This window comes from Nuphar pumila, chromosome 6 (assembly GCF_984573655.1).
Source record: "Nuphar pumila chromosome 6, dmNupPumi1.hap1.1, whole genome shotgun sequence".
NCBI lineage: Eukaryota > Viridiplantae > Streptophyta > Magnoliopsida > Nymphaeales > Nymphaeaceae > Nuphar > Nuphar pumila.
The window spans coordinates 15,345,963-15,490,141 of record NC_143254.1 but is presented as its reverse complement, the minus strand read 5'-3'; the positions used below and the strand labels follow the sequence as shown (position 1 = coordinate 15,490,141).

Here is a 144,179-nt window from a genome sequence, read left to right as displayed (position 1 = left end):
CTTTCTTGAGGATGTGGATCTTATGAAGCATGGGAGTCCAAGTCAATTTATATGGTCAGACCGGCTGGATTTAGACCCATATGAATCAATCTGTTTATAAACTAGATCCAGAACCTTATGTATTCAGATATCGAACTAGGTTTGGACTCGGCTAGATTTGCTTACAGGCCAGGAAACATTGATATGGTTCATGTTAATTATAAGAGTTGGATCGTATCCTTTTTATGTTGAAGAGGCAAAAGAAAAGTGAAAAAGGCAAGGAGATGGATCCAGTTCAGACCCAGATGTGACAGTACACATCAATGTTGTCAGTATGATCTGAATCGGTCAGTTTTCAACCAGGAGATGACACGTGTTAGTAAAGTATTAAAACAATATTTAAAACTATTTTTAAGCATTTTTTAAAAAAATAAGCGGGTTGAGCCCTGTTTTATATCGATATTGAATCTGCCGATTCAGGCCACAAACATTGGTACACATAATTAACCTCTCCAACGTTTTGACCCTAGTTTTGATCCATCAGCACCAGCTTTTGACATTGTAAATAATAGAATCCAGGAAGGTCCAGGTTTTGATCCGACTAGCATCACTCTTTATGTACATGTAGGAAGTGTCAGAACCAGTTCCTTCCTCTAATTATTGGGCAAAAATGATCCATATTATATCTTACTATCTTTTGGGTCCACATGAAGACTAAAAGATACCATATAATTTCTGATCCACTGATTGACAACTCTCCATGGGTACATAACTTTGCTACTGTACCATGGTGAGAATAGGATCTTTTTGGCAGCCCAATCCCAACTCCCAAGTTAGGTCCGGGTAGGTCTTGTCATGGCCTAACTGGACAGATACTTGACCTGAAGGCCCAGAATAAATGGATCGCTGATTTGATCTATCTTCAGGAATCACATTTCAAAAATTAATTTGCCCAACCTCGTTGGATATGGACAAAAAACAGTGGAAAATTTTAAACAGCAATATTTCCGCTGGAAGATATCCAAAATATTTTGTTTTCTCTCTTTTACTCAATGGAAAAATTGGCAAAATAAGCCAACTAAAAACTACAAATAAGAAACAAAATTAATAAAAAAATAAAATTTTGTTTGAGATTTTTCTTATCGAGAAATTGCAATAATTAAAATTGAATGTATAATATTTGTTACTATGATATAGATTCGGGTCAGAATTTGCCATACAGGTTCGGATGTAAGCAGTTCAGATTCAGGTCGGATGTACGAGTACGGAATCCGTGAAACTTTCAGTCAGATTTTATTAGAAAAACCATATCGGATTCAGATTAATTTGGATGTATCACTCTCTCACAGCGGCTCATTGACAGGCTAGCTGGTGCGTTGCCCACCCTTTATTTTGGGCCAGACATCTTTCATTGCAGTCAATGGGTTGAGAGTGATCCAGATCCACCCTGACTCTATGATGAATAGGACAATGTTGGACGGGTCCATTATATATGGTGCTTACCAAGAGTTTGGCTAGAAGACATAGTCGTGTCCAAACTAATCTAAATGTAGTCCCATTTTGGCAGAAAGATCCAGATCACATGAGCTACAACCAACAGCATATGGTCATAGGGGGAGCCGAGGCTGACATGTTTAGGCTGGACTTTGGGATATATCTGGTTTGGCTGGACCTCAATCTGATGCTCATCTGACAAGTTCCAGAACTGGACTCTCTCAGCTGGCGCCAATAGGCCTATCAGGTGCAGCAAAACCCCACCTGGTTCATAATTTTTACCATGATTTACATCAAGATCTGTCTCAAAAAAGAAAAAGGTTACCTAGATCTTACCTTTGACAGACATGGAACATTATCCATTGACCTAGACCTGGTATGATTAAGTTAACACAGACCAACATCCGGACCCAACTAGCTAAGGTCCAAATTTAGCCTGTTCAAGGCTCACAAAAACAAAGAATCCAGCTTCGACCTGAAGCGAACCCATTGATCCCTTTTTTGACCCGAATGGATTGCTAATCATAGCATTTGACCATTTTTTTATATTTTTCTTTTTTCCTTTCTCAATATTCAATCATATCCATCATTTAGCCTCACTAAAGTCCCTTGTTCTCACCTCTTTCTCCCTCTAGATCTACCGGATTGATCGCCAAGATTTAAGGCAGAACAACGGGAAAAAGAGCAGGTTGTCGGTGACCAACTTCTCAAATTTAAATTTAAAAGAAAAAAAACTTCAAGAGAGAGAGAGAGAGAGAGAGAGAGTATGAATGTCAGTATGTCAGAAAAGGGTGCTCAAACATGGACAGTATTTGACCAAGAGTTGCCTCTTCTTCCTTTGTTATCCCTAACTAGTACAGAATTCTTATGTTCACCTCATCAAGAAGCAGTGTAAATTATTATATTAAAATGGATGAAGACCAAACCATTGCCTCCAACAAGTTCCTTGATTTAAAAAAAACATTGAAAAACATAAACCCTGCTTTATGAAACAAAGTGCTTTTCTTGTTTGTACATGTAAAAACTTGGGACTAAATAATGTGAATCAAACAAAAATCCAAACTTGCTGCTCCCGATGTAGCTCTTAAAACATGATATAGATGCTTGAGCCATTGATATTCTAGTGGCACATGATTGTACAAGTATTTGCATGAATAGAAGGCTACAAAATCCATGTTCACTTGTTAGGGAAGACTGCTCAAGGACATGAGTTGAATAATTGATTGGAATCACCAGGCTGAAGATTAATCATATGGGGATTATACCTTCCTTGGCATTCCTACTTCTTTGGGAGAAGGAATGGACATTTATTTATTTCAAAGTTTAGCTGAGTGTATTTTTTATTGGACCTAAGTTTCTATGTGATCCTTCGAGACTAAGAAACAAAATAGAATAATGCAATCAGATATCGATCCGGTTTTAATTGCGTTTCTTCGTAAAACAGAACTGTAGCTTCTCTTTTATATATGAATGAGATGTCCCCAATAACCCAGTTTGTTAGGTCAATAATTAAAAGAAAATTGTTTTCAGTTATATAAACAGTTGAATGTTCCTGTTCTGATTTTGGTATATAGGTGGCACGTCATGGCTGTTCCTCTCAATACTGAAGCACTGCTTCCTACCCATACCTGCCTGTAGTATGTCCGTTGTCAAAAGGTTAGAGAGAGAGAGAGAGGGAGGGATAATTTTCTAGTGGGTATGCTAGATTTGGGGTTGTAATCAGCAGGAGAGAGAGAGAGAGAGAGAGAGAGAGAGAGCATGATAGATTTGGGTTGTAATAATCAGGATAATGGCTCTGACTAGAAGAGAGCTTGGAAAACCAAATGAAACTCTACCTAGTTCATGGAGTCCCAATGTTCCAAACGCTAGTATTGAGGCACTGTAATCTATCAAAAGACTCAAGTTCATCAAATTTAACATGCTCAGCAAACGGATCTTAGTCCAGAAAAATGAATTACCAACCCTATGTCATTTTGTTTAGGTGAAACTACTACAAGTTCTTGTGAAATGTCCATTTTCGGTTTGGCTCATCGACCTTTTTCCAATAATTGGTTGTCTATTTTTCCAAGCAACAGTTCTAAAACCAAAATGAGAGAAAAGCCACAAGAACAGTTGCTATTTTGTCCACCCTGCTTATTAGCCAAAAAATTACGAATTACCCTAGTTTGGTGACTTTGGTCATATAGATTCTTATTATATAGAAAGGCAGAACCATATGAATCTACTGCACCTTTAACCATATGCAAGCATAGTTAGTCAAATTGTCTTTTTGAATTCCCATGATCGTTTTTCCAACATTGGCCAACATTTCATGATCACCAACCAAACGTCATAATTAATGGTGAAAGGTTGGACCATAGTTATCAGAGTCAGGAAATGGGTGCGATAAGCGAGAAGCAGGAAGAGAGAATCTAACAAATGCTTTAAATGCATAAAACATAACCAGGAGTATGAACAATAATTGGAGCAGATAAGTGGAAAGTAAGTAAAAAGAGAAGGTAAATAAAGCTTGTGTTTTTACTAAATAGATCTTTAAGCTTTTGTGCAAAAATACCAATAATGTGTAACTTTCACAGTAAAATGCATCTTTCAAGGGAAAAAAAGGCTTAACGTGAAAGATGCATTTCCAAACATTGGAGAAAGTTTAATTTTATATTGAGGAAAGTGAGCTTCGCATAAAGCTTTAGAAGCATGAAAGAAGTGTATGGTTTCGCACTTTCAAAGCGAGTTTTTCTGAAAAACGAGCTTTCAAAGTTTCTGAAATCTTCCAGTATTGTTTAATCAAATATTTTTTTGAAAACTGATCTGATCTATGGGACTCTTGTAACGCTTTGATGGTGATATCTTATCTGCACAGTCATTTGTTGATTTCTAAGTAAAAATGGTAACCACGGTGTTCTTGTCTTTATATTGTTGTCACCATTACAGATATGTTTATAGTTTTTTTTTTTTTTTGGGGGGGGGGGGGAGGGGCTAAAAGCCTATTATGAAATTTTGGGGTTACTTTACTTGCCCAATTGGATTAAAGGAAAAACAATAATATTAAATAAGATGATTGTAATGATAAGTCTAAGAGTAAGGTTTGGCTATTGAGTAAAATATGGCCAAGTTGCTGAACTTCAATATTCTAAATCTAAAGTAGAATGTTGTGGTTAAGTGGAACATTAGTGTTGAAGTGGGGCTCGTTTCATGAGAAATTCTAAACTAATAATAGTAGTAATTACTATTAGTTGTACATAGTTGTGTTTGTCTAGAACGCTGTGTAATAGACAAGCATAACCAACTTCCATGCCCTCGTACAAAATAATAAATTTATGTTAATGTGAATTTATTTATTTTTATATTATTTTTTGCAGGAAGAGTAAATTTGTCTGGTTTGGTTTCGGGTAGAGTTCTCGCTTATTTGGGTCCGGCCCAGCTTGAGATGTCCAATAACACGTACATGGGCCAGGTCTTTGATATTTTGGCCACATATAACCTAGGCAAGCCCAATAATGGCCGGGGTGGGCTACCTTCTGGCCTGTCAACTCTAGTGGGTCCAGCTTTAACATGGTTACCCCTATATGTGAGGTTTCTAAGATTCGTGGAATTGGGGGTTGGGAAACTTGTGGTAAAGGAACTTTTTCTCTCTGTTCGGGGACTTTCATCATGGAAATTCAGACTCCCACGAAAGCAAACAGAAAACTTGAATGATGTGACTGTGATGTAAATGGGTCGGACTCGGGTTGGATATAATTGGATACAACCTATTCAGATTTAGAGTTTACGGATCAGTTTGAAATAGAGCCTCTAAGAATATGAATCCAATTAGGGCATATATATATATATACACACACACACACACACACACACGTGCCCGCGCTAATGATGTCTACATCTACATATAATCAGGTCGGATCATGTCAAACTTTGAGACGAGTTGGAATGCAAAATTGCTACATCGAAGTTTCGATTAGCATTCAGATCTGGTTTTACTCACCAAATCCGACTAAACAATCTTGGATTTGGTTGGATGTCCAAAGTGAACCCAAATCTCTAATTTACATCACTAGATGTGGGGAATTTGGAGTTACTTTTCAGGATAATCCTAAAAATCAAGGGAAACTGAGGGATGGGAAATTTGTCAAAGTTTCCACTAGAATCACCTTTCCACACTAAATTGATATAAACAGTATCCAAACACAAACAGGCACGCCAACTGTTTTAGGTATCTGTACACAAGTTGATTCATATGGAAGGGATAAACAAGAAACCCTGGGTCCACTAGAGACCAACTATCACTATTCTTCACTTGCGTTTGAAGTTAAGAAAAAGAAAAAAAGTTACAAAAAACAAATTGTAGGAAACACTGATGCAAGGTATTCCTCCATCAGATGTGAAAGAAATTTGATAGTGATGACATGTGCATCATGATTTTTATTAGAAGTAACAAATTTTCAACAGGAATCAGTTAAAAGGTCTTTAGGAAGTGTCCATTTTAATGCTCCAATTTGGTAGAACGAAAAGAAAAAAAAAGTCTCTTGTTGCAAAGCATAAAACCTCTATATTTTCCAATGCATGAAAATTAACAATCTGTACTAACAAGGAAGAAACCAACAAAAAATCGATCAAAGATATATGTATCAGACTTAGTCATTGGTGGTTTAATTGCATCACTTGGACTATTGGTTTTGTCAAATGCCTGCTGGATGCACCTCTTGCTTTTAAACAATTAAACGAGAGGTCCCACTAAATTTACAAATGGGGTGTGTTACATCGAGGGTCAAGCGTTGTACAGTGCTAAGGCAGTCAGATTTGACCCAGATCCAGCCTCTTGACAGACCTAACCATTGCATTCATTTCAAGGCTAGGATTCATAAACTGGATCCTTGCCATGCCAGACACCGCAGCTAAGCGACACAGTGGCTTAATGCTCAGCTCATTGTGATGGCGTTCTTGACATCTTTGATAATGGGTATAGCTGTTTAATTGAAGGGTTCTTTTAAAATTTATTAATTGTATGTCGAATTGCATCTTATTTATAACATATGAAAAATCTTATTTCAATCCATTGTCATTCCACTAGTTGATGTTAGGTTCACCATGTGGATGGGCTCGGCATGGTGCCAGGAATCAACCATTCGATCATGGATTTTCGATAAAAAATGTGATTTTGAGTGCTTGAATATTTATGAAGATTATGAGCCATTGATTTTAAAACCTTAAAAAAATCATGTTTACGCATCAAAATAGGATGATTCAAGAGTGAGTTCTTATAAAACCAAGCATTTAGATCATATTCGTAGGGCTAGATTCAAGAAAAAAGAACAAAAAATCTATGAAAATACCGGTTCACATTTTAGTTCTCATATTCTAGTGATTATATATATATATATAGAGAGAGAGAGAGAGAGAGAGAGTCACTAGCTAGAATATGAGAACTAATGTGTTAACTGCAATTTTCATGGATTGTATGTTCTTTTCTCTTGAATCTAACCATACGGATGTGATAAGATTTTTTTAAAGCTTTAAAATCAATGGCTCATAATTTTTAGAAATATTCAGGCATTCAAAATTTGTATTTTTCATCAAAAATGCAAAATCCAATGGATGATTCCTAGCAAGTTTACCACAACAAGCACATCCACATGGTTGGATTTGTAAAAAAAAGTGTTGAAATGCTATATAGGGTAATTGGAATATGTAAACTAGCAAAATATATAAACGGAAATGCACCAAGATTTTCATATTTTTTTTCCTAAATTTTCACCATACAAATGCAATCTAGATGCTTGGTTTTATAGAAACCAACTCTAAGATAATCTGATTATGATGTATAAGGATCTTTTAAGGATTGAAAACTAATGACTCATTGATCTGATTACAATGATCCAATAGTCGATTCCAAGCAAATGGACCATGCTGAATGCATCTATAGGATTAGATTTGCAAAAAAACTCTTTGAAAATCTTGGTTTATACTAGTTTACATACCCTGCAGATGCATTCGGCGTACTCCATTTGCTAAGAATTGACAGTTGGATAATCGTAATTAGATCAAGAAATGCAATTTTTATGCTTAAATATTTATGAAAATTCTAAGCCTTTGATTTTCAACCCTTAAAAAATCTTTCTTATACATTATAATTGGATAATCAAAGAGTTTGTTTCTATAGATCACATCCTTATGGTAAAATTTTCAAAAAAAATAAAAACAACCTATAAAAATCTTGGTTCATACCAAGAAACATATTTTAGTTACCATATATATTTATATATGATAACTGAACATATTAGGCCATCTTTTCTCACTCTGTCCTGTTAGGCCCCAGAGTTTGAAGTGTTTTATAATAGATCTGAACTATTATATGTGTTTATCATGCTCAATTTAGTGAGAACTACTCTTGGATCTTGTTTTTTTTATGAGAAAATGTATTTTAATGAGCCAAGAAAATTGATTACTTTATAGCCATTGATTTTGGATCACCGAAAAAGCCTCTATGCATGTTAGATTCCGGTGATCCAAAAGCCAATTCTCACTAAACAAAACCCATAGATCACATTTATGGTGTTAGATGTGACAAAAAATGCCCAAAACTACTATTTTTGAATGGACCTAATGGGAACGAGAGTGTATATATATATATATATATATATATATATATATATATATATATATATGTGTGTGTATATGTGGTTATAACATCGAACTCTACACAATGCATGCCACAATCAATGCTACATGCTATTTTTTTATTTTTTGGACATTTAGTGGTGGGCACGTTCGACCACATCTGACGGCCATCACATCCAGCATTAATATGGTGCTACAGTGAAATTTAATAAAAAAGCAAAAAGAAAACCTCTAGAAAATTCTCGGTTCATACTATATATATATATATATATATATATATATATGGAGTATGACATAATGTCAAACTTATAAAGAGTTTGACATTATGTTGGACGCGCACACATTTTCGATCACACATATTTATAACTAGCAATGGCAGTGGACCGGGGGAAATCGGGCCCCCGCCCCGCCTCACACCGTTTCGACTGGGGATAAAGGGTATGAAACGGGGATGGAGGCGAGGATGAAGGTTAAATCCATCCCCGTTCGGGGATGGAGGCAAGGATGGACATACACTTTTCCCCGCCCAGTCCCCGCCTCATCCCTGCCCCGACCCGTCCCTGTCACTTTTCCCCACAATATCCCCGCTCTGCTCCGCCTCATCCCCGTTTGAACCGGGGATGGAGGACATGAAATGGGGATGAAGGCGGGGATGGAGGTTCTAATCTTGAGGCGGGGCGGGGGTGGAGACCTTGTCCCCCGCCCCGCCCCGCCCCACTGCCATCCCTATTTATAACATATAAGGGATTTAGCAATGCCCACGACAACCTAAATCCTTTTTTGCCACTCTAAATGTCATTTTTTAACACTTGAACACGCCATAGAGCATCTAACTTATATATATATATATATATATATATATATATATATATATATATATATATATATATATATATATATATAAAAACTGAATTATTTAAGCTAGCAAAATATGTAAATTAGTATGAACCGAGATTTTCATAGTTTTTTTATAAATCTAACCTTGCAGCGTGATCCATTTGCTTGAAATTGACTATTGGATCATCGTTATCAGATAAAAAAATATGATTTTTTTGCTTGCATATTTACAAAAAATTTGAGCCAATGATTTGCAATCCTTAAAAGATTCTTCTTACACATCGTAATCGGATGATCCAATAGTTTGTTTCTATAAAACCATACATCTAGATCACATTTGTATGGTGAAATTTTAGAAAAAAAATTTAAAAAAAAACTATAAAATTCTTGGTGCATACTAGTTTACATATTTGATTAGTTTACATACTTTATATATATATATATAGTCACTAGAATATGAGAAATGAAATATGAAAGTCACTAAAATATGAGAAATGAAATGCTAACTAGAAATATGGGCATTTTCAACACTATTTTTGCAAATCCAACCATGTGGATGTGCTTGACATGGTGAATTTGCTAGGAATCAACCATTGGATCGTGTATTTCTGATGAACAAAATGTAATTTTTAAATGCTTGAATATTTATAAAGATTATGAGCCATTGATTTTAAAACCTTACAAAAGTCTAATTTATGCATTAAAATTGGATGATTTAAGCGTATGTTCTTATAAAACCAAGCTTGTAGATCAAATTTGTATGGTTAAATTCAAGAAAAATGAACAACAAAACTATGAAAAATGTGGTTCATACATTAGTTCTCTCATATTCTAGTGTAGAATATGAGAACTGAAATATGATAACTAGAATATGTAAACTAGAAATATGGGCATTTCCAATACATTTTTGCATATCCAACCATGTAGACGTGATCAGCATTGTATAAATTTGCTAGGAATCAACTGTTGGATTGTATGTTTTTTATGAAAAATATTATGTTTGAATGCTTGAATATTTATGAAGATTATGAGTCATTGATTTTAAAGCCTTAAAAAAATCTGGTTTATGTATCATAATTGGATGATTCAAGAGCTGGTCCTTGTAAAACCAAACATGTAGATTACATCAGTACAGTTAGATTCCAGAGAAAAGAAAAAAAAAATCTATGAAAATCATGGTTCGCAGGGTAGTTCATTTTTTAAAGTCACTAGAATATGAGAACTAACCTGAAAACAGTGATTTTCATGATTTTTTGCACTTTTCTTTTGAATCTAACCCTAGGGATGTGATCTACATGCTTGGTTTTATAAGAATAACTCTTGAATCGTCTGATTATGATTTATGATGCATAAACAATCTTTTTTAAAGCTTTAAAATCAATTGCTCATAATCTTCATAAATATTCAAATATTTAAAAATCATATTTTTATAAAAAAATACACGATCCAATGGTTGATTTTTAGCAAATTCACCATGGCAAAACACATCCATTTCATTGGATTTATAAAAAAAATGTTGAAAATACCTATATTTCTAGTTTTCATATTTCAGTTCTCTTATATATATATATATATATATATATATATATATATATATATATATATATATATATATATATATATATATGGAGAGGGGGAGAGAGAGTTGGCATCTATCGGCCGAATCACAAAGTCAGTCAAATCCACAAGCGTCATTTAGCCTACAAAGTGGGACCTAAGATGCTGTTCGGACGAGGGAGTTAACTCGGACTCTACTTTTATGTATTTGACTCAACGGAGAGAGTAGTATATCATGTTCAGTGAATCAATTGGAAGTAAAAAAATTACCACGTGGATGGTCTTGTCATTTGCTTTTTTGAGGCACAGTTTGTTTCTTGCAAAAATTTCCTTGTGTCGTGGAGGGTACAGAAATGATCTCCAGGGAAAGAAAGGAATAATCCCAAATATTTTATTTATTACGAGAGAAAAGCACATGCTTTTCCTGCAAGCTCAAGTAACGGAAGGACGTGTATAAATTGCAAGAATCACCGACATTAATGACTCTCTCTCTCTCTCTCTCTCTCCTGTTTTGTTTGTCTAGACTCTACGGTCTCCCTTTGGGACTGGTTTTAGTTTCTGTCGTCTCAATGGTGTTTATGATGTGAAGAGAGAACCACCTCTCTCTCTCTCTCTCTCTCTCTCTCTCTCTCTCTCTCTCTCTCTCTCTCTCTAACCAAGCACCTCTCCCTCTCTATTATGCCTACTGAAATCTCTAAAGCAGCACTATCATCTCCTTCAGAAGCCAGCAGCGGGAATTTCAGTAGCAAGAGGAGGTCGAGAATGAAGAGTAGCAGCAGCGGCAGCAGAACCACCAACCAGGAGGGCACCAAACGCAAGCCCTCCCTCTCCTCCATGCTCCTCTCTCTAACCCTCCCCAACACCCCCAACAAGAACACCTTCAGAGGCCTCGGCTGCGCGTCCGCCCCAGACGTCTACAACCCCGCTTCTGCGCACTCCATGGTCCGCTCGTCCACCGATTGGGAGGCCATGAAGTCGAGGCAGAAACCGGCGAGGACGAGCAGCGGAGGAGGGCGGAAGAAAAAGAAGACCCAGATTGTGGATTCTGATGTCTGGTGCGCTCCTGGCATTCCTTTCTCCACGGACGCGGATTCCGTGGACTGCGTAGTTTCTCGCCGGCCGGCTGAACCAGTGGTACCGAAGAGGGTCTCCCGGCACCAGAGGAGCGTGGCCTCTGATTTCTCATTTGATGTTGATGTCAAGCACAGAGAGGTGTTTCTTCTCTTGGATTTTCTTTCTCTTGTCTTTTTTTTCCTTGAAAGATTTGATATTGCCCACTTCCTGCTTTTTGGCCTTTTGTTTTTGGTTTCATTGGCCATATTGTTTGTGTAAGCTTTTCTGGGTATTCTGTTTTATTTCTCTCTATTTTTCTTTTGGAGTAGCATAAATGTATGTGTTCTTTCATTGGAGGGGTTTTTAAATTTTTTAAGATCATATTTGGGTTGGTTGTCTACTTTGAAGAGTTCAGGGAATTATAGATTTTTATTGGTATGTTTTTGCTTCACTGATTCTTTGTTCTTTCTGTTTCAATGGTAATAACGTTTTTGGTGAGATGGGCAATTGTGTTGTCCATGTTTCTTAGTTTCTTATGAAGGATCGTAGCGATATTGCCTTCGTAAAAGCAAGCATTTGTATTAACATTGTCAGTTTAGTTTTTTGGATTTTACTTTAATGTGTTTTTCAATGTTATGGAAAAATTTCCAACGTAATTTTGATGGCCTTATTAGTTTTGTAAGATCTTGATATGAGTATGGAAGCTGTTATCTTTTCTCATATGTGTTTTTTCTCGTTATTTCTTTAAATATTGTTGGGGAATTTCTCGCTTATTTCTTTAAATGTTGCGGAGAGCTTAAGATTATAATTTATACTCTTTAGATAATTGTGTCACTTCTGGCCTACCCCTTTTCTTATGTGCTCTTTCAATTCTCTGTTACCTTTATGTTAAATATGCCCAAGTTTCTACAGATTGCCCAATCCGTATGGATGGAACTATGCTTGATGGTGATTATCACGATGGTGCTTAAATTTCTGGAGCTCCCCCTCATGGTTCTAAAACTTTTATATCATTTTGAACATTTTTTAATTAATTCATGCCACTGCTGTTACGTTTTCAAAAAATCCACAAATGTCTGTTTAATTTCTTGATGCCATTTCAGATATCTCAGTAACCCGTTTGTGTGTGGATTTAATTGAGATTTAAATGGGTAATGCCTCTCTAATTTTGAATTGTGTTTGAGGTTTTGTTTCTCTAACTTACCTTTTCTCTTATTTCATCTTTGCAGCGCCATTATATTGGAAAACCAATCCGCATGTTGGAGCATATTTCTGAACTGGATTCCTTGCCGGTATTTGAAACTATATCCCCAATAAACTATCGGTGCTTGCGAGGACTACATCGTACCTCTGGAGACCTTGAAGAGGTGCTATTTTCAATGGGTTTAAATTTAGTATAAAAGCTATTTCAGTGTTGATAAGATCAGCCTTTGCTAACTGATTGTCCATAAATTCTTTAGCTAGCACCACAAGATTTTCTATTCTTGTTTTAACATTCTAATATAGATATTATCTTTCACTTGAAATCAATTATAGGGTTTCATATTACATTTTATTGGCAGCTGAGAATGGCTTCTCACCCTGTTCCTATTCTTCTTTTTGCAGTTGTAATTAAATCTTTTGATTTAGCTCCTCTCTTTGTAGCTAACACCTTGTTTCAACTTTGCCAACAAAGGCATAAAAAGGAAAGTTTATTTCATGCTGAGAATTTCCTGTGGTTCTGTTCAATATGGTCCTTGTTCTTTTGTTGTGGTGCGTGTATACCATGAGCATGCAATTGGGGAAATGTTTACCTAATTTCTGTCTTTCTTCTCTTGATGTAGTGGTTTACTATTTTTTTTTGGTATGTTTGTGCTCTACTTGAAGTGGTTAATCTTTCCTGGGATACTTTTTACCATAATCTTCTCTGTTGTAGAATGTTCTTATACTTGCATAAGTATCTAATTTCTTATTCTTAATCTATAGATCTAGTCATCAAGTGATTTGATGAGTACTCTTTGAAGAGTATATGATCCATAATGACAACATTCGTCTTCTTTAATCTTTATCTACATTTCATCTGCATAGGTTCTCCTAAAAGGAATTATCACTTAGTTGCTATGTCACATAGGTGCGGGTGCGGGTGCGGGTGCGGGTACAGGTGTGGATGCGGCGAGCGGCACTTTAAAAAAACTTGGGTGCGGGGAGGATATATATATATATATAATTTAACAGTTTTAAGTTAACACTATGTGTATTTGTATGCATTTATGTATTTATATATATATATATAATATAGATAAAAATGGACTTGATTAGGGTTAACTGAATCTACTTTTGGATAGAAATGGACCTTAGTGTGGTTGACTTCACCTAACACAAAGGAAGCTGTGTCCAAGTGTTGCACCAGCCTGGGTGCGGGTGCGGTGTCCTGTTAGAAGAGTCCGTGTGACATAGCTTAGTTGATGTTCTACTCCAATAATAATCTTTACTCAGATCTAAAATGGAAAGCATAAGTGGAGTCTCTTTTTTTATGCAACCTGCACTGATGGATCTTTACAGGCCATAAGCAAAAGAGAAGAAAGTGAAAGTCCTGCAAAGTGTTGTAGTTTTGCTGATCCGAGGTAAACTGTTATGCAAAAGGTTTAGAAGAATATAGTGTGGAAGCCTGAGATATTCCTTTAATCTGGAAATTTCAGGTGACAAAAAACTTTGGTTTAAGTACTAATAATACCTTTTAAAGCTAAAAGTGATACTGTATGAGATAACATATCTTGATATTTATACTGCAGATCAATTCAAATGTACAGGTTCTAGTTTTTAACCCTTGGTTGTGGTGATATTAATTTAAATGTTTTAATAAAAATAGAAAAGATAAGTATCAAAAGAAGATAAGATAGATAATTTAGAAACTTTGCACATATGAGATGCTTTATAGCATGCAACTCTTTCAGAAAGCTTTGTAGATCCCTCATGGGCATGTTTGGAAAAAGGAATTCATTTTCACATCTGAAAGTAAATCAGATATGAAAATTAATCATATCATTCAGAAACCTATTTATCAGTTTCTTATGTATATCTTGAACTATATGAATTGAGATGTAATTAGTTTGTCACATTTGCCTTAAGCTATAATAACTTAGAGATCTGAGCCTTTTCTGTAAATTGGATTGCATTTCTTATCCACATATGTTGGATCAAATATCGTTCTTTTAGTTTTAGTTTAAAGTAAAATCCAAATTTAAATTTATTGAGTACAAGATGTATTTGAATGAACACTTACTTGACCCAATATGAAATTAAAATCATGATTCTGTCTGATATAAATCTGATTCAGTAGAATTTGGTATTATGGGTGAGAACAAATTTTATGGGAATTAAAGTTATATGGGGCATCCACGAATGGGCTATTCTTCTTGTCTTGTATTCATTGTCAGCAATCATCCATCTACTGCTACTGTTGATTGCGCTAATGCTGCTACCATCCTGTACCACGACTTCATCTAGCCATGGTATATGGAAGCTATTGCTTGAGTAGCAACCAAACATTTGGTCATATTGTTCAAATGGGTTCCATCCATGTCATTCTCTGGTTGTCATTATACTGATCTATCCCAGCTCAGAGTTAAAGAGACTGAAGAATGTAAGTTTTGTACTTTTTTTGGGTCACATCATTACACCCACCTCTAAAACAATAATTCGTATTGTAATTTTGACTCTAAATAAAAAATGAATAAAATTTTCTATTATCTTAAGAAAGTGGCATTCATGGAAGAATCTCCAAGGAGACTAGCAAGGAATGGTTGAGCAGAGCAGCATTGATGACATACATATGAAACGGATAAAGAGCATGTATGGACTTGGTGTGTTTTTCTTAAATATCGTATGATCTGTTGTCAGATCGTTCTGCCATTAGCAAGGACATGCCAAAACTGGCCTTCTGCATGAGTGATGCCATAAAACCTTTTTCAGCATGCAAACAGCATTTCCTGTGATATGTGTATTTGTTTGCTGTTGCGTGCTCTTAAATCATTCTCATTAATTTTTATTTGGCAATTGTACTATACTATGAAGATGATTTCATCAACTGCATGTTCATATTTGCAAAAATGGTCTTTATGTTGTTGTTTCCAAATGCAAAGGTGGAATATACAATTCTTTTATTTCTCCCTTGGCTTAGTTCCAAAGCAGACTGTTTTTGTATATGCAAGAAGCGTGGATTAATTTTTTTAGGCCCTACTCAGCAACCGTGTCACTTTCCATTTTATAGTTATATATTCAGACTTTAGATGCTATAGTTTTTCATTTTTTCTTGGCTGTCTATTATGTGATTTTGTTCTTAATTGTATCAATGGATGCTCTTCTCCATATGTAATCGTAGCTTTCTAACTTGCACGTGACACACATTTGACTATTTGAGGCTGATCAATGAAATTTGTTCTTTTCCTTGATTTTTTGTACCACAAATATTGCAGCTTTATGTAGAATTTAGTTCTTTTTTTCTCTAACTCATCTGTTGGTAAATCCCTGTGGTCATGTTTGTTGATAAGTGTTAATGGTGCTTGATCAATACTCATCTCAATCTCCTGCAGCTTGTTATGCTTCAAACCAGCCTTCTTTTGCGTGGAATCGATTTATGTGATCGGTACCGGGACTGGCGCCTTGATGTCGATAATATGACATACGAGGTCTCTCTCTCTCTCTCATGCATAAACGCACTTGATACACACACCATACGTTTCTTATATAGTCAAGAATCAATTAACATTGTGGGCAGGAGCTGCTTGAGCTTGGTGACAAGATTGGACATGTCAGTACAGGGTTGAACGAGGAACAGATTGCTCATTGTCTTAAGAAAGTGAAGCATTCAGTCACCTTATCATTACATTTTTCATGTGAAACAGAGAGGAAGTGTAGCATTTGTCAGGTGGGTTTTAATGGACACATTTCTCCTCATTCTCTTGTCCCTTTTCTTCTTCTTTTTGTGGCGGGTCACAAGCTTAAAGATAATTAAATTGTGCAGGAGGAGTATGACGGGAAGGATGAAATGGGAAAGCTGCACTGTGGTCACTACTTTCACATGTGTTGCATAAAGCAATGGCTTTTGCAAAAGAATGCGTGTCCTGTCTGCAAGACTGCAGCATCTCATCATTAGAACAAATTCCAGTGCTTTTGCTTAATGATTTTTGGGTATAGTGCTCTCTTCTCTGCTCTTATTTTCTATTACTTGTATAGTTTTAGACTCTAAATAAGCATCATTCTGTCATGTCACAGATTTTTCTGAATTTCTTTGTTACTGAAAGCTGTGGCCCTCAGTCTGTAAGTTTGCTTATTCATATACTCAAATGGAGCCGGTTATTGCTCATTAAGTCATGCCGCTTTGTATCTTGGTTCTGTTTACTCTGTGTGAAAGGTTTATATATTCATCTTCTTGGAACCTTAATCTGTACGGAAGTTGAAAGCAATATCATTTCTATGATTGGTTCTTCCAATAAGTTCACCAAGATTGCATGAGAAAAGATAGTCTGTTATTCCGAACTGGGCTGTCACAGGGACACGCCATTTTATTGGCATGTCCCTGGTGACACGTGTGGACAAGGACATTGACACGTATGGACACTATTTTAATAGTTTTAATGTTTTAAGGTTTTGTTTTGATAAAAATGTATTTTTAGCATTAAAATATCAAAAAAATAGTTTTTTATTGATTAAAAAGTTAAAAAAAATTGTCCTCGTGTCCTATTTTCCACAATTTTCAAACTTGCGAGTCGAACCCATGGCATGCATCTTCGTGTCCACGTGTCTTTCTGACATAGCACCCTGGCCTTTAGGAACATTGACCAATTCTGACATCATGGATGTGTTGGGCATGGTCCAAATAGTGGGATTCAAACTTTTAGATCACATTTTTCTGATGTAAAAGTGTCTTTTATGGGTGAAAATTGACATGTCGTAGGCGGTTGATTTTTCAACCTCTAGAAAATCCTACATACACGTCTGAAAATCATGACCCAAGAGGTGATGTCTACTAAACCAAACATGTAGATCACATTTGACGATCCTCTAACAATAAAAACATAAATGAGAAAAATAATATTTTTCATTAGTGGGTTTGGAACCCGCCAGTATATCCAACTTTTTCCCCTAAATCTCTTGGCTTACTACATGAATGCTTGTGAACAAAATCCGCTGCAAATGTTGAGCAGTCCTGGTTTGTAATGTAAAAGAATGCATTAAAGGGTATGACTACCTAAGCAACCGTTTCAATGACACGTTCTCGACAAGGCATCCAATTGAGATCAGTTACAGTCATATTTTATATAACCAGCTGTCATTTATATTCAATCTCCACGGTACATTTCACTTGAGAAGCATGAGATATGTGAGAGTGGGGCCCACGCACACCTCCATCAAGTAAAATATGCGATGGTGATGGAATATCACATGATATATAATATGACGGTTTAGTACTCGACCTTGCATTGGTCAAATTCCAACTTCATGTCTCCACAGGGGAGAGAGAAAAGATTGGTGCCGTATTGCTTAAAAGATCGTTGTTTTCTTCCTATTGCATTGTGGAGGTTGGCATAAATATGAGAGCTTAAAGGACTAACAAATTAATGAAGCAAATCCTATCCCGGGTAGTTGCAGCAGTGAACGAACACATTTATTACAATCATCTGTAGGAATGATCAGAAGTTAAATCAATAAAACTATATTGAGGTTGGTGAAACACTTTAAAGCATAATGAGTCCTTTTTGTTGCTTTCTTCTACTCGGGACACTCTTTAGATGAATCTTGCTATTCCTGTTTGGGGTCTTACAGCAGTTTGAAATATGCTTATTGTCCATTGATAAGAGTGCAAACGCAGTGCAATCTAAGAAGATGGGGGCAGCTTGCTAGTTGTTGTGCCGTGTGGGGCGACTGACGAAACCTCCTTTCACTTGTTCTGGGAGTGCCCTGTTTCAGTTCTGTTTTTCAGCCGTTTGGTTGATGCCTGGCCTGTCTACTGTTATCAAACAGGGTACACTTTCTCAGCAAGAGATGGCAATATGTGGAGATGTTGGTTGTTTACTTCACGGTGCTTTTTGTGAAAAGAGAGGAATAATAGAACTTTTAAAGGGGAGTCGGTTGCTCCTCACTCTCTTGAGGGGAATTCTTTCTAAGGTCTTGCTTTTAGTTGAGCGTAAGTAGAGTTTTCAAGAGATCGACTGGCTTACACCTATGTTTGTTAGTTGTCCTCTTTATGTCTCCCTTAATGACTCAAAACCCTAATCCTACCTTCCCACCTGCAACTGCAGTCTGCATCAATTCAGTGAGGCAGAGCAATGTCAGCTAGAGTTTTGGCCTGATGTCGGGCATCACGTCTGAATTGAAACAGCTGGTGAACCAGATGAACCCATTTCCTCGGCCATTGGTGTTCTCTGCAGTGGATTAGGTCGCCTCAGTCTCCTCAGTTTCAATGGAGAGCTCGTCAGGCTTGTGTTTGGATCTAGGGTTTCCATTTTTCATGCAACGGACAGAACGTGATTTTTTTAGTGTTTTCTCTTAGTTTTTTAGTAGATTTACTAGAATTCGGAAAATTTTGGCATTTGAATTCGTATGGGTTCAATTTTATTGAAAATTTCATGATGGCTTGGGATTTTCTTCGGGTATAATTATGAGATTTAGGTGAATTATTAGTATTGGATTGTTCTATGGTTGATTTTGAGTGAATGTTTTTCTCACATCAACCAACAGGCAAGTAGTTTGCTTTCTTTAGGTATGTGGAGTTCAAAGTCGTTTCCAATCTCTCCATTATTACTCATAATTTTTAGAAGGGTCATGGGAATTAGGTTAATTTTCAGGTTTTAGTTTATTTAGGCTTTCATGGAATTGAAGTTCCCATGATTAACTGGGTTTTTTGTTAGCATGCTTATGAATTTTATGCCTATTAAATGTTTTGTTACATCTTTGATTTTTTAGAAATAGATTATTTTTTCTGTTCCCTACAGTGATTGAATTTTCTGTTGTTAAACTGTCAAATATCCTACGATAAGTGTTAGGAAAACACATATCTTGTGCCTTGTCCTATCCAGATGTTTCACAAAATCACGCTGATCTCTTTCCTTATCTTGAGGATAAAGATGAGATGACATCGTAACCGTTTCCACACGGTTTTGTGTATAATTTTCTGTTGCATATGAATCTTTCTTGGTTCATATCATTTCTGTAAAGTATATATATATATATAGCGTGTGTGTACGTGTACAATGTAATATATGCATGTAAATCAAATATCAAATTACCCTTCTTTCTTGATCTCTGCATTTTCCTTCATGGTATTAGAGCAGGATCCGATAGCTCTTTTTTTATCATGTTTCAGAAGCTGTGCATCGTGCACAAGCACAACACATTATGCCTATGTGTAACCTGGTCGTTAACCCTTTTGAATGTCTCATCGTGTGTTGTGAGCACAAAAACATTAGTTTTCTCTGCAGTCTATCATCTCGATCGTGTGAGCATCGTGATTCAGTCTGCAGGCGTGTTATCATGCAGTTTTCTGTGATACTGTGATAGTGGGAGAGCTGTTAGCGTGATTCAGCGAGCATCTTGATCATGAGCATTGTGACTCGGTCTATGATTTATCCTAAGCAAGGAACTTGAGGCTCGTCATTCATGACTTCTAGCGATCCCAATGGCAGTCGTGTAGAAGGATGAAGGCAAGCAGATTCTAATCCTTTTTATATACACTATTCCGATAATCTAGGAGCGTTGCTTGTATCGCAAGTTTTTACAAGAGAGAATTATTCGATGTGGAAGCGGGCAATGTCTATAGTGCTCTGCTAAGAACAAAATGGGCTTCATCAATGGCATCATCATGAAACTCGTGAACCCAAAAAAAATGGTATCTGCCTGGGAGAGGTGTAATGATATAGTCATTTCCTGAATTATCAATGTCATTCATAAAGATTTATCAAAAAGTGTTATATATGCTCAAAGCACCACTCAAGTATGAAAGGACCTGGAGGATCGGTTCTCTCAATCAGACGCTCCAAGGATATATCAGATCCAATAACAAATAATTAACACAAAGCAAATGCAATATTCTGTGACGGAATACTTTACAAAACTAAAGGGCCTATGAGACAAACTTGATTCACACGCTCTTCTGTCTGAATGCGCCTGCGGTGCCACGAAGACCATGCACAATCGTCAACAATTAGATTGCCTCATCTAGTTTCTAATGGGACTAAATGGCAACTATGACACAATTTGTAGTCTAGTCATTTTCATTTAAATGCCTCTGATCGTATGGAAGGCTTATTCTCTAGTCATGCAGGAAGAGTGACAACATGGCATGCACATCATCCCTAATGTTGCTATTGAAACCCCGCTTGCTGCAGCAGTCGAGACACATGGAAGATCATGTCAAGGTCAGTCGAGACCGCACTACGATCACTGTGAAAAAGTCGATCACATCAAGGCTAAATGCTTTCACTTGCATAATTTTCTTAATAGGCAAAATGAGAGGGAGCATGAATCAAGTGAAATAAGGTGATGGGAAGCCCAATGCAAAATAGAAATCTTCGGCCCTTGTAAGCACATTCAATGAGACCACACCAAACCTACTGTCAGGTTGAACAATTTTTTAGTATTTATCAATCATGGTAATCGAGCAGGTTCACAAGTGAATTTGGCAGGTAATATTTTGAACTCCATTGTCATCACTTCTCTTTCACAACAATGAATTCTTGACACCGGTGCAATTAATCATATGACCGAATTTTTTTATAATCTCACCTCACATATACCAGCGTCTTGCCCTTCTGTTAACCTTCCGAATGAAATTCTAACCTATGTCTTTCATATCAAGAATGCCATAATCCAAAATTCACCTTTCAAATGTTTTGTATATTCTTAAATTTAAGTTCAACCTAATATCTATTAGCAAACTCACTCAAGACTTGGATTGTATAGCTATATTTGACAATGACCGTTGTTTGTTGTAGGATCGTATCTAAAAATGGATGATTGGATCAGGTAGCAAGCAGAATAAATTCTATATTTTTGAGATTACTAGTGAGATAACCTTGGCTGCCCTTACGCCTACCCACATTTGGCATTTCAAACTTGGTCACATTTCTAATAAACTCTTGCAAACTCTTGTTAATTCTAATAAGATAGATGTTTGTCCATTTGATGATCATTGTGATATTTGTTATTTTGCTAAACAATCTCTTTTACCATTTTTCAAGCTCTACCCCAACTAGTGCTCATTTTTAATTGATACATTGTGATTTGTGGGGAGGATACCAAGCCCCTTCTACTTCGGATGCTCATTATTTTTTAACCATTGTTGATGATTTTTCTAAAAGTACTTGGGTTTATTTAATGAGATATAAATCTGAAACCTTGCAACTTATTCCAGACTTCTTTTCTACGATCAAAACCCAATTTGGTATTCAAATACATCTTCAAAATGATAATGAAATTGAATTTTTTTCAACAACATGCAATCTTTCCTTCGTAATCAAGGAATAGTGCATCAACATAGTTACGTCTTTACACCACAACAAAGTAGAGTAGTAGAATGCAAGCATCGTGATGTCTTGAATATGGCATGTACCCTACAATTACAAGGTAATCTTTCCATAAAATTTTTGGAGAGAATGCATTCTCATGGCTGCATATTTACTTAATCGAGTTTCTACCAAAGCCCTACTTGGTAAAATTCTTTATGAGGTTCTTTTTGGCAAAAATCCTAGTTATAAGTATTTACATGTATTCAAATGTTTATGTTATACTCACAATATTCATCATTCGCATAAGCTTGACACTCGTGTGAAATGATGCGTGTTCATTGGATATCCTTATGCCTAAATTTCTTATCGGGTATATGATCTTGACAATCATACCATTTTCAACGGTAAGGATGGGATTTTTCATGAAAGTATTTTTTTCTTTGGCAAAATACTTGATGCACCAGAAGATTATGGTGGTGTGATTTTAACTATACCAGTTTCTAATATATCTTAAGAACCCAATAGAGACCAAATTTTCTTAACTGACACTATGGCCTCGTACCATGATCCAAACTCCAGATCCAAATAACAATGTGATACTTGAGCAAGCCCCTGAGCAAGATTTACCTCATGACCTAATCCAAGAGCCGCATACCAATTCAAATCCGAACCCAAGGCATTCAACCTGGCCAAGATTTCAACTTGCGTATCTCAAGGATTATAGATGTTACACCACCGTAGAAGCTCTTTCGTTCGGGATAGACACGTCCAAAGAAACTCGGTACCCTCTCACTCATTTCTTGTCTTATGACAATTTTTCAGATTCTCACAAAGCCTTCTTAGCAACCATCACCCAAACTATTGAACCTAAATCTTTCCTTCAAGCGGTTCAAGATCCCAAGTGAAAAGATGTGATGGCAGTTAAAATTCAGGCATTAGAAGATAACACTTGAACGCTTGTTCCCTTGCCTATTGATAAAAAGCCCATCGACTGCAAATGGGTTTATAAAGTCAAATATCGTTTAAATGGATCCATCGAGCAATATAAAGCTCACTTAGTCACCAAAGGTTATACTCAAATTGAAGGGCTCGATTACAATCACTACAAGAAAAATGTGGATTAGCGACGGATGCTATCTGTCGCTAATCTATCACTAAACAGTTTAACAATGAAATGGCGATAGATTAGTGATGAATAACGTCCGTCGCATAATCCTGGTCGCTAATTAGCGACAAAACTTATTTGTCGCTTCTTCCGTCGCTAATTTACGATGGGTTAGTGACAAACATTATCCGTCGCTAAATAAGCACGATTTAGGTTTGTGATGGATTATATTTCGTTGTTATTTTAGCGCTGGAATATAATCCATCGCAAACTATCAAAATTTATCGTTAAATATTAGCGACATATATTATCCATCGCTAATCCGTCGCAAACTTTAAAAAAAAAAGAGCCCCGAGGTGTGCGCCTCATACGCCTTGAAGCGCACACCTCGAGGCGAGGCGCACCTCAAGCAGAGGCGTACACGCTTTGAATTTTTTAATCAAATGAGGGTCAAAGTCCTCATTTGACCAAAAAATAGGGTTTTTTTAAGTAGTTTTAACTAAGCATCCATAAAAAAACGAGTCTCAAACATAAGCCCAAGAAAAAAAATTGGTCTCAAACATAAAAAACCGCGCCAGGGAGAACCCCCTAACCCCCCTCCTGTAAGGAAAAAAACTCTGAATCAGGCTCCACAATTCATGTTCTACCAATCATTTTGGTTCAGAAGTATACTAGGTTGTAGTTTATGATGCCAAAAAGACTCAAATGGGACACATCCAAAATGATGATGACTAAAGCAAGTTGACATTAGAAAATGAGATATCAAATATGAGCAAATGACAATTATTTGGTGGTAAGAGATTTTCCTTTCATCCTAAGTCTTTCATGTTTCCCCACTTTCACCATTATCCTTATCACCACCAAAGAACAGACAATTATTAATCAGGTAAGAGATTTGCTTTCTGGTTAGAACTAGAAGTAGATGACATCTTCTTTTCTTTACTAACCAGTAAAGTAATTATCAGGCACAGTTAAGAGTCTAGCATACTCCAATTAGGCTTCAATAACCCTTTCTGACATTCAACAACAAACTAAAAGGAAGCTTTCATGACTTCAATGCCTAACAAATAGAAATTGATTCAAACCACCATAGATGATTAGAAATACAAATTCAAAACCCATCTAATATGCCCTAGAATCTCATATTATGGAATGAACTTGTAGTGTGGACACTGTCGAGTTATTTTGATCATAGTATCTAATACATTTGTATTCTGGATGATATGATAAATCAAGCACTTGCATCACCATTTCATGTGTCAAGTGTTTGTCTTAAGCCTGTAGCTCAATGCAGATAAAGCACTTAAACAAATGATATTCAACAATCACAAGCATCATGTTGATGGAACTTCCTCAAGGCAATTTGTTTGCAATGCACTTGGTGGGGAACTGATTGTCAAAGCAGTGGTGACTTGCAGTCAGAAAAGCAAGTAAAAGAATTCAGCATTGAAAGTTTGCACAAACTTACATCGCTAATACACTAGGCACAAGTATAAACATGCAGCATAAGAACAGAGTAAACACATTACAGCAAACTGAAAATATTGTGATTCATATGTTGCAATTTTGGACAAAAGCACCTAACCCAGATGAATTTACTACAAATTTGTAGGGCCACAAAGCAACATTACATGCACCAATGACAATGTTGGCGCTACAGACTTTTAGACAATCCTACAGTAAAGAATGTCAAAAATCAACCAAATGTTGTGAGTGCTATAAAATACAATGAAAAGATGACCCATTTGAGAGGAAATTTTTGGTTTGATAGTGATACATGGAAGCCTGACAGTTCCCTACAGGTTTTTGATCCTGTTAAAGTACCAATATTTTTCTGTTAGTTCTAGAACAGCCATTGTGGTTACATGACACAATGGAGACTTTCAGGACTTCTTGCACATAAAAGCAGATTTGTACAAACCAATGGGACAAATCCACCAAACCATTACAAGTTGAGAAGAGAGGAAGAATCCAAAACAAAGTTCTTGTGGCAAGTATAACCTGGTACAATGACTAGCAAGAATAAGAAAAAGTATGCAAGAAACAGTAATCAAAGTTAATCCACCAACTTTTCTCCATAAAACTCATGCACAAGAAGTGCAAAATTTGCCTTAGCTTCTGGATACCAGCAGGACAACACAGGGTTGAATATTGTACATTCTCTCTCAACACAGGGACAAATCTCAGTTCATTGGCAAGCAGAGCCAAATGGTGTCTGGCTTCCACATTTGATATGGCTTCCAGTTCATCTAGGGCCTACAGTGCATGTGATTAACTACCACATCAACCAAAGTGCATGAGCAAGAAAGTGTCTGATTTACGTAACTCACTTGTTTACAGGCAGCTTTGGTGGATGCAGCTATATAGATCTCAATCTTTTTGGAAACTGATTCCCTTGACTCTGTAGATTCACTTGAACCCTGAAAGAAAATGAACATGAGTAGTTCATAAAATTAAAAGTTACAACAGAAGGAACATAAAACAAAGCATATCATGTCTTGAACAATTGTTATAAAATCTCAGAATTTTTCCACAAATCACATCATGTCCTGAGCAACTCTTATAAACCTCGGGATTTTCCCATCATCTTTTGATTAACCCGATGATATATCATATGGTAACAGCATTGTGACAGAGAATATAGCATTCATAGGAGTATAATCTATTGAAAAAAAAGAGAAAGGGGGTTTCCCATAGCCAGAAAACCCCAGCCAAGGGAGAAGACAGCAGAAAAATTCATACAGCTATAAGAAACAAGAGAACATACATATCTTTTTGCTATAAACTCCCAACCGTTGAGAAAAGTGCAAAAAGTTTATTACTGAAGATTAGAAAGAAGAAAAACTACAACAATAAAATTGAAGAACATATAAAGAATAACCAGTGGATAGGAACAAGTTTTCAATTTTGTGAAACAGACAAATAGAAAATATGTGGAGAAAAATATAAGAAACAACAGCTAAAATCATAACAATAAATAACACATCCAAAGAGAAAACTTAAAAAATGAAAAACTCTGAAAAAAAAATCATAATGCAAGAAGCAACATCACTAACTACAAAGCAAATCCAGAATATCACATAACAAATAATAATCAACCACATAAAACATCAAAAACTCAAGAATTAAGATAAAAAGTTATTAATGACACTCATAAATAACAAGAAAAACACAAATTATCTAGTACTCTAACTAGCCAAATAAAACTCATAACAACATAAACCGCATGAGCAAATATAAAGTGGTATAAAATCTATAGATCACCTTTTGTGCCTCATGATAGAAGATCCACCCCTATTTGCACCAAATTAGACTCTAGAGTGAAAACCCCAAAAATCCTAACCCTTGAAAACTCTAGATCTCACATCCCAAGAGAGAAAAATTACTTGCGGTGTTTTTGGGGTAAAAAATAACCCTAATAAGTGAAAAAGGTCAATCCAAAACTGGCTAAACCTCTTAAAAGTTCAAAAAAATACAGCCAAAAAATGTTAATTTCCAATTATATCAATGTTGTAAGAGACAACCCATATTGGGGTGCACCATAAGATACACATCTATATCGCAAAATATATAGGATACACATGTGATAACCCTTAAACCTAGTTTCAGGGGTGTATCATGTCGGCTTTTGCCTAAAAAAGTATTATATTGTAACATATTGTATGATAAATTATAACTTTTACAACACCAGTTAAAAGCAAAGGGAATGCAAAAGTTGAAAGGCTATTAAAAAATAGTGACCTCTATAAATGAACACTAGGAATTCAAAAGACACATTCAACTGTATGCAGTTCACATTATCAGTTATTCGACACTACCAATGTTCGCAATGCTTCATACAAATCGTTGAAGGAACAAGAAAACCTACCTGCCAAAAACAATCAAGAGTGGTGGTCAGTACTTTCACAGAAAAATATATTGTTTCTTGCATACTTTCACAAAAAAATATAAGCAAAACCTGGTTTATGTTTTGGATGCACCAAGAGGAAAAAGAGAAAAACAGACTAATGGGAAATTCAGAAAAAATCAAATATCGCAGGTAAATTCATAAACAAGAATACAGATACAAGAAATTAACCATCAAATACTTACTTTTGCCCAAAATAATAGCTGAAAAAAAAAAGAGAAATACGACTATTCTAGTAAATCAGTCACAAGGATGCCGCGGTGGGCATTCTTGCGGAGGGTGTAGCTCTCGTCGTAGCTGGGCTGCGGCAGCCGATCGAACAACTCCTGGGCGACGTGCACCTCACACTCGGCGGAGCAGGCACTGAGCTCCTCGTGGCCGTGCTACTCCGGGTCGATGAGGCCGAAGTTGGAGAGCGCCTTCAGGAGGCTCTGCCCCGACAGCCCCATCACCTCGTGCTTCAGCCCCTCCGGATCGATCGCGAAGATCTTCACGATCCGATCGGCCACCTTCTGCGGCGGCGACGGCGACGGCAACGACGAGGAAGATTTGGAGAGGAGAAAGGAGGGGGGAGGAGGGAAGAGTTTGGAGGAGAGCCTACGGGCGCAGAGTGAGCGTCCATCAGTCCTTCGTCGCAGTCACCGGGTGGGGGGAGAAGTAGGTGGAGGGAAAGAGATCGTGCCCTAAATGGGCCGTTTTATATCGCACATTAGCTACGGATTTGCGACGGAAATTTTTCATCGCCTCAAAATCCGTCGCTACTTAGCTACGAAAATTTCTGTCTCAAAATCCGTCGCTACTTAGCTACAAAAATTTTTCATCGACTCATCCGTCACTAAGTTGCTTAATTTGTGATAGATTTTGAGACAAAAATTCCTGTTGTAAATCCATCGTTAATTAGCGATTGATTTTGCGACAGAATTCTTTCGTCGCTAAATCTGTAACTAATTTCAATTTTATGAAAGAATAATTTTTTTTAGCTAATTCATCGTAAATTTATGACAGGTTATTTCCATCGCTAATTAGCTTTTTTATTGTAGTGAATGAGACATTTGCACCCGTTGCTAAATTTGTCATTGTATGATGCTTCTTAACTCTTGCCGCTATTTTTAAATAAGTTATTTACTAATTTTATGTCAACAATGCATTCCTACATGCTGATTTAGAGGATAAAGTTTATATAAGTTTGCCTCTGAGATTTTCAAGTCAGGGGGAGCCAACAGTTTGTCACTTGAACAAGTCTATTTATGGATTTAAGCAATCTTCACACAATTGGTTTGCGAAGTTTTCATCATCTCTTAAGCATCTTGGTTTTATACAATCAAAGGCAGACTACTCATTATTTTTTAGATCCATGCAAGTTAGTCGTGTGATCATCCTTGTTTATGTTGATGATATTATTATTGGTGGGGATGATATTGTGTACATTTAGAGCCTCAAAGTAACCTTGAACAATTTTTTCTGCATTAAAGATCTTAAGAAGGTAAAATACTTTCTAGGACTTGAGGTGATACAATCCAATCAGGGTATTTTTCTCTCTCAACGAAAATACCGTTTGGATATCCTCATTGATAGTGGTTATCTTGAAACAAAACCACTAGACACATCAATGGATCCATATACTAAACTCGACAATGATCATGACGACATTCTGCATGATGCCACCACATACCGGCAGCTTGTTGGGCAACTTATTTATCTCACCATGACCAGGCCCGACATTGTCTATTCAATGCATATTCTCAACAAATTCATGAATTGGCCAAGAGTATCACACATACAAGCAGCCCTTCGTGTATTAAAATACCTTAAAGGGATGCCTGACCAAGGTATACTCCTTTTTTCTTCTTTGCAGATTCATCTGATCGATTATTGTGATTTAGATTGAGCCTCCTGCCTGACCTGATGACCCGGCAATCCACATCAGATTACTTTATCTTACTTGGAGAAAGTCTCTTATGGAAAATGAAGAAGCAGACCAAAATTGCTCGGTCTTTGGCAGGGCCATGACTTTGACGTACTGTGAATTAACTTAGCTCAAATTGCTACTTACTGATCTTGGCATCCATCATTCACAACCCATGATGTTATATTGTGATAATCAAGCCACCCTACATATTGCAGCTAATCTAGTGTTTTATAAGAGGACGAAACACATTGAGATTGAGTGTGGCAACTTATATACTCAATTTATTTCATCTACTTTACAATGTACAAATATCTTCATCAAGCTACTGACACATGATCCCTTTTATCGCCCACATGCCCCACCTTAAGAGGAGTGTTAGGAAAGCATATATCTTGTGCCTTATCCTATCCAGACGTTTCTTGATGATAAAGATCCCATCAGTTTTGTATATAATTTTCTGTTGCATATCAATCTTTTTTGTTTCTTATCATTTTTGAAAAGTATATACATATTGTGTATGATGTAATATGTACATGTCAATCAAATATCAAATTAATTTTCTTTCCTAATCTCTGCATTTTCCTTCAACAAGTGTCATCTCCATGATAGCTTAGCTCAATGTTTTCTTTTACATATCTTCTGACTTTTTAAATGGCTTATGTTGAAATGTTGGTGAAATTTACGTGCTTTATTAATTGGTTGAATTTTCCATAAATTGCTTGAAGGTTGTTGCGTTTGCAGTAATTGTTTTTTGACAATTATGGTATGACACAACTCTACCACTTTTTTCCTGTCACTAATTCAAAATCCTCGATTGCTTGGTTTTTTTTATTTACTCAGAGAAACTGCACTGGCTCAGCCTGCCATACTTACTATTGTTGTACTGTCAGCTTAAAACTCCGAGGGCTTACCCCTTGACTCCAGATCAGCATAACCAAGCTTCGGCTTATGCAAGGGGGTGACGCCCATGGAATTTGAACCTAGACTGCCCGTCAAAAATGTTTGGATGTGTCTTTAGAGCGATTAAAAAAAATCAATGGCTCATATCACTACTCAAACTTGATGATGAAAGAAGCAATTTTTTTATTAGTTTGATTTTATCCAAATCATGATTTTTAATAAGGGTGGGCAATGGGATGGTTTGCAAATTGACTGGGTTGGCTAGGCCATTGATTGGACTGGGCCTGGTCAAGCCCAGCCCGTCAATTTGATAGACTGGACCTAGTTTCAGTTTGGGACAGAAAAAATTGGCCCATGCTCTGACAATGATGGGCCGGGGGGGCTCACATGTGGGTGGCGCAACCTGTTGGCCATCCCCGGTAAATAAACAATGAACATTTACAGGTTCAAATTACACAAAGAAAAAAGTGGTCACCATGTTTTTCTGAAGTGTTAATGATTTAGGAGATAAAACCGTTTAGAGGAGCTACTAACCACCATCTTTTTCAACAGCAACCACCCCTCTCCCTTCTTCAACAGCAAAACCACCATCATCACCGCTCCAAAATGCATAAGCCTTACAAACACATACGGTGTAACGTAGAATAAACAAAGAGGATATACCTCACTGAAGAATAAAGAACAAATATTCTAAAGACCCAACCTCACGAAGTTGTCCTGAAAGAAATGTAGCAGCACTTCTTGCTTTGTTCTTTTGACACTCTTTCAGTGCCCTAAAAGGTGTTTCTCACACTTTCTTCCTGCTTTTCAGCTCTACTTTTCTCTCTCTCATCCATTCCTTAAATAGAGGACGAGACTTGCATTTAATGCGGAAGACTAAACGTCTTGTATAACTTACAATGCGCCTGACTCACCTTATCATAAATCGCTATCCAGCGAATACTGCAAATCGCCATCCAGCGAGTACTGAAACAAATCGCTATCCAGCGAAAACTACAAATCACTATCCAATGAGTACTACAAATCGCTATCCAACAAGTACTGAAACAAATCGCTATGCAGCTTAAAACACCACCACCCTACTCCCTTCTTCAACTCCAAAGTACTTCCACCAGTCCCCAACCTTCACCCTTCCTATGCACCTTTTCTTTTCATCCTCTCCCATGCACCTCCTACTCTTCTTTTTGTTCACTCTAGTGTAAATAGTTTATGTTACAAAGATTGAGTTAATTATACATAAAAACAAAACAAGATTCTTGTTTATAAAATGACTTTATTTATGTTTATAGAAAGCAAATAAAAACATGTTCGACAAGGGCCTTAAATGGAGGTGCATCTAATTCCAAAAGCCAACACTTGCAAATGGGTTACACAGTGAGAAAGAGAAGCCGCTTTCTCCCAAGCCAACCTTGTCCTACACTGACTATCAATAGGAAAACCCTAGTGAGTGGAGACTTTGTTTACTAAGTTATCCTTTAGGGTATGTTTGATGGCTTGTCCAGGGTTGAACGAAATGAACAAAAAGAACAGAACAAAACATTGGTTTTGTTTGTTCTGTAACAACTGTTCCAAGTCCAACGTTTGTTTAGACCGTACTCAAATGCTATGTTTCAAATGTCCGTTGTTTGATGACGATGTGCAACAACTTGGACAGTCATGGATAAAGGATCAAATTACTTCCATATCGGGCCCCTTTAATTTCATCAGCCTTCTTACACTAGCAACATCCTCCCACCTACTCCTGGCAGCGTAAACATTTGAGAGGAGAACATAATTTGCAGCATTTTTTGGGTACATTTGAAGGGTGGCCTTGACAGTTTTCTCTGCAAGCTCAACATTGCCATGAATACGGCAAGCACTAAGCAATGCAGACCACTCAGCACCATTGGGAGAAATCGGCATGCTTTCCATAATCTGTACTACATCATGCAATCGACCAGCTCGGCCAAGAAGATCAACCATACACGCGTAGTGCTCAACTTTAGGTTGAATTTCATACTCTTTAAAAGAACTGCATGATTTTAACAAAGTCATAAATGTGAATTTGTCTACCAGAATTCCTTCATCCAACATAAGACAATACAACAACACTGCGCCGATTCGTCCTCTATTTTTAACTGCTGCAATGGAATGTTCTTAATCAATTTTCGAATACCCAACAGTCATGTTGTTCCAAGAAACAAAACTTCAGTGGGTCATTCTATCAAATAGTTGGTGCGCATCATCCCAACAATCGTAGGTGCAGTACAAATGCAGCAAACCATTGTGGATGAATTGATTCTCTGAGAGATGGGCATTTTTGGTGATGTGGTTATGTATCTCTTTGCCTTCCCTGAGTGCAAACATGGAAGAACAAGCCTTTAAAACCAGAGGATGATGGGTCGCATCCTTATACGGTGGAGGAAACAACGAGCTCACATGAATGTTGCACTGCTCTACTATGGACCAATGGAGCCCATGGCTTTAATAGACGGCTTCGTTACATCTGATTTGGAAAACAAAACTCTCTTTTTACTCTTCTCTCTCTTTCAAAAAAAAAACTAATCAAGTTGCTAATCATATCGATGCTCCCTCAACAAGTGTGCACCCATCGAGAAGAAATGAGGCACGCCCGTCAAGATAAACGTCTATGTTACTTTTATAACAGGGGAGAGGCTGTTACTTTTGTAATAGGGGAGAGGGTGGAATGAAAAGGTCATGTGTATAAGGATGTGGAGGATGCGTGGAACACCGTCTGCTGCATCCAACGTTTGTTGGAAATTGTCGTTCTCAGCGAGATTTTCATTCGAATCACGCTGAGAACGGCACATCAAACATACCCTTATGTCACTAAAGTGAGTCAATAATAATTCAAGTTCCTAATTTGGCCCATCATAACAAAGCAATAGATGTTCTACATCAGGTGAGTAAGTAAATCAGGGAAAATGTGCCCCCCTAACCATCTTAGATTGATTCATGTGTGTTGTGGGCAATGTTCATTTTGTTCATTTTGTTCATTTTAGAAGTGAATGTATCGCAATACATTCATTTCTAACAATAGTATTGTGTTAATGTGAACATAATTATTACAATGCAATTATAATATGTTTTAAAATATCACAATATTTCACTCACATTGCTCTGGATCAAACAAAGTGGATGTTAATAGCTATTTTCTGACAAATGCACATTGGGGCAATGCAAACATACCTTATTCGTGCAAGTGCATGTACTTTTTTTCCTTTTTTTTGTGGGGCGGGGGGATAACCAAGGAAAAGTACCTCATGAGCTCATTTGTGTAAAAATCAGAGGTCCCCCTTGACCACTAGGGAGTGCACCCTCATGTGATTGAACTGATGGTATGCCTTCAACTTGGTAACGTCCATGAGTCATCGCGACCAGATGAGTGCAACTCTAGTTGGCACATGTACTACATTAAGTTGTCAATTTAACACAAGATTTAAGTACAAATCCCAACACTAGGCGAGCTTGGGAAGTAATGCTCTCAATGTGTCAGATGTCCAACTTGACTGACCAAGACCCAAATCTGGCTTCAAAAGCTGGGAATTTAAGCAGCAAATAGGTTGGATCCAGGCCCTACATTGGCATCTATATTGAATGTGAGTCGGATGGACCCCAGTTTTGGAGCCAATGCAGTTATCCTAAAAATTGTTGAGAGAACCCATATCACAATTGTCATGTTTAAAGCCCAGGATCTAACCAAGATTCTTAAACATGTTTGCCTTAAATGAGATGGCTAGATTGTTGGTTCACACTATTATAATCCAATGTTCGAATCTCACATAGATTATCTCCAAGATTGCCAATCAAGAAAAAAAACTCCCTCACCCCCACCTCTTCCCAATCTTTCAAGTGCGGATCAATTGCAATCACATTGTACACCAAAAGTGTGCAATTGACCCTCCCTCTATCTTGGGGATACAATATGTCAGCTATGGAGCCCAACAGTGAGATGGACAACACTCAGGTGCAGTGGCATACTAAAAGTGTGTAATGTGTTTGCACCTGATCTGCTCTCCTCTCTCTCTCTTTCAATCTCTCGTATAGCATGACTTTTGGCCAAAAGTCTCTTGGCATGGAGTCATTTCTTTTCATACCACCGACTTTTAGGACCAATGGGGGCTATGTGTGGTTGGTAGGAGCTGTCAGTGCACGTCTCCTTGTGATGAGACATTACAAGTTCAAAACCCAGTGTTACCTTATATTATAACGGGTGGGGGCCTGCCTAACCCTAGCTTGCCTTTCAAAATAAAAACCAGGGTTTCAGGGAGGCCTTTGGACCATTGAGATATATTCAATAATATTTAAAGCGGATGTTAAAGTATCTAAGTCAGGTCCAAGTTCTGGTGGAGATTCAACATCTCTATCCACTTTAGAATCCATTCTAGCTACCTTGTCCATTAAGGAAGGGTCCTCTCAGGATAATCCCTCGAGTTTCATTCAATTGCCTCTTGTAATGAGAAAAGTCCTAATCCTGAACTGTTCAAGACTCTGAATAATGGGCAACATGTGTCAGCAAATCAAGCTTATTTCAGAAGGTTTCACACTTAGAAGATCTCTCCAGAAGGGGCATCCCATAGAAGATTAGACTCCTCTAATTACCTTAATTACAATATGGCTTGTAATAGGACTCTTAACAATCCTTATCCCACTGATGTAATTCTTGTTATAAATAGTGAAACCTCTCATACACAAGTGATGTGATTATTGTGTGAGTAGGGATGGCAGTGGACCGGGGGAAAGCGGGGCCCCGCCCCGCCTCGCCCCGTTTGGACCAGGGATGAAGGGTATGAAACGGGGATGGAGGCGGGGGTGGAGGATAAAATCCATCCCCGCCGCGGAGGCGGGGCGGGGGTGGACGTGCACTTTTCCCCGCCCTGCCCCGTCCCCGCCTCATCCCCGCCCCGACCACTTTTCCCCGCAATATCCCTGCCCCGCCCCGCCTCATCCCCGTTTGGACCGGGGATGAAGGGTATGAAACGGGGATGGAGGCGGGGGTGGAGGATAAAATCCATCCCCGCCGCGGAGGCGGGGCGGGGGTGGAAACCTTGTCCCCCGCCCCACCCCACTGCCATCCCTATGTGTGAGCGAGTATTCATGGACGTAGGTGCTTATTCACTGAACCACGTTGGAATCAAGCCTCCTTTCTTTCTGGTTTATGTGTGAGTTTGATTGTGTAGAGTAGGTTTCTACTCTTTTATGGTATCAGAGTCATTACCGTGCTAATAAATATTTTTTTATTTGGATTCAACGATAGCCTCTTCATCAATTCACTCCTTCAATTAAGATAAGTTCTTCCTTTTTTCTTGTGTTGCCCATCCCAACAAGTTTGTAACATTTTTCAAGCACTAAATTTACAACAGATAATTTTTTACTTTATGAGTCTCAATTTACTTTATTATTATTGTCTTGTGATCATTATGGGTTAAAGTTATGCCCAAAAAAAGCATGTTTTGTCCTCTAATGGAAACACTCTGGTATTTAATCCAGAGTATCATGCTTGGCTTAGGCATGACCAACTTCTATTAAGTTGGATTATATCAAGTCTGTCGATGCACAAGTTGTGAGCCTTAATATAATATTTTTATTTTTTTTAGAATATTTTAAAAATATAAAAAGAGAATCTTGTTGATGATGTGGCAACTATTCTAGTACTTAGGTAATATTTTTCATGACTTTCATGAATTATATTGCATTCTTATGGATTATTCAAGAAGAATAGTCTTTATTTCATCAAAATTAGAGTTATATCAGGTTCAAAGTATGCCCGAGAAATTTTAAAGGCAAAATGGTTATTTTAAAAAAGTTTTGAAGGCATTTGAAACCTAGGGTCATAGTTGTCCAAACCTAAGTTGATCGACTCAATCAATTGCATGAGAGACATAGTTGTTATTTCTAAATTTTTATTAAAATGGCATTTTAGTTATTTTTCCTTTTTATAGGGATTTAGTTGAAATTTAAATAAATATGTAAAGGCATATTAGTCTTTTTGCTGAACCCAATTCTATAAATTTGATAGAGACCTAGTTAGTTAAACTAGGAACCCAACCAAAATTGATTCTAGTTGGGTTCCTAGTTGGACCTGAATTGGATCTAAGCCAGATCCAACCCAAAGCCTACTCTTTAAAAACCCTTCACACGTTGTTGCACACCCTTCACTTGTTAACTTACACCATCCACATGTTGCTTCCACCCCATCCAAGTGTCACCCTTCTTTCACTAAGTGTCACTCTCTTTTCACCACTTATTATCTACCCTTCACTTTTTCCCTATAAATACCCATGCACAGCTTTCTCATTTCATTGATTTTTTTTTTCTCTCTCTCTCAATTTCTTTGGTGTACAAGGACCACCTCTGACCACCCTTCTCTTTTCTTGGCACCCTCTGGTATATATAATTGATTGTGATCGAGGAGTTGATTTCCACTAGCTCTTTGGTCATTGTCAAATATCTTTCGACCACCATTTTTGACATGTAATCTTCCTATCATAAGGTGCCTCAGAAGCACTCTTTCCCTTGAGAGAACGATAGACTGTTTCACCATCAACGGAGCCCAAACAAGGCCATTTGATGACAATTACCTGACTGGAACAATACTTGTCTACTAACAAAGTGTCAACTTCGACTTAGCGCCAGGATGTGACTTTGTATCTCTTGTCAGTACGATTTAGTAAAAGTCTTCTACTTTGTGAGAAGCTTTAGAAACAACTTATGGATTGAAGATCTTGTATGCGAGTTGTTATCTGCAAACACCTCAACATGGTAGTTTGATCACAATCGGCAGACTATTGTATAGTCATCTGCGAGTAGGCAGAAGGCCAACTTCAAATCAACACCAAAATCAAACCTTGTTATCTCTGTCAACGCAATCTTATAGATGCACTCTCATTTGTGAGGTGAATCTAACAGATTTAATGCCTCAAAGAGAGCATTCATGAGCAGCCTTATGCAAATGCCCAAACTAGGCCATTTGATCATAAGATAGACTATGTCAGTCCTGTACTTGCTGCCATTCTTTTCACCATTCGCATGTCAAGTAGCCGCAACCTTCCATAGCCCATTCCCTGCACGTGCACCCTCCTTTCACATTATGCCATCTCAATTTTGCCTTTCTCCGCTTGTTGTCAATTTGTTTCGCGGACCCAATTAGAGGTGCTAGACTGCACACACTCTCATGCTTGCAACACAAAACCCAAGGCACGAGCTAGGCCTAACTCACATTCAAACCATCGACAAGCATGATCCACATCACTCATCTCGAAAGGAATATCCCTATGGGTATTTTCAAGATTTTTTTTGTTTCTTGTAACTGCATGATTTACGTGGTAGGAGAAAATACAACAACTCATATAATTATATGATATTATGTCATGCTTGTTAGTGTAGCAAACTATGCATGCATGACTTTTACATACAAATGTTTGGATTTAAGTACACATCTATGATTTTTATGTACGCATGTTTAGATTTACGTATGCATACATGATTTTTATGTACGCATGTTTGGATTTACGTAGGACAGTTTGCGTGCACTCTTTTCAATGTCATTTTACGTAAGATAGTTTATATGCATGCTTTTCAATGATATTTTATGCATGCATACTTATCAATAATATTTTACGTGTGATAGTTTGCATGTATATTTTTTAATGATATTTTGCATATAATAGTTGTATGCTTTGCATGTATATTTTTTAATGATATTTTGCATATAATAGTTGTATGCTTTGCATGCATGTTTTTCAATGATATTTTATATATGATAGTTTGTATGCACACTTTTCAATGATATTTTACGTATGATAGTTTGCATGCATATTTTTTAATGATATTTTACGTATGATAGCTCACATGCATACTTATCAATGATATTTTACATATGATAGTTTGCATGCACACTTTTCAATGTTATTTTATATAGGATAATTTGCATACACACTTTTCAATGATATTTTACATATGATAGTTTGCATGCATACTTTTTAATGATATTTTACATATGATAGTTTGCATGCATATTTTTTCAATGATATTTTATGTATGATAGTTTGCATGCATATTTTTTCAATGATATTTTGTGTATGATAGTTTACATGCATACTTTCAATGATATTTTATACATATACGCCTTTCAATGATATTTTATGTATGATAATTTCCATGCATGCTTTTCAATAATATTTTATGCATTCATGCTTTTTAATAATATTTTATGTATGATAGTTTGCATGTATGCTTTTCAATGATATTTTATATGTGATAGTTTGTATGCATATTTTTCAATAAGACTTTACGTAAGATGGTTCACATGTATGATAGTTCATGAAAATTTGTGTGTGAAATGTACCAACATAATTTTAAACGTAGGTTTACTTGTGAATGCATGAAATGATGCTACCTTCTAAAAAGTTAGATGTTATGCATGAAATGCCTATGGCTTATGTTAGAGCATATGGTTCAAGAAACCAGTTTACGAATTAATGATTGTGGTGTGTTCACTAATCTTCATGTACGGATAATTGCCCCTAAGGAGCAAGGGGTTGTTGTGAACCCATTTGATAGCGCAAGACTCCCGTTTATGGAATAAGAACATACAAACATAATTTTTGGGATCACGTTCATAGGCAAGATGCTCAATCAATGTAATTGCACCAGAGTATATACTCAATGAGATTTGTATTAGTAGAAATGATAAAATATGTGTCTACTAGAAAAGGGTAGATGATGCCTAATAATATGAGGTAATGTAATAAACCCTCTAAATATCTTATAACCTAGTCACATTAGTGGACTTACCTTAAAGAGGGTAAGTGGTACAAACATTGTGAGACTTTTAGTGGTTATTATGCTTCGAGTGACAATGACTCGATTGATCCTTAGTTCATGGAGTTAGGGGGTTAGGACTACCAATATATCATAGGTGGTAGATCCATGTCTCTTGCAGAAGTCTCAGAATACATCTTATAGTGGTTAGTGGCCTCTAAGAAACTCTCTATCAATCATTACACCATCCCCTTTGGATTAGTTTTAACTAGTCACTTGGGTTATTAAAATACATAACATAATAAACCCCCAAGTGATTTGAGTCTGGTTCAATTAGTGGCTCCGTTCATACCTGCATGGATTATAAATATTGAAGCAAAGACCTTGTATTCTCATTTATTTTGGAATAAAAAATATGCCTTGTTAATATAAATCATTAGTTGGTTGGTTGCATGTTTGGAATAGTGGCATTAACTTTATAAGATCTCTAGTAAACCACTTGTGACATCATGGTTTGAAAATGTAAACATTCTGGCATGAGTTTGCATTACCTTGCAGATTCATGAATGCTTGGTTAATGTGTACCCTGATTACTTGCTTAACATGTGTGATATAACTCTTTACAACTGTATAATATTTTTGTACCTACCTAACTGGATGTAGTTTAACTCCCTTATATCTAACATTTTTAGAAAATGAATAGCTATGGATGCGATGCACGAAAGGGACGATGACATGAACACATTTCTCTTTTTGTTTCAGAGTTCAGGAATTTTGTCTTAAATTAGTTGTCTGAAGCTCATGACTTTTTATATGAATTAAGAACCCTTTGAAGGTTTTATATTATCTACTTTGTTTAAAAGGAATGAATGATGTTTTTTTTTTATAATGGACATTGTACTCAATTAATCGGTGGTCTCAGGCCCAATACCAAACAAGGTTTAAATCCAGACCATTGTTGTAATTGGGTATTTACCTGTTACCTGTCCAAGGTTTACTAATTTTGAATAATTAAAAATGATTTGATTTCAAAAGGATTATCACAAAAATTTTAATTTTTTAAGTTAAAATTTTTAGGGTGTTACACTTAAATCCTCTTATGTGGTATGGAATGCCCTTAAAATTTGTATGTTGCCCATACTCATTCAAAGATATTGTAATTAAAAGAACAACTGCATAATTTGATGAGTATTTTCAGAAAGCTAAATTGCTCTCTTAATTTTATGAGTATTATCAGAAAGCTCTCATCAACTGGACTTAGCTTGTCATCCTATAAGAGAAGAAGATTTAGTCCTACACCTCCTAAGGGGCATCTTACAGGAATATGTTGCATTCTCAACAAGAAAAGAGCTGGCCATTGTTGATGAACTTCACAGTTTTCTTGTTGAAGAAGCTCAATCTATGGATTCAGACTGTGATAATGTTGTTTCAAGTTCCTTTGCTAATATTTTCCAATTTCAGCCCTCTATTATTCAGTTCAGGCAATCTCAAACCAATAATAGAGGCTCTGGATATCAAAGAGGCAGAGAAGGAGGTAGGAGAAGAAATCAAGGATAGATGGACAACCAGAATCGTGGCACTATTGTGTATCAGTTTTGTGATAAGTCCAATTATACAACAAAAAAGGCACTTTCAGATTACCAAAAACAGATCTTGGAACTTAAACAATCCCAAGGATTCTCAAGCCCAAGTTTACCAAGCCACTACTCATAGTATTGACAAAGAAAATTGGTACTTTCATTCTGGTGCATCACACCATGTCACGCATAATCGAAATTCTCTATCTCTGCATTCTCCATATCGAAGAAGAGATATAGTGAAAGTGTCGATGGATCAGGTTTGAAAATTCATCATATTAACTCCTCAAATTTAATTGTTGATCATTCTAAATTATAACTTAAAGATGTTTTATAAGTTCCTAAAATGACTAGAAATTTGTTTTCAGTTAACAAGTTTGCCCGCGATAATAATGTCATGTTTGCATTTTACCCTGAATACTGTTGTGTAAAGGATCCAACATCAGGGAAGGAGATCATTCAAGGGAAGAGCAGAGAGGGACTTTATCAAATAAAGTTTCCTCATAATAGAGTAGTTAATAAAGTACATGTGGTTATGTTGATAGGTGAAAAAACATCCTTGGATCAATGGCACTAGAGATTGGGGCATCCTGCAGTGTGTGTGGTACAAAATGTCATGCATCGGTTTGGTCTTCCACATTATCAAGAGAACATGCATCTTGTGTTCAATGCTTGTCAGCAAGGAAAAAGCTATGCACTTCCCTTTAGATATCTTTATATAAAGTTTATGAACCCCTAGAACTTATTTATTCAGATGTGTGGGGCCCTGCTCTTGTTATTAGTTTAGACCGTTAACAATATTATGTTCATTTTGTTGATGTCTTCTCTAAATTTACATGAATATATATGATTGCTCATAAATATGATATTGCAAATGTTTTTCAGGTTTTTAAAGCAAAAGTTGAAAACTTTTTTGAAAAGAAAATAAAGTTTTTATAAACAGATGGTGGATGAGAAAATAAAGTTTTGGAATCGTTTCTTCATGAGTTTAGGATTTCACACAGAGTTTCATGTCTGCACACACATAAACAAAATGGTGTTGCTAACAAAAAACATTGTCACATAGTCGATATTATATTAGTCAAGCTGGTGTTCCTATAAAATATTGGACATATGCTTTTAGCACTATTGTGTACTTGATTAATCATCTTTTTTCTCCTGTTATTCAGAACAAGTCTCCATATGAAGTGTTACTTAAAAAGCATCCTAATTATAAATTTCTCAAAGTGTTTGGTTGTGCTTGCTACCTATGTTTAAGACCATATCATTCACATAAATTGGAATACAAGTCTAAGAAACATGTTTTTCTTGGTTACAACAATATTCATCAAGGATACTGCTGTTTAAATATTTTCACCAGAAAAATTATGATCTCCAAGAATGTCATTATTGATGAAACTCAATTTTTTTTCGTAGCCTTGAGAAAACCAATCCATCACAGAAGTCTCAATCTAGTGTTCCTCTTATTCCAAATATTTTACCTCCTTTCTAGACTGGTCAACATTAGATTCATTATCTTCTCCATCTGCGTCACCTAACCATACACCTATTGAGTCACCTAGTCCTACTCAAAATATTGAAATGGTTCCAAATCAATCACCTGTGTCACCCAATCTTGAACCACCTATTCTTACTTTCCCTTTCAAAATACACACCATGGTCACACGTAGGGGTGGCAAAACCTGACCCGACCTGCCAACCCGCCTCTTAGGGGGGTTCAGGTTTGGCTTAAACTAACCTGTTTAATAAACGGGTCGACCCACCTAACCCGTTTATTAAACGGGTCGGGTTCGTGTTAGGGGTATGCCAACCCGCCAACCCGGCTGACCCGTTTAATAAACGGGTTAGGCGGGCAGGTCAACCCGCCAACTCGTTTACTTGACCCAACCCGTTTATTAAACGGGTTGGCGGGTTGTGTCGGTTTACCCGTTTAATAAATGGGTTGGGTTTGTGTTTGCCACAGCCGACCCGTTTAATAAATGGGTCGGGTTCGGGTTGAGGTATGCTGACCCGCCAACCCGTCGGGTCGACCCACCAACTCGACCCGATTGCCACCCCTAGTCACACGGTCCCAAGATGGGACACGTATTCTTAAAGTTTATCTATCCACATTGTATCCACTACCTATAGCTTTGTTAACCTAATATTTTCAAGATGCTGAACCTAGAACCTTTCAGCAAGCCAATCAACAACATTGAAGAGATGTTTTGCCAAAAGAGTATGTTGCATTAAAGAGATGTAAGTGGGTGTATAAGGTGAAATGAAAGGCTGATAGTTTCTTGGAACGATATAGAACACGTTTTGTTGCTAAAGGTTATGATCAGAAAGAATGAATTGATTATTTTGATACCTTTAGTCCTGTGATAAAACCTATTATTATTCATACGATTTCTCTGTTGATACTAGTCAAATGGCCAATCAAGCAATTGGATGTTCAGAATGCCTTTTTACATGGGGACATTAATTTATGAAACTGTGTTTATGCAACAACCTTCAAGTTTTAAGAATTCACAGCACCCAAGTTATGTTGGGCTACTTAAAAAGGTTTTATATGGCTTAAAACAAGCACCTAGAGCTTCACACCGGTGGCTAAGTAATGCCCTTTTAGCTAAAAAATTTGTTAACTTCCCTAATGACACACCTTTACTTGCTCTGTATAAAGGGGCTTTAAATGTTTATCTTTTAGTCTATGTGGATGATATCTTGGTGACTTGTAATTGAGAATCTTTTATTCACTCTCTATTATTCAAATTGGGACAATCTTTTGTTGTCAAAGATTTGAGTGACCTATACTTCTTTCTAGGAGTTGAAGCTATCCCTACCTCTCAAGGCCTGTTATTATATTGACACAAATATATTATGGATCTATTAAGTTGTGCAGAATTGAGTGGTGCAAAGCCTATTCAGACTCCTTTTATCACCTTCCATTCTTTTATCTAATAGTTTTGGTATGGCTTTTCATGATCCCACATTTTATCACGGTGTTGTTGGTGCGCTTCAGTGCTTGACTCTTTCTAAGCCAGATATATCCTATATTGTTAACAAAGTCTATCAGTTCCTAAACCCACTGTTGAGCACTGTTCAGCAGTGAAACATATCCTCTGCTACATCAAGCATACTATTGAATTTGTTCTTCTTATTAGACCCTATCAAAATATGTCTCTCTCTGCTTTTTCTAATGCAGATTAGGCTAGTTGTCTAGATGTCCAAAAATCTACAAGCGGTTATGCAATATACCTTGGTTCAAATTTATTGTCCTAAAATTTCAAGGAGCAGTCAACAGTTGTCCAGTCCAGCACAAAAGTTGAGTATCGTGTTATTTCTAATGTTGCAGTTGAGCTCATCTGGATTCAGTTTCTTTTAAAAGAACTCAAAGCTTCTATGTCTTCTAACACCAATTTTGTGGTGTGATAATGTGAATGCAACTTATATGGCCGCACATCCAGTGCTTCACCAATGTAGTAAACATGTTGAAATTGATGTCTACCTTATTCGCGATCACATTCACAAAGGTCTGCCCCTTGTTAAGCACATTTCCTCCCAGGATTAGATTGCAGACATCTTGACCAAACCTCTTCCTTCAGATCTATTTTGAGAGTTGTGTTTCAAACTCAATGTCTATCATATACCATTGGGTTTGAGGAGGGATGTTAAAGTATCCAAGTCAGGTCCAAGTTCTGGTGTAGATCCAACATCTCGATCCACTTCAAAATATGTTCCAGCTACCTTGTCAGTTAAGAAAGTGTCCTCTCAGGATAATCCATCCGTTTATGGTAATGAGAAGAGTCCTAATGATGATATGTTCAAGAGTCTGCATAATGGAGGATACATGTCAGCATATTAAGCCTATTCCAGAAGGTTCCACACTCAGGAGCTCTCTCTAACGTCCCATAGAAGATTAGGCTCCTCTAATTACCATAATTACAGTATGACTTGTAATAGTAATCTTAACAATCCTTGTCATTCAGAGAGAGGGGGGGCATTCCCTACTGATGTAATTCTTGTTATAAACAGTGGAACCTCTCTCACACGTGATGTGTTTATTGTGTGAGAGAGTATTCGTGGACGTAGGTTCTTATTCACTAAACCACGTTAAAAATCGTGCCTCCTTTCTTTCTGGTTTGTGTATGAGTTTGATCGTGTAGAGCTGGTCTGTGCTCTTTTAGTCGATAGACCTTGAAATAGGAGAGGAAGAGTGTTTTTGTAGCTAGGGCCTTCCTCATATGCAATCCTAAAAAGGAGTGGGTAGGGAAGGAAAATAAAGGGATTTTTAGAGTATTTAAACCTTATTTTAAAAAGAACCCTCCCACCCCCCCCCCCCCCCCAAAACCTCTACCGGCAGCTAGATAATTTAGGAGGCAAAACTGTGGTTGAGACACAGCGTGAGTGGTAGCAACCAAGAAGTGACAACATGAAGTAAGGGTCGGCCCAGATGACCAGGACATCATTATCAGTCCCAAAACCCTAGTCCATGAGGGTAATGTCCTAGAAGGTTAGGGGTATGGGGAGAAGATAGGCCCACAAATTGATTGTGGGGGTCCTCAAAGACCACTTGGTAGATGTAATTTTTATGTTGGAGACCAAAATTTCTATAAAAAAATGTAGGAACGAGAATGATGTGTTTGATTAGACACCATTAGGGCTTCACGTATATCAGGGAAGGTGATCCTCGAGACGGTTAGAGCGGATGTGGTGGAGGGCATAGCCCACATCCTAGAAGGGAGGGGGGACCTATGATTAGGTCCCTTCATCACTTGTTAACACCTTGTACAATTTTGAAAGACTACAATTCAATTATTGTAAATCATGATTTTTTGGGAACACACTTAGCTAAGTTAGCTATGGGAAATTCACAAATCATGGAAAGACCGCCCCCAAGATCCGGACCCTCTTATGAAAGAGTGATTTTGTATACAAAATATAGTTTAATTCAATGAACTGGTAAGGGTAAGCCTAACCTCAGCTTGCCTTTCAAAAAAAAAAATGATATCATGTTTCAAAAGATCGGTCCATACCGAGTTTCATTCATAATGCAAACCAAACTTGGCTTATAGAACAACACAAGAAAGGGTCAAATTTTGACCTAGACTTAGAGAAAGTAAGGAGGGTATGTGGGTCCCACTTCACTGGTTGGTACTTAATTATGGTTTTTATTCTACTGAGAGCAGTAAAAACTAAAAAGTGAAAAAAACTTGGGGAAAGTGGTCAGCGCCCGGGGATACGGGGGAGGCGAGAGCCCCCCCCCCCCCCCCCCCCCTCCCCCCCTCACCCACATGGTTTTTTAGAGAGAGAAAGCCAGAAAGTTAGAGAGAGAGAGAGAGAGAGAGAGAGAATTAGATGGGCCTTTGGGTAGACTAGAGGAAGGGGATGATGCTATTTCTGTCCGCACCCCCTTTGGGCGATGTGACATGACAGGGCACTCCCTCCACATGCGCGTGCGCCACGCTGAGTGACTCATTCAATTATCAATCACACCCCCATACGAATCCCATTGTCACGTCCCCATCAAACCCCTAACCCTAGTTTTCTTCCCAAACCCTCCCTGCCCTGTCCCTGTCCCAACACCCAAGGCCCAAACCCTAACCCTAACCCTAACCCCTCTCTCTCTCAAAAAAAAAAAAAATCCACCCCCCCCCCCTCCAAAAAAAAAAGAAGAAGCATAATTCAATATGGCTTCAATGACCCGGGCCCAACAAAATCCCACTTGATCAGTAGGGCTCAAACCCGAGCCGAAGGTTGGCTTCTCTTAGTTGTAGCCCTGAATTGAGATGCCCATAAGGGTTGCACTCATCAGGCTTGACTAGGCAGGACTTACTGAGTCTATATGCAGCCTCATGGGTCATGGATGACAGAGCTGAACACACCTCTCGGTTCAATATGTAGTTCTAATTCTAATATAAATGTATGAATAAAATGCTAATTGAATCCCAGCATGGCAATAATACTAAGGGCACGTTTGAGTGTCACAGAAAAAGTTCTCTTTCGATGACAAAGGGAGCTTCTTCTCTTTTTTGAAAGGCAAGCTGGGGTTAGGCAGACCCCCCCTTACCAGTAATACAACTATACCATTGGGTTTTGAACCTGCAACGTCCCAACACAAGGTGACGTATACTAGCTGCTCCTATCAGACAAGTTGAGCCCCGCCACACCAGCTGCTCCCAACACATGAGGAAGTTATTTCATGCACACACATAGGAAAAAACTTCCTCAAGGAAAGCACCCACCCACTCCCACTGAAGGTTTTCAATCTTCACCTCCTTTACAGCAGAAACAAAGTCCAATGAGGGGATGATCAGACTTTTTTTCTGCTGTAGCACTTTGTGTACGAAGAGTGTTACCATGACACACAAACGCCCCCTAAACCAAATAAAAATCTGTTTGGAAAAAGAAAATTAAAAAGGGTTCTATACTTAAGACAGTAAAAGTATATATATTTATTTTAACAGGGATCCTACCTTTATTGGATGCATATATATGCTGAGCCTGGTCAGTTGTAGCGGGGACCATCTGATCAGTAGAATAAAGTCCAGCCCACATGCAAATAACCCCTACAGTCTGCATATCTGAAAGAGACCCTGGACCTTAGTTTCTGAACTGAACCGTTTTTGGGCCTTGCTAGGTTCAGACTCTGGGGGCTGGGTCGAGACTCACTGAGTGCTGCCTAGGGAAGTTTGACTTGTCATGATCCATGGAAATGGAATAGACTGTAGCCTAGGGCAATCACCTGTCTACAGTTTTTTTTTTGTCTCAGTCTAGTCTTAATTTATCCCAAACCAGTATGGGTATTTTCAGTTATAACTATACTCTAAATTCACATCAATCAAATCTTGACCTACTCTTGGATTTCTAGTTGACACAGCTTGACAAGCTGAATCAAGTCCGTTAGAAGCTTTGATTTGAGACGGGTGGAAGCCCTCTCAAAGTGCAACCCCAACCTTTAACAAGTTTAGAAAAAAGAGCATTTGACGTGATGGCTGGAAGATATGATACCTTTTCCAGTTCTTGGAAGCACGCTATTGGGGTTGGTGTTAAAAAGGAAAAAAGAAGGATTTGCTGACAACTTGTTTCACTTAAAAGTCAAGCTTCCCAACTTTTTGCTGCTAACATGACCTGTTTCTGATTTTTACGACAAATACCAAATATATTGCTCTCTCTGAAAACGTGGTACGACATATTTTAGGCCTTGATTTAGAGGTATTTTTCCTTGTAAGCTAGAGCAGAACTCAATTTTGGACACAATGTATGGGTCTATGTGGTTATTTTCCCTTGTAGTATTGTGGACAATATCCTCATGTTTGCTTTTTGGACGAAAAAAGGGAAACAATATGGTCTGACATTACCCCCTTATCACGTTTTTTAGGTACACTTTGTCTGCACAGTGCTAACCTGAAGTCTAGCAGGAATGTGTACAACTAAAACGAGTAGTTACCATCCAAACTAAGCTTAGGAACGCATGGAACTATATCATGGTGAAGGAAGTGGCGCTGCTGTTATTTGGAGTCTAGACAAAATCTCTTCTTACTACTACATCTTTTGAGTTTTAGGTTTTGGTAATTGAAAAAATATATATATCTTAAAGTTGGCTCAAGGTGTAGCTAGGGCATCGGTGCTAAACATAGATGTGAGCCTATAATAGCTGGCATGTTGGTAATGAACAAAAAAGATTCTTCATGTGATTGTGCTTCAGGCTAATCCCTTTTTCTGGTTACGATGAGTGACAAAAATTTTAAATGGAAAAATAGCGGGAGTCAAATTCTTGTGAGAAATTAAAGTTCCATCGGGAAAATATCAGCAAAAACAAATAAAGAAAATTACATAAAAAGAAAAAAATGTGTATAAAAGTAAAATAAACCATTTTTCCTTGAGAATAAAATCATGATATTTTGTTTTTAATAACGATATAAAGATATTTCAAAAATATGATGCTGTTTTAGTCATTTAATACATCGACTAGCTAGAATATCATGTTTTCTTCACTATATATATATTTTTCAAAATATCCTTGAAATTGATCTGTCGCTATAGTTCTGTCTAGTCCTACATAACCATTTATATTGGTCGAAAGTATAAAAGGAGAATGTCACTTCATCAATAGTTTAAATATATGTTTCTTCAGCTTAAGAATACAATGGCGAAGCAAAAATTGCATTATGTTTCTGAGATATAGATAGAGAAATGGATGGGGAATATGCACATTCTCTCACGAAGATTTTAGAAGTTAATCAACTAAAATGTAATTAAGCACTAAAATAGGAGCAAAAAACTCTTGATGGGTATGGAAAAAAATTATTGGTCAAACTTAATATAATTCACATTTTTTACGACATTAAGAATATTCAGCCAACAAGTTATAATGCAACAGTTGCAGCTGGAGCTCATACTCAAATTACATGAGGGCAGAGAAGCGGACATTAATTTAGCATACACTTAATCCAGAAGCAATATTGACATACGTAGACAAATCAAAATACAGGTGGAGAGCAAACTGATGAAACAATGAGAGTCCTAAGTCTTTTGAAAAGTTTCAAAAGTAGATTTTTCTCTGTTTTCCCTTTCAACATAAAAGGGTCAAACTTTCTTTGGCATCCTTCTCAATGTCCTCACACAAAGGTAGGTTCCCCACTATCTAAAATGTTAGCACACAAAGCATTCAAAATTTCATTGTTATTTCCTTTTGATTTGCACTTTAGAAATATTGTTCGTAGTTTTAAGGCTAAATTCTTCCATGAGACAATAATTAGGCTGATCCTATTTGATAGGTGACCTTTCAAGACAAAGTTTGGCACAAGTCGCTTTTGTTCTTGAATGTAATTCACAGGGAAAGAAGACAACAACAACATTGGAGGGCCATGACAGCTACTTGTGCTTCATGTGACATCTTTTTAGCACAATAGAACTAGGCTCATGCCAAGCCTAACTCGTCAGCTAGAATAGAATAAAACAAACTGGGCTGAATTAGAGGTGTTTATAACTCTCAATCGACTCCAAATGAAGAATAGATTCATGGCAATGTGAGCTGACTAGTAGCCTGTGGCTTTCTTTTTCATATAGTAGGTTCAGTCAGCTTCTCCTGCATTGGATTGCTATCATTCAGGCTGCTGTTGGCGTTGGTGATATCAAGTGCAATGTGGGCACTTCTTGTTATTGTTCTTTTGCTCCTCTTCCAACTAGGTTTGGTGATACAGAAGAAGCACAAGTTGGTGTTGACATGCATTAGTGCAAGAATATCACTTGCAATTCAGTAATCATCCGACCACCTGAACACTAACCTCTTTCTTGTGAAAAGAGTCTGCTGCAACCTGTTGCTGAGGGAGACTAAACATGGGTTTTGTTTCTTTAACAGAATACCCTATCCAATCTACTCTTTTAAGTTGCAAATGACTTCTGCATTTATGACACTTTTGAAACAGAACTATGATGTTAAAAATATGAATATTTTGCTTAAGAAAGCAAAGACAAGTAACCGATGCGAATCCAACAACTCATTGTGCCAGAGATCCTAAATCAGATATTTTTTTGTTCATGTAACATGAAAATCAACTGGTATTATTGCAAGCACATTCTTTTCATGGGGTGGTCTGCTTCTGTTTAGTGCATTATTTGATTGAATACCTCAAAGAGGCTCACATAGCGAAGGTGCATGCAGCACACCTTCAAGAGGCTCATACTTTTTATGTTTGTTGTTATTTATGTGGATTAAATAGGTATTGCTGCTTTGATGCATGTCAAACCTATGTGGTTGCATCATATATTTTTCTAAAGATTAATGAATGCCTCACCAACTTGATCTGCCCTAATGAGGCAATATAGGTTGATTTACGAAACAAATTAACACGTTGGCCTTGTTATAAGTGAAACAGATGCCTTACTTCTTTTGTTTTCTTGAAAGAAAAATATAATTATGAATTAACTCTCAAAATGGAAAGAATTACATCAAAGATTCTAAGTGATGAGATATCACTCAAGATGAGATGGTGATTACATTAGATGGTTCTCACTCATCCCATTGGTAAAGGGCCAACAAGATGGAGATTACACTTGTAGCCTAAAGACAACTTGAGGTCCTCCTTGAGCACTACATCAAGCATATTACTTGGAGTTCACATTTAGCGTCTCAATTTCAGAACTTTTTGACCTTCACACCTTTTTAGCACTCTCAAGCACCAACTTGATAAGGGCATGGGAGAAATGCCAATGCAACTAGTTTGGGCATTGCAAAGCAGCACTAAATCCCCTTAATCGATTATCTAAAAACTATGTTTGAAGATAATAGAGCAAGATCATGTAAAGGATTCATGCTACAAATCTTAGCCACTATCTGAACCTCTTGCTTCTTAACAAGGCCAAAATAAAAAAGGTTGTCAAAAAAAGCTCTCTTCAATGGTATCAGGTGTAGAAGAAAGAAACGTTGAGCTATCAACTTCTTTCTCCCAAACATAACAACCATCAATCTAAACAACAGAAATTGGTTGTTGTGGGGGAACAACAACCTCTTCTTCTTTCTGATTCTCCTCAAGTGTCATAAAAAATTTATGATTTTCAAATAAGACTTTCGGGACTCATACCTTTTTTTTATTTGTGCTTCTGCTGTTGCCACCATTTTCTAAGATCATACGCATTAGATTTCTTGTGTGGGTATTATATCACATGTGATTTTGCCTTATACACCTTTCAAATATGTGTGCTCGATTCAACTTCAATATAGAGGTCTCCCTTATAGAACCTTCCCAAGACAATGAGGTTTGAATAAGAGATTTCTAAATTAGATTAAACTTATACGAGAATCCTTGCAAAGTGCAAGCGAATTTGGAAAGAGGTCCTTTCATCAATAACAACCAACTTTCCTTTCAATGCATCCACTGCCAAACACAAGATATCATTGCACCAATAAGCGGGTAGAAGACCATGCACTCTAATCAATACTAGAGTAGACCTTAAACTCTGAAATTTAGGGATGCCACATACATGCCAAGTTTCTATAAGCAAAGTGCAACCAACAACCATCCACGATCATCTTCTCATAACCGACATAAAATCTTCTTGTGATGAAAAATGCACCAGGAACCCACTGTCCAAAAGCACAGAAAAGATTAGATTAACAAGAAGTTTTTATTGCTTACAAAGCTTACGAATATAAAACTCTTGTTTCATTGCCTTGGTGTCCCATTTACAAACCAGACAATGGATGAAAGATTTTTCTCTCAACACAAAATGATTGAGGAAGAAAAATAATGCATTTTTCATCAAACATTGAAGGCCTGAGAAGGTTTAGAATAGGTGAAAACGATAAGCACCCTATCTCCTGGGCCCAAGAGCAAAAAGCAACAAGACCGCCACAAGAATTGGCCCCACCAACTTGACCATCCAGCCCCCCACGAGCATTGCCTGTAACAAAGGGCGTGTCATTCCCGTCATGGTCGCCATGGACCGGTGAGTCAATCAAAGCATCTCCATCGAGAGGACGATCCCCAAAAGCATGTGAAATGTGTTGGACAACAGACGTCTTCATCAGTAGAACTACTCACATCTCAAACGCTGCCTCAACTCCAGCGTATTGCAGGAAAGCACTGGACGTGTCCTCTCCCATAGGGAGAAGGGAGATAAGACACTCAACCTGTGGGTCTAAAACAACTGATGACCTAAACTCTGCCGCAACTCCAACGAGCTGCCGGGAAGCACCAGACGAGACCTCCCCCCATAAGGGTTTGGAGGGAGGGAGGAAGAGGGACCTAGGGAGCGGGGTAGGGAGGAGAGATGCCTAACTTATGATAAGTTGTAAAAGACTTCGACATAGATGCAAGCCCAAGGTTAAAATTAGTCCCCTCTTAACTAAATAATACACTCGTTGCATTGTCCTGTATCATTATTTCTTAGAATATAAAAGGCAATGACATTAGACACTATATTTGACTTTGTTCCAAATGGTCATGAACTTATCATAAGATTGGGCATTGGCTATACTCTCACATCATATGTCAAAGAAGACCAAGATGACAAATTGCTTATCTGATCAAGTCTCACCAAACAGAGTCGAGACATACCATTCCGAGACACCCAAGCTTCCGGGTCAAACACTCCAACTCCTCAAACTTAGGTCCACCTTGGGTGGAGCAGCTGGGACTGATTCTTTTCCGGACCCCTGCCACCAATTGGGTAATCAAGTGAAAGAACGTGACCTTTCCTTGAATAGTGCACAAACCCCTAAGACCTAGCTCCACATGCCACAAACACCCCTAAAGCCCTAGGAGAAAAGGAGAAAAACCCTAAGATGAAGAGTCCCACCAAGGGGAATCTCCATGGTTGGGTTGTGGGGAGCTTTTGTAGTTTCACTTTCCCCATAATTCCCTCTCCCCCATGTCTCATGCGGCAGCCTGCTGGCAGGCAGGCCACCACAGTACGGGCACTCCCCAACACAGCCCCACATGAAAAAAAAGGACAAGCTGGAAAAGAGAGAGAGAAATGCAAGGTGGATCTGACACTGTGGGAAGGGTCCAGCCTGACCACTGTTAACAATTCAATGCAAAAGGAGCCTATGGGTCTGCTTTCCTTTGTGTTGATGTGTTGTCGAGGGACGAACCCAGAAGAGGGTCATGTGACTAGGGTCTTTGTTTGTTGGCAGGGAGATTAAAGATGCATGTTTAACAAAAAAGGACCAAGGGAGGGGAGAAAGACAGCAGTATCAATGTAGGGTACTACTGACTGCCCTACTGTTCATTGTGGATCCCTATTGCTCTTGTATTTTCTTGGGAAAAGCACCTCCCTATTTCGAGTTTTTCTCTCTCATTTTTTTCTCCTTTTAGTTTCAGTGTTTGCTGATTAAATACTAAAATGATACAGTATTTGTTGGACATATTACCATGAGAGTAGAGATAAGGTCTTTGAGTTGGCCAAATACATTTTCATCTCAAGCTTCCCCGGAAGAACAGTGGTATTGTACTTTTACAATGATGGGCATGCATCGATATCTATATTCTTTCAAGATGACTGAAAGCTAGTATCATTCACCTACCGGCTAATGGACTAAAACCATGATGATCAGTAACAAAATTGCCTTATAACCGCTTAAGATAACCCCTTAATTGTAATCAATGGCTACCATGGTGCACACACACACACACACACACACACACACATATATATATATATATATATATATATATATAGAGAGAGAGAGAGAGAGAGAGAGAGAGAGGTTGCCTCCTCGTGAATGGCGGAATATGTTTTGTTGATTTCTTGTAAAACAAGTATGCCTACACTGCATGTTAAATCAAACCGCACTCAACTTTTGTTTTTGGAAGATTTAAAACGCCCTCATGCATATAGCTGACATTGGAAAACAAAAACTCGTTACTTTAGAAAGTCAAAAGCATATAGCTGACATTGGAAGGCAAAAACTCGTTACTTTAGAAAGTCAAAAGCCAGGGTGCCATCGCTTTGATTTTGCAATTTTATTTGCTTGAAATTTGCATTTATTTGAGGAAAACATGCGGAAAATGTGAGGGGATTCTTCATCATAACTCATCAAGATTGACACCTTTAAGCATATAATGATTTGAACAGATTAAATGCATTCATTACGCATGAAATTATTTCCTCTATTGCACACTCTTAAAATAAGGCCATTGATTTGAGGAAAACATGCGGCAAATTTCACGATATTTTTTCCCCAAGATTCATGAGATTAACATCTTTAAACCTATGATGAGATGAATCAGATTAAATGCATTCATTATACATGAAATAATATCGAGTTTCTTCCTCTAAAAATTGCAGTCACTCTTAAAAACAAGTCCATGAATTTGAAGGATTCTTTTAACTCCGAAAACAAAAAGAAATTAATGCAGAGCTATGCCACAACTAATTCTTATAAAACAGACAAAATTGGAAGCACCAACACGAAGAAACAGCTGAAAAACCAAAAAAAAACGTTGAGGAATGAAGAAAACTTTGACTGATATGGTAATGGACACTTCTGTCATTTAAAGCCTACAAAGATTATCATCTCACGAAGATGGCGGGGATTCCTTTTCCTGTCATAATGCACAATGATGGAGACTTCTGGCATTTACACCATTGTAGAATAACCCAACAGTGGTTAAATAAATTACAAGAAGATAAATCATAAAAACTCATGAATTGGAGGACGGATAGAAAAAAAAAAAGCTTTGATTGATGATGTGTCCTCTGAGCCACTGCTGTTTCTCTCTCCCTCGCCAAGCCCGTCCAATAAAGCTAGCATCTCGGAAGCCCGACCTGTCATTTCAATCTGAATCCTCTTCATCATCATATATAATAACCTCCTCCCCCCCTCTCTCTCTCTCTATATATATATGTAACAACCGAATTCTCCCACCTCGAAAGAAAATCCAACCCCTGTCCCTCCCTCCACCCCTCAGAACTCTCTCTCTCTCTCTCTCATATATCAACCGAATTCTCGCCCTCGTAAGAAAATCCCGCCCCCCTCTCTTCCCCTCTCTCACACACATCAAGAACGCCACCACCAGAACCACCAACCGCCACAAGCAGAGGTTTCAGCCACCAAATGGTGGTAGCTCAGCCGGTGATGGGCGTCGGATTATGAAGGAGAGGCAGCGGTGGCAGCCCGAGGAAGACGCCCTCCTGCGCGCCTACGTCAAGCAGTACGGCCCCAAGGAATGGCACCTTGTCTCCGACCGGATGGGTCGCCGCCTAGACCGGGACGCCAAGTCCTGCCTGGAGCGCTGGAAGAACTACCTCAAGCCCGGCATTAAGAAGGGCTCCCTCACCCCTGAGGAGCAGTCCCTCGTCATCTCCCTCCAGGCCAAGTACGGCAACAAGTGGAAGAAGATCGCCACCGATATCCCCGGCCGCACCGCCAAGCGCCTCGGCAAGTGGTGGGAGGTCTTCAAGGAGAAGCAGCTGAAGGAGCAGCAGCACCGCCACCACCACCAGTCTGCTGCCGACTTCTCCTCCGCCGAGTCGGGGCTCTCCACCGCCGACTCCTCCTCCGGCCGCTACGACCACATCCTGGAGACCTTTGCCGAGAAGTACGTCCGCAAGGCTGCCGCCATGGCCACTGATCCGAGACTCACCCTTGCCGCTAGGATCCAACCGGTTCCTGTTTCCCCGGCGCCTGTTCTGCCTCCCTGGATGGCCAATCCACCGCCACCAGCCTCGCCTTCTGTCTCCCTCTCCCTTTCGTCCGTGGCCAAGCCACCCAGTGGTGCTACTGCTACTACTTCTGGTGCAAATCACTCCTCTACTGAGATGATGCTGTCAAGAGGGTGGGTGCACAACAGCAAGGAGATCAATGGCATGAGTTTAGTGGTGCGTCACCAATTGCCTGCCTTCATGCAGTACTGCAAGGAGCTGGAAGAAGGCAGACAAGCATGGTTTCAGCACAAGAAGGAGGCCACCTGGAGACTGAGCAGGCTGGAGCAGCAGCTGGAGTCCGAGAAGGCGAGGAAGAGGAGGGAAAAGATGGAGGAGGTGGAGGGGAAGATAAGGGTGCTGAGGGGGGAGGAGATGGCCTATCTGGACAAGCTGGAGAGCGAGTGCAGGGAGCAGTTGAGCAGCATCCAGAGGGATGCTGAGTTGAAGGATGCTAAGCTGATGGAACAGTGGGTGGCCAAGCATGTGAAGGTGACCAAGTTCCTGGAGCAGATGGGAGGGTACCATCGCTTCCCATGTGGGGGTGGTGCTGGTGTAGGTACAGCAGGTGCACCTGGTGCCAAGGACTTGCACTAGTGGTGTTGGTGGTTGTGGCCTTGTTGTTTTTATGATGCATGGATGAGTGACAAAGGGGCTGCAGTATTGCTGGTTTGCTTTGTTCTTTCTACAACTATTTCTTTTTGGTGTTTATTTTTATCGCTAGAACATATAGTTTTGATGCTTAATGCTAGAGCATATGAGACTCTCTCTCTCTCTCCCCTGGCTGCTATTTCTGGATAACTGTATCAATGTGGTGTTTTCTCATTATTCAGAACACTAATGGGAAACCAATTAGATGAAATTGAGTGATAAGCTTGTCAGATACACGCACGCACACGTACACAGGTCGGATCAAGCACGAACATGAAAGACTCTCTCTCTCTCTCTTGAAGGAACTCTCTGTGTGTGTGTTCATCTATCAGTCTACGTGGTCAAAATGAGAATTAAATGATGTTCTCGTGGTTTGATGGGCAACGTTATCCTGCTAATGTTCAGTTACGGCAAGTCGGCAACGGCTTATAATAGTAACGTTGTTTGGCACCATGCATGGTAACTTGGCAAGTATGATTCTAAAGGTGGTCTGGGCCCATCTCAGTTTGATTATAGTCATTTCTTCTCCGGTCATCGATGATCTGTCGTGTTATCTGTTTTCAGATGTTCTTTATATAAAACATTGTCGTTGTGGATTCTATCAGTAGTTTCAATATTTATTTGTATTAATATCATCATTAATGAAGAAACAATTTTTTCTCCCTTTTATCTCTTATAAAGGTAATTAAACTTGTGAAACAAATCGACATTTTGTTAGAGTGATTCCAAACAAATTTCCATTATGAACAGGGAAACGAATCCTATCATTTGAAATAAGATGGGTTTCATCGTACATTCAATTCTAGCCATCCAGAAGAACCATTTAGCCATTGATTGGATGGTTAGGATTGAATGTATGATAGAACCCATCCTATTTCAAATGATGGGATCCGTGTTCTATGAACAGGCTTCTATCGCAACAAGTTGTTGGATGGTACGTGTATGAAAATTATAAAAGATAAGCATTTTTTGTCAACCAGCTTATCTAGCCAAATCATTAGTTCTCAGGCCCTTCACATGTATACCTCCGTAATCATCTTCCTTCTGTAACCAGGAAACAAAAAGGATATGAGAAACGTTGCATGAAGTGTAAGACGGGAAGCGAGTGTTAAAAAGCAGTAGAGGCAGGAATCAAAACCGGATGTAGTGATTATACAAGTAAAATAAGAAGAAAACACAGAGAAAGCAATATGAAGTGCGGTAGAAAACAAATAAGAAATGATATGAACACGTATAAAACGATCTAAAACCAACATGCAAGCTTGTTAAAAAACAAATATTATTTTTTAATATAAAAAACATAGGAAGTGAGGAGAGAGCCAGTGAGAAGTGACAAGGAGCAGAGAAAGAGAAAAATGTAAAGTAAAAGTGAATCAATTTGGAAAACAAGAAGGGAGCGTCACACTAAAAAAAATCAAGTTAGGTTTCCCAAAACTTCTCCTCCTTTTGGAGAAGCTGAGAGTTTTCCGCTTCTAGGGAAACGATTCGCATGTAGCAAGAAACTTATGGTAACTATAGTCTGAGTAGCTAAAGCTCAAAAATTTGTGTTTAATCTTCATTTCTCTAAAACAAGAAAATTCCTTAATTTTTGTAATCCGCAAGTTTTCAACAGTGGATCCCTAGTAACAAGAATATTGGTAGGCCCATCCCCATGAATGGCAATGAGCCTATTCTTTGTTAATTTTTATCAGGAAAGTTTTAATGCTGTTTAACTAATATATTTTTTTTATGACGAGGAACCCTCAACCGAGAACCGGAACACTTCATAGGTCCACCCCATGTGAGGTAAACCCCGGTTGAGGTCACCGACACTGGGATGCAAACGGATTGGATTTGGATCAGCTACATATATAGAAAAGTCAAATCCAAATTGGGTAGTAACAACAAAAAATCAGAATTTTGTCTACCCGAATTTGAGCCGTTTGCATACCTAACCGACACCCAAGCCCTTGCAAAGTCCGCCAGTTAAAGCCACCCACATGCCAGTTAAGGCAGCTTAACTAATATCGTTCATGAACTTTATCATGCTTGCCTGGGAAGTAATGCTCTTTCGCATACATACAGTGGGAAGAGTACTATAACTCTATCCCATATTCATTTCCTTTAGTCTAAAGCTGTAGGGAAGGAATATTAGTGTCTTCCGATCATCTATTGTGCAAGCCTTAGAAATCAATTGTCAAGAAGATGGTAAATCAAGAGAGAACATCGAGTAATCTTGTAAAAACATAAAGCATGAGATGCAAGAAGTTGGTATCCTGTTCATTTGAATGTAAATGAAGTATAATAGCTATCAGGACCCTGGTAAAATACCTAGGCGCAATTGATTTTCTACTCAACTGAAAAATCATCATTTTGTCTAACAAGCTTGCACTGTTGCAGTAAAAATGACCGTGATTTTTTCTGTAAGAATCTTAGTCTGCAGTTAATCCATAAAAAGTAAAATGCTTCTATCTTACTCTTGTGAACCTGTTCGAATTTAATATATTTTCTTTGGGCTTTCAAGAAAAGAAGAGCTTCTACTTTACCATCAACCAGCTAAAACACCATTCATTATGGGAAGAAGTTGCTGCACTAGCCACAATAAAGGTGGTAATTAAACAACATGATTAGGTGAATAATAGCTTAAGGATAAAAAGAAAGGATGACAGAAACAGCATGATTGGATGAATAATAGCTTAAGGATGCTAAGGAAGGATGACAGAGGGCGCAGTTAACGATGTGGGATTGGTTGAGATCTGCGCAATGGATTCTCAAGCATCTTGTTCTTTTCCAATTAACTTTGTACATTTTGCTGTGTCCAAATAAAGTTCTGCAAAATAGTATTGACCACGGTCTAAAAGAGTATAGAAATCTGCATAATTCACGCAAAAATACTACCTTGGCTGACCAATTTGTACCATCGGCAAACTAAGAAACTTATTGTCAATCAAGTCATGTCTCCCAAAGAAGAAGCCTTCATTTGGGGAACGTACATTTCAACAGATATTCTATAGGAAGAACTGGAATTGCTAGATTATGGCAAAAAACTTTACAGATTTCTTAGGCATAAAGTATATGAAAGGTTTATGGATCTCGCTTACGAGGTGGGAAGCAGTATCTAATGAAAGAATTGTCGAAGAAAGCTCACATCTCATTAGGATCAAAGAAAGGGACGAGTAATTAGGGTGGTTAATTTTGAGCTAGCTAGTATTGCAGCAACATTATAGTGCTATCGACAATGACTTGCATGTTGATTAGGTAAGTTGGTTCGAACCTTTTTTTCAAAAAAAAAAAAAAGAACTGGTTTGAACCTTATCACGTACCGTGTCTGCCATTAAGGACCTCACAGCACGTGTGATTGCCTTCCTACATACTTAGCATTTGCGTATTTATTATGTTAGATTACGCTAAAAATAAGCAGGGGAAAGCCAGCGCTGGCAAGTGAACGAAGCTACTTGCAACTCCGCTCAGTTTGGCTAAAAAATGAGTTCATTTGGGCTCATAAAATGCTATTCTATTAAGCTTGATGGTCTGAATTTATGATCTTGTCAAGCTTAGCCTGAACTAGATAGTTCAGCTTGGCTTGGGTAAGCTCAGTAAAGCTATATATATATATATATATATATATATATATATATATATATATATATATATATATATATATATATATATATATATATATATATATATATATATATATATATATATATATATATATATATATATATATATATATGGGCATATCATCGAACACCCACTCGTCAAACAGGGGGTCGAACATGCCCAGCGCATTCGATTCCCCTTTTTTTGTGGTTTTTAGACCTTTAGCGGCGTTGCGACAACCGCTAAAGGTCTGGGTGGAAACTAAGGAATTAGTGGCAGTCACGACCACCACTATTACACAGGGAGTTATAAACGAGGGGTCTCAGATTCAAATCACACGGACTTATCCCCAAATTGTGCATCAAAAGAAAAAACATATGAAAGTTCAAGAGCACCGAATCCAAAAGACTTAAAAACACCCACATTTACGATAAATGTATATCATGACAGTTTTCACTGGATACTAAAACCAACATACACTATGTTACCATTGCAATGTACAAAAAAATAGTATTTCTCAGAACAAATCATGACGTAAAACAAGGAATGTTACAATCACTAAGAGAATTCAAGGAAAGGAAGGTTAAACAAGATCATACTTCCAATTCCATTTAGTAATTTATTCATTAAACATAAAATAAAATATCAATTGACGTTTATCAAAACAAGAAAACAATGATCTCTATAACGAAGGGATTCACTCAGTGTACACAAACTTTTATGTAACATCATTTACTGGTCAATTGCCTGAATTCTGCATGAGAGGACTACTGTCATCAGAAACCAACGCCACACCAACACCATGTAAATGAGCAGGCAAATGCCAGAGCCACATGACAAGTACAATGTGTATACCAACACAATACTTTCCCTAGGAAAACTCTATGTTGAGATCAAGATTTGTTAAATATACACGTTTTTGTTTGATATACAAACCTTCATTTTCAAACCTGAGCAACCCAGTTAGGACATATTCTTTTTTGCATGGTTCAATGGTGCCTAACAGATCCTTTCATCCAAACTCCAAGTGCAAAGTGGGCTTCCTGCGGTTCATAAAGGCCATCTTCTTTGAGCACAGGCTTTGTGTGGCCCTCAGCGCTGACAAGATGATTGCAGAACATGGCAATGAATGGTCATTTAGCATGATTCTGGGTGGAAAGGCTGAGGGGGTTCAAGTTTGATGAAAATCCATTGACATTTTGGGTCTCCAGTTCTGCAAGCATCAATGTTTTCTGCCTATGATACCTATTTCTCTTTGCTGCGATTGCTGATATAGAAACATGGAAAGGCATCAATTAGTATATGCAGTGCATGGACTATCAGATAAAAAATTACAGGTAAAATAAAAGTGGAAAAAGGTATTGAAAAGAAAAGGATAATCATTCATTATTGTGCATTTTTTTTAGTATTATTATTATTTTTTTTATATGGGTTCATTTGTTGTGTGACTTTCCGTTAATAACTTCAAAGATTAATACAAAATACAAATTCTAACTTATCAAACTGTGAACTTGAATTGCATCATAAGTCAAAACAGAAACAGGAAAGATACTTGTTTCTCATACTAAGACCTAAGTTTCCCATAGAAGAATTCAAACAAATCTAGAGACTGTACAGCAACGTTCCTGAGGAAATGGAAACCAGAGAAATGCATGCCTGTGTGGATATAATAGAGCATGCCTTGTTCAAGATAACCTGTAGAACCTACATCCTCCTATTGCCGATGATAATAGTTTGACGAATAGGCCAGAATTTAATGCAAAACTAGGAACGACATGGATCACTTAAGAGAATATTTTGAGAATTGGTTGGAAATGAGAGGTCTGAAAAAACTAGGATCACTTACCGTTTGGAATTTTCCAGGTGACATTTGAGAAAGAACCTGCTGTTACTGAGAAACAATTTAAGATTCAAGGGCATATCATACATTTTAGTTCATATGGATTCTTTCTTGAAAGAGATAAGAGTAATACGTGCTGCATAAGGTTTCATAACAGAGCCCTTTTCAATAGATTTGTAGGACAAACTTTCAAATCATTGGCAATACTTTAACAGTGACAAAGATACAGTTGGAACCTGCCAGCAAGCATAATGGTTATGACAAGCATTTATTTCAACCAGAGTTACCGGAAGCTTCTTAGGTAGGTAGGAAGATCGCTTCCCGGAAACTCGCTTCGGAAGCGCGATACTCCCCGCTTTCGAAACTTCATGGGAAGTGTTAAAATGTATCCATCCATTGTTGTAATTAGATATATTTTATATATATAAAAGATGATACATATACATATATGGTATATATGTATATGTATCCTCCTATTTATATATATATATAAAATATATATTTTCCTTTTGTTTAGCCGTAGGGGTATTTTAGTCTTTTCCTCTGTTTTACGCACATTCACTTTATGAATGTGATTGTAATTTATTTTATTTTTCTTTTTCTTTTATTTTTTATTTCTTTTTTCTCAAGTACCAAAAGGTACCTTGGGGGGCCCACTCAAATAGACGTTGGGCCCCTTCCAACGGTCACATTTGTGACCGTTGGAGGGGCTCCAACGTCTATGAGTGGAGCCCCTCCAAGGCTCCTTTTTGTTGTTATAAATAGGGGCTCTCCCCTTTGTATTTCTTAATCCTTGAGGGAGCTCTTGCTCCATCGTAACGGGGTTTTTACCCCTTCTCCATTATTTCTTCAATGATATGCAACTTATGACTTTATGTCATATTTTTCCCTTTTTATGGGTTTTATGTGTTAGCACATTATGTGCTTGTGTTGTTTCCCTTTAATGGGTATTTTTGCACTTCACGTGCATAGGTATGGGTTCATTATTGAACCCAATGTTTTTCAAGTCATTTTCTAACATGGTATCAGAGCAAGGTTGAGATCGAGTTGCTCTTTGGTGCATCGGGAAGCGTGGTATTCAAGAATTTGTTAAAGAAAAATGGTGAAGTATTCGTTTCTCTCTATTGTCTTTCTTATAGTTATTCGGTATGCATTCTATTTCTTTGAGTATTGTATGAAGAATGTAATATGTTCTTTTCTTTATGTGTGCTTTTTGTCATTATGTTTTTTTTGAGTTACTTGCTACTCCATTGAATCGTTTTTGTATGTTTTTCTTTGAAAAACTTTAAATGATAACTTGTTTGGCGAAAAATTAGATATATGATTGCACAAAACTTGCTTTAATGGGTCGGTAAAAATTTATGACCGTTGGAACTTTGAATTTATATTTTAAACCTAACCTTGTTTATGAAAATACCTTTATATGAATGTTTAGTCTTTAAAGAAAGGTATGTTAAGATTAAAATGCTTGTGAAATGTAGTTTTTTGAAAAATGTTTGGCATATATGAAAAATTCCATATTATGTGTCCGTTTTATATAAGCAACATTTAATTAAGAAAGTTTTTTTATAATACCAGTTGAATTAAGTTTTAAAATGGTCTTATGGAATATGGTGATTTTCTTTCCATCTTTACACTCTTAAGGATGTTTTCAACATTTAGAGAGTTCTCTCTCTTTTCAATAAGAGACATTTATATTTTTATGTTGTGATTGTCTCTTGTGGGTTTTGGTGTTTGCCCTTTTGTTTGTTCATTAGTAAATGTTGTAAGTGCTTAATGCACTCTTTTGCTTTTCTGCATATTTCATTACAAAAGTTATGGTCTTCACTAATGTTTATTGTGTACTTATTTCATTAGGAGTAGGTAATAATCTATTAAGTCATGTTTTTTGATAAAACTTAAGAGTGTTAAATTTTTCCTCAATAAATGTTTACTTTTTATTTAAGCCATAGTACAATCTTACTTATCATAAGGTTTTGTTAATGAATCTATTTTGTTGGGATTTCTTCCACTTTAATGGAGTTTTCTCCTTCTTTGGGAGTTGTATATGTTTTTTGTTCAAACTCTCCTTAAGGAGCCTTTCGGTCCTTATAATCTTCTTGTGAGTATATACTCTTTTATGAAGATTTCATGATTGTTTATCATTTTTAAGTTGCAATAGTAGATTTCATAAGTTTTTCAAACTTCACCATCTTTATGAATGCCTATATTGGCCTAAGTTTGTTATTTTTGAACTTCACCAACTTCACCGTTTAATTGCACCTTATGTCTTTCATAGTTAAGGCTTGTTTGTTCCAAATCGGTTCATACACATGATGTTGCTTAATATTTCATGTTATGTTGCATAATAAGCCTTTTTTGGTGTACAAGACTTCTTTTGAAGATTAAGCATAATTCGTGTTTATGCAAAATTGTTTTGATGGATTATATTGGACCTTTGATTCAATTTGTTAATCGGTCCTCTTTGTAAAAACTTTTATTTGGAAAATGATTCCTTATGTGTTTATTGCCCTTTTGTGGCATTTATGTTTGTCCATCACATGTTATTTAATGCATCATTTATTTGGCCTTAGTATTGTTATATTAAAGATGTTTGTCGAGGTGAGTTATGGGCACCTCGTGTTGTATCATTTTTAGATTGTCTACCTTCCATATTATAGATGGTTGTTGAGGTGAGTTATGGGCACCTTGGGACTCTAAAATGATTTGTTATTTGATCTCTAATTATGAGTGTGTCACTCATTTTTTCTCTTGTGCCATTGATATTATGGATGCTTCTATGTAAATGTGATGGACATATGATATTTGAAACCTTAAATGTTTTAAGGTACATTTAAAATCAAGATGTTTTGGGATTATAGCCCAACCTTTTATTTGTTTATGAATCTTATGAGTGCATTTGCACATTTGTGATTCCGTATGATGTGCTCGTTGTGCACATGTGTTCTTGTGTTTTTTCACAAGTGTTCTTGGTGTGTATGTTCACATATTTGTTCTAAAGAATATTATTTTATCGGTTGTAGTATCTTGTTGAAGATACGTTTTACTTGCATTTATTCCAAAATGCTATTATGAGTATTCTTTTTTAAAAGGAATATTGTTTCATTCGAGGTTTATTTTCATTACAAGTTTATTGCCTCAAAAGTTTTTTCCTTTTATGCCCATTATCTAAGTGTCATCATATGTAGACAAGAATTTTATTACACCTTCGTGTGTTTTTAGCCCTTTGTTGGCTTTTGCTCTCTTGGTCTAGTAGCTGAACACACTTATCTTGAGTGTTATTATATGTAGACAAGGCACGTTGATTCACACCATGGTGTGTGATTTTAGCCTATGTTGGCGTTTGTGTTCTTGTTCTAATCGCTTAGATGTTTGCCCATGGTTGGCTTATTTCACTCATTTCAAGTGTCATCTTATGTAGACAAGAGATGTATTATGTTTTAGCCCATGGTTGGCTTATTACTCTTGTTCTAGTAGCTGAACATACTTGGTTTTAAGTGTATTTTTACGTAGACAAGAGATACTTTTTAGTCCATGTTGGCATGTATTCTCTTGCTCTTGTCGTAGATGCACTTATTTCAAGTATTATTATACGTAGACAAGAGGTTCGTTTACACACCTTTGTGTGTGTCTTTGGCCTTTAATGGCTTTATATTATTGATCTAGTAGCTTATACACTTGATTTATGGGTTTTTGGAGGACTAATGAGGAAGTTGTTTGTAATGAATAAACTATTATTGAAATTTGCAAAATTCCATTCATGACTTGTATTTTTCAAGTAAATCATCTTTTTGATATGCATATCAAGTTGATTTCTTAGCATTTAATCTATATATTAAGTACTTATGGTTTTTGCCACCCTTATATGTAAAATGTTTTTTTTCAATTAAGTGTGACTTTCATAAATGTTTTTAAAAACCTTGTGAACTCTTGGGTTTATTTTGCCTAAAGTATGCTTGGAGACTTCGTTTCTCTTATTTGGAACTTCACTACATGTTTGAAGCATGTTTTAGTTCTTTGAGTATTAATTCATATAATGATTCGTATATGCATATGCTCTTTATGTCCTTTTTTGGGCTCTCATTCAATAAAGCATATGTATGTTATGCCTCTTCGTAGGCTTCTTGTGGTATCCCTTAGTGGATCATTTTGTTATTCCCCATTATGGGGTTATATTTGTCCAATGGTGGATCTTATGAATGCATTATGCATTCTTGCCATTTTTGCATAATTTGCTTCCGCTCATTTTGTTTTAACATAATGTATGATTTAGAAACTTTGGTTTTCTAAATTTTTCGTTTCATACTAAAGTAACTATCATATTATGCATAAATTTTGCACCTTGTTAGGAATGTTCCTTTTTGAGTAAGTGCAAAGATATTGTTTACTTGTTCTTTGTTGTTTTCTTTTCTCAGGATCTTGGAGATAGGACAAAGGGAAGTACCCTGGATGGTTCGGGAAATGGGTTCATCATTTGAAGACAATTGGAGGAAGGCTATTTCAAGTTTCATTGCATCCTTGCCGAAGCCTCGTGGAGTTTTGCCCTTTTTTCAATCTTTTCGTTTCCCTGCAAAGCTTGAGGGGGGGTGTTAAAATGTATCCATCCATTGTTGTAATTAGATATATTTTATATATATAAAAGATGATACATATACATATATGGTATATATGTATATGTATCCTCCTATTTATATATATATAAAATATATATTTTCCTTTTGTTTAGCCGTAGGGGTATTTTAGTCTTTTCCTCTGTTTTACGCACATTCACTTTATGAATGTGATTGTAATTTATTTTATTTTTCTTTTTCTTTTATTTTTTATTTCTTTTTTCTCAAGTACCAAAAGGTACCTTGGGGGGCCCACTCAAATAGACGTTGGGCCCCTTCCAACGGTCACATTTGTGACCGTTGGAGGGGCTCCAACGTCTATGAGTGGAGCCCCTCCAAGGCTCCTTTTTGTTGTTATAAATAGGGGCTCTCCCCTTTGTATTTCTTAATCCTTGAGGGAGCTCTTGCTCCATTGTAACGGGGTTTTTACCCCTTCTCCATTATTTCTTCAATGATATGCAACTTATGACTTTATGTCATATTTTTCCCTTTTTATGGGTTTTATGTGTTAGCACATTATGTGCTTGTGTTGTTTCCCTTTAATGGGTATATTTGCACTTCACGTGCATAGGTATGGGTTCATTATTGAACCCAATGTTTTTCAAGTCATTTTCTAACAGGAAGCTCGATTCCCCCACGCTTCTTCTTTGCTTATCATACACATGGTCTATGCATACTATATACTTTTCTCACGTTTCTTTTCATCTTTTTCATGTATTTTCTGTAAATTGGTAACCATCATTATTAGATTTTAACAAAAAATTTAACTATTTTACAGAAAAATCATGAAATATAAGAATGATCAATTTTATTTTAGTTTTTATTTGTTTCTTGTTTGATTCCATATTGCTTCATTTTTTATTCATATTTTGCTTTTAAATTGAAACTTCGCTTCCCGCTTCGTATAAATTTTAAAATGCCTCGCTTCTCGCTTCCGCTTCCCGTATCGTTTCCTGCTTCCGCTTCCTAGTTTGGCAACCTTGATTTCAACTCATGCATTGTGGGGAGGCACATATTACAATGGAATCAAAGTTTAGATGTAGAAGATACAATTACTGTACTTTGAGTAAAGCGAGACTATCATGCCGCTCTTACCCACTTCTCCAATTATTCATTAAAAAATCTGGTATTTTTTAATCTTTCTATACAGGCAACATTAAATTTAATATCACTGGCTTTCTTCATAAGCATGATTTCACATAAACTCATCTAGAGTTGAAACTTCATGCTACACATGGATTTGTAAATCTCAAAGCAAGGCTCTGTAAATTGCTAACCAAGCAACAAAAAACTCATCCATCAACCGCCCTAATAAAAACATGGTATTCAGATCACTGTCACTGATATCGGTGATATTTTGAAAATAACACGAGAAATACGAATATTTTAAGGTAGCTGACATTAAAGGTAATATCTCGCGATATCTTCAAAATATTGCTAGAAGACTTTATCATGCTATTATCAGGATAATATCACCATACTTTTAGGCAGAACACTTTTTTTTTTAAGTTTGTATTTCTTTTTTTTCTTTTATATTTTAAAACCTTTAAAACATGTTTCTTTATATTTTTGGAATAAAAATAATGCAAAACTTATTATTTTCTTAGTTTTTTTGTTGTTATTTATATTTTTTCAATTTTTAAAACTCCCGCGATTTATCAACTTTTGAACCCTCGCCGAGAAATTACCTTTAACGATATCGGTGACTATGATTCAGATCTAGAACATCCTTCAAAATGGTTTATTGACTCATAAGATCTCATTTCCATGGAACTCTAAGATATACCAAACATGACTATTGCATAATTTAATTGATTGATGAAGATGTCAAAAGGGAAAAATATTTCTTGGTTAACAGTAACATGGAAGAGAAGAGGACGGCAGTTACCTATCTTAGTGAAATAGATGCAGTACGCTATTGATTGGTATAAAGCATGATGATGATGATGCATTACCCTATTAATTCAAACTCAATGAAAAACTAAAAGAGCAGCATCAACAAACTAATAGGAGATACATTTAATAAATACAAGAAAGAACCATCATGAACATGGTGAGAAATGAGGAACATTATCCTTGAAATAGACAATCATTAAATTACTCAAGACTCATTACAGTTGGCCATAAAAGCTGCATTAATTTGCTGTAACTAGTAAGGGAACCTTAAATGACTTCATATCCAAAGGTGATAAACATACAAGATAATCAGAACTCTGAATCATAGGAAATAAGTTGATGGTAAGCATGAGAAAAACTAACTGAAAAGACAAGTGTTGCTTCACTTACAAACTAGATCGTGAGGAAGTTCAAAGTCATAATCATTTCTCCCCCTTCTGATGAAGACTATATAAATAAATAGAATCAACAGGACTATAAAAATGATGCATGCCAGGACTATTGCAATTTTAGCAACATCAGATAAGCCACCTTTTCCCCACGAGAATGGACAAGCTGGTAAAGTGGGAACACCACAAAGGTCCTTGTTACTAGAAAGACTGCAAAATCAATCACAGATAAAAAATTGTGAGGAACTAGCACAGATAAATTCATAACCCCTCACAAAATAAAAAGTTCTAATCACATAATAAAGATAAAAATCATAGAATAATTGCATTTCACCAAAAGCATGTCCCGTCTATTAGAATCCCTAAAGGTGAAAAGTCAAAGTTAATGATAACAAAAGTCAGATATGAACAGCATAGAAGGAACATAAAAATAAGAGAACAAAACAATATTAGTAGAGTGGGGACAAAAATAATGGGCATCAAAATAAAACGTAATTCTAGGAGATCAAAACCAAGACACTGCACGAGGTGAGCCATATAGTCTTTTTCACCACATGCCTAATTTAAATCATAATGTACACAAGATCATCTCTAGTGAAACCTTATTTTTCACAAGGAAAGATAATTTGATTTATTTACTTATTTATGTTTTGGAAAGCCAGTGCTTATGTAATATCTGTTATAGATACATTTTGAGTAATATTAAATCATACCAACAGCCTATGCTAATATTACATCATTCCAGCAGCCACTTCAGCTTATTCATAAAGGCTCACTATCTTTCCATCTCATATCTTCCAATTTTATTGGGGAGGATGATCTCCACCAGACACTCATTCAGGTTTCTTGTGGGGGTTGACCACCCAGTGCTTTCTTGCAGCTATAGAAAAGATATAGTGAAACACTTAGTTTGACAAAAGCAAACTTAAAGCCACTGTTTTAACCAAAAGTTCATAACTTAAGCTATTGCAAAAGCTAGATCATTATTAACCTCCAAGAACTGAGCGGTTCTTATATTAAGCAAATACAAAGTTCTGCCAAATTTCGAAATCTGCCCCTGATTTATGTTGTAGCTTCTATTGGTACTTATCCAGATCCATGCCACTGTGACTGTCATCAGGTCTGATTTGAATCTGACACATAGTTCTAATTTGATAGCTTTAATGACATGGATCAGATTGTCTCCATACCTGGATTGGTCTTGGCTCCAGTCTGGAATAAACAGATTCTGATACATGTCCAGGTAAGAAATATCTGACCATACCCAGATCACACTATATTTTACACATAAAGCTAAAATTGGGAAATTTGTGCTGCTTGGTTTCACACTGGTGCAACATGAACAATTTGATAAGATGCAGACTGGGATTTGGATGGACAACAAGTCAACCTGGTTTCGAAATTTTCAAGCCCTGTCTGATGCTATCGACCAAACGTGTTTCAGCAGTTACACACATAAACAAAGACCCATTCCTCATTTATACTAGTTTTGGAACATGAAAACTAAACCTGTGGTGAAATGAATTCTTTAATTACAGTGTTGTCGCGGGCACAGACAAGCCTATACGTATAATCCAACTCTAACTTAACCTGCACTAACCCAACACATGATTGTAAAAGTTTCACAGAAATCTCAAAATTATCAAACCATATTTCAACTTAGTTCCACTTTTCATATTTTTCATCATTTGGAGGGTCCTCTTAGTAACCAGAGCTTTCCCTTTACGATGATGTACTCCTGAATCTTGATTGCGTCATTCAGGAATTTCTTCTTGAATCATGATCTTGACAAAAGATCACATTAGCATAGCGTTGGAAATTAACTTTTCAAAAGCAAGAGAACTTTTGGTTGCACTCACCAAATAACAGCCTAACCAAAAGATGATGCAGAAGCCTAGGGAATTAAACACTAGTGTGTGATTTTTGAAACACCTAATACTGGAAAATTGACTATAATAAATATGAAGCATCTTAACTGTCAACACATCAAAATTTATGTAGGGCAGGACACACTCAGAAAAGCATTTTTTGTGTTTAGATCACAAAGCAGAAGCATCATCAGGAGAAACAATTTCATGAAGTGGAGCATACTCAATGACTCCACCACGAACACCAACAGAGTAAATCCTATCAGGTACCTGTCCTTCCAATTCATTATCATTTAATAGCCTGCAATAGAACAAAATTGTTAACAAATCACACATGGAAATTTCCAACCATGTACTTCAATTAGATAAGAAAAAAGTAAGATAATAACAAATGAATTAATACGAGTGAAGCCAACTTCAAGTCTCCAATTCAGAATGGATAAAAAATAATTTAAGTGCATGAACAAAGTATAAACAAAGATGACCGATGTCACACCTCATATGTTTAATATATGATCCATTTACGCTCATGATATTAAAATGTATATATATATATATATATATATATGATATATATATATATATATGTGTGTGTGTGTGTGTTATATGTATATACATATATGTATATATATTATATATATTTGTATATATTTTATTTTTATTTTTATTTTCTGTTTTGACCAGTCAACACAGAGTTGACTGTGGGCTGACTAGCCATTGCTACAATTATAGCCATTTGACTAGATCCAATGGCTCTACGAGCCTTAGCTATTGTATATAAAAGGGGTTAAAACCCCTCATTCAAACTATGTTTTTTGCATGCTTTCATTAATAAATTACTATTATTTTTATGCTCTTGAGTGTGCACCTTTGTGGGTTTTTGTGAGTAAATTCCATAGTGGGTTCCTTCTTGATGATTATTCATTTTTGTGGACTTTTTCGGTGATATTTGAAGACTCTCACTCGCTTCTTGTTGGTGCTCGTGCAAGCTCAAGTGTTTGTGTGTGTAAAACCAGCCTTTTTGGGAAAAAATGGCCCCGGCTTGGATCCGGATCCAGACCCAAACCCTCACCCCCACGCAGGGGGGAGGGGTTCCTTTTACGCAAAAGAGGAGCCCCCCCCCCCCGCCGCCGCCGTTTTTCTCTCCCCCGATATCCTCTCCTCTCTCCCTTTTCTTTTTTCGACCACCAGTCGGACCACTCACCGGAGACGCCCCCCCCCCCCCAGGTGCGTGTCTCCATCTCTCTCCCCCTTCTCTCTCTTGCTGTCCTCGGTTCGCAGGGGAGGGGCGCCGGCAGGAGGTTGCCGACCTCCTGCCTCGCCCTCCCTCTTCTCTCGGTCTGTCCTCCCTGTGAGGGCGCCAACAGAAGGTTACCGATCTCCTGCCTCCCTTCTTTCTGTCTCTCTTGATCTTCCATGTGAGGGTGCCGGCAGGAGGTCACCGACCTCCTGCCTCCCACTCTCTCTCTCTCTCTCTCGGTGCTATTTTGCAGGGTAGGGATACCGCTACCGCCCCTCCCTACTCCCTCATCCTCTTTGTTCTTTTTAGCAAGGGAGGGGCGCCCCTTCCCTGCTCTCCTTCTAGTTTAGCAAGGGAGGGGCGCATCCCCCTCCCTGCTCTCTCTCTCTGACTTTTCATTTAGTAGGGAAGGGGCGCCGCCCCTCCCAGATCGGTCTCTCTCTAATTCTCGAGTTGGGGTCGAGCTCGGCCTGGTAGTCGATCCCACCCCACCCCCCTTATTTCTCGGGTTGGGGCCGGGCTCGGCCTGGTAGCCGAGCCCACCTCCACCCCCCATGTGTTTGTGGGCCCCACCCCCCTTAATGTTTGGGTTGGGGTTGGGCTCGGCCTGGTAGCCGAGCCCACCTCCACCCCCCATGTGTTTGTGGGCCCCACCCCCCTTAATGTTTGGGTTGGGGTTGGGCTCGGCCTGGTAGCCGAGCCCACCCCCACCCCGTGGGGCTCTCGGGTTGGGGTCGGGCTCGACCTAGTAGGCAAGCCCACCCCATCCTTTCTTTTTTGCTGAACTGAGCCCGACTTGGTTGGGAGTCCAACCGAGTCCGGCTTGGTTGGGGCCTAACCGGATCACTCGCCCAAGTGAGCCTAGTCCCCTCCATTTTCCAGCTCGGTGCGTGCCGACTCGGGGCCTGGCTCAGCCTAGCGACCTGGGCCAGGGTCGGGTTTCGCCCTTTGTGACCCAAATGCAACGCCAATGCATGATTCCTTCTTTTTTTGCAGTACGACAAACCATTTAACGCACCCCATTGGTGCAACGGACTCCACGTGCGCACTGAGGCACGAGCCACTTATCACCTATGCCCGAAAACCTCAACAAAACCGACATTCTCTAAGGTAGGGGAAAGTTGTACAAAGGACAATGGACGAACAAATCTTAAAACTTGTGAATTAAATATATATATATATACACATTACGCATTTAATTCACGAACACAGTTTTGCGATCCTTGAACTATTTTCTTCAAGTCATTTACCTTGTCACCGCGCTTTTATGTGCACAGGCTTCTGCTTACACATTTATTTAGCTTGATATGTGGTTTTACATATCGAGCATTGCTTTATATCATTTACTTTGCCATCGTGTTTTTACGTGCACAGGCTTCAGCTTACGCATTTATTTAGCTCGATATGTGGTTTCACATATCGAGCATTGTTTTATGTCATTTACTTTGCCGTCGTGCTATCACATGCACAGGCTATTGCTTACGCATTTATTTAGTCGAGGTACGGGTTCATACCTCGTGCATTGCTTATGCATTTATTTAGCTGGGGTATGGTTTCGTACCTCGTGCATTGCTTAAGCATTTATTTAGTTGGGGTATAGTTTCGTACCTCGTGCACTGCTTACACATTTATTTAGCACAATGTGGGGTTTTGTACATCGAGCCTTGCTTTATACTTTGTTGTTGTGCTGAAATATGCATAGGCTTGCATGATGTAATATATATGTTATTGGTACATATATCCAACCTCGTAAGGTACGCAGTTGCGTACTCTTTCCTACCTCGTAGCGAGCTTACACTTTTACAAAAGACACGGATTTACGCATGAATGCAACAACTTTAAAGAAAAAGGTTTTCTTGCGAGAATCCATCATTCCAAAAAAATGCATAGTTTTGAAAAGCAAGATTCAAACACTTGGGGGTTGCCTAATTGCAACTACATTTTTCTCAAACTGGCATGATAGGAGGAAATGTTTTAACTTAGGTTTAATATCAGATATGACCCAGATATTTCCGATTGGAAGCATGAGAATGTGTTTGGTTAGGGTTTCTTCTAAGAAAACCATATCCCTTTTATCGTAAGCAGTATCACAAGACATGCGCAACATGTTATACTATGATAATTGGATGAGAGATTCGTGGCAATCTCGTATCGTGCAAATTGCGCAATGATATAAAAGTAGTTGGAAAAACCAAATCATGTCAAACTAAACTAAATTTGTTACATCGTTTCTTTCACGAAACATTGGAGTTGGGGTTTCTCTTGAGAAACCGATAGCCCTCTCATTGTAGCAGTACTATCAGACATGCACGACATGTTAGTACTACGGTGATTGGATGAGAGGTTTACGGTAACCTTAAAGCATGCAAAATGCACATTGTTGAAATCACATAATGGTGATGATCACTTTCACAGGCAAGATGCTCGAGCTGGTTTGAAAGACCAGAGCATGTAGAATGGGTCTTCAATTAAATAAAACCTGACGAATCTATTCGCTTATTTGTTTCTGTCAAGGGAGAGGATGAGATGGTACAAAAACTCTGATGAATAGGTTGTTAACAACCACCCCTTGGGCAAATGACTCGGTGTCCCCAGTCATCGAAGTTAGGGGACGGGACTACAAAAAATTATTATAGGTGGTAGATCTCATGGAACTTCTGCAGAAGTTGAATGCATCATTTGTCATGAATGCCTTTGGAGAATCCTCTCTTGGTCACCGACCGTTCTCTTAAGAACAGACTCAGCTAGCTATTTGGGGTATCAAAAACACATAGCATAACAAACCCCCGAACAATCTTAGTTGTTTTTACGTTTCACTTTTGTGCATAGCCTCAAGACAACTAATATCAAAACAAAGTTATCCTGTTCATTTTACTTGTTGAATTGCATATCATGTATAAAATAAATGCATATGTTAGATTGCTCTAAATTGTTATAAATGTGCACTTACCAACTTTTCATGAAACTGACCCATCTTATAGGTACAAGTGATGATTAGGTTTGAGCGACAGGCGATGGCGTGATTGCAAGATGGCATCAAGATCCCACAGTTTCTTCTGGCATTCCGCATCCTGAATACATCTTTTTGGTTTAAGATTTTGTATAAGGATTTCCTCAGAAAATCTCATTTTGTATAAACTTGAAATTATTTTTTAATCCATATGGATGCAAATCTATTGTGAAATGAAAGTTTCGCGATAATGCACACAAGGTTGTCGACTTGTCATTTCAAAAAAAGCGTTTTCGCTGATTAACTAAGTCAAAACTCTGAAAAACAAAAGGATTTTCTAGTCTCTTTCAAATTCTTTTAAAAATTTACAAGTTTGAAATTTTGGGGCGTTACAGTACGACCTTTTGTTGGTGCACCTATTCCAAGTCTTTGGTGGAGTGCTCGTGATCTTCTTCGCTTTATCTACCTCTCTTCTCATCTCTCTCTCACCTTATCTTTATCTCTCTCTTACCCTTGTAAAAAATGAATGACAAAGAAAGTGTCACCATTATACCCGTGAAACTCATCAATTCAAACTATGTAACATGGTCTTCAATTATGAAGCACCATATTTGTGCGAAAGGGTTGTGGGGATTAGTGGATGGATCCAATTTAGAGCCTAAACTAGTTCTCACTAAGGTAGAGAATGAGAAAGAAGTACCTCTTACGGAGGATGAGAAAACTAAAACCCTTGTTACTTATGAGAAAAAATGAAAGGAATGGAGGATGGGATATGCTAAGGTCATGTCTTGGCCTATTAACAGTGTGGATATAAAAAAATGCTCTAGTCTTGCTAAGTGTGAATCATAGTTACAAATATCGATATCGGCTATATCTTGACGAGGTATAATATCAGTATTTATCGGTTTTCTAATAAATCTTGGAATTTAAAAAATAAAATAAAAATAAATAAAAAATAAGAAAAAAAAACAAGAAAAAATAAATGTAAAGCCTCATTTCCCTCTTCCTTCCCTTTTATTTCTTTTTTTTTTGTTCCTTCCCTTCCTCATTTTTTTCTTCCTTCTCTTCCTCTTTCTTCTTCTTTCTTCCTTCCTTCCCTTTCTCTTTCTTTTTTTCATATTTCACTCCTTTCCTTTCTTCCTTCCTTCATTCCTTGCCTTCCTCTTTCTCTTCTCTTCTTTCTTTCTCAGATCATGAGAAGATGCAACCTTCCCTTTTCTTTTCTTTCTTCTTATGTTTCTTACCTTTTAAAGTGACATGTAACCCTAACAAAAAGGTAACATTTTATAGTTTATACCCAAACTAACCTATTAAAAAATTAAAAAAGACATATATAACCCCCTTTTTAAAAAAATCCTAAAATACCCTTACACTAACTTTTTTAAAAGAGCAACCATTATTGTGTTGTGACAACGACAATAGCGTAATATTATCCGATAATATCGCTATATATATAATTTTTAGATATTTTGAAAATATCGTGATATTTTACCTTTAATATCATTTTTTCAATTTACAATGTTAATATCGCAATATTTTTAAAATATCGGCGATATATGTGACTATGGTTTGAACATGCAAACAAATTATGAGAATATCTCAAAAAGATGTATTCTTTTAAGGATATTGCACATGTGTGCAATTTGCAAGATAAAATTCGGACTATGGTTCAAGAGGAGAAAAGTATTAGAGAATATTATAACGAATTATCCGACCTTTGGGAAGAGTTGGCTCTTATAGAGCGAAGATGGCATTGCCCTGAAGATATTGAACTCTGCCAAATTCTAACAATTCATTAATGGCTTAAGACCAGAATTTGAATGTAATATCTTGCTAATTTTCCTAACTTTAAAATTTTAATAAAATAATTTTTTATTAAATAAATATATTTAATTAATATAATTGCTGGCATGAAATGGATCCTAATATAGATCTTGGACCCTATGGGCCAAGATCCAAGATTCATGTAACAATTAAATGGATCCAGATATAGATCTTGGACCCTTCGGACCAAGATCCAAGACCCATTTAATATGGATGTTGGACCCTTTGGGCCAAGACCCAAGATCTAATTGTAGTGGGACAGGTAAGCTTTAAAAAAAATTACTATAACCAAATTATATATATATATATAGAGAGAGAGAGAGAGAGAGAAGAATCATAGTATAGAAAGACTTCTATTTCCATAGAAGCATTTCTATTTCTAGAAACACATGGGACGTCCCCCTTAGAGGAGTCTCATATGCTTTATAAAGACCATAATGACCTCTCTCTCAATCATGATTTTGAGAGAGAGGGAGAGAGAGCTGAAATCACAGAAAAAAAACAAAATAGAGAAAGGGGGAGGTGGTACCATGGGTGAGAAAAAAAAATAGAGGCAGCAAAAGCTACCTCCTTCAGCGTCCTCTTCTTCTCCAATTTTGTTTTTACACAGCTGCAAACAAGGTATGGGTCTCTATCCTCATTCAATAGGTACAGAAGTTAGTTAGATTGAATCAACATGAGGTTAAGAACACGTGGATCTGTGAATCTGAGTACAGATTTACAGATTTCTGATTCTTTTCACCATGGCTGTTCTTGCTGATTTGGTTAACAGTGTTCCAATTTGGGCCTATGATAACCAAAACGCAACCTCTGAAAAATCTGTAATTCTTGCTGAAAACCCAGTTTCCTACATGTTCATGTTGGGCTATGATGAAAACAGACTGCATGAGATTATGGACTTGTAACTGTGTTTCCTCCTTTGAAACGAGTTCATGTTGATTTCAGTAAATCGGCGGGTCGATGCTTATGTCTGATCTGCATCATACAATCAACATATGTGTTGTGATTGAACCCACATTTTCATTAATTTGAACCCACGATATGTATGGTTGCTGGAAAAGTCTGTATCTAACATCCCAGTGGGAACAAATATGTATATTTCTTGGTTTATGCTGAATCAGAAATTCCTGTACAGATTCTTACTATCATATTTTTAAAATCATATTTGTGCATGATTAGATCATAGTATAAAAACTGAAAATGTCTATGCGTGCTTGGTTTCGATTAGTATGAACTTGTGTAGTTATTTCAGTCTGACGTTGATCAGATCTTAAACAGACTGCCTTCGTGTGCACAGTTTAATATATATACCCTGATTTGTGGCATGCTTTGAACCTTTTCTAATTTCAAACTAATATGTGTTTTAAAAAAAAAACTATGTTTAGCACGTGTTGTTTTGAGAAATATACTGATGCACAAGTTTAGATGCATGTGACTAGTTCAAAATCTGATTTTGATTCCTTGACCTAGAGTCTAATAATTTTTAACAGCAATAATGACTGATTCTTGGGCTGACAGATTCAAGACAGGTTCTTGAATTCAGCCAATACATATATATATATATATCAGCTGATCAGAATACGTATATTATATATACATATCTAGGGCCAATTCTCTACTGTGTCTGTCATACTGTAAATTCTTTTTCAGTGCGTATACGATGTAAATTCTTACTGTGCATGTCATGCTGTAAATTCTTTTATTGTGCATGTATGTTGTTAGTTCCATGCATTGCCTGTTTTATCCCACTAAGAATTGGGTTCTTGATTATCTTGATTAACTATGGCTTGATGAATCAGAAATCTCTCTCTCTCTCTCTCTCTCTCTCTCTCTCTATATATATATATATATATATATATATATATATATATATATATATGAACCAAGATGTACATATCAGAGTTACCAGAAGCACCATACTATATAGGGAAGCATGCTTTCATGAAGTGCATTTTGGAAGCGTGAAATGTGGCACTTCTGAAATGTGTGGGGAAGCACAAAAAAAAATGGGAACCTTCTCCTTATTTTTTCATTCTTTTTGTGTTTTTTTTTTCTTACTTTTTTTTTCACTTCCCCCTCGCTTCCTAGATTACTTCCGGTTCACTTCCTAGGTCACTTCCGAGATGATTCTTGGTTCATTTCTAAGTCGTCCCGCGCTTCCCACTTCCTAAAATTTTGAAAGTGCCTCGCTTCTCGCTTATGCTTCCCGCTCTCGCTTTTCGGATTGGCAATTCTGGTATATATATGACTGTTAAGCATATATATATATATATATATATATATATATATATATGCATAATAGGCCGTGTGTACAAATTGATCAGCATATATGTATATATGCCGATCAAGATATATATATCAAGCAGTATATGTTCATATGTATAGCTACATATACTAAAACATATTTCGAAAAAAGTTTTGAAAGTGTTGACAAATCTGATTGTAATGAAAAGAGGCGGAAGCACCAATGGAGTAAAAAGCACTCTTTAAGAGTGACCTCAAGAGCCAAGAACACAAACACTAAAAGTGCACACACAAAACTCTCAAAAGTAGAAAATGACCTAAAGTCATAAGTTGGATTTATTGAAGAAAGGAAGAGAAGGGTGAAAAACCCAATGCTTACAAGAGGAGAATACCTCCTCTATTTATAGAGGAGGGAGACTAAAGGAAGGGACCACAAGGGGCTCCCATGTAGTCGTTGGGAGCCCCAACGGTCATAAATCTGACCGTTGGGGCCCCAACGACTACAAGTGTGGGGCCCTTGTGGTCTTACAAAAAGGAGAAAATAAAAAAAGGAAAAAAAGGAAAAAGAAAAAGAGAAAAAGAAAAAAAGTTAAAAAAGAAAAAGTTACATGTGGTTTTACAAGAATACCCCTATCGGGTATTTCAATAAAAGGGAAACTGTATATATATATATGTATATATATATAAGTACATGTATGTATATATACATATTTTAACACGCCTCCTCAAACTTTACGGGGAGAAGACCGAAAGTTTGCTAAGAAGAAACATAAATCATGGAGTTGGGAGCGCCTTGGCGAAGAAGTGAGCTAGTTGATACTCTGAAGTAACATATGGTAATGAGATAGTCCCTCTGAGATATTCGTCTCGAACATAATGGCAATCCATTTCGATATGCTTGGTCCGCTCATGAAAAGTGTGATTGCTGGCAATGTATATCGCACTTTTGTTATCACAGCAGAGCTTGGTGGGAGTGGAAATGGGGACGCCTATGTCACCAAGGAGACTCCTGAGCCATACGATTTTCATAGTTGTCATTGTCATGGCCCGATATTCAGCTTCAGTGGATGACAGTGAAACCTTATGCTGCTTCTTGCATCTCCACAAAATGAGGGATTCACCTAAAAAATACAAAGACCCGTTATTGAGATACGATCATTGGGATTTCCTCCCCAGTCACCATCAGTAAAAGCAGTTAAGTCAAGAGATGAGGAAGAGGATAAGAAGATTCCCTTGGATATAGTATTTTTGATGTATCGCACAATTCTCATTACGGCCGCCGTATGAACCGAAGTAGGTGCATGCTGAAATTGGCTTGCTGCATGAACTGCATGAGCTATATCTGGACGTGTGATGGATAGATAGGTGAGAGATCCGATTAATTGACGGTAGGGTGTTGGATCCTCAAGAAGAACACCATCTTCAAGTCTCAGTTTCGCATTAATAACTTCGGGAGTCTCAACTTTCTTTTCATCAAATATTCCTGATTTGGTACAAATTTCTGCAGCTAATTTCATTTGAGATAGGATGTATCCTCGCACGGAATAAGCCACTTCAATTCCTAAAAAATATCTCAAATATCCAAGATCAGACATATCAAAAGTTTCTTTTAACATAGACTTTACATCATTTACTCCCTTTTTGTCGTTCCCAGTGATGATCATATCATCAACATATAACAAAAGCATAATAATGGAGTCACCTGTCCTTTTAACAAAAAGAGCAGTGTCAGTATAGCAAGAAGAAAATCCTAAATTGATTAATACATTACTAAACCTATCATACCAAGCTTTAGGAGCTTGCTTAAGTCCATATAAACCCTTTTTTAATTTCAAAATTTTTCCATTTAAATTCATACCTGGAGGCGGTTCCATATAAACTTCTTCATTTAAATTACCATTCAAAAAGACATTTTTGACATCAAGTTAAAATATTGGCCATTTTTTAACAAAGGCTATAGCAATAAGAGCTCAAACACTAGTCATTCGAGCAACTGGGGCAAAAAGTTTCATCATAATTTACCCCATACTCTTGGGCATATCCTTTGGCTACCAACCTAACCTTATATCTTTCTAATGAACCATCACTCTTAGTTTTTACTTTAAAAACCCATCTACATCCAATGGGTTTCTTGCCATTGGGAGGATCAATGATTTCCCAAGTTTGTGCCCTTTTAAGAGCATTAAGTTCTAGTTCCATAGCTTCATTCCAATAATCATATTGTTTAGCATCATTGTAATGAGATGGTTCATGAAAGGAGTGAAGAGCAAGTAGGCATGCTCGAAAGTTAGGAGAAAAAGAATCATAAGAAACAAATCTATTGGGTATTTTGGAAATCCGATTTGATTTTCTTTGAAAGGTCTCTTCGATTGACTCACTTTGAGAGAATTTTTCAAGGGCACAAGGAGGGTTTCTTTTATTCCTTCTAGAGTAGACTTGTATTTGTCTTGAAACATTTTCTTCTAAGTTTTGATCATCATTTGGATGTTCAATATGATCTTCACCAAGGGGTTCACTAGGATCAATATGATCATCTATGATGTTTTCTTGAGGCAATAAGTCAAATAAAAAAGAATAATCAATATTTTCATTTGGTTGGTGCGAAAAAACATTTTCTTCTTCTAGGAATGTGACATCTTTTGAGATATAAAGTTTGTTTTTAAGTATGTCAAAACATCTATAACCTTTTTGTTTTTCGCCATATCCCAAGAAAATACATTCAATAGCCCTAGGAGAAAGTTTATCATTTTTGTGAGTTAGAACAAAGCATTTACATCCAAAAATCCTTAGTCTTTTATAATCGGGAGACATATTGTAAAGTTTTTCAAATGGAGAAAGATTTTTCAAAGAGGATGAAGGGGTTCTATTGATAAGATACGTTGAGGTTAGAACCGCTTCGGCCCAAAAGGATTTTGGGATATTTTTTGAAATTAATAACGTTCTTGTAGTTTCTATTATGTGTCTATGCTTTCTTTCCACAAGACCATTTTGTTGCGGAGTGTTGGGACAAGAACGTTGATGACAAATTCCATTTTCTTTTAAATAGCTTTGAAAATCATTGGACATATATTCACCTCTCGAATCGGACCTAAGAATAGATAGATTTCCCAAAAATTGATTTTTAACCATTGCATGAAATTCTTTAAAGAAGGAGAAAACTTCGGATTTGCGACTTAGAAAGTAAATCCACGTGAATCGAGTGAAGTCATCAATAAAGACCACATAATACGAAAATCCTCCTTTAGACAAAATAGTGGAAGGTCCCCACACATCGGAATGAACAAGTTCAAATGGCCGAGTGGTAAAGTAATTTCTTTGAGGAAATGGAGTAGCTTTAGATTTCCCAAAAATGCAATCTTTACAAGTCATGTGATTGTTTTTACAAGTATTGTTCAAAAACGGAAAAAGAGACATTTTTACAAAATTTGGATGACCAAGTCTCTTATGCCAAATTCCAATACTTTTGTCTTTTACAAGATTGCAAGATGACTTAGATGGAAGAGTCAAAAAGTCCATAAAATAGAGATCACCCCTTCTATGGCCTTGCCCAATCAGCTTCCCTGACTGGAGATCCTGCATGGTGCAATCTTTAGGTAAGAAAGAGACTTGACATCCATGATCGGTGATTTGAGAAACGGAAAAAAGATTTAAATTAATTTTTGGAACGATTCTTACTTTAGGAACGAAATTTTTTTGAGAATTTTTAAAATCAAGCGTTCCAATACTTTCAATTTTCAATGATGTTCCATCGCCCGTTGAAACATAAGAGGATATGGGTTCGGAAAAAACATTTGAAAGAGAGTTTTTATGAGATGTCATATGAAAAGAAGCACCAGAGTCTAGTATCCACATATCTGGAGGTGATGAAGAGTAGGCGATGGCGGCTCCGGATGTTGAGAAAGAAGTCTTGAGAAGATGTTGGAGAACTTCGGAGATATGATTAAGAGTCGCTTTGATATCTCCCTCTTTGGCACTTTCTTCTTCCTTCTTTGAAGAATTTTCTCCAACCGCGGCTACTTTTCCTTTAAGTTTGGGACAAACCGGTCTAATATGTCCCGATTCATTACAATAATGGCATATTATTCCCTTTCTAGGTCCATTACTATTTTTGTTAAAGTGAAGAGGTCTATAGGCTTTAACATTTGATCCGGGCCTAGTAACGGCCAAAACTTCATCATTCTTAATGCTTAAGCCAAGTCGAGTTTTCTCTTGGCATACTTCGGAGAGGGCGCCTTCAATAGGTAGGGCTTTGCTTCTATGGAGAAGAGATGTCCTAACTTGTTCAAATTCCGGACGAAGACCATGAAGAAATTGAAAGAAGTGCTCATTTTCAATTTGTTCCCTTCTTAATTCAATATCTTCTGGAGCCACCCATTTAGGCTCAAGAAGAGCAAGTTCATCCCAAAGAGGGGTTAGAGAGCTAAAATAGTCTCGGACACTCATGTCCATTTGTTTGGTGGAACGGATTTTTTCTTGACAAAAAAATTGTCGAGCAAGATCCTTTTGGGTATACATACCCTTAAGGAAAAATCATGCCTCATTGGCCCTTCTAAATTTGGCAATATTAGCACAATTTTTAAGGTCAACATTGTTCATAAACCATGCCAAAATTTTGGCATGGTTACTTTCTCAATCCTCAACTTTGGATTGATGGTCATTGATAGCTTTGATGCACTCATCGCCATCTAAAGCTTTTTCAACCTCATTTTCGATTTTAGTGAGAACAAGAGAGGGTTCGGGAGTAGTTCCCATAACAAAACCCCAAAGTTTCTTACCTCTTAGATGATTTTTCATCGCGGAGGCCCACACGAGATAGTTGGGACCCATTTAGCTTAAAAGAAAGCTCCACTTTAGAATCACGTTCCATCGGCACCAAATCCTTCCTTTCTTCTTAAAATTTGAGAGGCACACACTCCAAGATAATAAAGAGAAGCCCAATCACCAACCGAGCTCTGATACCATGTAATGAAAAGAGGCGGAAGCACCAATGGAGTAAAAAGCACTCTTTAAGAGTGACCTCAAGAGCCAAGAACACAAACACTAAAAGTGCACACACAAAACTCTCAAAAGTAGAAAATGACCTAAAGTCATAAGTTGGATTTATTGAAGAAAGGAAGAGAAGGGTGAAAAACCCAATGCTTACAAGAGGAGAATACCTCCTCTATTTATAGAGGAGGGAGACTAAAGGAAGGGACCACAAGGGGCTCCCATGTAGTCGTTGGGAGCCCCAACGGTCATAAATCTGACCGTTGGGGCCCCAACGACTACAAGTGTGGGGCCCTTTTGGTCTTACAAAAAGGAGAAAATAAAAAAAGGAAAAAAAGGAAAAAGAAAAAGAGAAAAAGAAAAAAAGTTAAAAAAGAAAAAGTTACATGTGGTTTTACAAGAATACCCCTATCGGGTATTTCAATAAAAGGGAAATTGTATATATATACATATATGTATATATATACTTATATATATATGAATATATATATATATATAAGTATATGTATATATATATATATACATATTTTAACACGGATTTGATTTAAATCTGATTCTAAAAGTAAGTTGACATGTTATAAAAATCTGATTTTTTGTGTTATAAAAATCTGATTTCTATATGAAAAATCAAATTGGAATCCAAATCTTTCATATGCTTAGAACTTTGTTTTCCATTAGAAAATGTTAAAACTATTCTGCCTTGGACAGTTAGTAAATCTGAGGATTTTAGATGTTTTGATTTCCCTGTTGACATGGTAAGATTGTTATGCTTGGTTCAATGTGCATTCATTAAATTGTTGTGGATATACATTGAGGTTGTATTGTGAACATAAATAGTTGAATGTTTGTGTGTGGTTCATGTTTAGTGAAATTTGCAATGTTATTTAAATCTTATTAAATTGTACAATGGTTGTGTGTAGACCACCGATGGGCCTTTGGAGGCTAGGAGCACGTATTGCTCATGAGGTAGTAAATTGTAAATGCAGTGCAAAATGATTTTGGTATTGCTTTGAATTAATTACACTGCTGAATTGATAGGGCAAGGGTCCGAATATGTTATTTCATGGTGATTTGTATAACTAATAATTGTTTAAAAATAGTAAAAGAAACCAAACAGTGTAATAAATTTTTCTTCTCTGGTGTCCCTCTAAAAGGGTGAGAACCTTGGATGACGGTGATGGGGGACCGTGAGGGTACTAAACGTCGTGTGCATTTGTTTCCTCAAGAACCTAATATGTAGTTCATGTTTTCGGCCATGGTTGTAGGGAACTTCCGCCATTTTACCTAGGGGTAGTATTGTTGACTCAGCTGTAATTATTGATATACTAAGAAAGTGGCATCAATAAATGTTGATTTTCTTATCGCCCTGGTATTAGGTGATGATTCCTAATGTTCTGATTTATGATGATGATTTCTGACGCCAATCGAGGAACATGTGTAGAACCCAATAATTAAAATACAATTTATGTGTTAAGCTACTACTATAAACTACCTTGAACCTCAAAAATTTGGCCCATTTTTTAGTATCTGCGGGTTTTAAAAAAGTAAAAATTAAATTATATGTATTAAATAGGAACATGCATGCAAAATCAATTATGATAATTTAACTTCAAAAGTTATCCATGTATGTTGTATTGATTCATGCATTCCTAATTGTTAATGAAGCATAAAATTATTGATTGCTTTATTTGAATTGCTTAAATTGTAAGTTTGTTCTAAATGTGTGTTGTTTATAGAGCCCTCTTAAACTTGTGATTGATTTAATCTATGCTAAAATTTTTTACTGTTGGATTTTGAGAGGATCTCGTACGAGAATTTTGGTTCTTACCCTATTTTTAAAAATATTTTTTAGGTACTGAGGCACAGTGATGGAGGAACCAACTTGCTAGAGGGATCGAGGATTATGATATGGTAGCCAGGGTTCTGACGTATTTGAGAGAATTTGTTTTTAGGAAACTATGTGAACCCTCAGTGGGGATTATTTGATTGCAATAAATTCAATTTTAATCCATAATTTGATTTATATTATGTCTGGAGTTATTGTTGGGTTGTGTAAATTAAATCTGTAATGTGCTCCGGGTCCCTGAGATATTTTTTACAATGTTTAAAAAAAATTATATATTTTTTAGGGTTAGTTTAGAGTCGTTACAGAGTTGATATCAGAGCTATTCAGAATCACCACTATAAAGTCATAAACTCGTACTCCAAAAGCAGTTTCCACATCACTGGTAAGAGGTATTTTGTGAATTTTTGTTTCTTTACTGTCAGGTAATTATGAAAATTGTTATTTTGGCAATATAGACCATTATAATTAAATCAGTGTATGATGATTTAATTTGCATGCTTGATGTGATTATGTTTTTTTAGTGGGATCAATCCTAAAGGGGTAGGAGGTTTGATCTACGGGTATGGTTGAATGATAATTCTTAGTTGATTTTTTTTAGATGTATACTCATAGTTGTACGAACACTCTTGAGAACTGGCAAAAATAGAAGGATTTTCTGACAAATGCCCTCAATAGTCTGGCCGAGACAGTTACTATGCACATCCAGGCACAAACTGCTCAGCCTAGACCATCTGCACACCCCGCATCAGTTGTGACTACTAACGCTAGTGCGGTGACCTATGAGAAATTCTTAAAGTTGGATCCGCCAACTTTTTTTGGGAAGGCCAACCCTGAAGTCGTTGAGAGCTGGGTCGAGGAGATTGAGTGTGCCTTCCGTGTCCTGCCTGTACTAGAGGACAAACAGGCTGATTTTGGCACTTACCATCTAAAGGGTGATGCCAAGAAGTGATGGGACACTATGCGGAAGGTGAAGTACACCACAATGAAGTCTATTCCCTGGGAAACTTTTCGAGATGAGTTCTTAGAAGTCTACTTTCCCTCGTTCGCCAGAGAAAAGATGCAACAACAATTCTTCAAGCTGACTTAAGAGAACATCAGTTTGGTGGACTATACCACCAAATTTCGGAGCTTGGAGTGATATTGCCCCAACCTGTTTGTTGACGACAAGGCGAGGGCAGCAAAGTACATAAGGGAGCTCAAGGATGGGCTACGTGTTCGGGTGATAACCAACCGCCCTACGATGTTTAGCGACGTGATTGAGTCGGCTTCTATCCTGAATGAGTGTGAGCAATTCAAGGGAGGGCAGTCTAAGAAGTTGGGTGGCAACGGTAATGGTGGAGTTTGGAAGCATCCACCTACTGGTGGTAAGACACAGGGGGCGCAGAACAAGAAGCAAAAGACCCAATAGAGGAACCACCACAACCATCCTCAATAGAAGAAGCAACAACAAGGAAAGACACAACAGACATGCAAGAGGTGCAATAAGAGCCATCCCTTCGGTTTGTGTCCTTTCTTCACTGGGCTCAGCTATCAGTGCAAGAAGCCTGGTCATATCACTCAGTACTGGCCGAACAAGCCAAGAGCCCAGGGCAGCCAGAAGCAGTCACAACAACAACAGAGACCTCAACAGTAGGAGGCGCAAGGGAAGACCAATGAATGGGTGTACGTTGCTACAACCATGGAGCAAGATGATCAGACCGATTTGATCGAAGGTATTATCATAGTTTGATCACTTTGCGCATGTCATATTTGATTTGGGGGCAATCCACTCTTTTTAATATTGATATATATTGTATTTATGTAATAGGTAATGCTCTCTGGGGGCATTTTGGTCTTGTTATTTTTATGTAAATATTGACTGTCCACTAGGAAAAATATTGTATTTTTGTCTTTGTTGTACAGTGTATGAGGCCTATATGTCTGTTGGAACAATCCAACTAGCTATTGGATTGTTCCAATAATCATATTTATGACTGTTGAACAATGACTGCCTATGAGACTGTTAAATATGACTGTTGTAACAGTGAATGCCTCTCTTAAATGCCCATCTTGGCTCTATATATAGAGTTTTTCTCCTCTTTGTAAGATAATGCTTCGCTTAAGCATTCATGCTCAATAAGATGAATATTTTTTATAATTTTGTGTTCCTCTCTTTAGTTTTTTGAGATCTTGAATGCACTTAGTGCTTGTGTAGTGCCTTTGCGCTCTTCTATTGTCTCTTATTTGGACTGTGTATTTGCATGTGCACTTTGTGTTTATAATCTTATAAGCTCTTAGAGGTCCTCATTTTTTATATCTGCATATTTCATTATATGATATCATAGCCAAGAATTTTTTGGTATTTTGTCTTTTTGGGACGTGGGATTCTTTAGTTCGAGTTCGTGCTTCGTGAAGGATTTCTGATCGTTGTGTGGTTTGGATTCTAGAGAAATCTTGACTCGGTATGTATCATATATCTTTAGTATTACTTGGGTTATCTATCTCATGCATTATGCATGAGAAAACACTCATTTTTCTTATCTTTAAAAATTTATTAGTTATTTTTATTAAAAATTAAAATCTTTAAATATTTTTTAAATTTTTTATTGGATTTATTTTTATTAAATGTTTTATAAGGTTTATAATATTTGTTTGATCTTTTGAAATTATATATGTGCATACTTTTATGAGATATAGTCTAAATCTTAGTTTTTCAAACTTGCTTTATTTAATATGTACGTATATGATCTAGTATTCTTGAGCATGTATTGTTGGCATTTAGATGCTTTATTTGAACACTTCATGGTTATAAATGTCAAATCATGTTCATATTTATTAATGAACTTTGTTTTGTTTATTTTTGAAAAATTGTCAAATATTTTAAAATAATTTAAAATGGTATTGTGTGTCATTCACAAGTATGATCTTGTGAGATTTTGCTTAACTTGTGTTTGAATTTCTTTTTATTTCTTTACTCTTGATGTATTCTTATGTGAAACCTAAAATAGATTATCAAGTATTAAAAATTATGTGATTAAGATCTTAGTGATCATGGATACCTTGCTATTTTTGAATTTTGTATAAATATTTTTTATATTGATACATCATGGTGGAACGAGGATGTCAAATTAGCTATTAAGGTTAAAAGAGAGTGTTATAGAAATCTAAGTAAGAGTCGTGATAATGAGAATTTGGAGAAGTATATGATAGCAAAGAAGGAAGCTAAAAAAGTTGTTCGAAACGCGAGGGCTAAGGTATATAAGGAGGTTTATGACAAGTTGGATACCAAAGAAGGCGAGAAGGATATTTATAGGCTTGCAAAGATGAGAGATAGGAAATCGAAGGATTTGGGTATGGTTAGATGTATCAAAGTTGAAACGCAAAGGGTTTTAGTCAAAGATGAGGAGATTAAGGAGAGATGGAAAGATTATTTTGATAAGCTATTTAATGATAGTCATGCTCAAGATCTTGGAGACTTCTCCATTCCTTTTCATGAGATAAATCGTGACTTCATGCGCAAGATTCAAAAGAAAGAAATTGCAGAGGCTTTGAAGAAAATGAAATCAAGAAGGGCAGTTGGCCCAGATGGTATACCTATCGAGGCTTGGAAATGCTTGGGAGAGAAAGGTTTAGAATGGTTGACAAATCTTTTTAACTTGATTTGGCGAACAAATAAGATGCCTAATGAGTGGAGGAAGAGTACTTTGGTGCCTTTATATAAGAATAAGGGTGATATACAAGATTGCACAAACTATCGTGGTATAAAACTCATGAGTCATACTATGAAACTTTGGGAGAGGGTGATTGAGTCTAGGTTGAGGAAGGTTGTCATGATATCGGAGAATCAATTTGGTTTTATGCCTGGAAGATCAACTATGGAAGCTATACATCTTCTTAGACAACTTATTGAAAGATATAGAGAGAGGAACAAAGATTTGCATATGGTTTTTATTGATTTAGAGAAGGCATACGATAGAGTACCTAGGGACGTTCTCTGGTGGACAATGATGAAGAAAGGTGTTTCTCTCAAGTACATTAGTATAATTAAAGATATGTATGAAGGAGTAGTAACCAATGTCCGCACTTGTGGAGGGGTGACAACCAAGTTTCCGATAACGGTTGGGTTACATCAAGGATCTGCTTTAAGCCCTTTCCTATTTGCGATTGTGATGGATGAGCTTACGAGATCAATTCAAGAAAATGTACCGTGGTGTATGTTGTTTGCTGATGATATTGTTTTGATTGATGAGTCTAGAGCTGGGGTTAATGCTAAGTTAGAATTATGGAGACAGACATTGGAAGCTAGAGGTTTTAAGTTGAGTAAGAGTAAGACTGAATATATGGAATGTCGGTTTAGTAAGCAACGGAGTAGTGATGGGAGTGTAGTGAAGCTTGGTGAGCAAGATATACCGGTGAATGATTATTTCAAATATTTGGGATCCATCATTCAAAAGTATGGAGAAATTGATGGAGATGTAAATCATAGGATAAAGGTTGGGTGGATGAAATGGAAAAGTGCTACTGGAGTGCTGTGCGATCGTAGAATGCCATTGCGGTTGAAGGGAAAGTTTTATAGGACGACTATTAGACCCGCTTTACTATATGGTACGGAATGTTGGGCTGCCAAGAGACATCATATTCAAAAAATGAGTGTAGCTGAGATGCGGATGCTTAGATGGATGTGTGGAAATACAATAAAAGATAAGATTCGGAACGAAGAGATACGTAAGAAGGTAGGTGTTGCACCCATTGAAAATAAGATGTGAGAGAATCGTTTACGATGGTTTGGACATATTCGGCGAAGGCCTAATGATGCTCCAGTTAGAAGGTTGGAGAAATGGGAAAATATATTAGTTAAAAGAGGTCGGGGTAGGCCTTGGAAGACTTGGATGGAGATGATAGGAAAGGATATGAATGCTTTGAACCTCACCGAGGACATGGCGTTGGATAGAAATGATTGGAGGAAAAGGATTCATGTGGAAGACCCAAAATGAATTTCTTTTTGGTTCATATCGCTGACCCCAATTGTTTTGGGATGAAGGCGTAGTTGTTGTTGTTGTTGTTGTTGTTGTTGTATTTTTTATATTGATATATAAAGTATTAAAAATTATATGTGGTTAAGAACTTAGTGATCATGGATACCTTGTTATTTTTTAAATTTGAATAAATATTTTTTATATTGATATATGATCCTTGTGCACTTGTGATTGTCTTACATGATGAATGAGATTATCTATTCGTGCATAAGGTATTGTGCATGATTTCTTATGGGAACCATTCACTTTTATAAATGCCTTTTAAATATGTTCATTTTTAAAAATGATTAAAAATAGTAATGTTATTGGTTGTTTCACTTGTTGGCCCTTTTGTGGTCCTTGTGATTCTACTATTTCCTTAGTCTCATGACTCTTTAATGAATATTATCTTACATGCTTTGCATGAGATTTAAATATTATGCTTTTTTGCATACTTAGTTTTAATAAAATATTAATTTGAGAATTATGAGAACCTTCTTTGTGTTTGCCCGTTGTAGGTGTTATAAGTGTTTCCCTCGTGGTTTACTTTAGTAACTGTCCATTAATGATGGACATGCTTGTTCATAATTAAATACTCTCATTGGAGGACATTCTATCCTATCACATGGTTGTATGTTTTTACTAAAACTTATTTGCATCATGATACCTCACATGAGTTTTAAGTGTTATGATTCTATTACATATGATATTAAATAAAATATCATTTTTTTATATTATGAAACTTCTTGTGTAGGTTTTGTAAGAATGTTCCTTAGAGAACATTTTTTTTTGTTTATCCACTTAATATTGGTAGACATTTCGGTTCATGATTGAAGGCTCTATAATTGCATTATTTGAGGATTTTCTTGACTTGAAAATTTGTCTTATTCGTTCTTGTTCCATGGAATGTGTTTTCTAGGTTTTTATTATTTGGCTGTGTAAGTTCATCATTCTTCTGTCGATACATCCATTATTATTTGTTTGGCCTTATCGAGGTGAGTTGTATGCACTTCTATGTTGTGGGACCAAAGTTAGTTGTTGAGGTGAGTTCTGTGTGCAGCTTTGTCTTCTTGTCGTCTTCTTGTCAGTATGAATTCTCAAATGATTTGGCTCTGATTGACGGTTGATTGACCTCCGGTTCTATGAGTATGTTGTATCACTCATTTGTTTCATATGCACCTCAATGTTGTGGAGTAAAGGTTAACCATTGAGGTAAGTTATGCGTGCACCTCATGTCATCTTATCAGTCTAGATTTTCAGGGGTTATAAGTGATGTGTTGTCATTTGCCTTGGGTCTGATTGATGGTTGATTGGCTTCTGAACTCATTGTTGTTGAAAATTCGAGGTAGTCATTGGGGTGAGTTGTGTGTGCACCTCACGTCATTTTGTTAGTATAGGCATGTATCTAAGTGACAGGTGATTGACCTCGATTTCTATGAGTGTGTTTTACCACTCATTTGTTTGTATGACCATTGTTACAGTATTGGATGCTTGATATCTTGTTTTTCCTGTGATAATAGTTATGCTTTTTGTGTTAAGTTGTACATGTATATATATTATAATACATATATTATATATATATACACAATATGAAACAAATATATATATATATATATATATATATATATATATATATATATATATATATATATATATATATATATATATATATATACACAACTTAATATTTAGAACCATGGAGTTGTAAAAATATGTTCAAGAATATCAAGTTCAAAGATGACTTAATAACCCACAAGATTTACAAAGCCAATAAGTGCACAAAGGCACAAGAAAACACTCACAAAGGAATACAAATGCACAAAGGCATAAAAAAGTAATCTTTTATTGAGAGAGAAAGCACTACAAAGCTTAACAATACAATGGGAAAACACCCCTTATTTATGGGCTACAAGGGACACAAGGAGGGTCTCCCATATAGACATTGGAGCCCCTCCAACGGTCATATTTATGATCGTTGGAGTGGTCCAACGTCTATATTGTGGACCCCTCCAAGATATAAAAAACAAAAAAAGTAAAAAGAAAAAAATAAAAAGAAAAAGAAAAAGAAAAAGAAAGAAATGAAAATACACATATTCAAGTGAATATGATGTTACATGTGAAAAGACAATTTTACCCCTAGAGGGTATTACAAAGAATATATATATATATATAAATAGATAGATACATAAACATATATATAAAATATATATGTATATGTATATTTCTATATATATGAGACATAATTTAACACCCCCCTCAAACTTACGGTGTAATGACCGAAAGTTTGCCAAGGAGAAAATTGAATCTAAGAGAGTAGAGTGCTTTCGTAAAAAAGTTAGCCAGTTGATATAAAAATGCAGCTGACATATGTAGAATAAAGACTTAGATAATATCAAAGCAAGAAAAAAAAGGCATTTAAATTCGACCGGACGAAGACGGGTCCCATCTCGGTCGCCAAACCTGTGATCATCGCAAAATTTTTCCTCTCGTAATGTTCTCTCTCTTTCTTCTCTTTTCCTTTCCAATCCTCTATTTCCTCCTTTTTGAAGGGAGAAAATAAAAGGAAAGAAGAGAAGATGAACTCTTTTGCGAGGTCTCACTTGACCTTAATTTTGAAAAATATTTAAGAAAATAACTCGCCTCCGTTTTGAAATATTTGCGGGAAAACTGGGAGACGGGATTCGCTCGTCGGTACGAGGTTCGACCGTTCCTGGCGCCTTTACCAGGGGTAATCGAACCAAGGGTATTCTAATGTTACACAAGGCAGATCGATAACTTTCTTCAGATATTCTTCTCTAACATAGTGGCAGTCCATCTCGATATACTTCGTGCGCTCATGAAAAGTATGATTTTTGATAATATAGATTGCACTCTTGTTATCACAACACAACTTTATGGGCCCTTGAACATGAACCCCTATGTCTTCCAACAGCTAGCGAATCCAAACAATCTCTATAGTTGTAGTTGCGATGGCTCGATATTCGATTTCAGTAGATGATAGGGACACCTTTTGTTGCTTCTTGCATCTTCAAGAAATTAATGATTCACCTAAGAATACACAAAAACCAGTGGTAGAGTGATGGTTATTTGGATCACCTCCCCAATCAGAGTCAGTATAATCAATTAAATTTAACTCAGAAGATAAAAATAAAAATACACCCTTATTCAAGGATCCCTTTATATATATGATGATTCGGAGAATTGCACTCATATGAACGGATGTAGGAGCATGCTGGAATTGACTTGCAACATGAACGACATATGAAATATCAGCTCTAGTGATGCTAAGATACATCAAAGACCCAACAAGTTGTCTGTAAGGAGTGAGATCTTTTAGGAGAACTCCATCATCGATTTTTAACTTTGTTCCTACCACTTCAGAGGTTTCACAAACTTTATCATATGTAATTCTTGACCTATTAATAATCTCAAATGCAAGTTAGTTTGATATAAGAAATAACCCCTGTGAGAGTAGGCAATTTCAATGCCTAAAAAGTATATCAGAAATCCTAAGTCCGACATTTCAAATTTATCTTTTAGTATAGATTTTATAATCTTAATCCTTTTAGCATCGTCACCTATAATTAGCATATCATCAACATATAATAATAAAATCATAATTTTTGCATTGGATTTCTTGACAAACAAGGCAGTGTCAATATAACATGAAGTAATTCCATTTTCTAACATTAAGTTATTAAATCGATCATACTAAGCTTTGGAAGCTTGTTTCAAACCATAAAGAGCTTTCCGTAGGTGAAGAACTTTACCTTTAGGAACATCCATACCTAGAGGAGCATCCATATAGACTTTTTTATCATTTAAAAAGGCATTTTTAACATCCATTTGATATATGTTCTATTTTTAATTGAGGCAATAGTAATAAGACACCTAACAATAACCATATGCGCAATGGGGGCAAAATTTTCATCGTAGTCTATTCCATATAGTTGACTATACCCTTTAAAAACTAGACGGGCCTTATACCTTTCAAGATACCCATCACTCTTGGTCATGACCTTAAAAATCCACCTATATCCTATTGTCTTCTTTTCACTAGGTAGATCTTGAAATTCTGGTTTTTTAGCCTTTCTAAGTGTTCTAAGTTCATTATCCATGGCTTCCTTCCATTCGATAATTTTCTTGATTTTTTCAAAGTTTTTAGGTTCCACATATGAATGGATGGCGCTAAGGCATGCTCTATATTTAGGTGAGAAGGATTCATAGGATATGAATCTAGAAGAAATTCTTCTAGCTCTTTTGGTTCTACGAGGATTTAGATTATTTGTGGAGGTAGACTCACTAGATTCACTATATTTCTCAATTGCACCTCTAAAGGTGTTTCTATCTCTATGTGTATACATGATAGAATCACTAGATGTTCTTACTTCGGTACGTTGGTCAAGAGATTGATAAGGAGAGTTATTATTCTCTTCTATATTTTTGTCATCACTAAGATCATTATATACGAGTTCATCATTACTAGAAACATCATCATTTCTAGATAATAACTCAAACAAAAAAGAGTAATCCACATTATCTATAAGTTTCACATTCTTCAAAACCACTAACATTTTCTAAAAAGGTTATATTCCTAGAAACATATAATTTATCATTTTTAATATCATAGCATCTAAAACCTTTTTTAGTTACAAAATATCAAAAAAAAGCACAAGGGATAGCTTTTGGTGAGAGTTTATCATTTTTATCGGTAAGAACAAAACATTTGCATTCAAAGACTCTCAACCTATTGTAGTCGGGTTCTTTTTTATATAGAATTTTAAAATGTGAGATTTTATTTAATTTTTTTGAAGGAAGACAATTTATAAGATAAACGGATGCAAGGGCCGCCTCGGCCCAAAATCTTTTAGGAATGTTTTGAGAAATAAACAAAGTTCTAGTGGTTTCAATAATATGCCTGTGTTTTCTTTCTACTAGACCATTTTGTTGAGGTGTTTTGGGATAAATTTTTTTATGAATAATTCTACTATTTTTAAGATAATTTTTAAATTCATTTGAAAGATATTCACCTCCGGAATCGTCCTTAAGAATCTTTAAGTTTCTATTAAATTGATTTTTAATCAACATATGATATATCTTAAATTATGTAAAAACCTCATGTTTATGCTTACAAAAATATATCAAATAATATCTAGAATAATCATCAACAAAAATAACATAATATGCAAATCCTCCTTTAGATATGACGGGTGCTGGTCCCCAACATCCGAATGCACAAGTTCAAATGGTTTGGTTGTAAACATAGATTGCAAACTTCTCTTTTTTTCAAGAATACAATCATTACAAGTGAAGTCACTTTTATAAAGATCTTTAACAAAATATAAATAGGAAAGCTTGATGACATTAGGATGCCTAAGTCTTTTATGCCAAACATTTATATCTTTATATTGGGCAAGATTACAAAAAGAATATTTTAGAATTTGTAGAAACTCCACGTAGTAGAGATCTCATTTTCTAAGGCCTTCTCCAATCAACTTCTCGGACCATCGATCATGTACCCAACATTTATTTGATGAAAACTTAACATCACATCCATGGTTCGAGAGTTGAGATACCGAAAGCAAATTTAAATGTAATTTTGGTATAAATCTAACTTTAGAAATAAAAAAATCTTGTTTTTCAAACTTTCGAACTCCATTGATTTCAAGAGAAACGTCATTTGCGGGTGAAACAAAAGAAGGTAAAACAATTTTTTTGTATTCGGAAAGTGCAAAAATATTGGGAGTCATATGAAAGGAGGCACCCGAATCTAAAAGCCAAAAAAACTTACCGGAAGGAGAAGAAGATGATATGGCGGCACCGAAAATGGATCCTTTAAAGAGGGGTTGAAGAACCTCCATGACTTGACTTAATGATAATGCTCCATTGTTGGAAGTAGATGGATTTTCCTCCTTGTGTGGTTGAAACATGGTAGACATAGCCACCTTCTTCTTCCACTTTGAACAAACCAACTTAATGTGTCTCGGTTCTTTACAAAAATGACAAATAATTTTTTCATACTCCCTTCCTTGATTCCATCTTTCATTTTGGCCTCTTTCTTCCCTTACTCCTTGATTTTGATTTTGAAATTTGTTGAAATGAGGAAGCTTATAGGTTTTCAAATTATTTCCCGGCCTAGAGACGGCATAGGCACCTTCATTCTCATCTTTGGTTAAAGGCATAACAAAAACACTTTGATTGGTTTTACTCATTCCTATTCGAGTTTTTTCCCCACTTAGCTTAGTAAGAACATCTTCAAGAGGTGGAGAAGTGAAAGAAGATAAAAAAAATGATCTTATTTGCTCGAATTTGGGTCTAAGCCAATTCAAGAAATTAAAAAATCATTCTTCTAATTGTTTGTGTCGTAGCTCAATGGCTTCTCCACTCCACTTTGATTCAAGAATAGCAAACTCATCTCAAATATACGATAATTCAGAGAAATATTCTCTAATAGTCATTTCGCCTTGTTGAAGGGTTAAAGTCATTTTTTGGAGGTAATATTTGTGAGATAAATCTCTCGAGGTATACATCCTCTTAAGATATTTCTAAACTTGAGACACCTTTTTAAATTTCAAAATATTGGCATTAATCCTAGTCTCAACCGTAGAAAAAATTCATGAAACAATTTTGTAGTTTTTCATTTCTCATTCTTCATGTTTCTTGTTATATTCTTTAAAAGCCTTCACTCTTTCCTCTCCATCAAGGACTTCTGTTTTTTCTTTTTCAACTGTAGTAAATTTTGGCCCAGGTTTCAGAATCGTACCTTTGATGTAACCCTAAAGCCCTTTTCCCTTGATATGAGCTTTCATATTACCGGCCCAAACATGATAGCTTGACCCGTTGAGTTTGAATCCAAGGAAATAATGTGAATCCTTTTCTTCCATTGAGGAGCTTTTATGAGAAACAAAAGAATCTTCACAATTAGAACACTTACCATAATGGGTCTTCTTTTAGCTATTTCTTGTAGTACGTCAAACGGGAAGTAGATTGCAAGAGCTTTCCATGCCAAAATACAAGAATAAAGAGTAGGCATGATTTTTTAGGCAACCACTATGATGACGCAACACATGTGCTAGCTTCTCATAAACCTCGCTCTGATACCATGTAAAAATATCTTCAAGAATATCAACTTTAAAGATGACTTGAATAACCCACAAGATTCACAAAGAGAATAAGTGCACAAAGGCACAAGGAATCACTCACAAAGGAGCACAAATGCATAAAGGCATAAAAAAGTAATCTTTTATTGAGAGAAAGAGTACCACAAATCTTAACAATACAATGGGGAAACACCCCTTATTTATGGGCTACAAGAGACCCAAGGAGGGGCTCCCATATAGACGTTGGAGCTCCTCCAACTGTCATATTGTGGACCCCTCCAAGATATAAAAAACAAAAAAAAGTAAAAAGAGAAAAAGAAAGGAAAAGACACATATTCAAGTGAATATGTGTGTTACATGTGAAAAGACAATTTTACCCCTAGAGGGTATTACAAAGAATATATATATATATTAGATACAATTTAACAGGAGTTTTGAAAGATCGTTAAAATCGTTATTTTTATTCTTTTTTATCACATTAGTTTATTTTCATTACAAGCACTCTTACCTCTTGTGTTTTCTCCTGTTATGCCTTTTATCTAAGTGTCATTATATATAGACAAGAGATGTTTACTCACACTTTTGTGTGTATTTTTAGCCCATAAGTGGCACTGTGATTATACTTTTGTTCTACTAGCTGATACACTTATTTTGAGTGTCATTATATGTAGACAAAAGATGTTATTTTCAGTATGATGAGTTATGTGCACCCATTGATTATGCTCTTTTTCTAGTCACTGATACACTTATTTTAAGTGCCATCTTATGTAGACACTCTTGCTCTACTAGCTGATACACTTATTTTGAGTGTCATTATATATAGACAAAAGATGTTTTCATTATGGTAAGTTATGTGCACCCATTGGTTATGCTCTTGTTCTAGTCACTGATATACTTATTTTAAGTGTCATTTTATGTAGACAAGATATTGTTGGTTATTCACACTTTTTGTGTATTTTTTAGCCCATTAATAGCATTGTGATTTTACTATTTTTCTAGTCGCTGATACACTTAAATTTTGAGGTCCAGTGAGGTGATTGTGTGGTAGTCGAACTATTGTTGAGATTTGCAAATATCAGTCCTTGTGTTATGTGGGATTTTTTAAAATCTCTCCATAAAATTTCTAAACTTTTGTTACTTGTATGGAAAAATGTTTATTGATAAAATTTCATGTATCTTATGTGCATTTCATTAATATATATATATATATTAAGATTGATGTTTGGTCCTTTGTGCTTAAACCCATTCTAGGTTGTGTGAATAAATCCTAATGGGTTGTGATTTGTGAGACCGCTCTCTTTCATTATTATATGCAATAAATATGCTTTAATTACATATTGGATATATATGTGTTTCATATTGATTATCTTGCTCGTATTGTTGTATGGATGAATTTAATTATCTATTCTTTTCTTGAGGTTGTTTTTTTAATTGTTATATTTTATATATGTATATTGTCATTGATGATGTGTTATTTCATTTGAAATGCTTTTCTAAAAATCCTAGAGATATTATTTATGTAAAAATGTTTATCTCTTCTTGATGATTTATGTCTTTAGTGCTCAAATTCTCTTATGATCAATATTTATGTTTTCTTGAAAAATATGTTGATTTTGGGTTTATGATTTGATTTCATAAAAATTTATCCTTAAGGTATGCTCCTCTTATCTTTCTTAATGATTATATAATGTTTTTCTTATTCAAAAATATATTTGTTTTAAAACTATTGGATTAAGATATTTTCTTTTGTGTAATTGAAACTTTGTTTTGTTCTCTCTGCAGGTTCTTAAAGATGCGATGAATTGAGGAAGGAATATCTTTGATGCATCACATCATGAAGATGGAGATATCTGATGAAAGCGTTTGAGGATGATTACTAATGAAGACATCCAAAGACTTCTATTTGCAAAATTCTCTAATGCGTTATAAAGATAGAGACTACCAATGAAGATATTTTCAAGACTTGTATTTAATGAAGACTTTCGAAGACTTTCGAAGACTTGTATTTAATTAAGACCTTCGAGGACTTATAGTTTCAAACTTGCGATTATCACAATGTAAGTTTAAGGGTGGTGTTAAATATATACATGTATATATATATGTGTGTGTGTGTATATATATATTGTATTTATGTAATAGGTAATGCTCTTTAGGAGAATTTTGGTATTGTCATTTTTATGTAAACAATGACTGTCCGCTAGGGACAATATTGTATTTTTGTCTTTATTGTAAGATGAGAGAGAATCGTTTACGGTGGTTTGGACATATTCGACGAAGGCCTAATGATGCTCCAGTTAGAAGGATGGAGAAATGGGAAAATATATTAGTTAAAAGAGGTCGGGGTAGGCCTAGGAAGACATAGATGGAGGTGATAGGAAAGGATATGAATGCTTTGAACCTCACCGAGGACATGGCATTGGATAGAAATGAATGGAGGAGAAGGATTCATGTGGAAGACCCAGAATGATTTTCTTTGTTGGTTCATATCGCCGACCCCAATTGTTTTGGGATGAAGGCGTAGTTATTGTTGTTTTGTTGTTTGTTGTATTGTATAGTGTATGGGGTATGACCAATGACCGAATGCCTCTCTTTAAATGCCCATCTTGGTTCTATATATAGAGCTTTTCTCCTCTTTGTAAGATAAAGATTCTCAATAAGATGAATATTTTTTATATTTTTGTATTTCTCTCTTTAGTTCTTTGATGTTTTAAATGCACTTAGTGCTTGCATAGTGCCTTTGTGCTCTTCTATTGTCCCTTAGTTGGACTTGTGCATATGCATGTGCACTTTGTGTTTATTATCTTATAAGACCTTAGAGGCCGTTGTTTTGTATTTTCATATATTTTATTACAAAAACTACACAAAAACCAGTAGTTGAACTATAATAATTAAGATCCCTTTCCAGTCCGAATCAGAGTATACAACTAAATCAAGAGAAGAAGAAAATGATAAAAGAGTCCCTTAGAAGTATCCTCGTACCAACTCATACGCATAGTAGTTGGTGAGTGTTGGAAACTTGGAATTGACCTGCAGTATAAACTACATGAGTAATATCAGGATGGGTGATAGACAAATATGTGAGAGCTCCAATACTATAACGATACAATATGGGATCCTCCAGAGGTTTCACCATTAATCTTCATTTTTGCATTTATCACTTATGGAGTATCAACTCCTTTCTTGTCAGTAATTTTGAACTTGTCAATGATCTCAGTTGCAAATTTAATTTGGGTCAATAAATACCCATGAGGTGAGTATGTTACCTCAATACCAAAAAAATATGTAAGAAATCCGAGATCAATCATTTTAAAACTACTTTTTAAAACATTTTTAATATGACTAACTCTCTATTTGTCCCCACCTATGATAATCATGCCATTTACATACAAAAGTAGAATGATGATACCTGCATAAGATGTCTTAACAAATAAAGCAATGTCAGTATAACACGATCTATAACCAAGATTTAACACCACAGTACTGAATCTATCATACCAGGCTTTAGAAGCTTATTTTAAACTATACAAAGTTTTTCTTTAATAGAGAATGTAACCAGATTGAACCTCAAGACTTGGAGGTGGATCCATATGGACTTTTTATTTTAAATCTCTATTTTAAAAAAAACATTTTTCACATTCATTTGATATATAGGTCAACCTCTAATAAAAGCCAGGGCCATGAGGGACGTAACAGTGCATATTGTTGTTACAATGGCAAAGGTTTCCTAATAGTTTATTTTGTATCCTTGAGCATATCCCTTGGAAACTAACCTGACGTTATGTCTTTCTAATGTCGCATCACTTTTGGTTTTGGCCTTATATACCCATCTACATACTATTAGTTTTTTTTTTATTTGATAATTTCACAATATCACAAGTCTTGGATTTTTCTAAGGCTTCCATTTCAATCTTCATGGCTTCGACCCACTCTGGATGATCCTTAGCTTGACTATAAGCCTTGGGTTCAAAGTAGAAATATATACAAGCTAAACATTTTCTATGTTGTAGCGAGAAAGATTCATAGGATACAAATCTGTCAGGAGGTCTCAAAATTCTAGTAGATCTCCTAAGGTTGGAAGTTTCAACTAGTTCTATGTGAGGGAATCTTTCAAAATCACTAGGTTGGTTCTCCATGGTTCTTCTAGAATAAGTGAGGATAAGAGGTTCAACTTTAGAAATGACATTCTCATTATGGTTATCATAGACATCTACTGGAGGTTCCAAATGGGTAACATTCTCTTCTTGATCAAGCACATCAACATTTTCTTTAGGCAATAAATCCAAAAGAAATGAATATTCATTATCTTTCTTAGGCATATTAGAATCAAAACAACTCTCCTTTTCAACAAAATAAACATTTCTTAAAACATATAATTTATTATTTTTAATATTATAACACCTAAATCCTTTTTTATTCTCAACATAACCAATAAAAACACACGGAATGGATTTTGGTAAGAGTTTGTCTCTTCTTTCATTCAAAACAAAACATTTACAACAAAAAACTTTTGACCTACTATAATTTGGTTGAACACAAATTTTTTTTCCAATAGGGGTGATACTTTTTAAAGAAAAGGATGACATATGAAATAAATAGTAGTGAAGGCAGCCTCGAACCATAAATATTTTGGAATATTGTTTGAAATCAAAAGGGTTCTAGCATTTTCTATAATGTGCCTATGTTTTCGTTCTGCTAAACCATTTTGTTGAGGTGTATTAGGACAATACCTTTGACGAAAATAACATTTAAATCAAGGTAATTTTTGAAATCATTTGAAACATACTATCCCCCTGAATCAGTTTGAAAAATAGATATGTTAGAATTAAATTGATTTTTTATCATAGCATGAAAAAATTTAAAAAAATGAAAAGCTTTTGACTTATGTCTAAGAAAATAAATCCAAGTATATCTAGAAAAATCATCCACAAATACCAATATAATAAGATAAACCACCCTTTGAAGCAATGTGAATAGGAGCCTAAACGTCCGAGTGCACCAATTTAAAAGACCAAGAAAAAATGAATTTGTGTTTCGCAAAAGGAAGAGATTTTATTTTTTAAGTATGCAATCAATACAAATAAGATTTTCATCATTACAAAAATTTTCTAAACAAGGAAAATATAGAACTTTAGATACACAAGGATGGCCTAAATATTTATGCCAAAGTTCAAAATCACTATGTTTGGCAATATTATAATTTTTTGTGGACAATTCAATAAAGTCCATGTAGTAGAGGCTTCATTCTCTATGGTCATGCCCAATCAGCTTTCCTAACCAACGATCCTTTACCCAACAATCACTCGATGAGAAGGAAACATCACACCCCATGATCAAAAACTTCAGAAACAAAAAGAAGATTTAAACTTAGTTTTGGAATATGCCTAACATTTGAAACATTTTTTTTTTTGAATTTTCAAGAATTTTATCAATGTTTCCTATACCTTTTATGTGAAAAAGAGTTTCATCAGTCATGGAGACAAAAGAGTCATATAAATTGAAGTGACAAAGGTACATCCTTCATCGGCCCTTTCAAAGCTCAAAATGCTCACATAGATCTTGGTCCATGCTATTCATGAACCGTGAGAGGACCTTAACTTGGCCCACTTCTCATTCTCTCAAGGCTTTTCGATAATCAGGCATAGACTTCACCTTTTCACCAACTTTTAGGGTTTCCTCCACCACATTCACATTCTTGGTAAGAATTGAGTTGAGGTTCTAGAGTAGAACCATCCACCAAGTGCCATAATTCTTTTTCCACAAGAAAGTGCCTCATTGTTGTGGTCCACCTATTGTAGTTGTTCCCATCAAACTTGATGGGGACGATGGTGACAACCTCCTTTTTTACCATGGAGATGGAAGAAGAATAGAGAGAGAAGGATGAAGGATGAAGGATGAAGGATGAAGGAAGAAGGATCCATGGACAAGAATGGTACCACGAACACATGAGCACTTGAAAATATAGAGGCCACCGATTCTTAATCACAATTGCAAGAACAAGGTCCAAAGAGCCAATGGCTCTTATACCATGTAATGATATCTCCATGAACAAAAAACAATGCCTAATAGGGGAAAAACACAACACAATCTAAAAAGAAAAATCTGTCAAGAGGCATAATGTCACACACTCACAATATAAAATAATTTATTTTATTAACACATAAAATGCATAAAATATGAATACTTCAATGGGGACCAGTAGTCCCATATATATACACAAGAGAGAGGAGAGAAGGAGACCAACTAGCCGTTGGGAAGCTCCAAACAGCTATCTGGTCAAAGTGATCAGTTAGCCCTAGTCAATATAGAAAAAATAGAAATGAAACAACAATAAACCTAATGCAATCTAATAATAAAAATAAGAGAAAATATATATAGTAAATATAAAATACATATATATATATATATGTATTCAAAATTCAAATACATATATAGTGTATACATATATATATATGTACACATGTACAAAAACGTGTCTCTCTTAACAAGGCCCACTAGAAGTAACCATGTTATTTAGATGTTGAACTTGAATATAGGCCCACTAGAAGTGCCCATGCTACTTAGATGTTAGATAATACGTACATGCCAATGTCACGAGGTTTTTTCAATGTTAAAACTTTTAATGCATAAAGCATATTACTAGATCGTTTTCCTTTCACCTTTGATTATACTTGCGTACACCTAAATGGGTAATATTTATCGTCCAACAAATCCTTTAACACATAAACCATATCATTTTTTCTTTCTGCATGTTTGTGTCAATAAATCCAGTTCCATGTTAGAACAACCACGTGAAGTGTCAGGAATCTATTCCATGCAATGAGGGTAAGAATTGAAAAAAGATTTTTATGTGATGATTGCACAGCTGGATGCCTTCAAATAAAAAAGTGTAACAAGACAAAATCTTATCCACATTTAACACTTGTAGAAATATTTTTCCTTAAGGGTGTTTATCATTCATGGTATGACACCTGCGTGGGGACAAAGCAGCCCCTGTGCAGGTGTTATCCCACATTTGATTTGCGGGGCAAAGCCGTCCCCAAAGGGACGGCTTTTTTCCCACCCTTTTACATTACAAAGGGGTGTCAGGGGACCCGTGAGTAGCATCCCAATTTCCTAGGTGATAACTAAATTCATTAAGAACCATCTGAACACAGTAATGGCATCCACCAACTGACTGAGCGAAAGATGAAGGTAATGTCTCTCTGCTTCAGCATTAGAAAATCTGGTAACTTGCCAAAATTTCAAAAAGGGCCCTTGAGCCTTTCTCTCAAATTTTCAGAACATCACAAAACCTAAAGGAAACACTATGTCATTGCCAGAATGCCTCTAATGGAAAATGCAAAGCTTCTCCATGTAAATGCTTTCCCTAAAATCTGGAGCAATATACCATAAAATTTCCAAATCACTAAACCCCACTACCAAGTAATATAGAGAAATCTATGTCACAGGGACTCTTCTAACAGGGCACCGCGCACCCGCACCTAGGCGGGTGCGACACTTGAACACAACTTCCTTTATGTTAGGTGAAGTCAACCACACTGAGGTCCATTTCTATCCAAAAGTAGATTCAGTTAACCCTAATCAAGTCCATTTTTATCTACATAAATGCACACACATACACATAGTGTTAACTTAAAACTGTTAAAAATTATATATATATATATATATATATATATATATATATATATATATATATATATATATATATATATATATATATATATATATATATATATATATATATATATACCCTCCCCACACCCGCATCAAATCAAGTGACATAGAGTGAAATACTGGAGTATATGCAGATCTATATTGCAACTGCAAGCTTAAGACATGCAAATTTTAGGAATAAATAATATCCTCATCAAATCATAAAGTAGAATAACAAAAATGACCATTCTATTATTAAAATTTGGAAGGTAGACTTAATATGGCCCGTGTTCCATGCAAAAAATATCCAATGACAATTCCTTCAAATAGGAAACAGTTTTTTAGGAGCAAAAAAACTTACACAACTTGAAGATTTGAAGAACCTAAGCTGTCGTGGATAGCTCCTGATAACACATTATGTGACAAGTCCCTGCACATTAGCTCTCACAGCATAAGCTATATTAATAGGCAACTAAATACATCAGGAAAGTACATGACATGCATTTTTTATTCATTAAGAGTCCTATATAGAGATAAATAGCATATGCTAACTAACCCTTTCAAATTTAAAAGCAACTATAGATTTATGAACGTAAAATTCAAAATCTATGGAGGTTATGCATCTAGATATAACAATAGTGTGGTTACTGGTTGGCATTATGAGACATTCTTCTGTACCAAGTATCATCTGCTTGATGATCTAAAATGGAAACAAATTTTCATATATGGAACACCTTGGGTACAGCCTTTATAAGAGAAAACTTTTTACTATAAAAGAACAGTTCTCCTTATAAAGATATTTTAGATGCATAAATTGGTAAAAGAGAAATATTTACATGTAGACTCTGATGAAAAGTGATCATGAAAATAGACAAATTAATGCATTTGTAAGAATTTGACTTCAAATTTGAGATATGTAATGGCCAGTCCTTTGTCATAGTGAAAATGACATGCTAAATTGACAATTCATTCAGTGGGTTATGGAATTTAGTTTTTGCCAATGCATAAACTTTCCTAGTTAGAAATGCTTGAGTTCCATTAGATCAAGCATGTAGCAAGTGAAGAGGTAAATGGGAACCATGATTATGCAGTTCAAGGAGAACGGATGATTCAAAACATACAACTGTACAAGAGATTGACCTCCGAGCCCAGAAGGTAAGTTACCACTCAAGCTGTTCCAACTTAAATTCCTGTAGAAAAGACAAATATCTTTCAACATTTTTGGCATAATCAACACAATATTGCTCCAGAGATAAAAGATCCTAGAGCACAAACGTTTCTTCAACAGTCACTGCTAGTGATAAATTGAAAAGGCACTTCAAGAAAAATAGATAATGTGTGATTTAAAACATCTGGGAATGCACAGAAGTAACTGAAATTTAGCAATTCTCCATGAACATGAACACAATAAAAGTATAAAATCAAAAGATACCAAAAGTTTCATACAAGTTAAATGCTACTCTGCATTCCCATAAATGTGAAGAAAAGGAATGATTCTTTAAGAGAAAAATGCATAAGCATTGGAAAATCAATAATACTAGGCTAAAAAAGGTAAAATAATGGGCTTGCACTGCTTATCAAAATCAACATATTTGCAAAGAAAGAAATCCAAGAGGACATCCCATGTGTAACATAATTATCTTCATTAAATTGGATTAATACAGATTCTAAAATTAGCACAACGCTCAAAACTCTTCAGTGAGTAGAAAAATAGGAAACCAGACATGCATGGGATGAAAAGATTTCATTGCAATATCCCAAAAATAAGATCAGACAAAACTGCATTAATACTTTCAGGAAATGAAGAAGCATACACAGCCATTTAAGATAAACAACCCATGTTCTATATGGGATCCTTTTGAGGAGAAGTTAGGATATTTCCACAGAGGCTGTATATTTTTAAAGGAACTTACCAACAATGTTGTTGAAGCATATCCGATGACCACAATGACAGTGATTTTCTTAATAAATCTTTTCTTTTTCAAAATTATCAAGTGGCTTCTGAGTTTTTCCCCATAAAAGTTATTGCCAATATTTTTGATATGGTGCATGTGTGTATATCATCTCTTAGTAGGAGGACTCAGTTAAAATTTGAATTACTGTACCATAATGGTGGTGGAGAGCATGGCTACAGGTACACCAGACAGGAAAAATTTGGTCGTATAGAGGAGAGAAATATCAACAAGGGTGACTCTTGTGGTGCTTAATACATAACATAAATGATCATCACATCATGGTGCCATGCATATCCACAAGAAGGGAAATAGAAAAATACATAGGTGTTAACCAGGAAAGTTGGCAAGTCATCCAAACCATCAGTATCAGAGAATAACTAATCTCTATGTTAGTAAAAACCACAGATTATTGGACCACATTGTGATCCTATTAGAAAAGAGTCAAAAGACATATAAAATGCATTTTGTTTGTGGGTTACCTATCAATAATGTTTACCTGTGTTGGTTTCGTTCAATTTACTGCATACATTTTCCTTAGTCACACAGTTGTTTAACTCTGTATACTTCCAATATGTAAGCATTCTACACACGGCTTTATGATTTTAAACATTTTCTATCTTCAATAGAAAATTGGTTATCATTCAGTACCTCATTCAGTTGTACCAAGAAAAAGACTTCCATATAGCAGAAAATTTTGCAAGTATGCTATGCTCAGGAATCACAATTCTGTTAGTAGATTAAACAAAGAAATCATGCTACTAACATTAAATATGACAAAATCTCTGAAGCAATATAGTTTACATATTTCATATGCATTAATTGAAACATTAACAGATAGTACTTACAGGCTCAACAAATTCGTTAGAAGATTTATCTGATCACTGATATATCCTTTCAGGCCTTGACTTCCAAGATCCCTAGCCACAAGAAGAAATTTTAGTGTGCGTTAGGACATAAATTGGTGTACTTTACATATTTTAAATGATAGGCAGTGATTCAACCTTGAATAAAAGTGTGGATGTTGTTCGTTCGGAACTTTGAGAAACTTAACAATTAGGTAAGTTTAAAGGTTCATCATTTATAAGAAAACACAATATTGGCAAGGAAATACAAAGTAGGAAAGACAAGTTAATACTTAATACCATTGCAGATAAATCGATAAATCAAGCCAAGGAAAGTGAGAACTAGCTCATGTGAGCTGGATCATGGATCGTCAGCTCCCAGTTCACTGAGATCTATGTCAACTGGGTACAGGTGCGGGTGCAGGTGCTGGTACGGAGGGTACAACATGGCAATACCAAAAACTATGGGTACGGGAATACGGCTATATATATAAATTAAATATCACATAAATACAAAATAAACTGAATATAATCTAAATATATATGCTATATCTAAAATATATATTATATACTAAAAATTATAAATTATAAATTATAAATTGAATACAAACTTGTATGTACGGAGGGTAAAATGGCGTGTCCAGGTGTCAAGACAGAGACGTGTCGACACAGGTACGGAGGAAAAAATGGAGTGTTTGTGTGACATAGATCAATGATTTTACACACACACATATATAATATATATAGGATGTGTCTGTTGTGGTACCCAACAACCATAAGTTAGGGTAACATGCTCTTGATTTACATAGAGATGATACCCTAAAGCACAAACTGACCTGTCGATCATGTTTAGTGTGATCTAATGGTTATTTTCATGTATTAGAGCTGACTCCAATGAGACATTTTGGGCCATTTAAACCAACCTCATCTTCATGAATTGTGAGCCACTGATTTTTCACTATATTGAAAATTGAATCTTATGAGGCAATGGAGATGATTAACTCACATGGAAAATAAATCATGCTAAACACATCTGCATGGTTAGATCCAACATTTATTAGCTAGGTTCATGCAAACAAGAGCATGTACCACCATATGTTATCATGGTTCAGAACTACAATAGATTTTTCTTTTATATATATAGTTGTATTTAACATTAGCTGCATTCAATCAATTTAAAAGACGAAAATACCCTTAAAAGTAATGGCATTCTTGAAGATACATGATCACTTTTTGAGGTAAAAAAAATAACTCATATTTTAAATTCAAATTTGTATTTACTTTTTTGTAAAATGTATTTGACATTTTGTTTCCCTCCAAAACAAAAACATACTTTATCCAAAAAAGTGGCCATGAATTTTCAAAAGATGTCTTTGCTTTTAAGGGCACATTGGTCTTTTCAATAGGTTGAATGCAGCTAATGTTAAATATAACTTGTTTAAGGTTAGATAAACCCATATATATATATTCACTAGAATCTCGTGTGAACCACAATTTTCATGGATTTTTTGTCCTTTTCTCTTAAAATTTAATCGTATGGATATGATCTACATGCTTGGTTTTATAAGGACCACCTCTTGAATCATCTGATCATGATGCATAAACAAGATTTCTTTAGGCTTCAAAATCAACAGATCATAATCTTCATAAATATTCAAGCATCCAAAGATAGTATTTTTTAATAAAAAATACATGATCCAGCAGTTGATTCTTATCAAACTCACTATGTTGAACACATCTACATGGTTGGATTTGCAAAAAAGGTGTTGGAAATGCCCAGTTCACATGGTAGTTCTCATATTCTAGTAACTCTCTCTATATATATATGTATGTATGTATGTATAATGAGCAAAGAATAAGAATGACATGAAAAATCTAAATCTGGAAGTAATGTAACACAAATGGATCTAAAAATTAACGTTAAATAGTACGTGTATTCAACATTAATGATAGTAAAATTTTATAAATAGATACTTATAAAGAATAGAAGTCATGTTCATATCATTGGACAACTTTTGAAGACTGTCAATAAAAAAGTAATAGCATCCCCACCTAACCAAATTGAGCAAGGATCCTAACAATCATAACTCAACATAAAGGATGAAAAACATTCAGTGTAACATAATTCAAAAACAAAAATGACAAGCATCCATTTCTCTGAAAACTCTTATTGTTATTCAACTTCTTCAAGTTCTTTCTTAGCAAGATATCTGGAGTATGATGCATCATTTTCTTTCTTCATAAAAAGAAGAGAAATTTCTCTAGCTGCATATATGCGGAGGAGGCCCTATATCTTTCTCCATAGGTGGTGGTTGATCTTCTTCATCTTAGGGAAGCAACTGGTGATGGTTGGCCTGTGTCTTTTTCAAAAGGGGTCAAATGACACTATATATCCCCAATATTCTGGCTAAGATGCTCTCACAAGTTTAAACAGAAGAAAAGAAGGAAAACGTTACAAAATCAAGGTCAACTTCTGTGAAGAGGGTTATTCTATGTAACTACCAATCAGTAATAGTGTAATACTATGATAGCTAATATTATATTGTATTTCTATAACATTGTCCACAATCCACACATATATCTTAAATTACAGATTTCATGTTCAATGAGTCATGAATTGGAGAAAAAATAGCTAAAGCTTCCTTCTCCTGTAAGTTCAGAAAATCAATACATCTATCAAAATGAAAAAATAAAGGATTAATTCTACCTCCCAAAATAGGTTGACACTCTATTATGGACGAATTCTACCTCTGAACTTCTATTTATTCTATAAGTAGGTCGAGACTGTATTATGCATGATTCTAGTCTTATTACTTCTAGAAGGCATGATGTCCTCCTCTTTTCCCACATGAACCAGATAAGCTTCTATCAAGTTCTACATGAACTTATAAGTCTGCATACTCAAGATATAAGAACTTAATCTCCACTGCTCTCTTTGCTTCAAAGGAAATTCAAGTGAATAACATATGACATATCAAAAGACAAAGAATATGGAAACGAAGAATCAAGATAACACCTTTTGATCTATGGATTCAAAGAAAGTTACTCTAACATGACTGCGATGCTCTTACAACTGGGTTATGACAAGGCCATTCTTTCCGTCATTATGACAGGTTACTCCTTCCCAAGCATCCCAAGTGGAAGGAGCACATGGATCACCATTCCAGCCCATTCTGTCAGGAACATGCAGTGACTCCTTCAATGCTCTCATTGCAAGTACTGCCAATTTGGTATACATATTTACTTAGATAACAAGAATATCAAATTGGAAAGCTGTTCTCATAAAATGTAGGAAGCACACTATTGCTTCCAAATACAATTTCAAAATTATCCTTTTGGGGATGCATCAAAATTTGAAATGTCTCTGTATCCAAAATGACTACAAAGGTCAACAAAGAGGGGAATCCACAAAAGTCACATCATACCTTGGTTAGGAACTGTGGTAACGTCAAGAGGAACCATAGCATAGTTCTCGAGCCCACATATCAAGGGAGCACCAACCACTGGCACAAGGTTCACATTCAACTGTGTGGTGTTCAGTTTCCGCACAATGTAGTACCATCTAAGAGCAGTGAAACCGCCTGCTTGCTCGAATATATCTATCCTGGTAACAATGTATCCATTGACATATATATCAAAGACACGCTGGCCCGGTTTAGTCACAAAAGGGTCTATCTCAGCAAAATGAAACCACAACAAGTAATCCAACCTAGCATCAACAGTCAATGCATATTCAAGGCTTTCACTAAAACCCACTGTTATTGCAGTCTGATACAAATGCTCTGGAAAATAGTCAGGTGCCTGATCAGCACCGTGTATCGGGATTGTAGTTGAAATTCGCCTAGCATCAAAATTCCAATGGCGAAACCTTACATCAGATTGCCAAGCTCTACCAAAATAATCTGTATCATTGCTAAATCCGGGTCCAAAAGGAAAGGATCCACATGTTAAACGCCCATAGTTTACCAAGATGTGATCCTTCCCCGTAGATGAAGAATCATATGAAAGTGGATCAACCTGTATAATTTCTAAAGATGCAATCACTGGTGCGTCTGTGGCAATGCTATAGAAGCAAATTGTTGCCTGCCCATCATTTACAAATGCGAAAAGATCCGAATACGCCCCATTTCTGCTTACTGCTTCTTCCCATGGTGATCTCCAACTAAAAACAAGAGAACCCTCAACAGAAAGATCAAAGTTCGGTGTCTGCATCTTGTTGTCATAATTCCCATACACGGTGAATGTCCTAATGAAGTAACGGCCATTCGGGACATTGACATTGTAGCAGTTCTTCTTCCCGGACGAAACGGGGAAAAACCGGAGGGTCCTTTCTTGTTGTTGAATGAAATCCTGTGGGTTTGCAACTAATCCTGTGCTCCCTCCCGTGTAGAACACGTCCGCTGTCCATGATTGGTTAAATTGGCTAGTGAAATTGTCTTGCCCGCCACAGTCGATTAGCAATGAAAAATCTGCATGTGATCAAGAAGTATACATAAAACTAAGAACTCTACAACAAGTTTTCTCTAATTCATGGAATTCAACGATGGCCAAAATCAACTTCAGCAACAGAAGTTCTTGACCCAAGTGTAACTAAAAAAGACTCAAATCTAAATGCACAGCTTCACGATAAAACGAAAATTTGCGACTACTTGTACGAATTTCAACAACAAAAAACCATGACCCACATCATAAAATTGCAGAAATAAGAAGAGTACCAACCAATCAGAACTAATTAATGAGAGAGAGAGAGATTCTTACTGTAAGAAGGAACAGAGTGGGATAGCAGAGGGTGGAGGAGGAGAGAGAGCAGCAAGAGGAGAGGCCGAGCCATGGCAGTGTGTGGAGATGAGTTTTCGCCTCTATCAGGCACTGCGGGTTCGGACACTTGAGAGAGACAAAGGAAGAGATTGCATTCCGCAGAGAGAGAGAGAGAGAGAGAGAGAGAGAGAGTGGCGGTTAATGACGCGTGATTACCGGGAGGAGAGAGAGAGAGTGGGAGGGCATGTCATTTTAAGTCAACAGCATACTCACTAGTTACCGTTATATATGACCCTCTCCCTCTCTCTCTCTCTCAGCCCATACTGAACTCTTGTTTGGTCTGCATGGGGCTTGCTCAGTTGCCACCTACCTCACCACACCAGCCAAACTCACTAGGGTTTAGGGAAGGTTCCATTCAAAGATGTTTTTACAAACCAGAAATGTAGGACCAGAGAGAGAGAGGGGATCCATCAAAATCTAACTGCACCTTTGGAATTGATAAAAAAAGGACCCATCTTTCCATCACTGACAGCATCACATTTATTAGCGGCCATCCGCCAGATGAGTGGCCATTAGTATTTTTTTGAGGGAAGAGTGGCCATGAGTATCTTTTGCTAACAATGCAAGGATGCCCCCCCCCCCCCCCCCCACTAATCAACTCCTTGAACATGCATTATATTTTGTAATAAGGGCAAAAGCGGGCTACTGGGTGAGTAACTGTGAACCATGGTAAATTCAGTCTTAAAATGCATGCAACCATTAACCTGGATTTTTTACCTTTTTATGGTACATGTGACAGCACAAAAAAGCAACCCTACACCATCTATCTTACAGATTGACTGCCCTCAACAAGGTGGTGGCTTCCCTTATTTTTGTGGACCAACCAAATGACCAAGATGCTCAACCACCTCGCTTTGGATCCATAAATGGCAGCTTGAATAATAAATGTGAATGTCACTATCCTGGCCCCTTTTGCGGCCTTATATAAATTTCAACTCTCAATGATCCTGATCCATCTTCAATCTATCAAACAAAACCATGAATCTCAAGATGACTTTGGGGACCAACTCTCACCTTTTTGAAATTTTAAATATGAGCCAACTTTTTGTAGAAACTGCTGAGTAAGGCCTGCATTTATTATTGTCCTTTGGTTAAATTATAAGTCAAATTATAACAATGACCTTCCTCGTTAAGAGTTTAAACTGTCTACCTCCTTATTAGAATAAATAAGGTACTTTTCAATTTTAAAGGGACAATATAAGAAACCTAAAAAGAAAACACTGTCCAAGATGATAGATGTTGACGAGTTCATATTTAAAATTTCAAAAACATAAGGCCTGTATTTGGAATTATGGGAAAAAGGTTAGCCCCTAAGTAAAATTTTCTCCATTATGAAGCACAATAGCCAAAAGAGAGGACACCAAACGGAGAGTCGTGATCTCTCTTGATGGGTTCATAACTAAATTAGACTTTTCCAATCAATTGCATGTTGTTAGACATGATGTTCTTAAATGAAACAGGAGAGAGAGAGAGAGAGAGAGAGAGAGAGAGAGAGTCATGCATTGAATGGTAAAATGGGGACAAAAGTGAGGGGAGGCAATAAGTTTGGTTTGGCTTGTTTTTTTCTTTATGAGAATGTGTAAAGAACAAGAAATTAGTGCCGTGATTGACTGGCTATTTTTCTGAAAAGGACGCTGGGTTTACGTGTTTATTATTCAATGATTTCCCCCACCTAGTGGTAGAAATAGTGAGTGAGGGAAAGCACGAACTTCATTTTTCTGATGAGCTGTTTGGTAAGGACGTAAAGTTGTCAACTACATAAGTGGATCTGTAAGTTTCAAGGCTCGGTGGATCCAATTGGAAATGCTGGCCTACTTTTTCTTTGGGTAAAATGGTTCCCGTCTCTCTCTCTCAATGGTTCGTTATGCAGTAAAGGACCAAGGCCCCCAAGTTTCAACGTGCCAGATGACTTCACCAATGCCAGCTACTTTGTTTGCAAATTGAATGAATACAATGGGTTCTCCTCAAACAAAAATGCAGAGACCCGTAAGGGTGTCAATGGGTCGGGTCTGACCAGATTCCGATTCACACTTGATTCTGCAGCATTAAGGTCTGGTAATTAACAAAGGAAGGGATCCAACGAACTATTTGGGTTTGACCTGTGAGGTCTGATTATCATATCGAGCCAGGCATGGTATGGATCAAACCTAGTTTATGTAATCCTTATACGACCCTAGCATGATTTTTAGTTTGGTAGATCGGGTAGGGACTTGGTAACAAAATCTTAAAGTCAACTTCGGGATTGCACCCACCTGGTTTTGGTGAAGGTTGAGAGAGAGAGAGGAGATCAACATTACCACTCATGAAGATCAACTAAATGTTGAACCCATGAACCAAACAAGAAAGAAGATAAAAATAGAAAATAGAAAAATAAGAAGCTAAAGAAAAGAAACTACAGACAGATAGCTACAGACAACAAAGCCAAGCTCAACCAGGATCTGCTGGACTAAAAGGCACCACCGATAAGTGAATGTTGATCATATGAAAGTGGAGGTCTCTAAGATGCATACGCATACGCAGAATCACATATACATCAACCAAGATTTTAACGCAGAATCACATATACATCAACCAAGATTTTATGAATAAGATTATTAAGGACGATTAGAATTTGTCGGATAATAGCATCATTGAGCGCCATCCAAACAAACCACCAAGTAGTAAGCAACCACTTCTTCCAGATCAGCTTCTACTGCTTGTATCATCTAATCTGAACAGGGCCCAGAAGCAAATCAAGCGTGAAAGACTCCTCTTTGACAATCACATCCAGAGATCTTTACGTCTTACTAAATAGGACCACAAAGATTGGGCAAGACCAGAATAAATGAAAGGTAGTTTTTTCAGCAGCTTGACAAAGCACACACCAGCTAGGTAACTGAAAACCTAACCTCTTTAAATAATTGTGAGTCTGAACTCTATCATGCAAAATTAACCAAGCCAAAACCTGAGATCTAGAGGAAGGGCCCTTAGCCCATAACACGCACTTAGGGAACCAATCCACTATAAGACAAATGTTAATTAACGACAAAAATTTGTGACAGAAATAATCCATCATAAATTTGCAATGGATTAGCTAGAGAAAACTAGTTGTCCCTAAAATCGAAATTAGCTGTGGAATTAGTGATAGACAAATTTTGTCTCAAAATCCATCGTTAAGTAACGATGGATTAGCGATAGATAAATTCGGTCTCAAACTCCACCGCTAATTAATGACGAATTAGTGGTGAATTTTTTTTGTTTCAAACTCTATCACAACTTAGCGACGGATGAGCGACATAATTTTTTCGTCGCTAAGTAGCGACAGATTTTGAGACATAATATGTATGTCGCTAAGTCGTTGCTATTTTTTGATGTAAAATGACCCATCTAAGGCGCAAAATTGTCTCCTTATTCTCTCTCTCTCTCTCTCTCTCTCTCTCTCTCCCCTCCTTCGTCGATCCATTGCCCTTTCTCCTCCCTCACTTGATCCCCCTCTGTCGCCTCCCATCCTTCAAGCAGACGTTGACAAACGAGGCCACCGGCCACCCCTCCAAACACCACCAATGCCTCCTTCTTCCTTGTTGCCACCGACGACCACCGACCGTCGGCCACCCCCTCTTCGATCGTCGCCATCCCCCCTTCTTCCCTCAGGGACCCCACAGGCCACCCACCGCTTGTTCCTCGAGCTTCAGCAACTCGACCAAAGTCCACCAGTGACCACCCCGGTGAGCTCGCCTCCCGTACCCTTGTGCCTCCCCCTTGTCCCTCTTTTCAACCTGTCGACAACCCCCCCCCCCGCCCCCTGCAGCTGGTACTTTCCAACAGGGGGCTCCGCCCTCCCTACCCTTGTTTAAGCAACAATGGTAGGGAGATCTGTCCCCCTGTCATTGTGTTTGCTTGGTCGGTAGGGGGCCCCGCCCCCCTGCCGCTGGTACTTTTTAGCAGGGGGCTCCACCCCCTGCCCTTGTTTAAGCAACAACAACAAGGGGATCCGGCCCCCTATCGTTGTGTTTGCTCGGCCGACAGGGGGCTCTACCCCCTACCCTTGTTTAAGCAACAACGACAGAGAGATCCGCCCCTTCCTGCCATTGTATTTGCTCGGCCGGCAAGGGGGCTTGCCGCTAGTACTTTCCGACAGGGGGCTTCACCCCACTGTTGTTGTGTTTGCTCGATCGACAGGGGATCCCGCCCCCCTGCCGTTGGTACTTTTCGGGAGGGGGCTCCGCCCTCCTGCCCTTGTTTAAGCAACAATGGCAGGGGGATCTGCCCCCTTGCCTTTGTGTTTGCTAGGCCGGCAGGGGGCGGCGCCCTCTGCTGTTGTTACTTTCTGGCAGGGGGCTCCACCCCCTGCCCTTGTTTAAGCAACAACGGCTGGATGATCCGCCCCCCTGCCTTTGTGTTTGCTCGATCGTCAAGGGGCCCTACTTGTGTCTTTGTCTTTGGTCGGTAGCCTATTTTCTTCTGCTTCTCTATGTGTTTTTATCTTTAGCCGACAAGAGTAATGTGCATTGCAGGTGTGTAGTAGAGCAAAATGTGTGATGCTTAATGCTAAGCATTGCATGCAACTTAAAATGTCATGAAAAAAAAAACAAGAAAAATGCAAATGCAAAAGCATGTAAATCGGGTAAATATTCGTGGCGAGTAAGTGATATAAGCATATCACATGTTATTTACTTTATTGGATACAATACTTTTCTACTCACACACTCACTTAGTTGTGGATATCTAGGATTATTTTGTTGGAGTTTGGAGATCATGTTGGGCACGATTTAAATGTATGAGAATATGCTTTTATTTTGTAGTTTGGATTCTATGCTAGTCATGGTTGTAGTTAGCGGGATATTAAAGTGTGTTTGTTGCAGTTGCAATGTTTGACATGGGTATCCATGCTTACATAAAGTTATTTTTTATTTAATTATGCATTTCTTGTGAAATTGTATCATGAAAACATGCTTAAAATGAATGTATCATGTGTGATATATATATATATATATATGTATATCAAATCATTACATCCACCAACAATGCATGATAAATTAAATATTTTCTTCATCATAGCATTATTATGATTATCTTTTAACTGGTTAAAATAATATCTGTAACATCATAGGACAAAATAGCTATAAACGGTAAATGGATGTACCGTAGGATAGTTGATAATGAGGTGTCATTTGAATATATGAATGGTGTTGACATTTTTATTGAATTTGCAATGGCAAGTGTCAGTACAGTGGATCTCACTGGTCGGATCAGGTGCCCCTGCACGATATGTAAGAACAATCGATTTGTAGAACCTCATGGCATTAGACATCACCTATACAGGAAGGGTTTTGTTAGTGGTTATCAGAATTAGACGCTTCATAGTGAAGAATTTTAGAACAATTTTGACGCATGAGTGGATATGGTACACGATAATCCATGTATGGACTTGATATTTGATGTGGTAGGACCAGAACTGAGTTCTGCTATGGGTCCTAGTGATGTACCAACTGGGGTAGAGGAAGAAGCAACAAACGATGCAACTAGTAGATTTTATGACTTACTTAGAGATGCTGATGAGCCACTGTAGAATGGTTGCGAGAGTCACACTATCTTGTCTGCAGTTCTTCAATTACTGAATTTAAAGTCAGAGTATAATTTAAGTCAATCATATTTTGATTGTCTATGCTCTATTGTGGAGAGTGCATTGCTTAAAGATGAGAAATTACCATAAAATTTCTATTGTGCGAAGGTTATGGTCAACACTCTAGGCATGAGGTATCAAAAGATAGATGCTTATCCAAATCATTACATGTTGTATTTCAAAGATCAAGAAAATAACTGATCATGTCCGTTATATGAGCATCCTTTGTTCAAGCCAAAGACAAAGGAAAATGCTAGCACGAGGTCAAAAGAAGTGTCATACAAGTCACTCTGATACTTCCCTCTTACCCCTAAATTGTAACGACTATATATGTCTTCGTGGACAGCTAAACACATGAGATGACATATAAATAAAGTTCGACATAATGAATATCATGTTAACGTGGAAGCTTGGAAGCACTTCAATCGTACTCATAAAACCTTCACAATGGAAGTGAGAAATGTTAGACTCGGTTTATGTATAAATAGATTTAATCCATTTGGGGGTAGATCAACCACATACTCGTGTTTGCCGGTACTTGTCACCCCATATAACCTTCCTCCAAGCTTGTGTATGAAGCATCAAAATCTTTTCTTATCTCTATTGATCCCTAGTCCGACGTCTTCGAGCCAAAATCTTGATGTATATTTAAGGTCATTGATTGATGAACTGAAAATACTGTGAGATGACTGTGTTCTCACGTACGATGCCCACACAAAACAAAACTTCAATATGAAGGTTGCTATTCTATGGACAATTAGTGACTTCCCTGCATATGGTATATTATCTGGTTGGAGCACACATGAGAGGTTGACATGTTCGTACTACATGGAGGATATAAAATCTTTTAGATTGACGCATGGAAGGAAGCCGTGTTGGTTTGATTGTCACCATCGATTTCTACCCAACTACCATCCGTTCTGACGACAAAAGAATGTGTTTCGAGCATGCATAACTGAAATAAAAGGTTCACCTACACGGTTGTCTGGCATAGAGATTTTAAGATGATTGTGATACTTTCTATATGGACTGATAGATGCCCATAGTATGACACCCTTTCTTGGATTTGAGAAGAATCACAATTGGACAAAGAAATCTATATTTTGGGAACTACCATATTGGTCGACCTTATTGATACGACATAATTTGGATGTGATGCATGTGGAGAAAAATGTGTTCGATAATGTGTTTAATACGGTAATGAATGTCAAAAGAAAAATGAAAGATAATCTGAAGGCCCATATGGATTTAAATGTAAAAGACCAGAATTGGAACTCCAAGAGTACAATGGCAAAGTACTGAAACCAAAGGCAAGGTACGCGCGTGGACATGATCAAGTAAAATAGGTATGTCAGTGGTTGAGACAATTGAGATTTCCAGATGGATATATCTCTAACATTGCTCGGGTTGTGAAGATAGATGAGGGAATAATTATATGGGTTGAAGAACCATGATTGTCATGTCATCATGTAACAGTTGATTCCCCTAGCATTTCATGATATGTTAGACAAACCTATATGGGGGGTATTATCCGAGTTGAGTCAATTTTTTAGAACATTGTGTGCATCGAAAGTCGTAGTAACTGAAGTAAAGAATTTTGAGGATTCTGTCGTCACTACTATTTGTCAGCTAGAGAAGATATTTTTGCCAGTATTTTTTGACGTTATAGAACATGTGATCATACACTTGCCATATGAACTTAGAGTTGGTGGTCCTGTGTAATATCGGTGGATGTACCCATTTGAAAGATATATTTTTATTTATATTTTTTTGACTAATGCAATTAGAAATTTATTTTATTACGATATGCATATTATTGACATATGCATGTTTGATCTAAAAAAAAGGTTCGGAATAAAGCAAGAGTAGATGGTTCAATTTGTGAGGTATACACTTTATAAGAGATTTAAAATTTCTCATCTATGTACTTTGAACCTCACATTTCAACATGTTACACTTGCCCACCTCGTAATGATGATAGAGAACAAGTTATTGTGGCTGACAAACTATCGATATTTAAACCACTTGGGAATGCCTTTGGCAGTCGCCGGTCAAGATTCTTGGAAGATCGAGAGTAAGACGCAACATAAATCTATATCATTTTTAATTGCTCAGAGATCGACCCCTACATCAAGTAAGTATACATAATATGTTACACTAAGTTCTCTACGTATATGGTTCGATAATATAATTATTTGTTAAGTGCAGATGATTTGATCTGGAGTTGTGAAGAGAATTTTACATCTCAGTGATTCAGAAGTACAGAAAAAACATGAAAATAAGTTTGGGGCATGGTTGAAAGAGTTGGTAAGGATGATAACATGCATTCTTTCTATCTAAACAACAATATATTACTTAATTGGTCATGTTTACAGTCATTGTTTATGCTTGCAGGTCTGTCATGGTGATGTTAATGACCAAGGAATATGTGATTTATAAAATGGTCTGACCAAAGTTGCGTAATGTTACAATGGATACATCGTAAATGGTTATCAATTCCATACAAAAGACTACAGTGTAAATAAGTCAATGATGAATAGTGACGTGTGTGTCAAGGGTAGCAGTTACGGTAAAAATAAACTTGACTACTATGGTGTTATTGAAGAAATAATGGAGTTGACTTACTTAGACATAAATAACACGATAACTTTATTCAAGTATCATTGGTTTAATTCCACAACAACAAGAGTCGACAAAGCCTCAGGCATTGTGGAGGTGAATCATAAACCAAGGTTTGAAACATATGAACCATTCATATTAGCAACGCAAGCTCAACAAGTTTACTATACTCCATATCTTAATACAAGGAAATCAAATAGAAATGAATGATGGGTGGTTTGCAAGGTGGAGTCTAAACTATACCCCGAGTATAAACAATTACAGGAAGACAAAATTGTTGAAGATGGTGATTACTATCAATCAGATGATATATACAACTTCTCTTATGGTCACGATGTCACACACGGTCTGCATGTCACATCTCCATTATTTGATGGCACACGTATAGAAGAATGTGATCCAAATGATATACCAAGTGGATGGCCGCCCAATGAAAAAGATGACAAAGAGGACAAAGAGGAGGAGGAAGAAGAAGAAGAATATGAAAGTCAAACAAGTGATGAGGAAGCATACTCGAGCTAATGAAATACATCTTGTAATACATACCACATCACTTTCTCATATGCACCATCTGTTTTAACATTATATCTTGCATATTATGTTGCATTCCACGCATACTTAGCGTGTATATGCATAGTTCATGCGTAGTTATAAAACTTATTCATGTAGAACCTTTAAATCTTTATATTTCATGCATATGTCATGTCCATGCTAATAACATTTTTATTTGTTAGAATATGGTTCGTGGAGGTCACAATGGTCGAGCACCCAGTGGTCGAGGACCAAGTGGAGGTCGTGGGACAACATTAGATAGATGTCTTTATGTTATATTTAAATATCGACATTCATTATGTTTTTGCTTATATGTTGATATAAAAATTGTTACTTGTTAATCGTCTTTATAGGATCCCAGTTCAGTGATAGTCAATTTCAACATTCATCTTCACGTAATGCTTCAATAGGTATATCATTTAAATAATTATATACTTGATTAGTTTAAATATGCATTGTGTGAATTTCTAACTCATTGTTCTGTAAATGATGTTTCATCTGCATATGACCCACCTATACCAGTTACTCATACACATCATGAGACAACGCTAGATGTTGGGTCTTCTCAGTCTGACACACGATGACTCATTGAAATAGTGTATATCGATAGTCAACCATAAGTATTTCATTATCGCTTGTCCAATACTTATCTTATAAATAACGTATATTGATAGTTGATTATTAATATGTACTAATTCATATACAATGCGAGGTTCGAGCCACAAGAAGTAATTCGAGAAATTAAAAAGTCACTAGTTCAACATCTTCCAAGATCGGTCGCTCAATGAAAAGAGTACTTGAAGAAGGTATTGGACAGATTATGGTCTTCATCCATGATATATAATCGTTTATCATAGCTAATGTGTTTCATATTTAATTTTTTATTATAGTTATGTGTACTAACTTTATGAAATTATTTGTAGGCTTTGAATCCCTTCACGACTGCGAAGGAGGAGCAGGACGCGAGGCTAGTGTGGCAAAAGATGGCATGTCGATTTGCCGACATGCTTTACAATATGAAGACTGTAGCAATAAAAGCAGTTAGTGAGATAGATGATCCACTGCGGTGGAAGTGTCATGACCCTTCTACTATCAGGTCAGATTATTGGGATGTAATATGCGATAAGTGGGCGAGCCATGAATTTTGAAATCGTTCAGCAAAGGCTGCAGAAAATCGAGCGAAGATGCCTGATGTTCATCTATACACAGATGGTTCGAGGACTTTTGGGAGCCACTAGAAGAAAATGGTAACTCATCAATATATATTGTCAAATTTATAAGTATTTCTGTATACTTTATAATTGATTTTTTTATTATTTAACCTTGCAGGAAACTGAAAAAAGAGGCATTGTGCCTTACAAGGATGTGTTTGTTGAAACACATAAATGTAAGAGCACAGGAGAGTTCGTATCAGAGAAGGCGAGAGCGACAATGATATATATTTATTGTATTAATAAACATTCTAATATACAAGTTACCATGAATTACATTGTCATAAATATTATAATTCTTAATTATTAATTCATACCGTAATCATTACTTTGTAGGAGTCATACAAGTAGTAGATGGTAGAGTGATATGGCAATGACTCCACTCAGCATCTGCCTTTTGATCCTACAACATGGGTGACTGCAACCGGTGAACCCAAAAAAGGTCGTGTGTTCGGGTTTGTGAGTAATATGAACACCACAACAGTCATTGCCTCCTACAACCAAGGCTCTCAGAGTTCTCTCACCAGCATCAACTCCCACCGTCCGATTGACCCTGCTATTTCTTGGGATGGTGTCTGTCATCATCTTCAGGACACAATGCATGACTTTTTACATGAAGTCATTTCCAACCTTGTCCATAATGAGTTATGCAACTTTTTTGGGGACATGAAGTCATTCTCAGCCTTAGAACACATATATGCATGATTGAATCACTATAGATTTTATTTGACAACCTTAGAACATATATATGCATGATTGAATCACTATAAATTTTTTTTGACAACTTTAGAACACATATATACATGATTGAATCACTATAATTTTTATGACACCCTTAAAACACATATATGCATGATTGAATCACTATGATTTTTTTACAACCTTAAAACACATATATGCATGATTGAATCGCTATGTAATTTTTTTGACAACCTTACAACACATATATGCATGATCGAATCACTATGAACTTTTATTGACAGCCTTAGAACACGTATATGCATGATTAAATTACTATAATTTCTTTTATAACCTTAGAACACATATATGCATGATTGAATCACTATAAATTTTTTTGACACCTTTTGAACACATATATGCATGATTGAATCACTATAAAATTTTTATGACACCCTTAGAACACATATATGCATGATTGAATCACTATTATTTTTTTTGACAACCTTAGAACACATATATGCATGATTGAATCACTATGTAATTTTTTTTACAACCTTACAACACATATATGTATGATCGAATCACTATGAACTTTTATTGACAGCCTTAAAACACATATATGCATGATTAAATCACTATGAAATTTATTTGACAACCTTAAAAAGCATATATGCATGCTTGAATCACTATGACATTTTTTTGACAACCTTAGAACACATATCTGCATAATTGAATCATTATGATTTTTTTTTGTCAGTTTTAAAACAAATATATAAATGATTGAATTAGTATGATTTTTTTTTACAGCCTTAGAACACATATATGCATGATTGAATCACTATAATTTTTTTTGACAACCTTAGAACACATATATACATGATTGAATCAATATGATTTTTTTTTTACAACCTTAGAATACATATAAGCATGATTTTATCACTATAAATTTTTTTTGACAACCTTTGAATTTTGTTAATGTCCTTGACTTTATTGTTAGTCTATGTGTCATTCAGCCATATTACTTTGATTGCCTTAGATTAGGTGCATTGCATATAATTTATTTCATTATATTTTGTTTATTAATACTAACATTTAAGTTCTCTTGTAGGATGCTGGAGATTATCAGCGTAGAGGAGCTGATGGAGGCATGGATGGAGGGGCAGATTGAGACAATGAAGAGGATGATGCTCCGAATCTTGGTGAGGATTAGCTTCATGTGTTGAATTTGTTTCACGTACTTGTTGTTTCAAACGAAACTCTTTGTATATGTTCACTTGTAACTAATTAGAACTTGGCGATGATTATACCGGGTTGTTAAATTTGTTTCACTTATAACTTGTGTTAAATTTGTTTCACCTGCTTTGTATATATATATTTTTATGTGTACTTTGTTTTTTATACATACGTTATATAAATTGTATAACGAGAAATTTTTTCTCGATATTTATATTTCAAACAAAATTACTTTATTTTTTTTAATTTTGCAATGGATATTATCCATTACTAATATCCATTGCCAATTTAGCAACGGATTAGGGACAAATATTTATTTGTCTCAAAAACTGAATCAGTTGATGTTTTGCGATATAATGTAATCCGTCGCTAAATTGATGACGGATATTAGATACAGATACGTATTCATCGTTAAATTTTAGTGACGAATTATCGATGGATATGCATCTGTCACAAGGCCAAATCAGTGCTTATTTAGCGATGAATCATGACATTCCTTAATCCATCATAAATTAGCGACAGATCATTTCTGTCACTAATTAGCGACCAGGAAATTGTGATGGACACTATTCATCGCTAAGCCATCATTGATCTGTCGCTAAACAGTTCAACGATGGATTTGCAATGGATTAGTGTCAGATAGCGTCTGTCGCTAATCTGCAGAATTCTTGTAGTGATCAGCCCTCGGGGGGAGCAACGATCTATACACTTTATGGGTGTGGAATGCACCATTTGGCGCAATCACCCATTGTGACCACTGATCATAATTTCCCGCATCCCCAATTTGATCTCTAAAAAATGATAAGGCTCTCAGTCACATGTTACGTAAGTGCGAGATCGCGATTTTCGTGATGAAGAACAAATAAATCAAGAATACCATATTTAGCATGAAGCAAACGAGCACATGGAGAACCTGGTTAATGGGACAACCGACATTGCTTGGCCACAAGAGCAATACTCCTCTGTCTGGGCGCAAAAACACCTAAGCCAGCCATACGCCTAGGTAACACCATCATTCACCAACCAACCAAATGGTGCTTACCCTAGAGTTGACACCCAAACCAAAGGAAATATGTTGCCTTGCTTCAAGCATAAAAGACTCAACATTGAACATAGTAAGAGTGCATTTGCTATCATTTAGAGAAAACCCAGAAAGAGAGAGAAAGAACTGAAGAATAAGTTTGAATCTAAGCATCTGTTGCACGTTTGCTCGCCCAAAAATAATCATATCATCAACATAAATAAGAATATGGTGTGAGAAATCTGGAACATCTAAAGGATCTATCAGGCGAGAGAGAGAGAGAGAGAGAGATGGCTAGAGGAAAGAATAATAAAGAGATTGGTCATCGAACATGGGATATGCATGAGGCCTTGAAGTTGACATCATCAATATCTGCTTGCATCCTCCATGTGAGGCATTCCATGACTATCTAGAATAGGTAGCATGATATGGGGTCTCTTTACATCCCCCTCGATATGCCAAACTTCTCCCCAAGTGATCCAATAACAAGCACTATAAGCATAGCCGTGGAAACACAATACATTATTCTCTACACCCACTGAGCATGAAATCCTAGCATGAGTAGCGCTTGTTCTAGGAACACCCAATCTACGCAGCCATATGCCTTAGCCATGTGAACTTCAAGCACACAAATGGGACTTAGTGTCTAGCCAAGGAGTTAAGAACCTCATGGGATAGGAGTATGCTCTCATGGATGGTCCTTCCCTATAGGAAAGCTCCCTGATTTTTGTGTTATGATCTTAGTTATGATGCCCCTCATCCGGTTAACTATCACATTGGTGATGTTCTTGCACAAGAAGTTGCACAATCTGACAATCTCTGTTCCCCTAGGGTTTTGAGGATTAAAACCAAGTGGGTGTGGTTTATTCTCTTTACAAATCTACCCTTAGTGAAGGAATCTGGCAATGCACGGGTGACCTCTCCCCTTACTAAATCTCAGTATTCTTGGAAGAAACAAACTGGGAATCCATCTGGTCTGGGTGCCTTGCGCTTGGAAGACTAGCCTCTTGACCTCGTTGTCACTCCCACCAAGAGATATACATTCTCAGGTGACATAGTCGACCCATCAGACACTTTGTTAAACATGTCCTTCAACTGATTATGTTGTGACAGTAGGTTGTGAAAATAAATTTTCACCACCCCTTAAATTTGGTCAAAGGTGGATAAAACCTCCGCTCGTAGTCTAAAGTGTTAATGGTATTGAAAAATCAATTGTTAGGGTCGCCTTGTTGAAGCCAATCAATTCTTGACTTTTGACACCAGTATAGCTCCACTTCTTTTAGTGCAAAAGCTAGTGATAGCTAAAGGTTAGGTTCTCTCTAGATGGCTTCCACTTCTCCAGCAACTACTCCAACATGGTTGTATCATGGTTCAAATAGTTTGTTGGAATTTGGGACCATGGTGTGCACAATGTGTGAGAGAGGAGGGGATAGAGATTGAGGATGGTGATTAACAACCTGTTTGAGGAGAAATTTTCTCGATACACATATTGATGATCTTGTCCTCATAGGATTCCTAAACATGTTGATAATCCAATAAGATGTGGACCCACCACTATGTTTGTGGCTCTTAGATTTCCAACTATGTTGAGTATCTTATGAGATATGAGCCCTGCCACAATGTTTGTGGTTCCTTAGGGTTCCATACATGAGATCATATAATCACACTGAATGTGGATATTATACTGAATTCAACTTTTATACTGAATCCATATTCTAAATCCAACATCTCCCACTTAGCCATATGGGGCGAACACCCATATTATATCGCAACTGGTGTACTTTATGACAAAGACAAGAACCGAATAAACTTGTACAATTCTTCAGGTTATATCAATGATGTTTTTCTCACATGTTATGAGTTATTCGCCACATAATCATGTAATTTTTTTATTATTCAATTTCAAGTATGAGGTTTTCATATATGCTATGGGTTATCACTCACATAGTCACATGAATATTTTCATTGTTCATATCCAAGTATGAGTATGAGGTTTTCATACATGCTATGGGTTATTTCTCACATAGTCATGTGGTTTTCCATCATCATATGAACCATGATACCTTCCACATATGGTATGAGTTTAGTAATAACTTGTCTTTACATGCACTAATTTCACATAGCCATATAGGTTTCTCATTATGTCATAATTTAAATTATAATCCTCAATGTATAATATCATATTCAAAATCATATTGTGGGTCTCACTTTCTTAGTAAGTCATGATTTTCTAATGACTCTTTCATGACCATATCATCAGACATCATCATATCCACATGCACATTAGTGGAGTACTATAGATTTTATTAACTCATGAATTCATGATAAAGTGTGATTTGCCAAATATAATAAATACTTTCACTTTTCAAAACTTTCACCATAGCCAATACTCACACTATCTATGTGCATTATCACATGCAACATGCTTAAATTCTCATAAGGTTAACTACCACCTGATCATTTTTGGATATATATATATATATATATATATATATATATATATATATATATATAATCATAAAAATATAAATATCACTATGTTGCATATCATGCATAAGCTTTTAATGCATGAAAAATATTCATTCATGCATTCATATAAAAAAATCATAAAAAACATGATTTATGAAGATTATTTATCATTATATAAAAATAAAATATATCCATATGCATGTGTAAAATTATAATTCAACTATCATTTTTTTAATGTATTGCATTTAAACAATATTTGCATTAAGACATCACTAACTAGAAGCAATATCTACAAGTAATAAAACTTAAGTCCTCGTATCCAAATCTAATTTTGATATACACCAGATCCATATCTAATGAGAGTTATCCAATTACCATTTGAATATGTCAAACATAAAAAGCTCATTCCAAGGCTTTAAACTTATAAAAACTGATAATTAGCAATCATATCAACATATAAGTTTGTATCCATTACTGAATCTACTCAAAAAGTATATATTCAAATCCATTGAATTTGTATGAGTCAATATCTAAATCCTGACTTGAGATGTTATCAAGTCCAACATGATCTATATTAAAAAATAAATCCTCATGCAAACTTAAATAAAATCATTGATCACAAAGGATTTGACCGAAGTCCAAATCCATATTCAAATGTTCAAAATCCAAATGTATCTACACCACACATCCATTTTAATTATCTGAATTTATTTGGGTCAAACCAAGACCCATGCAAAATATATTATTATTATTAGGTCTAAATATCTAGCTTGTTACAATTTAGTGATCCATATTCTATATTCAAACATTATACTTTTTTAGATCCATCACAAAACCTAGATCAAATCTATATTCATATCATATTCGGGCATTATACTTATCAGAATCCATCACTAGATTCATCTAATAAAAAATTATCTAAAAATTATAGATGCATCAAACCATGTATAGTTTCACATAACTAAGTTAAATAAACTTAAATAACATTCATATATAGGCTTTATTTGAACCATAACCAGGTTCATATCATACTATGAGTTTTAAGTAAAAAATAATTCTAAACTAAATCTTAATATTTTATCCATATTGAGTTAATTGCTCAACATCCAAATAACCTTAAAAAACTCATAAAATGATTCATTCAGGCATAATAATAATTCAAGCATGCTCAATGATATTTTTTGAATAAAAAATATTTAAATGGATGTAAACTCATTCAATTGGATCTATTTATATCTACACAGGTTCAACCAGACCCAAAATATTTTATTGGATTCAACTAGATCTATGTCACTTTTTTAGATCCAAACATCAGATTTGGATTCCAATTATTCTTGATCCATTATAAAAAAACTCGATCAATACAAAAAAAAAAGATGCATATTAAAAGTTTAACCTCTCCCATGTCAAGTAGAGATCCCAAGTAAATCATAGTTAGGTCTCCACCATCTTAGGAATCCCAGCCTCAACTCCCTCTGCCTCTGCTAGATGTTTGACTCCTTCGACGGCAACGATGACAGAGTGATCGCTGTCGATGAGCTCATCGAGCGCTAGAATGGCTTGACCTAGAAGCCAATCAGTCGAAGCTCCTGGACCTCATCAACTCCATCATGGGGCCTGGCTCTAACAGCTCACCGTCCTCGTGTTCCCTTGATTTCGACAGGTTTGTGCACCTACACCGATCGATCGACGAGGGATTCTTCAGGGGTGGCGATGATGGCACCGATGAGGCGGACGACTTGGATCTTACGAAGGTGCGGTTTTAGGCATCCAGGATACCAGAGGTGGAGGAGTTTGGGAGCACGTTGAGTCCCATTAGGTTCTGTTGTTGCTGCGGCAGGACCTTCTATGCATCCCACCGGCACCCTGAACAACTTAAGTGCTGGCACCAAGAAACGGACGACCCTGATAAGCTCCCTCACTCACCCCTTTCGCTTGTTGTGCTGGTTTCAGACCTCAGTGAGGTCCATCGAAGGCCGTGTTCACTGAGCGATCGAACGACGATGAGTGTTTGATCACCGCAAGCGACGATCTCAGGGACGTCCTCTTGAACGATAAGGGGTGTTGAGCAAGTTGCAATGACAATACTTCAATATATGGCCTAGGTGGGAGCGGAGGTGCTGATCGCCCAGGATTCAGATGCATTCAACGGCTATCAACCAGAGCAGTGGACCTTCGGAAGAATCCTGCATGAGGCCCTCCTCTGACTCGGCTCCGGGCACCATTGAAGCAGCTCCAGAAAATAAACTCAGCGGGGAAGTCTCTATTTTTTTTTTCTTTCATCTATCGAGCTCCGGCGGTCACAGTTGATTGTCGCAGGGGGGTCTCCTCTAGTACTGACACTGGCAGCGATGCTGCCACATGGGTCTCCTCCACCCCTGACGCCGACAGTGATGTTGTCGCAGGGGAGTTTCTCTCACACTGGTAGCATGAACTGCCAAACACGGCCATCCGGCAGACATGCCCTTCCGACGTTGGGCTTCATTCCATGCGTCTCTCGCATCTACTATCAATTCTCGCAGACAGCACCATCGGCCAAGCCTAACGGTTATTGGGTTTTCCAGTGAGGGCGATATCTACGCCCATCAGCGACAAAAAATTGCGCACACTAGAACCATAGCTTTGATACTACTGTGAGAAATTGGGACGGTAGTGTGTGCAATGTATATGAGAGGAGAGAATAGAGATTAGGGATTAGGGATGGTGATTAACAACTTGCTTAAGGAGGGATTTCCTCGATACACATATCAATATTCTTCTTGCAGAAACACGGGCTGGGTATAATTACCCAACCATAACGGCTTTCGTAAGATTCCCAAACATGTTAGAGAATCCAATAAGATGTGGGTCCACCATTATGTTTGTGGCTCTCTGATTACCAACTGTGTTGAGTATCCTACGAGATGTGTCTCACCGTAATGTTTGTGGTCCCTAGGGGTTCCAAGCGTGAGACCCTACGACCACACTAAATCTGGTTCATATAATGGATTCATTTTCTATATTGAATCCAGATCCTACATCCAACATAGCTACCGCCTTTACTTCAACATTCCCCACATTGTCCCATTCCAAATTCACATATGAAATTAGAATTCGTGAAGCTTCTCCAACACCCTTTCCGTGGTGCATTTTCTTACTTTCATCCTCCTGACTTCCTCCACAATAGTCCTACATTTGTTATATAGCATCCGTATTTTAAAAAACTTGAATGGCTTGTAACTAGTAGAGTACGAATCAAACTGTTGGAAGAGGAGAAGATTATGGTCTGATGTGGTTCTGGGAAGGACAAGAGAGTTCAATATCCCCAACGCATCCAGCGTGCATGTCTCATGGCACTAAAATCCCAAGTGATGATTAAAGGGAATCTGCGACAGATCAATTGGGAGATTAAGTTCTCGAGGGCCTTAAACTAGGATAAAGGGGTAAGTAGTCACCAACCACTGTGAAAACTACTTGCTTAGCTATGTGATTACAAACTAGTTTGATTGAAGACCCATCTTTCATTGATTGCCTTACATCAATCCGCATGGCTGACTCAAAATATTTGATTCACCATTGCCATTAATGAGGGTTGAGAAGCATTGATAACACTTGAGAATTTTCTTCACACTACTTTCAGGAATATGAAAGTCTAGAATAAATGCTACATCTAGTTTGTGTCTCTGAAGTAATGTTGAAGCTTTCTGAGCTGATTCATTACCCAAATCCTTGATATTCTAGGATGTTATCTTCATTTGGGATGCAGAAGTGGGGGAGCTTCCTGGTCGGCCTGTGGCTTACCCTCATTTTTTTCCCAACACCATTTGGTCAATCCTCTGGGGGTGTTGCTCAAATAAGGGAGTGGCATCGTTCAAAGGATCCATGGTATCAGGATCACCTCTAGTTGTCTTTTGATTGACTAGTCTCCTTGGAATGGTTAGGACTCTTGAGAAGTTGCTAAGTCTGATATAAGGCAACTCTTTTTATCCCTTCTAGTTGTCTAGTTTCAATGGCTTTCTTACTACTAGGATGTCCATTCATTTTATCCTTACATCAACTGACACTGAGAGGGTTAGGAGGCTCACCATGGATGGGGTTCTCTAGTTTATGAACAAGGATTTTGGACGAAAATGAGAAGTTGGAATCAAGTCTGGGGAAGACTCGAGCCATGATTTGGGGTTCCTTGAGTTGTAGTGTGCTCCACTGCTGTAGATATTTGAGGTCTTTCATAGTAAAATCACTACTTAATTGCTTGATAATATTATCAAGATATAACCAATTGTCACTATTAATAAAAATATTGTTAATGTATTTTTTTTTAGAGAAACATATTTAGATTCAGATAAAAGAGGAGCTTACAGAGGAGTGAGTGATGAGATATCACACACTAGAGAGCGAAGCATAAAAAACAGATTACAACAGGAAAAACAACAGAAAAAATTTACAGATGCGACCCAGCGAACTGCCACCAAACCGCATGAACAAAGATAAAAGCATATTTAGCAAAAAATTTTGCAATTACCAAACCATTCAATTGGTTGGTGAGGCCATTTCATGTGCACCCTGCAGGACAGATCCCATTCAACTGTTCCAGAATATGATCTACAGAAGAGAGAGTTACAAACAACTCTATGGTTGTGCTCCCACCATATAAGATGCCATGACAATAAAACCTATGAACGCCATAAAAATTGCCACTTCCTTTGGCGTGAAGGTGAGTAGCAATAAGAATTTGCCTGGGAAAAGAAATCTGATCCCAGCTGTCGTTAACATCACCCCAAGCTTGTTGTAACAAGCAATGCATAGAAGGGCACTCCCAAAACAGGGGCACGGTCGACTCTTCGCTGCATAGGCAAAGAGAACATCTGCTTCAAAGATGAAAACCAAGCCGCTTCAAATAGAGTTCAGATTTAATTTTATCCTGCAAAATGAACCAACTCACCAATGAGCTCCGTAATGGCAGCCCACCACCCCTTAGAGAGTTCTTCGAAAACCATTGCGCAGTGGTGATAGATAACGCCCTATAAAGGGATGATGTGCTGAATTCCTCTTCCGTGGTTAATGTCCAACGCATCCAGTTTGGTTTTTGCTTCAAAGAAAATGATTCCAAAGGATCCTACTGCAAGATGATTTTCCACTCATTTGAGAAAGTGTCATCAAACACCCTTCCATATTGCTTACGCGCTACAACATACAAGAGAGGGAATGCTTTACTCAAAGGCCCCTCTCCTACCAAATGTCATGCCAAAAAAGAGTGTTGCATCACCTTAGCATGGCTAGAGAAATCCACTATAGTTGTCACCCATCCCCCCCTGCGCCATCTATGAGATTCTGCCCAATTCCATAGCCAATCTTGCAAGTCATATTTTTCTAAAAAAATAATGAAAATCGTACCCTCTTTTACAAATGACCCATAACTATTTTTAGATTTTGCTGAAAGGACTTAGTTTGTGTATACCTAGACCACCAACCTCAAGTCATTGGATAATAAATTTCCAACGATTCAAAGATCTTGAGATACTCTCCTCTTTACATGCCAACTATAATTTTGAAAAATATTGGTCTACCTATTCTCCACACCTAAGGATGGCAGTGGACCGGGGGAAAGGGGAGCCTTGCCCCGCCTCGCCCAGATGAAGGTTAAAATCCATCCCCGTGTGGGGATGGAGGCAGAGATGGACTGATGCTTTCCCCTGCCCTGTCCTGATCCCCCTCCTTGCCCCGTCCCGCTCCATCCCCAATCCTTCTAAGGGATGACAATAGGCCGAGGGGAAACGGGCCCCGCCCCGCCTTGCCCCCATCCCGCCTCACCCCCGTTTGGACCAAGGATGGAGGACATGAAACAGGGATGGAGGTTAAAATCCATCCCCGGGGGTGGAGGCGGGGTGGAGGTTCAGATTTTGAGACAGGGCGGGGATGGAGACCTTGTCCCGCACCTCCGCCCAGGTCCATTGCCATCCCTATCCACACCCCCTTGGAATGATGAAAATTTGCATAAAGTGATTTACCATTGTGAATATCCTATGACAAACCAAATTAATACGGTCAGCTCTAGCACATGATTGGACCTTGGCATGAATCTGATATTCCACCTTACACCAATGCAGTGCACGTATGACTCCCAAGTGAATTGGAAGACCCAAATAATCAAACGAAAAAGACCCTGATTGACATTCAAAGGTAGTAGCTGCACTTGGTTGCATGAACCCCGAAGAGTAGTTTAAGACCACCACTTGATTCTTAGATCCATTAACATGCAGCCCCAAAATCTTCTCAAAGCTTCTAAGGATGGTCCATAAAACTAACATATTTTCCTCTTAGGCCTCCCCAAACACTATAATATCATCTACAAAAAGTAAATGAGAAATGCTAATGTTATTTGAAACACGGCAACCAAGAAAAATGTCACCCGCAATGGCCGAGTTTAGCAAAACTGATAATACTTTCATAGCCAAAATAAAAAACAAAAGAGAGGGGATCGACTTGGCACAACCCCCTCTTAGGTTTAAAAGGCTCCCCCTTTTCACCATTAATAAAAACTACTATTATTGATGTGGCATGAAGCAACCCCTCAATCCACTATTTTCATTTTTCCCCAAAACCCATTCATTGTAAGCAACATAAAAGAAAAGTTCAATCTAATAAATCAAAAGTTTTTTCTAGATCAACCTTCAAAACAAAAGATGGCTTACCCGATAACTTGATGGAGTGAACCGTTTCATTCACCAAAATGCATGCCTCGTTCAATTGCCTACCCGGTATGAACACGTATTGGGAAGGGAAAACAAAAGAATGTATCACAAGCTTCAATCTCAAGGCCAATATCTTGGTAATAATCTTGAAACAAGTTTCCACAAATGAGATGGGTCAAAAATTACTAATGTCTTTGGTTTGCGGCGCTTTAGGCAAGAGGATGAGAATCGATCTTTACATAATACCCAACACCTTAGCATTGAAATAAAATTCAAGAAGCATGTCCATTAAGTCTTGTTTTGACTCAATCCTAATTAGATCTAAAAAATTCAACCAGAAATCCATATAAACCTAGTGTTTTCTCATTAGGAAGTATCCATACCGCTCGCTTTACCTCCTCCAAGCTGAAAACGGCATCCAAGCTAGAGCGGCCATCCCCACTAAGCTTGGAAAGATTCGACCTTGATAGGTTAATAGAGCCCAAACCAACCTTCTCGAAATGACTTTTGAAGTAATTTGTTACCTATGAAAGGATAGCTTGACCTTTCGTACATCTACCCTCAACAATCAACGAAGAGATTGTGTTCCTCCTCCTCCTATAAGATGCATGCATATGGAAAAAATTTGAATTTAATTCTTCGGATTGGAACCAATGAGCTTTGGCTCGTTGCTTCCATCTAATGTTTTTCCTCATTCGCCATTCCTCAATATTCTTAAATGCTTTCTCCCTCACCTTCAAGCTCCTTCCAAAATAGTTCTTTACGGGCATTTGTGCATGACCCATAGACTGTCGTTAAGCTGAACAACAAGGGATCGCCATTCATGAAAAGAACGGAGATTGAGAAATCTCCCAAATGCATCACACGACCAACAATATCCTTGCGCCAGGCCATTAGAATTGGAAGCAGATCAGGTCATGCTGAACATGAGCGTTTTTGCTCATGCCGACATCGTGGCCGTCTGTTTGCATTTTGGATGAATGCTAAAATGCAAATCGGATGGCCACGATGTCGGCATGAGCAAAAATGCTCATGTTCAGCATGACCTGATCTGCTTCCATTAGAATTCCCCCTTCCCTCCCTATTGCTGGACGCACCATGTAATTGCAGTTCTTCTAAATTTTGTCCATGAGAGAGCTTTATCAAATGAACCTATTTTGGTCTCTTGAATTCCGATGACATCTGATTTTTCCTGCTTAATCATACATGACAAAAAAGTTCTGTTTATCTTGTCTCCTAAGCACATTCTAGATCATAATCTTCATCACTAACTATTACAAACTGAATCCCCTTATAATTGAAGCACCGTATACAACCCTTCAAACTTGAGCCTTTTTTAACTTACTCCTCTTATCCTGTAATTCCCGATTGATTTTTCGACATGACCAAGGCGGAAGACGAAGTCAGATTGCTTTCAATATCGTTTGAAGGATAGATGAGTCCTCTATTGAAGCCCTCTGATTAGTTTCTATCTATTTGTTGTTTATGTTAACAATATGAAACGAATAATGCAAGCAATAACAGTAACACAACTTACGTGGTGCAACTATAAAAGGCCTACGTCCACTACTGCAAAAGGAGAGCTACACTTCTCATTTTTTGACAATATTACAAGAGGATATATATGTGCGTGAACCTCCTATATGAGGAGATAACTATGTTTAACAACTTAACAATTTTTTACCAAAAAAGGATATTACAAATGCCAAACTTAGGCAATCTTATTATCGCAAGTAATCTGTGATACCTATCCATCTCCAAGAGAAACAATATCAAAAGAGATATGAAGGATCCATTATCATGACCCACTATCTCTCGAATACTCCCCCTCAAGTTGGTCGACAAATATCGATGAGCCCCAACTTGCTAATATTCAGCTGATGCTTTTCACGAGACAAGGCTTTAGTAAATATGTTTGCTGCTTGCTCTCCACTATTAACATGCGTAGTAGCAATTTCCTTTTGTTGGATTTTTTCATGCACAAAATGACAATCTACTTCTATATGTTTTGTTTGCTTGTGAAACATTGGATTTGCACCAATATAGATAGCAGCTTGGTTATCACATCGTAACTCAATTGGTTCATTAGTGGAAATGCCGATGTCCTTTAGGAAGCCTTTTATCCAGATTAACTCATAGGTGCATAATGCCATTGCTTTGTATTCTGCATTGGCACTTGATCTTGCTACAACATTTTGCTTCTTGCTTTTCCATGTGACTAGAATGACTTCAACAAACATGCCATACCCTGAGGTAGACCTTCTGTCATTTGGGTCTCCGGCCTAGTCTGCATCAGCATACTCCAAGATTTTAGAATGATTGTTTCTTCCCAAGAGAATGCTTTTGCTAGGTGAACTATTTATGTACTTCAGAACTCTATAGGCTGCCTCAAGATATAAAGTGCTTGGTTGATGCATAAATTGGCTGATCACATTAACTGCATATGAGATATCTAGACGTGTTACTGTGAGATAGATAAGTCTTTCAACCAATCTTTGGAAGGCAACAACATCATCAAGTGTTTCTCCTTCATCTACATGCAATTTGTGATTAGAGTCCATCAGAGTATCATTTGGTTTCGATCCAAGAAGCCCTTTTTCCTTGAGGATATCCAGAGCATACTTTCTCTGACATACGAAGATACCTCTTTCAGAATAAGCTACCTCGATCCTAAGAAAATAATATAATCTTTCTAGATCCTTAATCTCAAACCTGTGATGAAGAAGATTCTTAACTTCCTGCATATAAGCAATATCATCAACATAAACTAACAATATAGTTATGCCAACGTCTCTTTTGATAACAAACATGGAGTAATCTGTTGTGCTCTTTTTAAAATCGATTTCCTGAAGAGCCTAGAACCATGCTCTTGGTGACTGCTTTAATCCATAAATTGCCTTTTTCAATTTGCACACCATACCTTCTTTATACTCATAGCTTGGAGGTAGGTTCATATACATAACTTCTTCTAAATCTCTGTGTAGGAAAGCATTTTTAACATCAAGTTGAAAAACTTTCCAATTTTTATTTGCTGCAACAGACAATAAGATTCTTATGGAGCTCATTTTTGCAACTGGTGTAAAGGTCTCAAAATAGTTTATTTCTTCAAATTGAGTATACCCTTTGACAATAAGGCGTGCTTTATATCTCTCAATGGTTCTATCACTATGATATTTTATTTTATAAACCTAACGACATCCCATTGATCTTTCACCTTTAGGAAGTGATACAATTTCCCAAGTGTGATTCTTCTTTAGAGATTCTAATTCTTCACTCATAGATTTCCACCATCTAGGATCAAGTTTGGCCTCTTCATATGTGGTGAGTTCATGATTTTGATAAGTTTTGGCCAAAAAAGATAAATAGGTGGGTGTTAGGTGATCAAGATCAAAACACTTTTCTATGGAGTGAGACGTGAAATTGGTGGCTAAGTATGTGTAATAATCTTGAAGCCGAGTAGGAAGTCTGAGGGTTTGAGTGGAATGCCTTAGACTTGGTTCACTATCGATCCCATTGATGGATTTAGTGGTCTTGGTTGGGCCTGGAGAAGATCCTAAGGAATTAGAACTAGGTTCTTGAGGGTCACTTGAAGGGTTGGAACCAAGTTTTGGGAGAGGAGAAGTTGAAAGATTAGGCGCAGGATTTGGAGGAATGTGAGTATCATCAAGACTTTGAAGATACGACAGAGTAAGGTCATGACTTAACTCTCTTGAATACTCCCCCTAACCGAAAGCCTGCTTATTTGAAGAAGAATAAAAAAATGATTCTTTTTCAAAAAACTTTACATCACGGGAAACATACATCCTTTGATTCTTAGAGTCAAAACATTTATACCCCTTTTTTATGTTGGAATACCTCAGAAATACACACTTAACAACCCTCTTTTCAAGTTTATTTATGTGATCATCCTGAATATGAACAAAGACCTTGCATCCAAAAACACGCATATGAGACAAGAAAATATCCTTGTCTAGAAGGACCTTCAAAGGCACAACATTGTGTAGGCTGCTACTAGGTAGCCGATTGATTATATAACAGGCACCACTAACTGCTTCAACCCAATATTCTGAAGGTACGTGCATAACAAACATAAGAGTATGGGCAACATTAAGAAGATATCGATTCTTACGTTCGACAACTCCATTTTATTATGGAGTTCCAACACAAGTATTTTGAGGCATGATACCTTGTTCACTCATAAAAGTTTTTATAGTCTCATTAACATATTCTCATCTATTATCTGACCTGAGCATCTTAATTTTACAGCCATATTGATTATAAATCATCTTGTAGAACTCTTGAAAGATTTTTGGAACCTCACTTTTTTGTCTCAAAAAATACATCCAAGTAACTCTTGATTTATCATCAACAAAGGTAATGTAATATTTATAACCTTCATGAGACACAGTTGGCGCAGGTCCCCACACATCCGTATAAACAAGATTAAAAGATTTTAAAAATTTGCAAGCATCACATGCATGAGAAATAGGAGGTAAATCAGAAAATAGTTGAGGCATGACGAAATTAGATAGATGCCCAAGACAAGCATGCCATAAGTCACTATCCTCCTCCTTGTGTTGCCGAGCAATCAATCCATGTATAGGAGCATCCAACACATATAGCCTATCTTGTTCATGCCCTTTACCAATATGCTTATTTGTCATCACATCCTGAAACACCATATCCTTATACGAAAAAATAGCAAGACAATTATAATCTTTAGTGATGCGGCTAACAGACATTAAATTAGAAGGAAACTTGGGGACATATAATGCACTAGACTTCACATCCTGTTGAAGGAAAGAGGTTGTTCCCACACCATGAGCTGGTATAGATGTACTATCGGCTATATAAACAGGTTTCTTAGAAACACTATGAACATTAGAAAGATGTTTTATTCTCCCTGTCATATGATTTATAGCCCTTATATCAATTATCCACCCTTGATCTTGTCTACTTGTGAGAAGGGCAAGATGTTTACATGTATGATTTTCTTTAGAGATTTGCTAATTTGTAGAGAGATTTGCTTTGCTAAAATGTTGAAAGAATTTTGTGAGATCATCCATGCTAACCACGTTGGCAGATTCATGCCTTGGACCTTTATCTCGATTCTCATGACTCGGTTTTCCATGAAGATCCCAACACCTGTAACGAACGTGTCCAAGATTTTTGCAGTAGGTACACCGAGGTTTTAGACAAGCCTTACCTCTATGCCCATTCTCAACGTCCCTTTTTTCAGTCACCACCGTGGCATGATCCACAACCTCTTTATCGGGTGATTTAGTTTCAACTTTAAAGGTCATTTTCTCTTGATCTTGGCTCACTGGTTTGGGTTCAATGCACATCACTTTTCGCCAACTTTCTTCTTTTTGGATAATGGAACAAACATCGTTAAAAGAAGGGAGAGGCATAGTGAGCAATACCTGACTACGAATAGCTTCATAATCATTGCCAAGGCTAGCAAGAAGGATAAAAACTTTATCTTCATCCTGCCGTTGTCTCAGAACATTGACATCAGTCGTAGTGGGATGATATAAAGTCAGCTCATCCCATAGACCTCTTAGTGAGTAGATGTGAACATGAAATGACTTCTCTCCTCTTTTGGCATTGAGAATTTCTTATTGAAGAAAGTACACATGCGCAAGATTGTTTTGTTCTCCGTAGACGTCACGAAGAGATTCTCATATTTCTTACGTTGTGTTAAGAAACATAAAACCCTCAGCAATAGATGGATCCATGGAGTTTAATAACCAGGACATCACAAGATGATTCTCGAATTCCCACTAGTCAAACTTAGGATCATCCTTTTCTGGCTGCTTGATTTTTTTCTGTGACATAACCCAGTTTGGACTTGCCACTAAGAAAGAGACTGGCTGCTTTGGCCCAACTCAAATAGTTGGAACCATTGTTATCTTCAAGGTGGGATTCTATTCTTTAACCACCATCTTCATCGCTAAATCAGTCATGGTGTTAACAACACCGTCAATGTTGGATGAATGATTTTGTGACTATTCTTTTCTACCATCAGCCATGAACAAACATAACTTGCTTAACTTGGCTCTGATACCATGTTAACAATATGAAACAAATAATGTAAGTAATAACAAGAACACAACTTACGCGATTCAACCATATAAGGCCTACGTCCATGACAAAAGGAGAGCTACACTTCTCATTTTTTAACAATTTTATAGGAGGATATATATGTGCGTGAACCTCCTATATGAGGAGATAACTATGTTTAATAACTTAACAACTTTTTACCAAAAAAGGATATTGCAAATGCCAAACTGAGGCAATCCTATTATGGCAAGTAATCCGTGATACCTATCCATCTCCAACAGAAACGATATCAAAAGAGATATGAAGGATCCATTATCATGACCCACTATCTCTCGAATAGTTTATACTCAAAGAAGATGGAGGTTGGCTTGATGAGTTCTTGCTTGATCCACCGTTGTTGAGGGAGTATCCTATTGACCCCTGAGGCCTCAGTGAAACTCAGATCCAACATTTTGATCATCTCCTTAAGTCGACATAAGGACAAGTTACACATTTCCAGTCACCATGGAAATGAGGAGTGGATCAATTATTTGCACTGGTTTTCTTTTCCCACTTCTTTTCTCGCTTCGATTTGAACTTAACCCATCCCTCCTCTTCTTGAAGGTCATTGGTTCTTGGAATGTGCCTTTGACTGTTAGGAGCAACAAATAAGTGAGGATTGCATTATTTTTTGAAATCGCACCATGAAGTCAGGAAGTTGAAAATAGCACAAGCTTCTCACCACCATCCCATCTCAGCTGGTTCCATTTTATTTGTTAGTGTCGCTATCCAAAGTGCTCTCGATTCCCTATTCTTCGCATTCACCGGCAAGCCTTTTCTCATTGTGATATAATTATGCCCACTTTGGTGAAAGATTGGATGTGCTACTAACCAGGGAAGGGAACCGGCTTGCATGCATCGAACCATTGTAGGCACCCAACTCTTATCATAGTCAGGGTCTAACGACCAGAGCAGTACTTCCATAGCCTGACCATTGGTATTCAATGTTTGATGCCAATAAAGACCCTCCACTTTATGTTCAATCGATCAAAATTTAATTATGTGAGAGTGGGTTTTATGGTTTCTGGTTGATCGGTAAGGTCTGATATGCATGGTTGCTTGCCCGTATTGGATGTAGCGGGGTATGATTCATGTCGATAATTTTGACATCTCTTTCCCTCATTGGCATGTTGATGTTCGATTGAAATTTGTTCTACATGAATGGGGTTTCTAGGTTGGTGATTCTTGCGGTTAGTTGCTATCCCATTTTTCCTGTTGTTAATATAAGTCATATTTTTGTGTCCTTGTATAGGTTTGTGGGTTATATATTGTTCATTGGGCATTGCTTTCTAGTTTTTTCTGTTGAAGTTTTCCTTATTCGTTTAGATGCACTTTTATATTTTGTTCGTTTTGTTGATATGCGCAGTACTGCTAGCCTATAGATGGGCATGCATGGTCCTTTTATCCATTTTATGTTTTAGATTGAGGGTTTCCTCATGGTATACACGTTATGTTTGTTCTGATATTGCAGTTGACATCCCTCTTTGTTTATACTGGCTAGCCTGTGTATATTCTTATAGGTTTAGTGTTGTACTCATGATATGTCAAAGTAGTTTCTCATTTTAGGGAATTGAGGATGTGCGTGTGATTTGTATGTCTATTTACTAAAATTTAGTGCATGATAGAGCGTATTTTGATTTGGGTTGTTAGAACTCTTAAGCAGGGATTCTTTTTTATGTTTTTGTTTTCCCCATTCTCTTGCCCTTTTCGAGGTGCCTGCTTCATATGTTCTTCCAGACACTTGAAACCCCAGTTTAACATCTCTTTCTCTCAATGTACAAATTTTATTTTATTTTTCTCTGTCAGTCAAATCTTATTGCATCTGATATTTCGTTTGATGTCAAATGCAGGTAACTGGCCCTTATTCTATTTGATTGACTCTCAATCTGTCAATCTTTTAGGATTACGTGGCAACCTCTTTTTGCCTTCAAAACACAAGATTTGCTTGTAATCGATTAGCAAAATTCTGATTTTTTTGTTTTCTTTACAAGTTTATAGCCAGTAGCATTGAGATCCTCTTCCTGTTATAGCCTATAACGACAAGATAATAACTCGCCTCTATAGGCTATCTCGCCATTAAAACAACCTTACTGTTATAGGCGGCCTCACCATTATTAGTGTTCTCAAATCTGGCGAGATTATTCACTGGTGTTGGGTCACCCTTTAATGGCAACTTATAAATGTCATCGTTATTGGTCAACAAAGATCATTTCTTAATGGCGACTTATCACTGAGAAATATCACCGTTATAGACCAATAGTGATGAAAAATAGAGCAATAGTGGTGAGAAAAATCACCGCTATTGACCTTCATCCTTGTAGTGAGAAAAATCGTCGCAATAGAGACGCATTTTCATGCCTTTATGCAGCCTCTAGAATGAAGTATGCTCGGATTGCGGATATTTGGTCTCCGCCTCAAGCTACTTGGCACTTGACTCTTCATAGAAGCCCATCAAAATTGGTATTTGCTCAATGGATAGTCCTTACCACTCAAGTTAATCACATATTGGTTCTTGACAAGGAGGATATATCCTTATGGACACTCTCTTGCAACAGTATTTTCAGCACAAGTTTCCTCTACATGCTCTTCTTCGGTCCGGCACCCTAGCTTCCTAGGAAGACATTATGGAGAGGTGGTCTACCTTTACGGGCCTCAAGATTCTTCTTGGTAGAATCACCACCGACTCAAGAATTCAGCAACATGGTGTTAACCTCACTAGCATGTATATCCTTTGTAGAAAGAAAGTGGAATCTATTTTCCACCTATTTTGGGAATGTGCATTCCTTAGAGCTTTGCTTTACCTAGCATGAGAGGATTTAATTTGTGTTGGAACCACTTAAACTTTCCTAGGGATGTTGTTGCATCACAGCTCGATGGTCGTGGCAGAAAATGGAAATACATTTAGCGGGTGTGGATGTACTCCACTTGCTACCTCATTTGGAAGAAAATGAATCACCGCAGATTCCGTCAGGCCTACTGATCTTAGTGTGATTCACGATCAGCTGAGATTGGAAATTTCTTCTAGAGCTCAACAGAAATGGCCGGGGAAGGCACTAGACTGGATTGAAAGGAACAGAAACTTTGTTTTTGACTTTATGCTCTTCGGACCGCTGTCGACCTGCAAGTCCCTGTTTCTGTTACGTTTCTCTTTTTCCCTGCTATTGCTTGCATTTTTCTTGATGAAATGTTTCTCGCATGTGAGTGACTTCTCATCATTCCTATATGCTGTTACCTAGTGACGCTAATGCAATAATATTTCTTTTCTCTGAAAAAAAAATATTTCGAGATGTAAGTGGATATATTGCATCGAAACGCATGCACATGGGACAATACCTAGGTATAAAACCTGCTTGGTGGCTAAAAGATATAGCATCGATTGTTTTGAAACATATGGTCAAGAGATCAAACCCACAATGGTTCAAAC

At 36.9% G+C, this 144,179-nt stretch overlaps 3 protein-coding genes and 1 long non-coding RNA gene across 6 annotated transcripts; 2 read left to right on the top strand and 2 right to left on the bottom strand.

The window, feature by feature from the left end:
• The first annotated feature begins 10,972 nt into the window (after positions 1-10,972).
• LOC149834088 (uncharacterized) lies at positions 10,973-17,000 on the top strand. Its single transcript, XM_090009958.1, has 6 exons — positions 10,973-11,691; positions 12,762-12,899; positions 16,104-16,199; positions 16,289-16,438; positions 16,535-16,701; positions 16,786-17,000. The coding sequence occupies exons 1-5, from the start codon at positions 11,158-11,160 to the stop codon at positions 16,664-16,666; spliced, it is 1,050 nt and encodes a 349-aa protein (XP_089866084.1). The 5' UTR covers positions 10,973-11,157; the 3' UTR covers positions 16,667-16,701; positions 16,786-17,000.
• A 7,649-nt stretch (positions 17,001-24,649) lies between these two features.
• LOC149834087 (uncharacterized) lies at positions 24,650-25,532 on the bottom strand. Its single transcript, XR_016432507.1, has 2 exons — positions 25,452-25,532; positions 24,650-25,377 (listed from the first exon to the last, which is right to left on the bottom strand). It is a non-coding gene; the product is annotated as an uncharacterized LOC149834087 (long non-coding RNA).
• Positions 25,533-54,754: 29,222 nt separating this feature from the next.
• Positions 54,755-56,639, top strand: LOC149834086 (protein rough sheath 2-like). Its single transcript, XM_090009957.1, has one exon. The coding sequence runs from the start codon at positions 54,755-54,757 to the stop codon at positions 55,901-55,903; it is 1,149 nt and encodes a 382-aa protein (XP_089866083.1). The 3' UTR covers positions 55,904-56,639.
• Positions 56,640-60,135: 3,496 nt separating this feature from the next.
• Positions 60,136-112,686, bottom strand: LOC149834085 (receptor-like protein 4). Of its 3 annotated transcripts, none has more exons than XR_016432506.1 (9): positions 112,535-112,686; positions 111,202-112,245; positions 110,848-110,995; positions 107,780-107,851; positions 106,101-106,169; positions 105,341-105,409; positions 70,413-70,443; positions 68,276-68,484; positions 60,136-60,806 (listed from the first exon to the last, which is right to left on the bottom strand). XR_016432506.1 is itself a non-coding variant. In XM_090009955.1 (9 exons), the coding sequence occupies exons 1-9, from the start codon at positions 112,605-112,607 to the stop codon at positions 60,673-60,675; spliced, it is 1,896 nt and encodes a 631-aa protein (XP_089866081.1). In that variant the 5' UTR covers positions 112,608-112,686; the 3' UTR covers positions 60,136-60,672. The 3 variants fall into 3 exon arrangements, 2 of the variants coding, with proteins under 2 accessions (XP_089866081.1, XP_089866082.1); XM_090009955.1 differs by having other exon boundaries at positions 70,366-70,443; XM_090009956.1 differs by lacking the exon at positions 70,413-70,443.
• Between the last annotated feature and the right edge of the window lie 31,493 nt (positions 112,687-144,179).

Coding starts and splice junctions, on each gene's coding strand:
- LOC149834088 (XM_090009958.1), top strand. CDS start 11,158: ATGCCTACTGAAATCTCTAAAGCAGCACTATCATCTCCTTCAGAAGCC. Junction 16,200..16,288: donor TCGATAATATGACATACGAG/GTCTCTCTCTCT, acceptor CATTGTGGGCAG/GAGCTGCTTGAGCTTGGTGA. Junction 16,439..16,534: donor GGAAGTGTAGCATTTGTCAG/GTGGGTTTTAAT, acceptor TAAATTGTGCAG/GAGGAGTATGACGGGAAGGA.
- LOC149834086 (XM_090009957.1), top strand. CDS start 54,755: ATGAAGGAGAGGCAGCGGTGGCAGCCCGAGGAAGACGCCCTCCTGCGC.
- LOC149834085 (XM_090009955.1), bottom strand. CDS start 112,607: ATGGCTCGGCCTCTCCTCTTGCTGCTCTCTCTCCTCCTCCACCCTCTG. Junction 106,170..107,779: donor CTAACGAATTTGTTGAGCCT/GTAAGTACTATC, acceptor TCTTTTCTACAG/GAATTTAAGTTGGAACAGCT. Junction 70,444..105,340: donor TCTTCAAATCTTCAAGTTGT/GTAAGTTTTTTT, acceptor GTTCTATTGCAG/GCTATTAAATGATAATGAAT.